The 144,179-nt window shown below is 43.3% G+C and overlaps 2 protein-coding genes and 1 pseudogene across 3 annotated transcripts; 1 reads left to right on the top strand and 2 right to left on the bottom strand.

Annotated features, from left to right (window-relative positions):
• Positions 1 to 5,696: 5,696 nt before the first annotated feature.
• Positions 5,697 to 7,461, bottom strand: LOC147904348 (delta(24)-sterol reductase pseudogene; annotated as a pseudogene).
• A 22,178-nt stretch (positions 7,462 to 29,639) lies between these two features.
• On the top strand, positions 29,640 to 102,037 carry LOC147904347 (rho GTPase-activating protein 7-like). 2 transcript variants are annotated; one of them, XM_087386066.1, is made up of 23 exons: positions 29,640 to 30,869; positions 31,434 to 31,470; positions 34,537 to 34,613; positions 36,591 to 36,661; positions 36,815 to 36,884; positions 37,103 to 37,247; positions 39,465 to 39,584; positions 39,949 to 40,026; positions 40,190 to 40,245; positions 40,353 to 40,422; positions 40,557 to 40,644; positions 40,770 to 41,013; positions 41,576 to 41,800; positions 42,149 to 42,478; positions 42,653 to 42,705; positions 56,400 to 56,460; positions 56,615 to 56,698; positions 62,937 to 63,050; positions 63,166 to 63,335; positions 87,107 to 87,176; positions 100,807 to 100,890; positions 100,995 to 101,267; positions 101,463 to 102,037. In XM_087386066.1, the coding sequence occupies exons 1-23, from the start codon at positions 30,816 to 30,818 to the stop codon at positions 101,634 to 101,636; spliced, it is 2,748 nt and encodes a 915-aa protein (XP_087242192.1). In that variant the 5' UTR covers positions 29,640 to 30,815; the 3' UTR covers positions 101,637 to 102,037. The 2 variants fall into 2 exon arrangements, 1 of the variants encoding a protein (XP_087242192.1); XR_015542236.1 differs by lacking the exon at positions 101,463 to 102,037 and having other exon boundaries at positions 63,161 to 63,335; positions 100,813 to 100,890; positions 100,995 to 101,029.
• Positions 102,038 to 122,914: 20,877 nt separating this feature from the next.
• Positions 122,915 to 141,947, bottom strand: NTMC2T4 (Calcium-dependent lipid-binding (CaLB domain) family protein). The gene is made up of 12 exons (XM_087386054.1): positions 141,727 to 141,947; positions 141,094 to 141,455; positions 140,887 to 140,988; positions 139,532 to 139,582; positions 139,222 to 139,339; positions 138,903 to 139,024; positions 132,843 to 132,941; positions 132,555 to 132,635; positions 132,146 to 132,231; positions 126,253 to 126,478; positions 123,872 to 124,036; positions 122,915 to 123,544 (listed from the first exon to the last, which is right to left on the bottom strand). Exons 2-12 carry the CDS (start codon positions 141,196 to 141,198, stop codon positions 123,230 to 123,232), a joined length of 1,470 nt encoding a protein of 489 aa, XP_087242180.1. The 5' UTR covers positions 141,199 to 141,455; positions 141,727 to 141,947; the 3' UTR covers positions 122,915 to 123,229.
• Between the last annotated feature and the right edge of the window lie 2,232 nt (positions 141,948 to 144,179).

The raw sequence follows: 144,179 nt of genomic DNA, 5'->3' as shown, positions 1-144,179 counted from the left end.
GCTCGTAACTACCACAAAGTGGAGATGTAACATCTACCATGAAGAGTACATAGGTTCAGGAACTCGTATGCACAAATATTTCTTAGGCGACCCTCAAAGACAAATTGGAAAGTGTAAGGGTCCGAGAGTGTAAGGGTGCAGTTGAATTTCCAACGGTTTGAATCATGAAAAATGCTTGCATTGGCAATTGCACACACCTCATCTCTTCTTGTCAGTAGGAGGGTAGCATCAACCATGTCCATCATGGGCTTCATGGCTTGCTTTCCCCTCATGCTTGGATCTTGAGATGCGTATGTAGCTTGCGTTGAACGTTGCGATGTGGATGCCATGGTGACTCATGAGTGAGGGAGCAAGAGAAGATCTAACAACCATATGAGATCGAGTGAGCGACTTGTTATTGAAATATTTAATTATAACATGCTTAGCCAACCATACCCTATAAGAATCTATCTAACTAACAGAATTAGGGATTGACCATGATCTATTAAATTGTACAAATAAAAATGGCAATCTCTGACAAATTGTCACATTTTAAAACCCACATTAACATTTTTCAAAGACATTAAACTTTGGCAATCATAGTGCTTTTATTCAACGTGTCTTCATTTCCTCAATGGGTCGCATTGCCACTTCCTCGTTTACATTGAAACTATGCAGTTTTGTTAAAATTGCTCCCATGGAAGGTCACTCCTTTGGATCAATATTGCAAAGCATGTTCCCATAATCAACCAACAGCTTGATTGCAATGTCACCCTTCACGGAGCTGTCACTAAAGGCGTCTACAACATCTATGAGAAAGTTGGCCATTTGCCAAAATAGCCATCCAACGGCAAAGCAATCTGACTCCTATGCCCATGCAATCTTTGAATTTTCTTGGGTAGTAGTACTGGCATATAATTCCAGTTTTAACCATGGAAATTCCCTAGGAGGAGTAAAAGCAGGGTCTTGTGGATATCAATTTTTGGTCCAGTGGAGGCTTCTTCCCTAATCAATAATCCCCACTCGCCGCGGACCAGCTTTGTGTCATGGGTAAGTTGTGTCAAAAATCGGTTCTGGTCACAACACAATTAGACTTCTGCCCAGTCGAATTGCACCATCACCTGTATAACCTTCAATCATTTGCTTAATTCTCCACTAACATTGCCACAGCATCCTTATGTATGAATAAAACCATTTTGATAGTCCTCCATGTTGACAAACAAGTAAGTCGGACTGCAGTTAGATTTGAGAAACTTGCCAGAACTGTATTACGTGCATCACCCCCAACTATAGTCTGATCTTCATCATTCTTGTATTTTCCACTTGACAAATACAAATCATTACTACCCCCATGCTTGTGTTTTCACATACTCTGGCTCCAACCACCTTCTACTCTGGTTGAGTCGAATCATCATCAAAATATGGTTTAAGCCTAAAACCATCGACTGGCTTAGAGAATGTATTACCATGCAAATCACTCACAAGAAATGTTCCCTAACTCAGCACTTCCACAATTCTATAAGGTCCATCATATCTCAATCTCAATTTTCCTAGATGAGGTCCAAGCTTGGAATTGCACATCAACACCAAATCACCTCTTTTGAACAATTTGAATTTTATATCATATTAATCCAAGCATGTCTTCTTCTCTGAATGATCTTAAAAATACCTGAATTGCTAATAAGATACTCATCCAACTTCAACAATTATTAAATTTTGAAATTTATAGATTCTTCAGGAGATAATTTATGTTCTACAGCAATTCTCAAGCTCCCCACAATAAACTCCATTGGGAAAACTACTTTTGTGCCATACACCAATCTAAAAGGAGTCATTCCTCTGGTTACCTTGAAAGCTATTCTAAAAGCCCACAGAACTGAATCTAACTTTTGATCCTAGTCCTTAGGATTATCCTCACTGTCCTTCCAAAAATCTTCATAATTATTGGAGCTTTCAACCTGTCCATTACCCTGTGGATAATATGCTATAGACTTCTTGTGCAAAGCTTTGCAATGACCTTATTGATAAAATGAGTACCCCTATAAGACAATATCTCAATTGGTATTCCAAACCTTGTCATGACATTATGATACAAGAAATTTGCAACACTTCTTCCCTTATTATCTTTCAAAGCCACTGCTTTAACCCTCTCAGTACAATTATCCAAGCCCCATTTTTGAAAATGTTCAAGTGGAAGAATAGGTTGATGAGGCATTCTCTGTTTTGGTGAAGGTTTTCTGTCTCTCTGACATGCTAAACACATGTTGATGGTGGGCATCTTTGAATACTGTCCACCACCACAGGCTTGCTTGCATGATCTTTCTGCCTGTGATCTCCTTTGAGAAATGTCATCTAGCATTTCCAACATGTGCCTCTGTGAACACTGCCTACTGCTCATGAATTGGCACACATCTTCTAATCACTTGATCAATGCCTCTCTGATAAAGTACACCAACAATAGCCAAATAAGGCTTACTATGTAGCACCATTTTCTTTTTCTGATCCCTTAACAAAGAATCAAGAATCAGTCCATCAATAAGGAAAAACAACATTCAATCATACCAATCTTTTGGATCATCCATTCAAATCACAAACAAGTCTGCATCTAGTAGTTGATCTAGCACTCTAATAGGATCTTCTCCCATGATAAGTCTACTCAAGTAATTAGCAATTGCATGTTGTCTTCCTAGTGTATGAATTATCTTATAATCAAATTCCTGCAACAACAACATCCACCTTGCAAGACTTCCAGTTGGTTGTGGTTTAGTTACCAAGTAAATTAAAGCATGGTGGTCAACACCATGCCTTGGCACCCTATGGGCCCAAGAGCCTTCTAATGTAAAGAGAGCGAGAGTGCTAAAAGGAAAAGGGTTGACTTTGGTCTTCATTGTTGTTTGCACAAGTTTGAATACAAGCTCTCTCTTCTCTTCCAACAGTGTTTTGGGTGTTCCCTTGGAGGCCACTTGAGTGACACATGCGAATGGCCCATGCCTTGCATTACTCTCACAAGAAGTAGCTTGGAGTGAAGGCTCCATCGGCATCTCTTCAACATCCCCACGACACATGAGTCACTGTCGAGACCACACATTTTTGGCACTGCTGCTAGGGAATGGAGGTATAATTTTGCATTGCACTAGTCTTCTTTTGTTATCTACCCATTGCACAAGGCTTCAAGCTTAACTTGGAGCTTTGTTAATGGAGTTGTAGGAGAACACTTTGGCTTTCTCCATGAGACTCATTTGGCGGTTGACGTTGGCCTACCCTAACTTCTCTATCCGCCATGGGCCCATGGTTGTTGTACATGTAAAAGAGAAAAACATCTCAATTATTAATATGTTTTCTGCAACTTAAGACAATGTCGTTAACATGTCATCGATAACAAATGTATGTTTGCCTCATGTTTGCTAGACCTCAGGAGAGAGCAACCATCCAATCGTCTTACCCCCTCTCGACATAAATGAATGGTTATAGACGTGGTAATCTGCCTGTAGAAATAGGTGTGGGATGGCAAGTTGCCTTTTCTCATGTCCCGCTCTTTCTCAAGTAAGCATCTATCTACACTATGATCATTCGCATCATCATCATGCTCTGTATGCGAATGTCGGTATTTCACACACTAGTGCGGTAGCCAGCAATATCTACATTTGCACTTATCAAAAAAATTTGTTTGAAACTAGAAAGTGAAGGATACTACCTAGGTTTGAAAATATCTAATGTAAGTTTAGACATACATTTCATACCTATATAATATCAACCAATTGTTATGAGATAAGATAGGACTTTCTTTGCAAATAAATATACAATGTATAATACCACTAATTTCCTCTTATAAGCAAACTTAGTCTGTAATGATCTCTAACGTATAATGTGCGGGCTGTTACAAGCTGGCAATTGTGAGCTACACAACTGGCTAGACTTTCAACAAGTTGTTATCAACTAGCAAATGCGAGCCACAACCGGTGAAAGCCAAGTATTTTCTTATTCCTAATAATTAGTACATATGAATTATAATATAACATTTTCCATGTGCGAGTAGTTATCGATCAGCATATGCGGATCACCCACTGGCACATGGTTCAAAGGTATTTTGTAACTATATGCAAGTAGTTACAAGTCGGCATAAGCGGACTCCCTACTGGCACATAGATACTTGCAATTATTGTCATATATTTTTTACTAGTTTTTTAAAATCTATCATGGTATTGCATTCCAAGAGGTGCTATCATGTAATATCATGAATGATGAACGAATAGAATGAAAAATGACAATCCTTAAGCATCAAAGTTAAAGGAATGCACCAAGAATGAAGAGGTAGCAGTACCACACCATCTCCAAGTCAACACAACACATTGTCAAGAATGAAGACCATGTACTACCACACCAACTCAAGGCAACACATCGTCCTCATATTCAAAACAAGAAATTAGAACTTGTCTCATTGATCGAGCGAACTTAAACATTCTACCGTGAAAGTTGGGCCATTTGTTGGGATGCACGAATTTGTTTCAAAATGGGATTCAAGAAGCTGCTAATCAATTAATTAAGTTTGTATATGAGTTTCCATTCAGGTTTTTTACAAAAATCAAGCTTCATAGGTCTTTCAAGTCTAAAGGTTAGAAGTGGAACTTGTATGGAACTCGTCAAATCCTCTTTATATTTTTAGAATGTCTCAATACAATCATCATTTAACTCTATATTTTTAATTTCTTTGTGTGAATTAGGTATAGGAGAGATTAAAAGGCGTCTCATGAGTCCAATGAATGGAAAGCTTCATATGACCTTGTCCTTCACTTAAGAACAGAGACCCTTGGTTACTAAATCACTATATTATGTCACTGCCTTCCTCCATAATCTGGGGTATGGGGGGACAAGATCCATAAAGAATATGCATTGACTTCCTGCAAAAAAGTTTAATATGCAAGGGAAATTGAAGATCTAAGGTCCCCCATCCTACACATCATAAGCTATAAAGGGGGGGGGGGTAGAACCCAAAAATATACTAAAATATGAAAACCTATTTCTTTTAAAATGATATAACTACGAGGTTAAGGGCCTAACAAGCCTAAATTTGTTTTAATACAACTTAGCTAGTCACTTTCACCCATGGTTAATGTGAACCTAGAACTAGGTATTACTAGAAATACCTTGATCACATATGTGATCTTGCCATTGAAGAAAAAAATGTGTTGGTTAACTTTTCCCACTTCTTTTTTAATTTCTCAAGCTATGATAGATCTTTTATATTCTATGTGAAATCTTCATGTTATCCTCAAATGACAAATTAAATCCATTGCCTTTATGTCTAACTTTTTAAAAGTAAAGATGCATTGGAACAAAAATTCTTGAGAATGCAATTTGCACAATTGCATGTGTATGTGTATTGTGACACCATATGTGATATAAATTCTTTCAAAATACCACCACCAGAGGATCACATGGATTACATACTACAAATACGTTACAGCATTGCATGTTCAACTGTTTACACCCACTGCATGTTCAACTTTTCCACACTATAATGGTAGTATTGCAAGGGTTCAGTGAAGTTCGCGAGGATTAAGCAAAGGTTTGATGTCTTCAACCATGAAAACGTAGCACTAAAAGGAGCTGTGACGAAAGAGACGCAAATGTGCAAGACAAAACAAAGCCAAATGAAAATTGGGAGACTTGCTAGTCCAAACCAACAATTTCTCTAAAAGCGAGATTCGGGCGTTATTTCATGGGAACACCGAGTCTGCATGAGCATCCTCACTAATCTTCTGCTCCTCCTCTCGCACTTCCTTCTCTCTCTTGGGTCCTTTCTTAGATTTATAGTAGACACTCATGAACATCCCCACAGCCTTGTACTTGTTGCAGCACCGGTTGTAGAGGCCCACATTGAACATGCGCCAGAAGTCTTTCTCGCTGAGCTCCGTTACAACATACAAGCCCTAGTAACCATGGTTTTCGATTAGCCATTTCGATTAGCCACTGCTCCACTCGGCAGCAAGCCTCAATTCCATCGAACTCCTCGTTGCAAAGGATCAGGTTGGGAGTATAATAGAGGCCAACATCGGTGTACATTTGGGCATCTGGGGTGTCCCCTCGCCTACGGTGTTTCTCGAAGCCAAGCTTCAAGTTGACCATGGTTTTGATTGGGCACAACCAGATGGGGTAGAGCTGCACTTTGATTAAACAATCAAACATCTATTCAAATCAATTTCTTACACAATTTGTAAACACTAACTAGAATCCACCCAATTCTACTAAATTGAAGACTTCAGTGACAAAACTCCAGGGCTTCCGGCACCTTGTAGAGAGGGACAAGCAAGTCTTGAATCACGTGCTTCTCATGGTAGTAGTTCCTAATGGCATCTCCTTGAGTGGCTTTGAGGAGGGAGATCTTGGGCGGCATATCCCACCCAAGCAGCAGTCGGGACCACAACTGATCTGCGCAGGGCAGGATGACCTTGCCCTCCCAGTAAAGGGAACGCGTGTGACGATGGTAATACGCCCTGGTGGGAATATATTCTACAAACCGGCCCCTCTTCAGCGCCGTCTGGGCGTGCTGGTAGAATCACGGCTTAAACCACCAGCCCTGCTCGTTGATTTCGTTGCCTTTCCTCTCGGCCTCTGCCTTGAAAGCGTAGTAGCCGGTCATGAACACAGCCTCCGACGGGCTATAGATCATGCCCTCCACGAACTCCGGCACTTTGTCGCTGGAGTCCTGGTTTCCATCAGGATCTGTGAAGGACTCGATGTAAGCCTGCCCAAGCTTAGCAAGGCTTCCCCGGACAGACACGTACGTGACTTTCATATACTCTTTGATGCGGATGAGCTTGATCTCGGCGGCGACCAGGGTGCCCTGTGACCAAGGGATTGCGTAGAACAGGTCCGAATACTCGTTGTCGGCAGTTGCTCTCACGAGCTTCCCGTCCGAGAGGACGATTTCGCAAGCGATCACAGTGTCGGCAAAGAGGCCGTAGATGTGGAAGCTGCCCTCAATGCCGTAACTGTTGAAGAGGCCGCCTACGGTGAGGTAGTCCAGCTCGGGCACCACAGCCACGGCCAAGTTCATGGGCACCGTCACCCGTGTCATCTCAGCCATGTTCACGAGAGGCTCCACACGCACCACCATACGCTCAGTGTCGATCTCCAGAATGTTGCGGAAGTCGGAGAGATCGACTCCGAAGTGACGAGCCCGCTTGTAATCGACGTTACGCATGCCCACCACTACGCGCGGCTTGCGAGCAGTGTAGACGAGGCCATCTTGCTGAGGGTCTCGCTCCTTGAGGCGCTTTATCACCTTCATCACGTTCTCATCATGCTCCTTCTGGCGCTGCTGGTAGGCCGACCGCCTTTCCTCCAGGTATGCGAGGAAGTTGATGGCGAACGAAATGGGGAGCACCACGAAAATCACCAGGATCCACCGGAACTTCACCAAGTAATCCACGAGCGTCTTTTCCGCTTGGGTCGAATGAGCGGCGGTTTAAGGTCCGACATGGTGCTGTTCATGTTACTTTATGTATTGGCGACGCCGTTGTAACGAAGAGAAGCCCTTTTTTAGTCCTTCGCTCAACTGTTGCGAAATAGCTAGAGATCGATTCGATATCAATGGCCCATACGGCTACATACTAGCTAGAGAGTGCTTGACATCACAACAAGGAGATAACAAGCTCCCATCAAACCTTTCATCACCTAATGAAGTGAACCCGCCTACCATCAATGCCTTTCATTGAGTAGCTCCTCGCCCCCCTTATGTCCTCAAAAGATTGACACTCTCCCGAGTATGACTCTTCACCTCCAGTCCTCCCTCGGGACTTTCCCAAGAAAGTTTTTAGCACCACTTAAAAATGTTAAAGTTTTTTTACTTTGGCTTGCAATCATGAAATTGAGATGCTATGGTTTTACCTTATGCAATGGTAATTTGTGCACTTGAGCACATTAAGATTGAACCCTTCCTCATCATGGCCTTTAAAAATAAATGGTTGACTTTCATTATGGGGAGCCAACTTCTATTGAGGGGAGGTTACCGATTACAAAAATTGGCTAACTATAGGATAGGTTATTCTTGCACAAATCTTCCGTAGGCAAGTTTTGTCCACATACCATTGATTGAACCCGCATCCCACAAGGCAGCACGATTGGACAACAAGTTCTCCATGATTCTAGACACCTGCCCTCATTAACACCTGCCCTCGGACAATTTTATGTCCTGTGAACTTAGCCACTTCCCGGAATTATTCAAAAGCATCGATAAGTTATTTTGGGTTTTTGATTATACACTACTACAAAACTAGGTAGACATGACAGCCTAAAAGTGCCATTCCTACATCATTAAATGGCACTTTCTTGCCACCAAGGATTTGCGGGGAATTAAAACGGGCAAATTAAAACGTTTTAAACATTTTTTGACCCCCCCAGGAGTATTTTAATCCGCCCCTGCCACGATTTTTAATCGAAATCGGCTACAACCTATTACTGCACAGTAAAACCACACTACCGTGCGATATCATTGCTATTATACCGCCGGTGTTAATGCATATCGCACAGGTATTGTATACAGTGCACGGTCCCAGACTATACTGCGCGAGGTTGTGGTATATACCATGCGGTAATAGAAACATAACACGTGGTGCATTTTCTTATATATGATGCGCCGACCTCATACTATTCACATTCCCGAGAATCTGGCTTTGTTGGAGTCTCAAAAAAAACAAAGAAGGACAAGGAAGAAAGGATTAAGAAAGCTTCCAAAATACTTTATGAGTTTTCATATCCTTTTAAAAAGTGTCCAATGTCAGTGGTGGGCTCGCTTAGGCTAGCTGATATCCCCCAACCTAAGTAGTATCCTTAACTTCGTAGTTTCAAACAAAAAAATTTGTTAAGTGCAAATGTAGATATTGCTGGCCACTGCACTAGTGTGTGTGAAATATCGACATTCACATACAGAGCATGATGATGCGAATGATCATAGTGCAAATAAATGCTTACTTGAGAAAGGGCGGGACATGGGAAAAGGCAACTTGCCATCCCATGCCTATTTCTACAGGCACAATACCATGTCTATAACCATCCATTTATGTCGAGAGGGGGCAAGATGATTGGATGGTTGCTCTCGCCTGAGGTCTAGCAAACTTACATTTGTTATCGATGACATGTTAGTGACATTGTCTTGAGTTGCAAAAAATATATTAATAATTGAGATGTTTTTTCTCTTTTACATGTACAGCAACCATGGTGAACAGAGAATTTACCTAGGGTTAGGCCAATGTCAACCGCCAAACCAATCTCAAGGAGAAGGCCAAAGTGTTTAAAAACTGCAAGATTTTGTTATAATGCTAGGGTGGCAACAGTGGAAGTGTAACTTTTGCAACCAAGTCTTTACAGGATTGGCCATGAGGATAAGAAAACATCTGATTGGCGATGAAAATTAATTGATAAGAATGTCTGATGGACTAAATGTCGAATCAGTTGTTGCTAGCATCCTGCAAAGAATTAGCAATGCCTCAAGTGAGAGTGCTCTCAACGAAAGTGGATTGGAAGAGGGAGAGAGAGAAACAGAGAGCCACACAAGTTTTTGGTGGGTGCAGAACACCCTATTCTTCTTTTTCATTCATTTATATATGTGTTTGAGTATTGTACATAACCGGGGTAAAGGCACAGTGACCTTTAACCCACACAACCTCCCAATTAAAGGACAATGTGCCTTTAAGGGAGAACAACTAGTGAGCATACTATCCTATGCCCATCAATACACGACAATACTCAAACCGCTTACTAGGTAGACTCTTCGTCAGCATATCTACAGGGTTATCATCTGTATAAACCTTGACAAGCTCTATGCGCTTGTCCTCAAGTACCTCCCTGATGAAATGGTACTTGACCTCAATGTGTTTGGTCTTTGCATGAAAGACCGGATTCCGTGCTAGCTGAATAGCACTCATGAAATCACTATGCAATGTCGGTACACCTGTATGAATCCCCAAATCTCTCACTAGCCGATCAAGTCATATAGCCTCCTTGCAACCCTTTGTGGCTGCAACATACTCAACCTCTATGGTAGACAAAGCAATGCACTTCTGTGCGTGAGACATCCACGACACTACACCACCTACAAAGGTAAACATATAACCAGGAGTGGATCTCCTACTATCTGGCATGCCCTGCATAGTCTGAATTTCTATACCCGCCTCTGTAGACAAAGAAACGCACTTCTATGCGTGAGACATCCATGACAATGCACCACTTGCAAAGGTGAACATATAACGAGAAGTGAGATCTCCTACTATCCACATGCCCTACATAGTCTGAAACTATGTACCCAAGTACATGCATGTCTCCTCTACCAAAGCAGATGCACATCTCCTTGGTACCCTTCATGTACCTCAAGATGCACTTAACTACCTCCCAATGCCTCTTTCCTAGATTAGCCATATACCGGCTAACAACTCCCACTGCAAATGCAATGTCTAGACTAGTAGCTATCATAGCATACATAAGACTCCCAACCGCTAATGCATAAGGAACCTTGGCCATCATGGCCCTCTCCTCATCTGATTTGGGACTATTTGTATGACTCGGTTTCACATATGGAGGCAATGTAGTACTTATCGCCTTCCCTCCCTCCATATTAAAACGCTGTAATACTTTTGTAACATACTCCTTCTGTGAAAGCCAAAGGAGTTTCCTACTCCGATCACGCGTGATGCGCATACCAAGAATATGACCTACAAGTCCCAAATCCTGTATAGCAACTTGGCCTTTAAAGCATCTAGCTCATAAGTATTCTTGCTAGCCAATAGCATATCATCCACATATAGTGCTAGGAGTATCAGGCTATTATCCTTAGCCCATTTAGTGTAGAGGCAATGATCAATTTCACTCCTTCTAAACCCTGGGACTGAATGAAAGCATCAAACTTCTGATACCATTCTCTAGGCACTTACTTAAGACCATAGAGACTATTCTTCACCTTGCAAACTAAATGCTCTTTGCCCTTTTCTTCAAAACCTTTTGGCTACACCATGTGAATTTCCTCATGCAGATCCCCATGCAAGAAAGCTGTCTTGACATCCGTCTACATAAGCTCCATAAAGTCCACACCCTTCTCTTGCTTGAACCCTTTAGCAACCAAACGAGCCTTGTACCCAGGCACATCATCAGACCCATTTACATGGCAATGCTTTCTTTCTATGTGGCAAAGAAACCAAGTCCCAAGTCTTATTCTTCATAAGTGAGCTCATCTCTGATTGCATAGCACACTCCCACTTGCATTGATCCTCGCGCATCATAGCCTCTTTGTAGCAAGAAGGCTCCCCGCAATCAGTAAGCATCACATAGTCTACCCCTGGAACAAACCTTTTAGGCGGTCTAGACACTCTAGATGATCTTCTCAAGGGCATTTCAGCTTGCTGTCCCACCTGCATATCAGCCACATTTGGCTCATCATTTCCACAAATAGATGATCCATCATTTAACCTTGATTGTATACCTATGGGAGTACTTTGTGGTACCATGTCTTGCACATTTGGTGCATGGACAGCTTGCTATCTATCAACATATGCATGTGGATTCACGTCTGGAAAGTGATTCTCCTCATTTACACATCCCTCATGGGTGCCTTATGCATCTTCTTCTCATTGAAGACTACATCATGGCTGTGTATGATCTTCTGTGCTTCTGGATCCCAGAGACGATAGCCCATCTCTCCACTTTCACCATAACCCAGAAAGATGCATTTCCTAGACTTAGGATCTAGGTTCTTTCGAAGCTCTTTTGGCACATGTGCATATGCCTCACACCCAAATATACGCAAATGAGAGTAAGAGGGCTTCTTGCCACTCCATGCCTCTTCAGGAATACCACCATCCAAACTCTTACTAGGTGATCTATTGATCACATGCACTGCAGTCTTCATTGCCTCAGCCCAAAAACCACGAGAAAGACTCACATTGGAAAGCATGCATTGAAACCTTTCTTGAATGGTACGGTTCATCTTTTTTGCAACTAGATTTTGCTCTGGAGTACAAGGGATGTGAGCTCCCTCTTAATCCCACGTGTATCACAGAAATGCTGAAAGTCATGAGAGAGATACTCTCCACCATTGTCACAGTTCGTAGGCATTTAAGAATTCTACCTGACTGATTCTCAACCAAGGCCAATCATTTCTGAAATACCTGGAACACATCACTCTTCTTAGCTATAGCATAAGCCCATACTTTCCTAGTTGCATCATCAATGAATGTCACATAGTATTTAGCCCCGCCTAGTGATCGTGTAGGCATGGGACCACATACGTCTGAATGCACCAAATTAAGCTTTTCAAACTCTTTCTTTCCCCTTCCTTTATGGGCTGATTTAGTCTGCTTCCCATAGAGACAGTGCTCACAAAATTCAAAATCAGAGAAACTCAAATGCAGTACATAACCCAAACAGCAAAAGAGTTTTATCCCATTTTGGCTCATATGGCCCAACTGGCAATGCCATAAAGAAGTGCTTGGCTACTCTGTTATTGCAACAACATGATCAAACACCCCTGATACATGTAAGGGATACAAAGTCCCACACTTGGCACCCCTAGCCAAAAGCATAGAGCCCTTCTAAATTTTCCAACTCCCAAAACCAAAGTTGGTCTGAAAACCAACATCATCTAGCTGACCCATTGAAATGAGACTCTTGGTCAGCTTAGACACATGTCTCACATTTTTCAAAATAAATGCAGAGCCATTTGCAACAGAAAACTTTATGTCAACTACTCCCACTATGTCACATGCATAGTTATTTCCAAGATGCACACAACCTGTCTTTCCACTGTCATAAGTGGAGAACCATTCCCTATGGGGAGTAACATGCAGTGAAGCACCAGAATCCAAAATCCAATCCTGGGAATATGCATCATCTAAAGTGGTTAGCAACTCTGCAGATAAACTAGACATGAAGAGAATGCCATTGTCACTATCATGTGTGACTGCATTGATCTCCTCGATCTTCACTTTTCCTTTGTCCTCCCTTGGACTCTCTTCCTTCTGATTTGCACCCCAATTTGCATTCTTTTTGTTATCCTTTTTCTGTCTTTTTAGCTCGTAGCAATCCTTTTGCATATGGCCCGTCTTGCCACAGTGGTAACACTCAATGTTTCGTGCCCTGAGGATTTGCTACAAGACTTCCCTCTTTGTTGGGACTTCCCCCTGAACTGTGATCTGCCCCTTTGCACATTTAAGGCTGCATACTTCTTGTTGCCGTCCATAGACTTTCGTCTAATTTCCTCAGCCAACAAGCTACCCACAACATCATCAAACTTCAGTACTCCACCAGGTGCAGAGTTACCGACAGCTGTACAGAAGGTATTCCATGAGGATGGCAATGAACATAAGAGAAATATTGCCTTAGTCTCCACATCAAAATTCATCTTTTGAGCCTGAAGCTGGCTGAAAATAATATTGAATTCATTCAAGTGAGAATCAATGGAGACCCTTTCCTTCATCTGCAGCTCAAACAACCTCTTTATGAGGTAAACTTTATTAGAGGCAGTTTCCTTCTCATAAGTGGCACAGTTTCTTCCACAAATCTTCCGTCGTCTGCTTATTTACTACTATGAAATAAACTGACTTTGCAAGATGAAGTCTAATAGTAGACTTTGCTAATGCATCCAACTCATTCCAATCATCCTCAGACATATTTGCAAGCTTAGCTTCAATACCTGCCAAGGGTTTAATCTGCTTCTTTTGAATAAGCACATCCCTTATATGTTCTTTCCACAAAGAAAAGTTTGTCCCATCAAATTTTTTTAATGCTGAAAAACTCCTTTTCAGACATGGAAGAGGATGCCATGGTGCAAATGAAGCAAAATCCCAAATGCTAGTGCCTGCAAAAGAGAAATCACACTAAATAATAGCTGCACCCAAATGTGTATGCCACAATAGAGTGAAATATCATCAAAACTCAAAGCTCAAAGCATCAAAAGATACACCTGACTCATGTGCATGTACTATGCATCCATATGAGCAAATCTGGCCCAAAAGAAAATGCCAACTACAATGGCAATCCAAAATGCCAATAAGTACAAAATGGCTCAAGCATAAACACTGTCCATGGACTTATGCATCAATAATATCTCATCCAAGATAGCATAACACTATCAATGCATCACCTGCAATGTGTCAAGCTAGCATCCATGTGCAAAGTGTCCATAAAAATAGCATCCCACAAGGCAATTTGGGCTTATTAGTGCATCCAATAAGGATCGCAATGCATCCAATGAGACTGCTCTCAATGGAAGCAAGAACAGAAGAGGAAGAGAGAGAAACAAAGAGCCACACAAGTTTTGGTGGGTGCAGAAAAACCCTAATCTTCTTTTTCATTCATTTGTATATGTGTTTGAGTATTGTACATAACCAGGGTAAAGGCATAGTGACCTTTAACTCCCACAACCTCCCACTTAAAGGACAATGTGCCTTTAAGGGAGAACAACTAGTGAGCATACTATCCAATGCCCATCAATACATGACAATACTCAAACCGCTGACTAGGTAGACTCTTCGTCAGCATATCTGCAGGGTTATCATCTGTATGAACCTTGACAAGCTCTATGCGCTTGTCCTCAAGTACCTCCCTGATGAAATGGTACCTGACCTCAATGTGTTTGGTCTTTGCATGAAAGACTGGATTCCAAGCTAGCTGAATAGCACTCATGGAATCACTATGCAATGTTGGTACACCTGTATGAATCCCCAAATCTCCCACTAGCCGATCAAGCCATATAGCCTCCTTGCAACCCTCTGTGGCTACAACATACTTAGCCTCTGTGGTAGACAAAGTAATGCACTTCTGTGCGCGAGACATCCACGACACTGCACCACCTGCAAAGGTGAACACATAACCAGAAGTGGATCTCCTACTATCCACATGCCCTACATAGTCTGAATCTGTGTACCCAAGTACACGCATGTCTCCCCTACCAAAGCAGATGCACATCTCCTTAGTACCCTTCATGTACCTCATGATGCACTTAACTGCCTCCCAATGCCTCTTTCTTGGATTAGCCATATACCGGCTAACAACTCCCACTGCAAATGCAATGTCTGGTCTAGTAGCTATCATAGCATACATAAGACTCCCAACCGCTGATGCATAAGGAACCTTGGCCATCATGGCCCTTTCCTCATCTGATTTGGGACTATCTGTATGACTCAGTTTCACATATGGAGGCAATGGAGTACTCACTGCCTTCCCCCCCTCCATATTGAAACGCTGCAATACTTTTGTAACATACTCTTTTTGTGAAAGCCAAAGGAGTTTCCTACTCCGATCATGCGTGATGTGCATACCAAGAATATGACCTGCAAGTCCCAAATCCTTCATATCAAAGGCCTCATGCAACTTGGCCTTTAATAGATCTAGCTCATAAGTATTCTTGCTGACCAATAGCATATCATCCACATATAGTGCCAAGATTATCAGGCTATTATCCTTAGCCCTTTTAGTGTAGAGGCAGTGATCAATTTCACTCCTTCTAAAACCCTGGGACCGAATGAAAGCATCAAACTTTTGATACCATTCTCTAGGCGCTTGCTTAAGACCATAGAGACTCTTCTTCAGCTTGCAAACTAAATTCTGTTTGCCCTTTTCTTCAAAGCCTTTCGGCTGCACCATGTAAATTTCCTCATGCAACTCCCCATGCAAGAAAGCTATCTTGACATCCATCTGCATAAGCTCCATATCCTCTAATGCCACTAGTCCAAGCATGCATCTAAGTGTGGTCATCTTCACAACCGGAGAGAATATCTCATCAAAGTCCACACCCTTCTCTTGCTTGAACCCTTTAGTGACCAAACAGGCCTTGTACCTAGGCACATCATCACCTGTGACCTTCATTTTGTAGACCCATTTACATGGCAATGCTTTCTTTTCATGTGGCAAAGAAACCAAGTCCCAAGTCTTATTTTTCATAAGTGAACTCATCTCTGATTGCATAGCATACTCCCACTTGCATTGATCCTCGTGCATCATAGCCTCTCTATAGCAAGAAGGCTCCCCGCAATCAGTAAGCATCACATAGTCTACCCCTGGAACAAACCTATCAGGTAGTCTAGACACTCTAGATGATCTTCTCAAGGGCAATTCAGCTTACTATCCCACCTGCATATCAGCCACATTTGGCTCATCATTTCCACCAATAGATGATCCATCATCTACCCCTGATTGTATACCTGTGGGAGTACTTGGTGGTACCATTTCTTGCACATTTGGTGCATGGACAGCTTGTTGTCTATCAACATATGCAGGTGGATTCACATCCTAGAAAGTGATTCTCCTCATTTCCACATCCCTCATGGGTGCCTTATGCATCTTCTTCTCATTGAAGACTACATCATGGCTATGTATGATCTTCTTTGCTTCTGGATCCCAGAGATGATAGCCCATCTCTCCACTTTCACCATAACCCAGAAAGATGCATTTCCTAGACTTAGGATCTAGCTTATTTCGAAGCTCTTTTGGCACATGTGCATATGCCTCACACCCAAATATATGCAAATGAGAGTAAGAGGGCTTCTTGCCACTCCATGCTTCTTCAGGAATACCACCATCCAAACTCTTACTAAGTGATCTATTGATCACATGGACTGCAGTCTTCATTGCCTCAGCCCAAAAACCACCAGAAAGCCTTGCATTGGAAAGCATGCATTGCAACCTTTCTTGAATGGTACGGTTCATCTTTTCTGCAACTGGATTTTGCTCTAGAGTATGAGGGGATGTGAGCTCCCTCTTAATCCCATGTGTATCATAGAAATGCTGAAAGTCATGAGAGAGATACTCTCTACCATTGTCAGTCCGTAGGCATTTAAGAATTCTACCTGACTGATTCTCAACCAAGGCCAATCATTTTTGAAATACCTGGAACACATCACTCTTCTTAGCTATAGCATAAGCCCATACTTTCCTAGTTGCATCATAAATGAATGTCACATAGTATTCAGCCCCGCCTAGTGATCGTGTAGGCATGGGACCACATACGTCTGAATGCACCAAATCAAGCTTTTCAAACTCTTTCTTTCCCCTTCCTTTATGGGCTGATTTAGTCTACTTCCCATAGAGACAGTGCTCACAAAATTCAAAATCAAAGAAACTCAAATGCGGTACAGAACCCAAACAGCATAAGAGTTTCATTCCATTCTGGCTCATGTGCCCCAACCTGCAATGCCACAAAGAAGTGCTTAGCTGCTCGGTTATTGCAACAACATGATCAAATACCCCTGATACATGTAAGGGATACAAAGTCCCACACTTGGCACCCCTGGTCAAAAGCATAGAGCCCTTTTGAATTTTCCAACTCTGAAAGCCAAAAAGTGGTGTGAACCTAAAGTTAGGCTTCCCACATTAGCAGGCGGTGTTGCAATGACAGGAATAGCAGTGGCTTGTGGTTGCGCTAGCTTTTTGTCCCGTGTCCTGGGTTTGTCAACAAAATCCACAGGCCTGTCCAACACAAACTTTGCATATAACATCTTTGCAAAGTAAAGTGGCATAGCCCCGCTATGGGTCTTGTTAGACTTGATCATGCAGTATATATCTAGTATGCATTATTCCTCATAGTGGGGTGGTGGTAATTTTTGATGGGCCACTGTCCATGTTTTGAATCGGTGCATTCCCATATCGCTGCAATGTCCTCGTTGGTCACCACTGTGTTGATGCGGTTCCATTTCCAACCGTTCGGATCATGAAATACACTTGCATTGGCAATTGCACATGCCTCATCTCTTCATGTCGGGAGGAGGGTAGCATCAGCCATGTCCATCATGTGCTTCATGGCTTGCTTTCCCCTCACGCTTGGATCTTGAGATGTGTATGTAGCTTGTGTTCCACGTTGTGATGCAGATGCCATGGTGACTCGTGAGGGAGGGAGCAAGAGGAGATCTAAGCACCATGTGAGATTGAGTGAGCGACTTGTTATTGAAACATTCAATTATAACATGCTTACGCCAACCATACCATATAAGAATTTATCTAGCCAATAGAATTAAGGATTGACCACAATTGATTAAATTGTACGAATAAAAATGTCAAACTCTGACAAATTGTCACATTTTTAAACCCACATAAACATTTTTTGAAGAAATTAAACTTTGGCAATCATAGTGCTTTTATTCAACATGTCTTCATTTCCTCAATAGGTTGCATTGCCAAATCCTTGTTTACATTGAAACTATTCAGTTTTGTTAAAATTGCTCCCATGGAAGGTCGCTCCTTTTGATCAATATTGCAAAGCGCGTTCCCACAATCAACCAAGAGCTTGATTGCAACGTTGCCCTTCACAGAAAAATCGCTGACAGAGTCTGCAGAATCTATGAGAAAGTTGGCAATTTGCCAAAATAGCCATCCAATGGCAAAGCAATCTGACTCCGATGCCCATGCGCCCTTTGAATTTGCTCAGGTAGTAGTACTGGCATATAATTCCAGTGCTAACCATGGAAATGCCCTAGGAGGAGCAAAAGCTGGGTCTTGTGGACATCTACTTTTGGTATAGTGGAGGCTTCTTCCCCAATCAATAATCCCCACTCGGACAGACTTGTCCCATCATCGTGAAGTCCAGCATGTAGTTGGTTGCTTGCAGATCAGTGTGCGCATATCTTTGTTCATGAACTATTTTCAAGCCACTGGCAATAGTAGCACAAATGGGCAATGCACGACAACAAAATAACCTTGCTCTTGCAACCTGGTGAGTGCATATTTCCAATCCAAAGTGAGGTTCTTCTCTAGGATGTGTGGTCTTAACCCATTGCACATATGTCCCACATCGGTGTGGGAGACACGTCGTGCACACTTCCACCATTAAAAAAGGGAGTGATGACCCATAACTCAGGTGTGTGAGTACCCCAATACTCGACAGACAACTCTATGGAAAATTGTCATCGCTAGGTCATTCTTTAGTGCCAGATGAGCATGGGCATCGTCTTTATTGCTCCTCTTGCCAGCATACCACTATGTTGGCCTAAGACCTGGGACACCCTGCACTTGTATCATGAATACCTTCCCTTCTCCTCCCTTGCCCACCGACTCGTGCACGATCAACACTTGTAATGGAAAGTGTACTATGTGGGAGCACATGTCGGCAAATGCAGTACAAAGTTCTATCTGTGCTCTCCCTTCAACTTGGCTTGGGTCAGCATTTGCTTCTGAACCACTAGCCATCGTAGTCATATGGACCAGTGCACTGGTTGTTGCCTTTTCGAGACGGACCCTTTCTCCTTCTGGTTTTTTCTAAATTTAGATATATGTGATGCCTTCCATTCAGTCATCCAGAGTGCAAGCTTCACCTCTCCATTGTTGAGCAAGGCTACATTGCTCACCTTCGCCGTTGTAGTTTGGACCTTTGTACTTGCAGCCCACAACCAATTCTGTTTACCAAGGAGACTAAGGATTTGTGGTTTCATTCAACCTTCCTTCCCTACGTACCATGCAAAGCCCATAATTTCACATGACTAGTGATAGCCATGTGATAGCCACCCAATATCCTTCTCAAATAGCCACAAGCCTTCAAGAACTAAAGAAAACAATTCTCAGAGGTCACCACGACCTTCGAAACACCTTAAATGTTGACTGTTGACAAACAAGAAGCTCAGCGGTAGAGCAATGAGCTGCTAATCTTGCCAACTGATTCACCAAAGCAAGTAACTAGAAACACAAATCGGTCAGCTTCCTGACCTCTCTCAAACCAAGATGGGTGACTCCCTCCACAACTGAAATGAGCACAAAGCTCATGAAATCTGTGATTAGCTGCCCTCTTCACCTTGAGACGAGCAAGAAGATGATCTGAACCAAGGCCGTCCACCCTCCTTATAGAGATCCAACCAATAGTTCCATTAACCCACGTCCTTCCTTTTCCATGCAAATCCTTGGGCATGGATTGGCTCCTTTTATCTCCACCATTGAGAGCCATCCCTTTAATTTCCTTTCCTTGTGGCCCACTCTTTCGATCTATGGTCGTGCAAAGCGCTCCTTACCTATAGTCTTTTAGGAAAGCACTAGTCCTTCTTCAGTGCCTTAGTGACCACTCCCTCCATCATCCATTCCATGTGCCAGTGCAAGATCTAAGGTCCACATCCAACTCCACGGGTCATCCAATCATCAACTTGGTCGCAAAGTTCTTGTCATCATTTCCTGCAATCAAGGACTCCATACAAGCACGTAGTTATTTCCTAAATATATGTTCAATACAAAGTATCATCTCAAAAAATAGAGGGGGCCAATGTCATGGTATTCTCTAGCTACTATCTTCTATCCTATCCCTGCTATCGACATGTGCGCCTATCAGTGCTATTGCCTCCTACACATGCGTGCTCTTATATATGATCTACATAGCATTCTTTATATGATACAAAAAGATACCAGTCGTACAAAAAGAGCCCATCACCGGCTTCGATCTTTACTATTATTATACACATCAGTCAAGGCGAGGAGAGTATGATCGATCGAAACGAATCATCTCTTGGCTGACTGAGACATAAACAAACATCTCTCCCTCTCTCTCTTTTACTGTCCCTCTCTCTATTTTCCTCTCTCCCTTTACTCTCCCTCTCTTTCTTCTCTCTCTTTTACTCTCCCTCCCTCTCTTTCCTGTCTCTCTCTCTCTCTTTCAATCCCTCTCTTTCCCTCTCTCAAACAGCCTAGGCACTCATAGTCAGCCAAGCGAGGTGAGTCCGATCGGCTGAGGTGGGTCATCACCTAGCCCGACTGATTGACTCTAAAAGCTCTAAGAGCTCACCAAAAGCTGAAGGTCGGGAGTTGTGGCAGGAAAGCGATACGTTTGTAGGGTAGTAGTGGCGGGGGTAAGGACCTTTTATAGATTTTGTCATAGGCACAGCCAGTACCCTTCTTGTACTGCACGGTATCTCAACATACAGTATTTCATATCCTTCCCAATCGGATGAGATCTAGGATGTCACACGTGCCGATTGGACATGTACGACACGGTACAAGAATGTTATCGGTGGTGCTTATCGATGCCCTAATAATTAATGCCGTTATAGACCACAGACCATGCGGGCCAACTAATACCGCTTGGTATGGCTAGACACCACGCGGTGTTTTTCGTAATGGTACCGTTGTGCAGTAAGAGTGTGTACCGCACAGTGGTCTTTCAATTGTCAACCGGTGTAAAGAACCGTATTTTTTGCATTTAGGGCATTAGGACGTGATCTTAAAAAGGCAAAAAATATCAAAGTGCAATGATTGTGATGATCTAAAGTGAGCACTTGAGAGTGCAACGTCTCCTAAACAAAGAGAATCATACAAACAAAAAGAATTTCATCATGGACTGGTTCGGCATTCTAGACTAAAATATGCATTTTGGAAGGAGCAAACTATTTCTCATCCAAATGAGTACATGTGCGTTATTGTAGATGGTATGGATCAGAACACAATAACATTACCTAGATTCGTAAATACTCCACCTAAGCTACAAGGAAATCACTTTTTGAAGACACATCTATGTGGAATGTTAGTGCATGGATTTAAGTGGTTGGAATATCATGAAACCATGTGGCTGGTTCAGCTCAAACACCAAAACCAAGCTGGCTTAGGCTTAATGTGATTGTCCTAAACCAGCTCGGTGGTTGGAACATCATGCAATCGTGATTGGGTCAGCTCAAACACCAGTTAAGTCTAGAGGAGGTAGGCACTGGCAATGAAATGATTTTTGTTGGTTTAGGATTAACTGTAACCCCCACAAAATATAACCTTTAGTATCTCAAGGACAAAAGAGCCTCACACGTACTGAGGATCGCCATTGGAAAAATATGGGTTTCATCCCATCAGCTGAGGATTGAGATAGGGAGAGAGCAGTGGATCTACATGCTATGCACACTAGGAGTGATTGAAACAGAGGAGCACTTTCTCTATGGCTGCCTAGCCTACTACGAGATCCAAGGGGTGATGCCACTATCTCTATCAGGATAGTGGGTTTGGCCTACTGTCACGATTGATCCACTTTCATGACCAAGTTTGCATTGGGCTCTATCTGCTTGAGATGCACCGGCATAGGGAGACCCTGCTACGAAAGATCAGGGAGTAGCAGGAGGTGACCAGGACACATGATACAGAGGCTGACCATACACAATGGCACAATGGGTGGCTTGTATCAAATTTTCCCTTTTGGTGTATTTCGCACTTGTCCCAAAGGCCCGCAAGGCCTCCCGAGGACTTTAATATATCTTTAAGGACGTTAATATATCTTTATTTATTTCTCTCTCTCTCTCTCTCTCTCTCTCTCTCTCTCTCTCTCCATCCGTCCCTCCCTCCCTCCCCTGCCCCTCCCTCTCTCTCTCTCTCTCTCTCTATTCTTTGGCTCCTCCCTCTCTCTCTCTCTCTCTGTTCTTTGGCTCCTACCTCCCTACCCCCTCCGCCATCTTTCTTTTCTCCCTACTCTTTTGCCCCTCATCTCTGTCCTTGTTGCCCCCACCTGCCTCGTTTTCCAAACCCCCTTGATTGCTCTTCCCCATATCCCTCCGCCCTTCTTGCCCCGACTATCCCTTGCTCTTGTCGCAACCCCACTGCTCCCCTCTCCCTCCCCGGCCCCCTTTCATATCCTTACTACCCCACAGCGTTCTTCCCTCTTCCAACCCCTCTTCAAGCTAAAGAAAACTACTACTACAACAAACAACCACATCCTAAGAAAGTCAAGATCAACGATGGACCAATTTGATTATAATAGCCAAGAGGATTCAATTTGGAAAGCCCACGGTGCAAATACTTCCAACTCAAAGCACCTGTTATCTTAGGACAAGTAATCGAATCGATTTGAAGAAGTTGTTACAAGAGCCAAAAGCATAGTCAAGTGTAGTCCAGGAGATCAATGTGTGCGTGTGGAGCAATGATAAAGTTTTGCTTATAATGCCTTCAGCTCGAGAGCATATTCGATACATCCAATAGGATTGGTGTAGCCAAAACACTCTTTATAAAATATCTAGATAGACTTGCAAAAGTGCTCCAGGGGAGAGAATCCTTACCCCATTTTTTGCTAAGACGAGAGGAAATCCCACGAGAGGAAATCCTTGCATGTTATGGCTAGTGAAGCAACAAAGTTTTTTGCCATAGTAACAAATGTAAAAGAGACCAAATCTCAGTACACCCAACTATGGGCCCTAGCCATATTGGCTAAATAGAAAATATAGGGCTAGTCACAACATAGAGCTAGAAAATATAGGGCTGGTCACAACATAGAGCTAGAATTTTTTGAAGGCATATTATGGAATTGTACTGTCCAAAATAAAACTTTGCCCCACAAGTTGGCAACAGAAAAGCATTCCCCATTCGTACCCTTTTCAAACCCCACTCTTCCAAAACCTTTGCCCATTTATAAACCCTACAACCTATCGCTAGAACCATTGGAATTATTATCTTTGGCCCTTTTGTAATCACACCTCTTGCATCTCCTTACTCGTACATACCTCACACTTACTCTAACCAACATACGACTTGGGACCCTATGCTAGAAGTCAACGTATCTGCTATCATAAGCTCACGTAACATCTATGGGTGATTAGAACCTTAGTATATATTGAAAAAAAACTAAGTGACAACAATGTTAAAAAGAAGCATGTGGAGTTGTTAATAAGCGTGAATTTATGTTGGGGAGTGGTGGGAGAGAAGAGATGCATCATGACAAGAGTTGAGAACACAAGAAGAATCAAAAAGCATGTTCTAATGATTGTGAGAGAGAAGCCTCTCATTTATATAGTGGGAGAGATGGTGTCCTAGATCATAGGCACCTCTCCTACATCAAAGGCAATCAACCCTACATCATGGGAACTTCCTAAATCATTGGCACCTCCTTAAGAGGGCACCTTCTACTGCATCATCACCTGTGTCATGGTCCTAGATAGTACTAAGTGTGTTTCACTACACACACACACACACAAACATGTGATTGCTACTACTAAATGCACACATACAGCTTAGAGCAAGCCCTTGATCACAAATATCTGAACACAACCCCCCCCTCAAGGGTTTGCCTCATGCTATGTCAAGGATACATCTAGTGACATAGTTTCACAAGCGATCTCATGGTGGTCAAAGATAAATCTATGGCTAGGATCTCATGCTAGCAAGGGTGCCCCAGGGTCAAGGTTTATAAGGGATAGATCCCCTGAAATGGTTATCTCCCTTGCATGTACAAGGATTAATCTTAGACCTTTGTGTGGACCTAGTTTCTCATGTCTGCAAGAGGTACAATGGAGGCAAACACATATCACATGGCCTACATCATATGGTGACCAAAGGTGATTTACAAAGGCTATAAGAACTAAAAACACATAACCATAACATTCTTTTTGGAGTACTACTCCAAGCTAAGATCCTCAAAATTGACTACACGGCCAAGTGATGACAAAAGTTCAAAGATGTTGGACTTTAGAAGGTCCAATCGTTATCTTCCTCTATCACAAAGTTTGTTTCTTCATTTGTTGATGGAGTTCTTTCTTCAACCATATTTGCCTTGAATTTCTTCTTTTCATTGTTCTTTGTGTAGTCTTTCATAGAGGTGAGTAAGAAGGAATAACCTCTAAAGGATGAATTTCTCAAGGGACCATAAATATCACCATGCACTATGAGCTTTCTTTGAGTATTTGAGACAGACTTGATTAAGAGTAGGTCGTACCACTTGAATCAAGGGTAGTATCTATACTCCTTACACGCAGTACTTCTTAAAACAAAAATCCCCTCAGATGATGACTATTTCTTTGCATACGTACACTTTGAAAATATACCAAACTGAAATATCAGTCAAGCATTCAACTTTCCAGAGAGTTATGGCTGAATGAAAATGATCAAACACAGTAAATACACTGAAAACTTTAAGTCAAAGCAAAAAGCCCCGAGTTTTAGTTGACTTGGCCAACCCTCAAAACCACAAAACTGTCAAAAATTGAATCCGACAACAACAAGCAGCAATTAGAGGCCAAAATTCACCCAAATGGAAACAACTTTGAGAAGGCTTTTGCAGCAAAATGGAAGCTCTATTACTAGAGAGGACCCCCTAGCAAGGAATTGTGCAATGCCAAGTCACGTCGTCGGCTCAAGCTGTTGCAAATTTGTTTGGTTTTTTCACATTTTTTTCTCACTCATTGGACCAAATGAGCTCAGATTTGGACTAGAGCTAGCTCATAGCATCACCAGTTGTCCCTGAGAGGAATTAGAGAAATTCAAAGCAGATTAAGAGAATTTGTAGTCGGCACATCGAGCAGTCTTCTTGGCGGTGCGACCAATAGAGGCAGAATTCTAGAAATCCCTCCTGTGAAGATGCGCGCCTCACTAAGGTGGAGGTTTCGCTAAGAGGGCTTAGGGAATGATGCTTCAGAGGCAGGGAATGAGCTTAAGCAAAAACCGGTAGAAGAGGTACAATGGAACAAGAAGGTGGAGGGTGAAGAGGAAGATGATAACGTGGCTCAAGGAGGCTCAAGGAGGAAAGTATGGCTCTGATACCACATGCTGGTGGGAGAGAAGAGATGCATCACGACAAGAGTTGAGAACACAAGAAAATTCCAAAAGTGTGTTCTAATGATTGTGAGAGAGAAGCCTCTCATTTATAGAGTGGGAGAGAGGGTGTCCTAGATCATAGGCACCTCTCCCACATCAAAGGCAATCCGCTCTACATCATACGGACTTCCTAAATCATTGGCACCTCCTTAAGAGGGCACCTTCTACTGCATCATCACCTATGTCATGGTCCTAGATAGTACTAAGTGTGCTTCACTACACACACACACACACTTAAAAACATGTGGCTGCTACTAGATGCACACGTGCACCTTAGAGCAAGCCCTTGATCACAAATATCCCAACAATTTATAGCTTGAAGATGATTAAGAATAAAGATGTAGGTGCTCATCTAGGTCAACTGCATTCCATCATGAAGTAGCTTGAAGGACTTAGTGAGAAAGTAGATGAAGATGAACTAAAAGCCATTCTACTTGCAAGTCTTTAGTATATATACATAGATATAGTCATAGTACTAAGGTATAGTTATGATTTGGAGTATTGTGAATTTTTTAATTCACTAATGGATGAAGATCATCACTCAACGATTGCTACAAATAGTTGAGATTCCAAACCAACCAAGCATTTTCTACAAGCAACACTCTAAAGTTAGCTAGAATTAAAGGGAAAAATCAACACTATTCTCCTATTTTGAAAGAGTAGGATAGAGAAGTGTTGGAAGAGAAGGTATATCAAAGACTTGAAGAGGGAAATGAGATAAGCATTGAGGCTCGAAGACATGAATTTGTGAATGGACTACTAGATGATGAAGATCATTTTCAACATTACATGCTCCTATTGCAAAAGAGTGGCGTAGAGAAGTTTGGAAGAAAAGGTATGGCTAAGAGTTGAAGAGGGGAAATGAGATCAACCCTAATGTTATGGGCAAGACATGCATGACAATTGAGCACTAGCAAGAGGCTATAGCACTTAGCAATCATTTGCTTTCAAGGATGAAGACAATCACTTTGTTTCTAAAAATAGTACTTAAATTCACCAGTTTGATGGTGGTGATAGTTTGTTAGGTTTTGAGTTTTAATCTTAGGCAATTCCTACTGATGGGAATGCTTTGTTTTAGATCACGTTGACAAAGGCAGGCCAAACATATTATAAAGCCCCTACTCATTTGGAGTGGGGAGTGGTTGTCCAAGTTGTATTGAGTTAAGTGAAATTGTCATAAGGGCTTGATGTACTTTAATGTGTCAAAACGACCATGCACGGTTGTGAGTTAATTGATGATGTAATATTGGGTGATTTAACCATGGAAAAATTAACCAAGTGGTTGATCTAATGCAAAAATTTCAAGAAGGGTGAGTCTATGTAAAGCAAGCCTATGAGCAAATAAAAACAATTTCCCTTTCTGCTGCTAGATGTTCATCTTAAACCCTTTCTAAGATCTTATGGGCTTCGACTCTCTTTTTCCTTTGTATTAGTTGCATGCTCCTTTCTCATATACTTGAGCCCTTTCTCTCATATGCTTGAGCCCTTTATCCTTCTTTCAGATTAGTTTGTCATATATTCTACAATCTACCTATAACCGAGATTGCTATTCTTTCAAACTAACAGATTAAGAGTTCTATAGGGGGGCACTAGAAATACTTACTTAGACCTAGATATTGAATGGTAATATGGAAAAGTGCATAAAAAATCTTGCTCTCTTCAATATTGCAAAACATGTGCCCTTACATGGCACAAAATGTACAACATTTGTATCTTAATTAAAAGAATCCACTTACTAGGAGGGGAAAATTCCAACTATAATTGTATATTTTGGGATATGCAAAATGGGAATATTGTTTTTATTTATGTTGGAGAATTAGCATGTGCATACACCCTTTTGGAAGGGATAACATGATTGACGTCCATCCACCTTGTTGGATAACACAATATATGACTGAGGGTTTGTTCCTATCGGTTACCCCATGAAAGGTGAGTACTTATTCTTTTAAGTTACCAAAAAGGTAACATGTTTTGCAGATTTGTTAAACTTTAGAAATTCAAGAGGGACTCTTCATAAACGATGAGGCCACAAATGGCTATGAAAGTGCAAGAAGCCTCTCTTTTTATTTTCATAGGATAATTTACTTTGCCATAGCTCCAAAAAGATGATGTCGATAGTTTCTTCAAGATTAGAACAACATGACTTGATATTTGAAAAGTTTTCAACTCTTCTTAAATCCTTGTCAGTGTAAAGTTTCTATGATAGAAATATCCTCACGCATCAAAGAAGAACACGGAGTGGGATCCCAAGCTCTATGGAGGAACCTTCTCTCTTATGAAGAAAGATATGGAAACATGAGAAAGGGTGTCTTCTGGTCATGATGAGCCCATTCATTGTGGAGTATAAGGGACTCATATGTTTCTCAATGAGGGGTAGGTGATTTAAGACCCTACCAAACCATGAATCTGCCCCCTCATTGCATCGCTCATCTATTATACAAATTCATCATGATGACTTGTAGAAACATATTATGGGTCATAATTAATGTCCTTTTTATCCACAGTTTTGTACATCTTCGCCATTGATCTCATTCTTATATTTGGCTCTCTCATGAATGCACACAGCCTCTCACACTCCTTGGTTTTAGTTTTTAGTTTTTCACATAGCCAATTCAAGATCTAACACTAACAGACACTATCTATATGGCAAATAGTAAGAAAAGATTTTGGTTGCTCTAATGAAAATGGGTTGGGATGTACTTTTGAAAGAGGTTGGCTTGCTCTAAAAGAAAATGCTTCTTTGTTTAGAAAGAAAGGACACAGTCATGTTTCATATGGTAGGTGAGCATCACCATTATGAAAGTTGGATAGGTTGTGTAAGTTTTGGCATATGGAACTAGCATACAAATTGTTTTTTTGCAACTTCAAGGGCACTAAGTCAATTTGCAACTATGTTAAACATTGATTACTATTATGCATAACCTGGATGTTTGCAATTGGAGCAAATGATCACTTTGGTGTCTGAGGAGAGTCCCATTCCAATTTGATAAATCCACAATGAGACCTCATAATATTAGCCAAGGCTTATTGAGGCCTTGGCAGGGTAGGTAGGGTACACAATGGGTTTTGGTTGTTGGGCATCCAACCTCGAAACCTAATGATTCCATAATGTTAAGGGATCCATGGATGATTGAGAGGGTCATGGCTCAACGGTGTGACTTTGGATTTAGAAATGTGATAGTTTGGCTAAGTGAGGAACGGCTTGGTCCCATGATGGAAGCTTGATTGGAATCACCATTGTAGCGATGCATTGTTTTTTCACTTGAATTTCTTGCAATTAAAAAAAAGAACTCAATCGCTAAGAGGATAATATTGTTCAACTTTTGATAGAATTGTGCATTGAATGTGGCAAACTCTTTTGGTTGGAATAGTATGTACAATTGTAGGTATCATATAGGTTGGCAATGGAAGTGATGTGCCAAATGTGATTGCACATCCATTGTGGTGTGCAGTCCTGCAAGAGTTGCAGTATGCAGCCCTGCAAGAGTCTGGCAAACCATGTGAGGCGTTTGGTTGTGCACAAGGGGCACTTGTGCACGAGCAATGCAGTGGGACGTGTAGGGGTGCCCCTGGGGTTGGGGCTGATGTGGGCAAGGTGGAAGGCCTAGACTCTGGAGCATTTATGTGGGTAAGGGACATGAGGGCAATAGATCTAAATTCTCGTGTTCTTGTAAAGGTCACAAAATTCCAAAAGTCTTCACGGGAAGGCAAAAAGGCTTTTGACCAAAAAGGCCCACGGAGAGGCTTGATAAACGAATAATAAAGGACTAAAATAGATAAATAGCAATAAAGGACTAAAATAGATAAATAGCAATAATAAAGGACTCAAGTGATGCGACAGGAAGTGGCCAGGGGCAAAAAGATAATAAAAGAAAAGGGCGGGGCGGGCGGGTGACGTGGAGGAGGGAGGGTGACGTGGAAGGAGGAGGGGGAAGGGAGGGTGACGTGGAGGGAGGGGGAGGGATGGTGACGAGGATGGGGAGGGGGACGTGGAGGGTGACGTGGAGGGGTCAGGGGTTGACAAAGGAGGGGGGGGGACAGGCTACAGGCTGTAGTAGGGGGGGGGGGGGCACGTTCGAGCGTAGGGGTGACTTAATTTAGGGGGCTGGGTGTAAAGACAATTCGTTATGAAAACCTTGCCATTGTTTTTTCTTCTTCTTTTTGAGTTGTACAGAAGAAAGGTTAGAAGCTCTGAAGCTTTTTGGCTATGGCGATTCTTGCATTTCCTCCCTCAGAGCCTCCGGCTATGGCTTCCTCTGCTCCTCCCCAATGATGAGCTCCACAATCAACAGCTTCATCATCACCAGCAGCAGCAATAGCAGCAGCAGACAGCAGCACCAAGTTCGCCTCCTCCCCTCCTGCCTTCAACATCGCTCTTCACGCTTTCCACCTTCGTCTATGGCGTCACTTCCACTTCCCGACATTTAGCTCAAGACAACAGCAGTAGCACCTTCGTCCTTGCCTGCATCCGCAGCTTAAAAGGTGAATTCCCCCCTGTCGCTTCCTTGCCCTCCCCTCCATCGCCAGCTCGCTCCCGCCTCTGCAGCTTCGTCGGCTTCATTATTTGCCTCCTCCTTTCTCCATCCTTGTCTGCCAAGCTTTCTCCATCACTAGTTGCCCAGTTTTCTTCCCACCCTCCCTTCTCTCTCTGCCCTTGCTTCAGCTTCCCTTTTCCGCATCCTGCAATTGCCAGTGTAATTACTTTCTGCTTCCCCACTGCTCTCATTGCTTTCTTCCTGTCTCCAACTTCTATTTTCCCCGATTCCACTCTCAGCTGCTCCGGAGCTCGCATCGTGCATGCTTGCCATTTTCTTGCTTGGGATCCTTACTTCATCACACTTTTCAACCTTACGAGACCAAGCGACAAGTCACGGTCCAACGTGCATTCATACCAATTCGAAACACTGCTCATTGCTGCTCTATGCAGCTCCTTTGAAATCGAGACTTTCTTCTTGGAACGCTGCTCTTCGATGCATGCAATGCCGACGATGCAGTAATCTGCTTCTCGGGTAAGAATGCTTGGCGACGAACCAGAAGGTGCGACTTGTAAATCAGCATTGAAGCCGTGCGTTTGTACGGTTCCAAAAGAAGAGGTTTCGCCTGACAGCGCCGTTTGCAGTTCTCTTTTTTTTGTGAAGATTTCAGCTTCACCAGTGCCGACAGGAAGCAGCCATACATGTCGCAAGCGAAAGGACGAGATAGATAGGGGCAACGATAGGCAGCGGATTCCAGGTCGGAGTACCGTGCGAAATTGTAGTGTAGGGAGAGCAATTATCTGGGAGAAAGGGGCTTTCGTAAGGCAATAGTACGAGAAGCCGAGCGAGATCATGTCAACTCCTCAAACTCCACACGAAAGTTCAAGAGGCCGAGGAAATAATCTGGTGAGTACTTTACATAATCTAATACGGAGAACAACTCTACGTTTGACTTGTGCTTCTGCCACGTCTGTTGTCGCTTTCTTGCATCCGTTGTCTTGCTAGATTTTCCTATTTGTACATTTGATGGAGCCAGAGACACCCGATATGTTTTGGCCGGCTATTCAGAAACATGAACCAACTGTTGCACTGAAAGTCAACAACGTTGCCCTTTGTTGTTTAACGTGTCTTGTCCTTCCTTTTTGGGAGTGGATGGAGCTCTACAGTGTCAAAACTTTGCAACGTTGACGTACCTAGCGATGCATCCAAGATTCTCAGGGCAGACTTCCCTCAGCCATCAAGACCAAGTAAAATTTATGGGGCAAACTGTTCGGAGAAGTTGGAAGACTCTTGCTAGATAGGCCTTATATGGACTTGCTCAGCAATGGATAAGGAAGTTAGGTTTACAAAAGACGTCCAGACGAATTGATGTTTACCCGTGTTCTGGCTTATACTGTGTAAAGACTGGAAATTGCAGGTGGTGTAAGAAATTTATCATTTTTTTGTGCTAAGTGAGATATCGTGCTGCAGGTCTTCAAGAGCGGGCCATTGTTTATCTCTTCAAAAGGTAAGTCTGGTGGATTTTGAAGCATTTTTGAAACTATTATCGAAGGAAGGTACTACTAGGGCTTTTTATATCCAACATTCTGTAACGAAGTTGTTTGTGATGTAACACGTTAAATTTACAAACGTGATTCTATGTTAGGAAAGATTTGGTCATTAAGTTGTATAATTTTTTTCCTTAAACAACTGGCCGTAAATGGCATCAGTGGAGCTGTAGGCAACAATTCAAACATCTACTGGGCAATCTCTCATACCATTGGCATACAGATGTGAGAGCAGAGAGTTGCTTGCTGTAGCCAACTCCCATGCAGGGGAAAAAGATGTTGAGATCACACGTCACATCAAACTAATGTAGATAAAAACACTTCAGATCTGGAAGATACAACACAGATGTACAACCAAATGAACACTTAAATTGAAGCAGGAATCCAACTAGAACTCATGCCAAAATCTGTATCAAGACCTACGGCCCAAGAGTGTGCCCTTGGAAGGACCAAAAACTGTCCGATTGACTGCTGGCAGAATGAACTGCATAACGCCCAGTGCGCCCCCCCCCCCCCCCCCCCCCCCCCCCAAAAAAAAAAAAGGGGGGGGGGGGGCCCTTTTATAGGGGCTGAAGTGCCCCAGGACTGGTTGACGTGGCCAGTCTGTAAATGCCACAGGCCAGGGCCAACTGACCCCAGGTCTGACCTGATCAGCCTGTCAGCCTGCCACGTGGCAGATCAACAGGCCCTGTCGACTCTGCTTGCTGACCAGTCTGAGCCTAAAAATGGTTTGCTGCTGCTTGTGCTGGTCTCTGTCCAGCCCTTTGGCCCCATATATGGGCTCATGGCTGGCCTGTTTCCGGCCCCACAGCCTGCCCTAAATGTGGGCTGACAGCCAGCCCTAATGCTGACAAGGGTGGCCCTGTGGCTGCCGTAAAAACAATACAAGAAGGATCTGAATATGCTGCCCACATGGCAGCCCTCATCCATTCCTAGTCATCCCAGCGTAAGCTGTATGTCATCCATCCCTGTGGCCTCATGTGGGAGCTCACAAGTAGGGAGGCGACCACTATATTCCAACAAGAGAATTGGACCTGTCGCCTTGCACGATTCTTGTGCAGTTGTGGTGTATATAGGCCTCAGTGACACGATTCTGTCAGAATGTGCCTTCCCCTGGCAGTCCAGGAATGGGATCACAGGTGGCCAGCAATTGTTAGAAATAATAGAGAGACTTGCTTACTGAGCCAACCTTTCACCTAATACGCAGCGGCAGATAAATGGATTGCCCAAAGATATCGCACAGTGCTACTGCTGATCAAATCACACTCCACAAAGCATGTTCACACAAATAATGAATGCCCAAAGAGCTGAATACAACTGTATGAAGGGGCTGAAACCCTCACTGCAAAACTGTCCTCGACTAGATACTGAGAGGAGGAGGTGAATCCTCACTAGAGATCCTTGTAGAGGCTGAGGCTACCCTGCTGGTCTGCTGCGGGGAGGTCTAGCCACTACTGGACGGAAGGCTGGAATGCCTGAGTGTGGGATCAGGAATAAGGGCCAAGGGGCTGCCTTTTATAGGCCCCCTTTGGCCCCAAATAGACCGACCAGCAGGGCCGAGTCCTGCTGCTGCACCGACTAGAGCTCTCCAAGTCCACCGACCACTGCCGGGTACCCGACCTGCTGACATGGCAGCCGACTTTTATTTTATTTTATTTTTTTCTCCTTTGTTTCTTGATTTCTTTGTTTATTTTTTCTTAGTCACCTTCTTCCTTTCTTCTTTATTTCTTGTTATCTTTCCCTTTTGTTTAATTAATGTATTTGAGTAAGCACTAGGATTGCCCAAGAGACTCCACGGGTCTTCAGAAACCCAATATGGCTACTAATACTTACTGATGATGACGACATAAGCATTGCTTTGCTTCCTGGGTATGTGTTCCTTTTGATTTTCATAAAATTTTTGTTAGCTCATTTTTCCTATTTTTCCTTTTTTACTTTTATTTTCATTGTATTTAGAATAACAAAATCTGAATTTGTATGATTGGATATATTCTGGTCTTACAAAGGTATATTTTTGTAAGTCCGACAAGACCTGATATGAGGTATCATGAACCTCTTCACTGAAAGTGCAATTTTGCAAAGATAAGGCCTGTGCATCTTGGGCTTCCCATCTTCTTTGATCTGGTCACTGGTGTCAGGTGAGCACGTGCTTGGCCACTTGGGGCTTGCTGTCCGCCACAGCCAGCACCTCGACCAGCTCTTTGTTGCAGAGGAGGAGCTACAAACATCATCACAAAATCCCAGAGTCCTTTTTAAACTAAAAGATTCTTAATCATAAAGCTCCGAAGAGAATAGTGCGTGCCATCTAACTTATTCTCTTGAGCAAGGACTCCAAACAGATCACCAAGATTTTGAGCCATCTTCGGCAAATGTACATAAATATGACATGAAAAAATTAAGTTGCTTTGAATTAAACTGCACCAACAAAAATTCGCTGCTCCACAAGCAATGCTTGGCTAAATAGGCATGTCATCTTTGGATGATCTTCCTCAGGTCTGTTTAGAAGTCCTGTGTCGCCACATGATAATGTCGACATGGGCAATCTGTGCAACCAGCAAGGCCAAAATGAAGAAGAGCTCTCAGGTCACTTGAGCTTTAGTCTTTTTTGTGCTTATCTTTAGCTTCTTTTCTGGTTATCTGGCAATCTGTACAGCCAGCAAGATAAAGTTGAAGAACAGCCCTTTGGTCAGGAGATGTAGTCTCTTTTGTGCTTGCATTAAGCTTTTCTCCAGAGAGTTGGCAGGTCATTCACAGCAGCTAGAGGCTATGGGGTTTGATGTACTTAGCTTGTTCTTTAGATTTATAACAGGGATTGGCTCTGGACAAAGTGGACAAGGTTTCCTGTTATGCAATCTAGGCATGGTTTGAAGATATGGGTAGGGATAATTATGACGAGGTTGATGATTTGAAACTTGGTGGTTGGACTTCAGGACAATTGGTCACCAGATTGGTTTTTCATTGTACAAATTAAACGTCTGATGCTGGCTGCATAACTAGGTCTGAACATTTATGCTACGATTTTGCAGGATTGGGGTGGAAATCATGGAAGCGGCGCTGGTTTATTTTAACTCGTACCTCCTTAGTCTTTTACAAAAGTGATCCGGTGAGACTTTGTATAAGTTATTCCAGTCAAAATTTTGTGAAGGAAATATATCCATTAGCCTTCTACTAATGCAATTCTGGGGGGCTGCATGAGAGGAGGGAGCAGGGAAAGGCTTATCATAGCCTTTTAGGCCATGGAGAAATAGCCTTGGGTGTTCTTAGGAAAGGTCTGCAATGTCACAGGTGCTTCTTTTCAGGGGAGGTGTAAAAAGGATTGGCAAGCATTAACTACTGAATCGGAGATAGCATAGGCTTCAATATCTGATCACATTTTTAACATGTTCTTGTTTAATCCCTATTCATACTCTAGAAACACAGTAGTGTGTCTGAAATGCCTTGAGGTTCCATGCTTTGTACGATCCATCTGCTTGAAACAAAACAATATGTACCAGAATCAGAGAGATGAAGGCATACAATCATGGATCCTTTGGGGTTAGGCAGACCAACCAACCATATGCCACAGTACCTTGGATCACACCCGAACTGAAGGCCCATACCACCAGGACACTGTTAGAAAGAAAAAAAGAAAGAAAGTTTATTAAAGTCTTCAGAAGACCGATGGGTCTATGAGACTGATCGAAAACTGATACAACAAGCAGAAAGGGTGGAACATGTACCAGACATCGCTTTGATACCATGTTTGAATACAGAATCTAGCTTTCTGACAGCCTCCTAGACTCAAGCAACCTTCAAGTTACCATGTACCAGATGTCACTAAGCATGAGTCAGACGTCACTTTGATGCCATGTACCAAACTTCATTTCAATACCATGTACCAGACGTCACTAAGCATGTACCAGATGTCACTTTGATACCATGTTGAATATAGGATCTAGCTTTCTGACAGCCTCCCAGACTCAAGCAACCGTCAAGTTGCCTCAAAGATGACGTGTGCCCAAGTATAACTCAAGGAAGACACTTAGATCTGAAGAAGTATACCCCGCAAATGGGACATCCAAATATCATATGAATATTGCACCAAAACGGCCGGCTTCTGTACAACAGAATGCATTTCTGAGTGCCAACACCCTACAGTTGCTGTGCTCTATGCACCTTAGAGGGCTGCTTATGCTGCTTCAAATCGCTACCTCTTCGTCTAGTCTGCTGTGTGCTCCACCGTGCACTCCTTGTGAGCTTCAGTGGCTTTCTGGTGACTGAGGGGAATGGGCTTAGTGCCCCTTTATATAGGTGGGGGACCTGTTCTGCCCCCCACCGAGAGATTTAGCCATTATGGGCCCAAACCTTGGCCCCACCAACTTCACCATGCCAACCTGGCCCAGCCCCATTCAGGGCTTGTATGTGCCACTAGGGTTGCCCATCGTCATGCGGACAGCCGAAATACCATATGAATATTGCACCAAAGTGGGCCAATCTCTACACAAAAGGGTGCACCGTCCTGAGTATGAGCACCTGCAGCAGTCGCTGCTCTCTATGCACCTCAGAGGGCTGTTTATGCTGCTCCAAATCTTCAGCCTCTTCCTCTGGTGCTCACCCATTCCTTTTCAATGTTACTATCATACTGTCGTATATGTTTTGGCATAGCGAGTAGCATTTTCAAGTGAATCCAATGGTTTAGAACTTCATTCCACAGTTGGTATGCCCAAAATAAACATTGGCACTGATGTCCCGATTTCACTGTTCCATATAATCCTCCAAATTCTAATTGTTGAACATAGACATCCAAAAAGGAGCTTATGGTAGTTCTCAAACCGATTTATTGACATGAAGGCTTCACGGAATAATTGCTTGGACTAGTTGATTTAGTGGGCTTAGGATTTAGATCATGACATCAAGTAAAAGGCTTATCCTTGCAAACTGTAGTGCTTGTATTATTTTGTTTTTGTGCTTCAAAGGAGCGTCTCTCTCCCTTTTTTTGGTGTGAGGAGAGTTTCCATGAAGATCAGTCATTTCCATTAAATAAATGTACCGAGAGCTTTTCCCATACATTGCTGATGTATGGTGTTTGATTCTTCTGCAGAATGTTCTCTCTCAGAAGGGCAACGAGCCCAATTTGACATTGGGTGGCATTGACTTGAATAGTTCAGGAAGGTAGATGAAAGCTGATGTTCATTTGCGTGCTCATTATTCATTATTTATTGTTTTGGTGGGAAAGGGCGCCGAAAAAATGGCCAATAGAGCTTGCTGTTCTAATGGCAATAAGTTAATGACTGTGTTTTCGTGGTGCTTTTGTGAGTCCTTCAGTGTGCTTGTGCGAGCAGACAAAAAGCTGCTTACAGTTCTTTTTCCTGATGGACGTGCCTTTGTGCTAAAGGTGACTACTTTTGCGGCCACGTGCTACAATTTTGCATGCTTATTGGATGCATTTTACATCTTAAGTTTCACATCTGCAGTGACTCACACTTGGGACAAATATCTCACTTAGATTGTTGCCTTACAGATCTATAGTGTTCTGGAATTGTCTGTTATTCACGTTCAATGATTGGTCATTGTATGTTTCTCATTTGTGAGTTCAAAGGTTTTTCCTTGCAGGCAGAGACAGCAGAAGATTTAGATGAATGGAAGATGGCACTTGAACGGGCTATTTCGGCAGCTCCAAGTGCTGCTTTGGTAATGGGGCATAGTGCGCTTTTTAAAAATGACTCCATAGATGCCGTTGATGGGCCACCTGACCTAGGTACTCATCATTGTTATATACTTTTCCCTGTGCATGTTGGACTCTGCAGTTTTTGACTTTACGTACACCAGGCGATTGGAAAGAAGGACAGATATATGAAGTGGTTGTGATAAAAGGGAAAACAGGATACATGATTTGAGTCCTTTTACCGTCTACCTTTGCAGTTGTTAAGGTTTTGCCACTTCTTCTAGGACAATTGTATGGCATTTCTAAATTCTGCGCTTTCTTCTGTATTTAAATCTCATTCAGGGTGTGAATGTTGGATAATGATACTAGATTTCAAAGCACATAAAGCAAGGAAAGTTTGTTATGTGGAGGCTGCAGTTCATAATCTTTCTGTAAGAAACCCAGTTAACATAATGAATGATTTGGCATAGTGCCCCTCTGTTGAGATGGGGTAAGGGGCACACTTGAATGGCTGAGTCTGCCCTTCACCTCCGGAGTGCCGACAGAAACTCAGTACGAAGACTTTGTATAAATGGATGCTCAAGTATGTGTGGGTGTGTGGATTTGTATGTGTGAGAGCATATTTTTATACTATGGTCTACACCCACTGTTGGGCGCTGATGACGTCAGTGGGGATGTCATAGTAGCTAGTCCCTGCTATGCATGATGGAGTTTATGGTTTTCAACCTTGTGAGTGACTCTCATGAGATTGAAACTGCACTATGTTGTGTTTTTAGAGGATGAGTTTGGGAATGTTCCTGGATTCATCTAGGTATAAGGGGCACACTTGAAAGCTATATGGCCTTTTCTTAATTTCCAAACCCCAATTTGTCCTTTTCTGTCTTTGTTTTGGTCTTGAATAAAGCTCTGTGTCCCTCTTCAACAATACATGTATGTGGAGGTTGCAGTTCATAATCTTTCTGTAAGAAACCCAGTTAACATATGAATGAATTGGCATAGTGAGATGGGGTAAGCGGCACACCTGACAGCTATATAGCCTTTTCTTCATTTCCAACTCCCAATTTGTCCTTTTCTGTCTTTGTTTTGTCTTGAATAAAGCTTTGTTTCCCTCTTCAGCAATACATGTATTTCACCATTATCTCCGATTGCTGGTCACAAGTATTCATATGCTGACAGAATCTCGAATGCTCTTCCATCATAAGAGATATCTATTTACTCTTTGGTTTGTTAAGGGATTTTCAATTATGTTTCCAGACACTGACGACATCTACTATGGAAGTGCTGATGAGCGCCAGTTGATATCAACAAAACTGTGGATGCGTAGTCATAAGAAAATTGCATATTTAAGAAGATTTATTACCCTTCTTTTTGTGAATGAGTTTAAGGAGCAGAGTTTTGAAGGGAAGTTTAAATGAAAATCCCTTTTGTTCTGGTTCATTGGGAAATGGAAGTAAATGAGAGGCAAGCTTTTTTATCATTCAGGTCACCCCTTATTCTTTATGAGGCAATCGTTTTTATCTTCTTTTCTTTTTTCCTTATCATAGGTAGTATGTGTACTACAAAAACGAATTTAGGCCTAAATGCTTCCCCATGAGTTGACATATTGTGTGCATGATTCTCTCAATCTCAACTGGTTACATGCCATTTAGTCTCAATGAGGTAATCGTAATTGTAGTCATGTAAACAGAATATAATTCCAAGTGACTAGAAAGCACCAATCACACGCAGCCATTCACCTGGGCTTGAGCCATCCTTACGTGTTGGCCTTTGTTAGTCAAGGCACCTGGCCTGTCTAATAGATATTGTAACTCCTATTATACAGGGAGGCTTTTCAAAAAGAAAGGCCAACCAATCAATATGAACTTTCAATTCAATGAGTTGTCAAAGCTCACAGAATCTGCACATGCACTGTTGTAGATGAACCTGTGAGACTAGGCATGTGATTCTGTGGCGTCAGTGAATAGAGTTGCCATATTTGTGCTCATTGCCTGCATACTATGTTACAACTCAAACAAGAACAGACTATGATCAATGAGGCGTGTTCCTTGAGTAGTATGTTCCGTCAGGTTCTTTTGGAGTATGGCAAGCATGTACGTGCTTACAAGGTCGTTGTATGGCTTGCAACTGTTTCTTTCTTTATTGATTGCTCACTTTGTGTTTATGAAAAAATGAAAACTTTCGTTTCCTTGAAAATATAACATATTTAGTTATGAACTCGTTAAAGTCTCCAATGATTGTGGATATATGATCTATTGATGAGGGCTATTATAATTCTGCTTAGGGATTGTATTCTATTTCCTCTTGGTGCAGGCCGAGGCAGAAAGCCTGTGAAGTCTCTGGTTGTCGGGAGACCTATTTTACTTGCTTTGGAGGACATTGATGGAAGTCCCTCTTTTTTGGAAAAAGCATTGCGTTTTATAGAGCAATACGGTGCGCTCTAAGAAATGTCTATTTATTATTTCAAGGAAAATTGAAACTTTATTAATTTTTAAGAAGCAGATTATTGTTCTTCCAAGGTCAAAACTAAGCAAGGGGTTTTCTTGAAAGAAGAAAAACTAAGAAAGGGGTCAAGGGTTAGTATTATGTTGCAATAAATGCATTTCGTGTAGCAGAGGGCAATTCTCCTGGTTTTCGCAGCTTGTGTGACAATAGGTGTTGCTCCTGGTTCTATTGCCATGCAGGCAGTTATCTGCATATGACTGAAAAGGAGCACCATTTCAACAAATGGCTTATAAGTTCAAAATTTGCCTTAAGACAATAAGTTTACTCTGTGATATTTCTTTTTTCACATTAGGAGTAAGCGTTGAGGGCATTCTGAGGCAGTCAGCAGATGTTGATGAGGTGGAGCGCCGAGTGCACGACTATGAACAAGGTGCGCATTATACTCTGCTTCGCAAGGTTTGACTTATTTTGTTTTTAAGCGTGGTAGGAGCTTGAAGTGGAACTGAGATTCTGTTGACATTTCAAAAGTTTGAATGTCTTTTGGTTCATTAAAGGATATCAAACAAGTTTGATGCTGACATCTTTATTCACAGGAAAGAATGAGTTTGGGCCTGACGAAGATGCACATGTTATAGGTGATTGTATAAAGGTAACAATTTATTTTACTTTTACACTTGTCTTTAGTATTTGTCCTCTAAAATTTGTTGGTACGTTTGTTGATGTTACAAAATTTCAATGGATTTCTGGTACCTGCAGCATGTGCTTAGAGAACTACCTTCATTACCTGTTCCCACTCCTTGCTGTACAGCTCTGATGGAAGCTCAGAGTAATCTCAGCTCCTGCCTTCTTATTCTTCTTGAAAATGCTCACAGCTGTAAAGACTTTTCATTGGTCTGCATTTGGTTTGTCTTCAGTACTATGTTGATCAGATGTTGTAATTTTGATTAAATATGTTAACAGGGCTTGAGATCCAAGAAGCGCAAACCACAGCTATGCGTATTGCTCTGGCAGAAACCTTTCCTGAACCAAATCGAAGGTTGCTACAAAGGTAGATTCCTCAGTCGCAGTGAAACTTTGTGTATGTGGTCTCTTTAAGAATGTGTAGCTTGTAGCAAGTTGATGAAGCTGTCCTGTAGCCATGATTTATATGCTGTCTTTTCTATTTGATTTCAGGGTGCTCAAAATGATGCGTGTTGTTGCTGCACACACTACTGAGAATCGTATGACAGCACCTGCTGTTGCAGCTTGCATGGCTCCTTTGCTCTTAAGACCACTTTTAGCAGGGGAGTGTGGTCTTGAGGACGATTCAGATATCAGTGGGGATAACTCTGCTCAGCTTCTTGCTGCTGCAGCTGCAGCAAATTGCGCCCAGGCTATTATCACAACCCTTTTGGAGGAGTACGATAGTATTTTTGAGGTAAAAGAAACTATATTGTGCTGAGAGAAATTTAAAAATGATAGCCTTTTAGGGTCCTCGGGAATTTTTGTTTGGCACAAAGACAGAATGAGCATTTGGTATTTGAATTCTACAAAGCATAGTTTGTACTATTTTGCGTATTATTGGTAAGGCGCTCACTCATACTTGCTAATAAAGGTATGACTAGAGGAGCCACAGTACCAACGGATACATGGAAGGAAAGGAAAGGTTCTAATGAAGGAGTTTTCTGAATGACATGTTCAGAATAGGACTTTTAAGTGATAGCTTCAGACACAGTGCAACAGATGTACATGATTGGCTATAAGAAAAACCTGAACGAGTTTTGTTCAACCTATGTATGAATTCTCTTGTTGTAGGGTGCCTAACATCCTAAACTTGTGTAGCCCTTTCCCAACATTTTGCAAATGATTAATCAGAATCTAGAATGGCTAATCGGAATAGCTTGGCCTGTAGTGAACTGTGAAATACACATCTTGTTGATCCATTTCATCAATTTTGTTTGAAACGTCATTATTCAACAAGCAAATTTTGTATTCTACAGGATAATGAAGCCCAAAACACTGTGCGCTCTCCTGACATGTATGCACAAGCAGCAGAGAGTGCTAGTGAGGCATCCTCAGATGGGGAAGTCTTGCAAGTGCGTGAGGAAGACTATAATGTGCAGAATGATCATGATGCTGAGCTACATGAAGACACTGAACGGATTCTGAGTGGAAGTTTGAGCGAGAGTAGTGGAAATGAGGGGAGTGATGTCTATGATTACAAGGTATGTTGTGGTTGACGAAATTATGCGAGTACTTGTCAGCGTGTGCTGTTAGTTCATTACATCCATTGCAAAAGATTGAATTGTGTGTTGTGGTTGAGTTCTTGGTGGTCGAGTGCCTAACAACTGGTTGTATTTGTGGCTTGGATCTGTCATGGGATAGAAGGTTTTGTCAAAAGGTGATTGTATACGAATTGTAAAAATGTCATACATATGATTTTATTTTTTTTTTTTGGGGGGGGGTTCACATAGAAGGCTTTGATGTTTAAGCTGTATGTCTTTTTCTTTGCAAAAAAGAAAAAAGCTGTATATTTTTTTAACCATTGCACTGATGGAATCAACCATTTGCAGGTATACGAGGATAGGGATTCTGATCTTGACTCTCCCAAAGCATCTAAAACTAGCCGAACTAACCGTGAACAGTTTACCAAAGTATGGTCCCGATCAGTAAACCTTGGAAACTTAAAGGCAAACCATGCTGGACATGGGGACAATGAAAACTTAAATGCAACTTCAATCGGGATTGGTAATTCCAATCGGGGAGACAAAAGGTTCTCACCTGTGGCAACTCCAAGAAGAGGTGTTTCAACCTCTGTCTCAGGCACAAGTTTAAGCAGAGGGGTGGTAAAAACTCCAAGCACTGCTTCCAGCAGCAAGCGGTCATCTATCTGGGGCCTCTCGGTAAGAATTTGGTTTGTTACGTTAGGTGCAATCTAATGAATTTGGCTGCAATATAATTTTTTTGCAGTCTTGTACGGTTCCACATCACAGCTGTAATGTTTTGAAAATCTTAACGGATTTTGGTGCTATGTTTGAGTCCCTGGCTGCCTTAAAACATTATCTTTGTTTTTGCAGACAGCTAAGAAGAGTTTCACCTTTGAGGCAACAGATTCTGCTGGAGAAGAAGAGTGAGTTTCTATAGCATTAAGTCTTATACAGATCCTAGCTGTACTTGACTGGAAAACCACAAGCACCTCTATGAGTATGCAGGAGATTTAAAATCTAACCAGAATGTTTTCTGATTTATTGAGTGCATGAAAGAGCCATGAACTTTTTTCTCTCTGAAAACCTGTTTCTTCCATCTTGGACCTTGATACCATACTTGAATTGAAATTTATTGAAACATTTCACAACTCTCTAGAAATAATTTTTGCATAGAGACAGCTAATGTACATGCATGCTTGTGCTTCAAGCAGCACAGTTCCTTGATTCTCTTTCCAGGATTTCTATTTTCTATCTCATGACGTCAATGCCTTTATTATAGTATTATCATATCAGCCAGATAGAAGCTCTTATTTGAGTTGTCTGATTTCTTGTTTCCAGTAATTTTCAGCAGAGACGTTTTAATGATTGCGAGTGAAGGAAAGCAAAGAAATACAACACGAGCAACTAGTTTGTACTCGTTCAGTATTGTCTCTTATGTCAAGGACTGGCCAAGATTGATGAACAACATCTTCAGGGAAATCAGGAAATGTGTTTCAAGTGTTGTCACCCCTCAGAGTCTACTCCTCGTGCCCTGCTTACTTCTGCATTGCAATCTAGTGTGAGGGTGAATCCCCAAGATGCAGGCAGCCTGTTTTCCGCCTTTGATTGCCGATCAACAGGTGGGCAGACTGTGCCCGTGTTCTACCTCCCTACGATGGAAGCCCCACCACGTTGGGTACCTGCTTGACTGGTGTGGCTAGTCCTGGAGAGAGGGCATCGTTGCTTCACCGCAATGATGCTGCTCACCTCCTCTGATATCCCGTGTGGTGCACACTCTGCCTGTAACTCTCTCATACAATGCCATGACTGCACATATAACATCATGTGCTATGCTTAAAGCTCAAAGTCGTGCAATAAGGCTAGCCCATGGTACTGAACCGAGGGCCATCCAAGAGTCCACTAAGCAGCAGTTTACTCTTCCTTCTGGTGTCGGGCTTCCTTTATCAGGGCTTTGAGGGTGAAAGACGTGGTCCAATGTGGATCAGTCTCGTCTAAAATCAGCTGGCACGGTCACTCACCATGCCTGAGCTCTTAGTGTGCTCACTGGTGAGTATCCCAAGTGCTGACTCATAAACCTTGGCCATCACATAAGCCATGATCATCCGGTAGTTAGTTGCATCCATAGGATCTCATGCCTTGTGAATGGGTATGATGGAGTTTCTAGTACATGAGATCATAAAATCTTTGCAAAGGGCCTCATTGAACATCTTGACTGGGATTGGAGCAAGTACTCCCCACTTACGGGCTAGGAGTTTTGCTTGGTGGCCCTCCTAGTCCGTGGCTTTGCCGTTTCATAGCTTTTTGATGGACTCTTTTAGATGGGCTGTGATGAAGAATGTGAAGTTGGGGCAAGGGATGTCTTCTAGGGGGGGGCACAAATTGGTCAGGAACATCATAGAGTGGTCCACATAAGCTTCCCGAAGACTAGGATCCTTGATAGGACATGATGATCTCCTTTCTAGGAGCTTCATCCAAAATCCTTTCGTGTTATTGCTATATTGGATATTTAAGAGCTCTTGTTCATGGCAAGCAAGAAATCGTTGCTTCTTAGGATGCACTAAACCTTTTCCAGACTGTTCTTGGTCAAGATGTCCTTGTTTAGTCTCAAAATGTCAATGTTGCCCAAGCATGTTGCACTTGTCGTGATACCAACTATTTTGAGGTTTGGAGACTTCAGGTCGCTTTCCTGTGTGCTTGATGGTGTAGGGAAAGGAGTGGTGTGCTGCAATGTGGAGGGAGTTATTGAAGTACATGCATCGTGTGATCTCGGACTAAAATTGAGCTCTCCCAGTGTAGATGGGAGTATAATGGCATTGTCCTCAAAATCTAAGATCTCTTCTTGCATGTCCCTGGTCTTGGCATTGAAGTCCCACATAAGTGGGACCTCACCCTGCTTCTTGTACGTCTAGATATCCTCAAACACTGCAGGGATGGTCAGATCTTTCCTCTCCTAGAGGCAGTCCTAGCATAGTCAGATGTGTGTGGGGGTGAATAGCATGCTGGAATGTGCACATTCATGGTCTGTGGTCTTTTGAGCTAGATCCACATGTATCAGGCATGGTCATCTGTACTTGTGACTGTGATAGGTGCCTGGAGGTGGCACAAAGGACCCACATACCCCTCCATCTGAATGGGTCTCTGGTCGGTATGTGGACTACCACATGTACCCATGTACTATGGGTCTCCTAGCCTGCACCTGCCTAGCGGGGCTGCTCTAGTCACAACAGCACATCACAAAGCAGCAAGGGGCGGCGCCCAGTACCAGCTCGCAGTGGCGGAAGCGTCAGCAGCAGCAGCCTGTCTCGAACCCAGGTCGCGTAGGAGGGGGCAGCCTTCTTTTAGCACATCATCAGCCTAAGAGAGGTACAAGAGCAACCTATCTTCAGCCCCCAGGCTGAGCTGAGGGGCTCAGTCTGGGGTGTTAGAGATAGCAAGAGGGCCCCCAGTTATTCACAGGCCATCATGGAGCCCCCAAAGGTGAAGACCTTTGTTTCAACCCCTATCAGTAAGCCCTCCTACTCTGACATGGCAGCAACACCCAGCCCATACACATTGCATTACAAGCGGAGGGTTAGCTCAGACCCACAGGAGTAGGTATATTTTCTACAGCAGGAAGTAAGGGAGCTTGGACTTATGGTTGCAGCTCTCGGGAAGAAAGTGAAGGAGATGGAGAACAATGGCAAACAAGACATCATACAGGAAGTGCTACAGATACACATGGAAGCAGCACCTGCACCACAGTTGGTAACCAAGGTCCATGACATGGTTACCAATGAGGTCAAATCGATCAAAGAGGAAATCTCAGCAACAATGGACAGCAAAATCAACAATAATTAAGTATATGGAGAGGTACAAGAACAAGAAAAAAGGGCCGTTAATGCTCGATGTCTACGCATTGGAGGATTACCTGAAGATTGGCATGAAGGGAGCCTGGCAGAAAAAATTGATAATATCATAGCAGCAACCCCTCAGATTGAGTGGGACTTAAATATAACCATTGTGGCTCCTATTGGGACACAAAGCTAAAGTGGTACTCAATGACAGGAAAGCAAGAATCAAGATTCTCATGCAAACAAATAAGTTGAGAGGCACCAAGGTATGGATATCAGAGGAGCTCACCCCAATTCAGCTCAAGATGAAGTCCATAGAATTAAACAAAGTGAAGGACACTCGCAAAGAAGGGAAATGGGCTGTCTACAGAGATGGAAAAACACTTATCAAAGATTTTAAATCCAAACCCAATGACTCTCAGTCTTAAACTGATGTAATACAGGCTGACTATCTCACCTAGTGTAATGTAGCTTATTTATAATAACTTTGAAGTGGTATATGCAGTCCAAAGAGACTCTCAGTCTATAATTGATGTTTGGCATTTACCCTTTTGATGTGTGTGCTTTGTTTCATAGTCCCGCGAGGGCTTCTGAAGACATTAATATATCTTTCTTTCTCTCTTTCTAGGCCTAGTGTTTTTCAACATATACAATAAGATTTTCTAGCTCTCTAGCTAAATGTTCCCCTAATGCTAACCCCGCTAACTTAGCAAAATTTTTTCCTTCATTATACTAAGGACCACATGGAGCTCTGGTAAGTTATAGCTGTGGGATGTGTGGAACCTTACCACAGCTGTAACTAAGAGAGAACTCACTCTCGTTGGTCTTTACATCGATGAGTTGGTCTCTTTCATGGACACACTAGGTGGTCAAGGATCGATCCGAGCATAGATTGTTATACCTATCTTGCTATATGTTGATGGTGTGGTCCTGATCTTAAGACACAGCACATGGATTTCAGATGCACTTGACAGCGTTGTAGGCCTTCTGTGAGTAGAGACATGAAGGTAAACTTGGGTAAAACCAAGGTTCTAATCTTTCACACTAATGAATCTCAGCTTCAACATGAGGGCTTCACAAATGTAGGGGAGCTGGTTGAAATATCATATGACTAGAGGGCATGCCTCATTATCTATATTGGAGAGACAATGTTTCTAGGCACATTTCCAGCATTGCACATGAGATCAATGCTTTTTTCTTTCGTAGTCCAATTAGCAGCCCTATATGCAAGTGCTTTCTGGGCAGTAGAACTCACAGAGACCCACAACAACATCAGAGCTGATGGTGAGTTTGGGAGGGTGAACAAATGGGAGAGGATTATCTGAGGCACTCTTGCTTTCCAAACAAGCCCACTTCATCCCTACCAAGACACGGTAATTGGCATCTCAGGTTGCCTGGTAGCTCATTGATCATGTGTTGAAAGCATCATGGGTTTCCTTAGGATATTGTCACTGATAGAGATGTGAACTTCATTGGTCATTTTTGGAGGGAGATGTTTGCAGTATTGGGCACCACACTGACTCCCAGTATGGCATTATTATCCTGAAATGGATGGTTGGTCTGAGAGTGTGAACTGCTGGCTACAGGATTGATTAAATGGGGAGTTGACCATGCACTTCAAAATCTATGATGTGTTTCTATTGAAACCACCTGTAGGTCAAAATGTGCAAGTCTTGTTGGAGCTGCCACTAATGGATGACGAGGGACACATCCTCTGCATCTTGGAGCAGATCTTTTGTATGGGACAAGGTCCTTTCTAACAAGGTCTACATAAAAGATCGCAATAAATGGAAGGGCCTACGCAAAGATGAGAAGTCACGGCCCACCTCTTGACAGATCCATCAGTATCGTTTTCTGCCTTAGATGCTCCTTATAAACAGCCACCACATGTAATTTTGAGGGCAAAACTCTTTGCGAAGGGGAGGCGGTGGCTGTAATGAAGGGAAAATTTATGCTAAGTTACTCTCCCTCCATTAATCCCCCTATTCTTTACACTGGAAATTGCATCAAGTCTATGCTAAGACTAGAAAATGTAATTTTATATCTCAAGGATATTGCGGGCAGGAATGGGATCAAAGTGGATTCCTCAAAGTTCAAATGCGTGACGAAATGGCCATAGCTGTGCAATCCCACTCAACTGAGAGGATTTTCGGGCCTTGCCTTGTTCTATAGACAATTCATATGCCATTTTGCAAAAGGGTGGCTCCTCTATATATCTCTTATAGATATAAACTTTCTTTGTGAAAAAAGAAGCACAGGTCAGCTTTGAAGATCTGAAATTCACCTCAATTATGTCCTAGTGCTAGTATGCTTATGTGCATCTAATAGATGTGCAAACTCATCAATAGACAATGATCCAGCTAGATATAGAGGCTACCAAAAGGATATATTTCCGTCCAAAACTATGGACACAATACACAGAGAGATAGATCCGAAGTCCCACCAAAGCGTGGTCCTTTGATCTTACCACCACGTACTTCTACTATCTGCCGGATATCTCTATAACTTGAGCCCACGTGCTCCACCTCGAGCGTGTGTAGACTTTCGGTCCATATCTCAGCTCCTTGCTGCCCTTGTAGACAGTCTAGGGTTCAGCCCTGTGTAGAGCTAAGTCTGCAGCATCTTTGCTCTTCCCTTGTCTCCTGGATGTAGGCCCAAGGAAGGGGCTCTGGCTGCTCCTCCTGCTCCCTTGTGTGCTGACTTGCTGGATACAAAACTGAGGCTCAATGGCCTCCCTTATATAGGGCCCAAGGCCCCTTGAAACAGCTGACTGGCAGCATCATTCTGGCCGACCAGTCTGCCACAAAACGCCCCCACCAGCCCTTTATCTTGGGCTGTGTGCCCTCTGCATTTAACTGGGGGCCCAGCCCCCTTGCTGTGTGTGCCAGCTCCCTCCACTCACCCCCATGTATGGGGCTGCGGGCTGGCCTATGTGGCCGACCAGCCTACCCACTGCAGCCCCTCCCTTCCCTGCAACACCTGGCCCCTTGTTTGTGCTGCTGCCAGGCCCTCCTGCAGGCCTTTGACCTGCGCATAGCCCTTCTCATCCCAGGCGCCTCTGGCTTGGGATTCTCTTCATACCTGCTTCTCCAGATCTTCCCTCTTGCAGGCCCGCTCCATCCCTTGGATGCCCCGCCATTTGCACTGTAGCTGGCGCCATCTGTTGCAGCCTTCATCACTTGTTGCTGCCCATGTGGCAGCCCCCTCTTTCTCTCTTCTTTGGGCATATCCTGCCCTACGTCTCCCTCCCCCACGCTCTCCTCATTTGGGGGCTTACATATGGGGAGGTGACCTTTCCAACAGTGAGAGAGATGCCACAGGGGCTGGAGAAGAGAAGAAATAAGCATGAGCTATTGTTGTGGCTGCCATGTTGTCATGTGCACAGATTGGTATCCGATGTGTACTGGGTACACAAGACTAGCTCAGGTAGCTTGGGGAGGCTTAGAGCTAGGCAGGCTTGATTCTCAGGTTGAGTGGCAAGGGTACGAACCAGTTAGAGGTCTTTGCTATTTTTGGTGCTTGGGGCCCGAGTCTATAAAAGGGGCCCAGAGGTTCAGTTCTCAGGAGCCTATGGGAGCAAGTTTCGTTCCCAGGTGCTAGGTCTGATCCTAGATTGAGTCGCGGACGCGCGCCTACATCATAGCGTAGCCCAAGGCCCAGCAGCAGATCCCAAGCTTCACAGCGCCACCTGGTGGTATGGGACACCAGGCTGGTTAGGATTTGGTTGCGAGTTCGCACTAGTAGCTCAGCTCGTGGCTCGGAGGGGACATCTCCTGATTCGGGATCACATCCCGTAGATGTCATGGTTGGGTGGAGAGCAGCCTGCTTCGTTTCCTCACGTTGTGTGTGTTCTTGTGTTTGCTTGCAGATTAGAGGTTTCAGGAGTGCTAGGACGTGTCAGTTGGTATCAGAGCCAACTCCTGAGATAGGAACTTCTGTTGCAAGAATTTTGGACGATTTTTTCTCCAGGTATGCCCTAATTTCGAAATTCGTGCTCAAACCCTGCAAGTGTTTGTTTGGTTCATCGGGTTTTGGGAAGTGGTTAAGACTTAGGGAAAGAAGGAAGGAGAGAGAGAGAGTGCAGGGTGATTTCGTTGCAAGAAGTGACAGGTAGAGAGAGAGGGAGAGAGGTGTAGTTAGGAGGAAGTAGTGAGGTCCAAGTAGAGGCGTCAGAAGGGAGTCAGGAGAGAGCGTAAAGTTGGGGCGAATCCAAGGGGATCCCGCATGTCAGCTGGCTGCTCAGGGGCTGTGATGGCAGGTAGAAGGGGAGTGTAGGAAGGTGCGCAACAGGATAGGGATAGATCGCAATTTGGGTCAGCTGCTTTTCGGGGGGGCCTGGGGGCTTAAAAAAAGTGCTACCCCTCCGTTTTTGGAGGGAGAGCTTTTGGAAAGGCAGGGCTTTACTAAAAGCCTGCTCTCCCGCTATAAGTTCGGCCAAATTGCCTTCTCCCATAGCCTGCAGATTGCGCAGAATTCCAGCCCCTCTACACCTTCACGCCCGGGAGCCAGAACATTGGTACGGCCTGCTACAGCACTTCGTACGGACAGCCAGGAGCGGAGTTCCAGGTTCCAGAATCTGAGCTGAATCGTCAGCTCAGCTCAGCCTGCTTACCTTCTTCATCGACCAGCTTTCCCTTCTTCCATTGCCGCCTCCTTGGCCAGCTTCCACTTCGTTTCTATCTTCTAGCTCCGAGGCCACCTGCTTGTTTCTCTTCTCTAGCCTATTTTCTTTTCAGATCAGATTTCAGTCATGGCTGATTCTGTAGATCCTGAGCTTGCGATGGGAGACCATGATATGAACTACCATGCGGAGGATGACCAAGGTCTCTATGATGATCTGATTACGAAAAAAGCCCTCAGTGAATTCACCACTGCTCTTGATGGAAAGTTTGAGCAGGTTCACACGAATCAAACGGGGTTGACACAACAACTCCAAGGGATTCAGACTACACTCACACTTTTGACTAGCACTGTTCAGGCGCTCACACATGTGGATGCCATGGCTTCAGTGTTAGGTCCGAACATCACTCCGGATCCTTTTCCTGGAGATCAGAAGTCTCGTACCAAGGAGGTTGTTGACACTTGGTTGCACAAGTGGCAAGTACACTTCCAATTTCACCCTTACCCAGATGACAAGAAAATACAGCTTGCAGCCGGGTTTATGTTAGGAAAGGCTTTACTGTGGTGGAAGGAACTCCAACCCAAGCCTGCAACATGGATAAAATTCGAAGGGGTCTTCAGGAAAGAGTTTCTGAAGAAGAAAGAAGATTACGATATCGTAGGCAAGCTCAAAGCCCTCGATATGTCCAAGCTGAATTTGACTTTTGAGGTTTATCTTCAAAGGTTTCGGGATTTGCAGACGAGAGCTACAAAGATGGATCCAGTGACCTTGTTAGGTTTCTTTGTGGATGGTTTGCCTGACTCCTACAAGTTACAGGTCAAGAACAACAAGTGTATCACATTGCAAGAGGCCATGAATTACGCGCGTATTTGTGATGATACCATGGCCAGTGCAAAGGGAACCACAGTTGCCGACACGGGTGGGAAGAACAAGCGGAAGTTCTTCCAGTCTACCATTGCTATCGGGGAGACGAAGTCTATAGACAATGCCTCCAAGAAACATTTGACTCAGGTGAAGAATGGTCTTGTCCGTTTCCTTCGTACCTTGAAGCTAAAGAAGGAAGGACGTTGCTTTTTTGCGAGGAGCGGGGCCACACTAAGAATGATTGTCCTAGAAGCAAGCGTCGGGACAGAAGCTTCAGGCGGGTCCGGGTACCAAAGCCAAGGGAGCTAATCAAGTTGCGATGATAGGTATTTCTGTAAATGTCATTACGTGCCCACTTTCTTGTAATTGCACTTTTAATACTTCGTTATTTGGTTCCCATGATCTTTTCCGAGTTTATGCAGAAGTTAGGGACCAAAGAGTTCACATTCTCTTTGACCCGGGCAGCTCTCACAACTTTGTTAATTACAAACTTGTGCAAAAGATGGGGCTGTCCACGATACCTAGCGATCACGCCTATGAGGTGCAGCTTCTAGCTGGGAAGCAGTTTTGGGATCGCAAGATTGAAGCCCTTTTGATTCGGATTCAAGAATACATAGCGGCTTTTATGTGCTATGTCATGCACTTGGAGCATGTGGACTTGTTAATCGGAAAAGAGTGGTTTAAAACCCACGATATTCGGATTGGATGGAAGGACCATACTCTTTCTTTTTTGGATAAGGACACCCAATTTTGTATTCAGTGTGATAATATTCCCTCTTCTCAGGGACCTATTGTATCTGCGATGCAGCTTCGGAATATATTAAACACTTCTCATTATGATGTCTATCAGTGTGTTTTGATTCCGCTTTCTTCATTTGTTGTCTCTGTTAATAACAAGAATGATCTAAGTGTGTTTGAACACTGTGAATTGAGAACGTTGTTAGATGATTTCATGGTTGTATTCCTTGCTCAACTGTCGGAAGGTTTACCTCCAGAACGGGCAGTAGATCATCGCATAGACTTAGTACCTGGGGCTCAACCTATCAGTGTTCCATCTTATAGGATGAGCCAGCTTGAGGAGGATGAGTTAGCTTCACAGCTACAGGATTATTTGAATATGGACTATATTCACCCAAGTAAATCACCTTGGGGAGCACCTGTCCTCTTAAGAAAGAAGAAAGGAACCTTCCAGCAAATGATGAACGATTTGTTGCGAGATTTTCTGGGCAAATTCATTGTAGTGTTCTTAGATGATATCTTGGTATATAGCCGAACGCTAGAGGATCACATCGGACACCTCCGGATTGTCTTAGTTATTCTAAGACAGCATAAGCTCTATGCCAAAATGAGTAAATGTGACTTCTTTATGAAGGAGATCATTTATTTAGGACACAAGATTTCTTCTGAAGGTATTAGCATTGATCTGGATCGTATCCTGAAGGTTTTAGAATGGCCTATCCCTCAGACAGTGAAACAACTTCGTTCTTTCCTAGGATTTACGGTATTTCTACGGAAGTCTGTGCGTGATTATTCACACATCACGGCACCCCTGACAAATATATTGAAAGGTTGTGGACGCAGGTCTACCCAGCCGATCTCTTGGAATGATGCATTGAACAAGGCTTTTGAAACCTTGAAGTTAAGTATCAAGGAAGCACCTGTTCTTGCATTACCCGATCCTACCCGGCCTTATGTTTTTAGAGGCCGATGCGAGTGATTTTGCGGTTGGGGCAGCTTTATTCCAAGAGGGCAGACCTATAGCTTTTGAGAGTAAGAAGCTAGACGACACCCAATATTATTGGCCCACACTAGAAAAAGAACTCTATGCAGTAGTGTATGGCCTGAAGGTTTGGAGACACTACTTGTATGGTTCAAAGTTTCTTGTATTGACCGATCATCAGTCAATCAAGTATGTGTATGATGGGTATGAATTGAGGGGACGGGAAGCTAGATGGACAAAATTAATGCAAGATTTTGATTTTGAAATACATTATTGCAAGGGTTCGTTGAATAGTGTGGGGGATGCCTTAAGTCGAGTCAAGTTTGTAAATGCTATGTCATTTACGGAAATATCCTCAGACCTATTTCAATCCTTGAGAGGGCTTTGCGCAACTGATCGTCATTTCAGTTTTTATTGGCAGAAAGTCCAGGATGGGAGCTCCATGGTTGACCAGGACTCAGGGATTGTGCCACCTACGTTACAGGTGGCGGGAGGTCAGTGGATGATTAGGAACGGCTTGCTGTTCCGAAATGGAAAGATTTGTGTGCCAGATGTTCTGGAACTTCGATCCAAGATTCTCTGGGAGTGTCATGATGCTCCTAGTGTTGGACATCCGGGTATACATCGGACTCTGTCTCTTGTGAAGCATAACTTTTATTGGCCTAAGATGTGTGCATTTATTGAAAACTATGTGGTAGGTTGCCGGGCTTGTCAGGTTACTAAGGCAGAACGCCTTAGAAGCGCGGGTTTATTACAGCCATTGCAAATTCCAGGTAATAAATAGGAAAGTATTTCCATGGATTTTATCACTGGTTTGCCTCGAATGCGCAAGGGTCATGACTCCATTTGGGTCATAGTTGACCGTCTGACAAAAATGGCTAGATTCTTATCTACTAGAACAACTATTTCGGTTGTTCAGCTGGCTCACGAGTTTGTGGACCACTTGTTTAAGCTGTATGGTTTGCCCTCTGACATAGTCAGTGACAGGGACTCAAAGTTTACAAGTAACTTTTGGACACTTGTTTTTGAGAAGTTAGAAACTACTCTAAGTATGAGTTGCTCAGATCATGCACAATCCGATGGCAGTACAGAGAAGGTCAACCAATTGGTTGAAGATATGCTTCGGGCATATGTTTCTAAGAGACAATCTTCATGGGAAGATTATCTACCTATGATAGGATTTGCTTATAACAGTGCAAAGCGTTCGAGTATTGGTTACAGTCCTTTTATGCTTGTGTACGGGTTTCAACCTAAGTCACCAGTTATGGTTGGGTTAAAAGGAATCCAAAATGATGCTGCAAAGACCTTCTTGCTAGACATGCAGGAAATGTTGGAGTTTGCCAAGGAGTCTATTAGAAGTGCCCAAGATCGAGACTTATTCTATGCTAATAGACATCGTTCACCTAGAGAGTTCTCTGAAGGAACGATGGTATATTTGCAAATTCCCAAGGAATCCAAGAGCCTAAGTACTGATTTGGTTCCGAAGTTATCCCCCAGATACTGTGGTCCGTTCAAGGTTATTAAAAGAATTGGACCAGTTGCACATCGACTAGAATTGCCTCCTGATGTTAAAGTACATCTAGTCTTTCATGTCAGTAGACTGAAAGAAGTATTGGGTGTGGATGATCGACTTGTTTCTCCTCAAGAAATAATAGAAGTTACAGATTTGACTTTTATTCCACTCGAACCCGAGTGTATTCTTGAATTTCGTGAAAGACAGATTCGTAATAGAACTATCATGGAATACAAGATCAAGTGGAAGGATCGTGTTGAGGAGGATGCAACATGGGAGACATTACAGAACCTCCAGAGGACATTCCTGGGTTTTTTAGCGAACTCAGGAGTGAGTTCTTAGAGGAGGGGAAGTATGTCATGTGCACGGATTGGTATCCGATGTGTACTGGGTACACACAAGACTAGCTCAGGTAGCCTGGGGAGGCTTAGAGCTAGGCAGGCTTGATTCTCGGGTTGAGTGGCAAGGGTACGAACTAGTTAGAGGTCTTTGCTATTTTTGGCGCTTGGGGCCCAAGTCTATAAAAGGGGCCCAGAGGTTCAGTTCTCAGGGAGCCGATGGGAGCAAGTTTCGTTCCTAGGTGCTAGGTCTGATCCTAGATTGAGTCGCGGACGCGCGCTTGCATCATAGCGTAGCCCAAGGCCCAGCAGCAGATCCCAGGCTTCACAGCGCCACTTGGTGGTATGGGACACCAGGCTGGTTAGGATCTGGTTGGGAGTTCGTGCCAGTAGCTCAGCTCGTGGCTCGGAGGGGACATCTCCTGATTCGGGATCACATCCCGTAGATGTCATGGTTGGGTGGAGAGCAGCCGCCTCAGTTTCCTCACGTTGTGTGTGTTCTTGTGTTGGCTTGCAGATCAGAGGTTTCAGGAGTGCTGGGATGTGTCACATGTGGGCAGCAAGATAGGCTGCCAGTGGGCCAGAGCTACGCAGGGCTGTTGCCAGGCCCATTGCCCAATATGGTGGCATAAAGGCCCACAAGTAGAGCTGCAATCTGCCCTGCTATGGGCCATAGATTGGCCCTGGAGTAGGTTGGCCAGCACACACTGGTTAGCAGCAGTCTGCAGAGGCACGTCGGGCCCAGTCGGGTTGGACAGCTACAGGTCGTCTGTGCAACAGGTTGGCAGGAACTGACAGGTCAGCTGGGTCTGTCAGGTTTGTCACAGACAGATTGGTCAGCCAGTCTGTCAGGGTTTCTGTGCCCTAAATAAGGTCCCCCATTGGGGGGTCGTGGTATTCTGCAGAGAGATTTCAGGAAGAAGAGCTGTAGAAGGACTCTTAGAGCAGCATATAGCCACACTGAAGTTCCTGAAGTGCATGCGGCTGACAAAGCATGGAGGAGAAAGACAGAGGTAAGAGGCAGCATACAGGAGTGCCAGGGGTCCACATTTAGGCCACATCCATGCTGCTAGATGGTGACACATTGAGCAATACATTTTGCATCAGGGTTTGACCATTTTGGAGCACTCTCTCCATCTATACTACATATGCATCCACGCTGCTAGATGGTGACACATTGAGCAATACATTTTGCATCAGGGTTTGACCATTTTGGAGCACTCTCTCTATCTATACTACATATGCATTCTCTAGTTTATATATGTTTTTCTGATACAATTGTGCACACATGGAGTGATTCTCTTTAAAGGCTGTGTGATCTTGGGCAAATCAGTCTCCACTGGGGTGGGGAGTTGACTGTGTGAAAGCATCTCTCTAATCTTTGACACAACTCCATTCTTGCCTTATGTCTTTTTCTTTCTCCTTTGTTCTTTGATCATATTATAAACAGATTTAATATATTCCAATCTTTCGAAGGTATATCTTGGAGTTCAAATGGAGTCTTTGCCTAAGTCTTATCGCTTCTTCAAAATGGGGTCGTGTGCATGCTATTCCGTTCACCATAGTATTTCTTTGCATCGAGTTTTAGACGGTCAAAGCATATAAAGTTGGAGCCATACACTTCAGTATATCATGACTGAACTATCAACTCCTTGAATGGATGCATGTAAGTTTTTTGAAGAAGTTTGTTGTTTGTTTAGAGGTGACCAAAATGTTAGTGAATAAATGCAGGCTTGCAATACAGAGGCTAGAAACCACACGGAATGACTTACGCAACAAGATTGCCAAAGAGGTTTGTAATGGTCATTTGTATTGCATAGTTAAGTTGACAACCTATCTTAATGGTGTAATGAGCACTTGGTCCAGATGTTTGCCAATGTTGCTTGCTGTTCCTTGGGTATGATATAATTCCATGTCTGCTAAAGGGTTTGCTGTTTGTGTCAAAGGCCAAAGGAAATGCCGCTTTACAACAAAGTTTGGAAAGAAGGAAACAAGCTCTACATGAACGTAGATTGGTTCTTGAACAAGATGTGAGGCTCTTTTCTATTTCTTTTGTCTTTTGAGCTTTTTTTTGGCCTTCATGTAATGGTACTTGATATTAAATGCATATGCATGTTTTGATGTATATATTTGCTTTGTTACTCAAAGAACTCAACCAGCATGCCGTTGATGGCCCATGTGACTTGATTCTTGTTTGGTTACGGTAACCACTTCCTTGATTTTGGCATAAGATCAGATAAGATGTAATCTTCCAACAGGCTACAAACTTGCATTACGGGGGAAATCCAACCAAGGAGTATCTTTCTTTTGAGTTTATCTCAATACCATTGCAAGTGGCTTGTCAAAGAAATTCTGAGAAAATCTAAGGATTGGTTAGGAAGTTCTGAGAGTGCATGTTTCTAGGGTCTAGGCCAATTGCTTTCTTGTACGTAGGCTGCTATGTAATTTGTGATGTGATCTCTATATGACCAAAGGAATCCTGGATATGGTTTGCCATGATGATACTTGCATGAACGAGGGGGAAGTGCCTACATTGGGATGTGGTGTTTGGACTAAAGGCCACATATAAGTTCTGTATTATGTCTCTTTTTCAGCTTTGGTAAATGTCCAATCTCCAATAGCCACCTTGTATAACAGAATTTTACTTATTGGCTTTGGCGAGACAAAACAAGAGGACCTGGGCAATGGAGGGAGCCTGTTCTAGCTCGGGTGCAATCCCTAAATACCTACACATGTATGCAGTTGGTATTGACACCTTCCCAATTGCTGAACCACTAGAGCAAGGGATGTTGAAATTCGATTGAATAGTGGCGACGTTGTCTTTTAGGATGTATCCTTGCATCAGCGAGAGGAAATGAGGTGCGCTTGCTACATTTGTGGCAACGATCTAAAGTGGTATTCCTTAAGATGCCTCTCCATCCCATTACTTATTCTCCATCTATGGACTACATCCAAGTATTGTTCTTCATTATAGAATTGTACTCAATCTGCATGTATTTGTGCCATTCTTTCTTTTGACAGCTTACTTTATTTAAAAAAACAGCTTACTTAAAAGGCTGAGGCTCCTGCCTGTCATCCTACATCTCTCCCACGGGCCACAAATGCTGCATTTGAGAAACTTGAATACGTCGCAATTAGCGCTTTCTGTAGTTCCTTTTGTGGTTGTTTGAGGGAGCTTTGTAATATCAGAATCGTTCATGAGATCAAAATACAATTTAGCAAGTTTCTTTTAAGGAGAAGGTTATTCTTACAGAAGGGCTAAGAGCGTCTCTCACCAAAGGAAGCTGCTGGATCTACTGGAGCTGAACTGGAAGCTGCTGCATCTGTTTGAGCTGCTATTGTGAGGGTGTGAAGCTGTGGATGAAGATGGACCTGCTGCTGATGCTGAGGCACCATCTGCGCTGCCATGAAGGCTGCTACTGGAGCTAAGTTCGGGTAAGCTGGAAGAACTGTTGCTACACCGGAAGATGGAAGAATGAGAGAGGACTTCTCTCCCAAAATTACGAAGAGTGAGAGGCTTCCAGCACGGCAAAGGATGGATAATAAGGGAGCAGCCTGGAAGATGGCCCAGCAGACAGCATAGGACGTGAGGAAGGAGAGGGGTCGCAAACAGGGGCTGGTTATCTTTTCCAAGAGGGGAAAACTGAGCGTAGAAGAGGTCGCCAAGGAGGGAGAAGGGGTGAACCGTGGATTAAGGTGGAGAGTGGGTAAAGGGATAGCAAGGGCTGGTGAAGGATGTGGGGAATGAGAGAGAGCTGCAGGAGGGGCTGGTTTTGGAGGAGCATGCAGGCAGGGAGTAGAAATGCGAACGAGGGGCTGATGAAGAGAGGTCCAATGTAGGACTTGTGTAGTGAGAGGACTGGAGGGTGACGTGGGTGGGCTGGACCACCAAATGGGCCCCCATGCTGATGAATGTGGACCAAGTGTCCTCCTTCCATGTTGTGCCTTCATAGCTCAAGAAAACCCTCATGTGTCCTTTAGTTGCATAGGGGAATTTAGTGCTTTCTATGGCCCATGGGCAATTCTAACTTGAATTTCAAAAGATTACCTTTTGCAAGTTCCTCCTTTTGACCCTCCTTTGAAATAAGCCATTCAACTCTTCAAGATCTTCAACACTTTGCCCTGGCCCCTTATAAGCCAAAATCCCCAAGTTCATTTCAGTACCCGTTTTTGCCGAAAACAGTAAGTCAAATATCGTTAATGCTTCATTCAAGCTAGAGAACCTCAATACCCTTCAAGCCTGGTCTTCTAGAGTCATAAAATCAACAAAATTGAGCATAAAAGTCACACGTGTGAATTTTTTAACGTACATTTAGATTTTGTCCAGATTGTACACGACGCATGTGTTTTTTTGGGGGGGGGGGATAAAAAGTTTTACGACTCCTTTTCCTATGCCATCAAGCACACAGGAAAGCTGCAAAATAGTTGGTATGATGACGAGTGTAAAGTGCTTAAGCATTGTTGGCACGCTGAGACCAACAAGGACACCTAGATTGGGAACATATTGGAAAAGAGGATCAACATTTAATATGTTGGAAGGGATGAAAGTTTCTTGCCTGCTATGAATGAATGCTTTTAAATATTCTGTATAGTAGTACCTCTAAAGAAAGCTCCTAGAAATGAGATCACCATTTCTTATCAAAAACCCTAATCCTTGGAAAGCTTAGCGGACATGCTATATGACACCCTAGACAACATCCCTCGCCCCACACTTTCACACTCCATACCATAGCTCATCTAAGAGGCCATCAAAAATCTATTAAAACTTCCTTTGAGGACACTACCGCCAATAATGACCTTTCTGGCTACATCGGTTACATGTTCGTGACGCCTTGAGTGCTTCCCGTTCCTTAGTTGTTAGCTGCTTCTGTCCTTTCTGCTCAGCTACTAAAGCCTCAGGCTGACTCTCATAGGTACGATCTACAAATATCTTCTCTTGGTCAAGCGCCATCGGGACCAATTCCTCCCAGGTCAACACATTCATCCTTCCACTTGTTGTCAAGGACGAATAGAAGGCACCATACTGAGAGGATAACTGGGACAATAGAGTTATGGCCATGTCCTGGGACGATATTTACTTCCTTGCCTGGAGGATCTCTTGCTGAAGTTCCAGTAACTTGTTGATGTGCTCCTGCATCGATGAAGACTTCTTGGGATCCAACAATCTCATCTGGACTTCTAGGGAAACCCTCTTCATGGGAGAGGTTCGACGCCAAGTGCTCCCAGATACTCCTTAGGCACTGTCATGTGCTTCACATGATTAATCATCTGAGGAGTACAGTTAAGGAAAATAAACGACCTTACCCTTGCATTGACACGGTCCTAGAGCTGAGGCAGGGTCTCGTCCTTCTACTCTAGGATGCCAAGGTTGGGCACAAGGGGATTAGGCCTAGCAATTCCCACCAAAATGAAGTCTACCAGATCATATGTTTGTAACACAAACTCCATCGTGACCCGCCAAGCTCTGTAATTGAGTCCATCCAATTGACGGTCGATCGGGAACATGGGCAAAACTGGAATTTTTGTCTTGTTCTCTACCATCTTGGACAAAGTCGCCATGTCAGAGTGAAGAGGGAATGAAATTGACAAGAGAGGGTGGATGGGATGGAAGGAGAGAAGAGGATGGATGGAAAGAAGAGGGGAAGGGGCTGGATATGGTGATGAAGAGGCTATCAGCCTACAAGACCCTCACACCTTGCTCTCCTGCCCTTCAGAAAACCTCCCTTCAAATCTGAAACACCCTTCAAAGTCTGTGTATCTTCCTTGACTCCCAGACATTCCACACCTCACACAATCGCCCTCATGAGCACCTTTGAACAACAGCCCTAAACCTCCTCTTTGTGTGCTGGCTCAACACTCCCTCAACACCTTGGGTCTCTAGCCAACCGTTGCTCTGATACCATGTGAGAAGTGCAGCGGAAATGGAGAGAGAGAGAGCGAGAGCCAACCTCACACACACGAAACAAAAAAGGAGAGAAAGAAAATAAAGAAAGAAAGAAAGTTTATTAAAGTCTTCGGAAGACCGATGGGTCTATGAGATAAATGAGAGAAACTGCAAGTGATCTCAGGAAAAACCCTCAAGGAATGATGGGGAGAACCTTTGCTATACAAGGGAGAACTGCTCCACAACTGAGATGCCAAAACACCAATGAGGGGGGGCCTATCTATAACCCCATCCCCTCCCTGGTTGGTCGGCAAGCTAGGGAGCCAACCAGCCTGCGTTGGGCCGACCCACCAGGCCACCTGGCCACCTGGCCTACCCCCCTACTGCACAAAATGGGCTGCTCCAAGCCCTATAAAGGTGGCGGTACCCTCTGCCCTTCAGCCCGACAGCTCCTGCTAGGGGGTCGACCCCCTCAGCCCTCTATAAGGGCTGGTACACAGCCCTAAGAGGGGCTGGTCCCCTGCCTTCAGGGCCAACTAGACTGCGCCTCCCCTCCTGCCCTATAAAGGGGGCCGTCCTGAGGCCCTATCATATGGGCTGCACACAGCCATACAAAGGGGCTGCTCCCCTGCCTGAAACAGGCCCACAGGGCTGGGGAAACACTGCATACCCTATTCTGTTCTCATGGGGGTGGGCACACCCACAACAAGGCCCTCTCTTTGTACTCTAACCTATCCTTTCTTTGGGTGGGCACACCCACAAGCAAGGCCCACACTCACTAAGGTGACATCAGGAGATGTTGACCTCCAACACCTTTGTGAGAGTATAGCCATGAATATTAACCTTGGGTGAAACCAGGGTTATGATCTCTAACACTAATGAAGCTCATAGGCTTTCACACTTGTAGGGGAACCGGTTGAGATAGATATATCATATGTATACTTGGGGTGCATTTTCGCAGGCCCCAAGTTCACCACGGTTGACTAGAGGGCATGCCTCACTGTCGAGATTGGAGAGCTAATGACACGTGAGATCACTCCTCTTTGACTCCTAGTCCAACTAGCAGCCCTATATGCAGGTTTGTTGCGCTAACACTTTGTTTTATAAAATTCCAGCCTGTTCCTTGATGCTTTTCAAGGAAGCGTATAGCTTTGGAGTTGATATGTGCAAAAAAGAGAGACATTTTGGATGAGTGGTTACTATTCTCATGCCCTTGGGGCCCTGCTAGTTCCTTAGCATAGTACTCAGCAAAGAGCCTTAGCGAGCCTGCTTCAGCCCACTGTGTCTTGTATGAGTTACCCTTGGTTTGTACTTTGTCTCATAGGCCCGCGAGGCCTTTCGAAGATGGTAATAGATTTCTCTCTCTCTCTCTCTCTCTCTCTCCCCCCCTTTTGCTACATCATAGTCTCAGTGATCTTTGTCCGTGTGCATGTGCATGTGTGTGCACACGGGCAGGTAGTTTCACAGGTTTTTCGCAACCTCGTAGACCACCGGGCTCCCGATCCCTTCGCCGAGGGTCATCACAGTGATGCCAGACCACAGCTTCCTTCTGCTTTGTAGGCTCAGACATTTATGTATTAGAGTTTCTATGATTATGTTGTATTTGTCTTAGGTGTTGATGCCCGCTTAGAGGTTCCACCATTCACATCATTGTATCTGGTTCTTTTCAGTCTCGTAGACCCTTCTCAGCAGTTGTAGTTGACTTTTTTTATTGATATGGATAGATTGATTGATATGGCCCACTCTGCAGTTGAGTTTTTTTCTATGATTATGATTTTGTTAGCATAGATTAGTACTCAGCAAGGGTCCTAGCGTACCCTTTGCTTCAGCCCACTGAGGCTTGTATGAGTTTGCTTTTCTGTGCACTTTGTCCCATAGGCCCGTGAGGCGTCCCTTGGACGTTAATCTCTCTCTCTCTCTCTCTCCCCCTAAAAATAAATAAATAAATAAATTATATATATATATATATATATATAAGTAAATAAATAAATAACTGTGTTTATCTATCTATCTATCTCCCTGTTCTTTGCTGCATTATAGTCAGAGTAAGCTTCGTGCTTTTGCATGTGTGTGCATAGGCAAGCATTTTTTTTTGGATGGGGGGTGTTTAGTGGTGGGAGTGTGCGCAGGTGGATGAGACTGAGAGTGGGTGGGTGTTTGATGGGTGTGAATGTGTGCATGTGTAGATGGGTACAGGTAGGGGTGGATTTGAGGGGGGGGGGGATTGCTTATGCTGCTTTGTATTCCTAGTACTCGGGGTGGGTGCATGTGCTGCTGCATATTTCTAAAACGTGGGAATGCTAATCACCTTTTCTACATTAAAGTTAGTGTTTCATAGGGTGGCTATAGCCTTAAGTGCTTATGAACTTTATTTGTATTGGAAGGTTTCAAGGTTGCAAGAACAGCTGCAAGCGGAGAGGGATCTTCGGGCGGCTTTGGAAAGTGGGCTAACCATGTCCGCATCTCAATTCTCCATGACACACAAGTTTGACTCAAAGGTCTGTTGGCAGTTATCGTTTAAAATGGGAAAGTTTCAAGTGAAACAAACCTAGGTTTTGAAATAGCTTTAAAGAGTTTGGTTAAAGCATTCCTACTCTTTTGTGATTAGATTAGACACGGGTTGATCTTGAGGCAATAGCAGCTGCAGAAGCAAATGTAGCCAGGCTGAAGCAAAGAATTGCCGAACTTCATGCTCAATTAAACCATCAACGTCAGCAACAGGGAGGCTCACTTTTGGACATAAATGAACGATACCAACGGGTTAAGGAGCTCCATACCCAACAGTGAGTCCTTTTACAGATCATAGAAATGTTTGTTTTTTATCACCATGAAATCTGTGCGCGCGCTCGCACCTGTCTGTTCGTCAGATAGATTACTCTGTTTACTTGTCTTCCAATGAAATCTTCTGATCTTGTAATTGCATTTCTTCTCTTTGGGGACTGCTCTTTGTAATATAAACATACATGGATTTCATAAAAAAAAGAAAAGTTGTGCGTCTGTACACACGCAAACATTCTAAAGAAAAAGCATGAAAATTACAAGTGTCCAAGTATGGAGTAATGGTGTACAGATACTCGGGCCATGTGCCTATGCTGTAGACAAAAGTGCAGTCAGATGTACAGTGGATCAGAGACCAATGGCCTTGGCTAGCCTGAACTCGGCAGGCTATTGTAGCTCTGGCAATTGATGTGTTTGTATTTCTGTCTAATGAGAGAGAGAGAGAGAGAGAGAGGGTTGGGGGTGGGGGGGAGGGAGGGATTGTATCAATGGCAGATCAAGAACATCAAGATCTGTAGGTTTATCTCTAACAAAGAGATGGAATTGACCCTTTGCCTTCATACAGTCTTCCCTTGATGACTAAGATTTCATCTTGAAGGTGTCTTTTCCCTTCTAAGCACATGGATGAGCTTCCTTCTTGCACTTATAATAGATGCACGCTTGCTTGCACACACATGTATTATGTATGTATAATGTATGTATGTATTTAGTATTTATGTGTGTATGCACAAGCATATTTTGAGAATCATGGGATCACAGAACAAACAAAAAATAAGCCTCACATTGCAGATGTGACGTGAAAACCCTAACAATACAAGCTAACTAAACTAGTGGTCATGCTGGCCTACAAGACTACTAGTAGAAGGACCCCTACAAGAGTAAATTTGTCATCTAATGTACTGCTGCAAATATTTGTCCTATAGCAACATACAGCAACCTATGCGAGTTGAGAAAGAAACAAAGACTTCCACTTCAGTACCCCCTCAAAATTGTCATTTTTTCTAATACTATCACCTCTCTTGGAGTTGTCAAACTTATATTTAGAAAGGTCTTTGTAGGAGCAAGTGGCAACGCACAGTGGAAAGATGTATACAACCTACAGATCCCTCAATGTGCGAAAATTCAGAAGATTCGTGCAGGCCTTGTAAAAATTCTCACGGCAATAAGTATTTTTCGAGACCCATTATACCTTACTCCCAAGTGGCTTGCAAGGTATATAGTGCTCTATCACGGTCTATACATCAGCACGACCTTGCCCTTCCTGCGAGCCACCCTTGACACCTACACCACCATGGGGTCGCATTGTCTTGATGAGAATGACGTTGATGACACTACTGATGCTATATGACTATGTACCTTTAGGACTTAGCACTCAACTTGGGTGATGATGCTTGCTTAGTAGCTCCACCCTTCTGCTTGTTTTTTGCAGGTTTTTATCAGTCCCATACAGCCATTGGTCTTTCATAGACTTTAATAAACTCTCTCTCTCTCTCTCTCTCTCTCTCTCTCTCTCTCTCTCTCTCTCTCTTCTTTCCCTGTAATTCAATTACCTATTTTCTCAAATGTACAGTTTAAAGCTAGAATATATGAATTCTAGACTTATTGAGTACCATAAGAGAAATCAGTATGATTGCATAATATATTAATTGACGATTGGCAAAAGAATATTTGTGACTCATAGTAATTCACGAAGAGTAGATACAATTTTTGTGAGAGATGTCTTAATATCTCCAGAATGGTCTCAATACAATCTTCAACAATGGGTTGCAAATGATATATTTCATTAGGTTGGAAGTGCTTCCTCCCCAATCAACCCTCCATACCACATGCACATGGACATACACTTCTCATCTCATAGCCACAAGGCTACTTCATGTGGCCTAGATGTCCTAGGCCTGATGTGGGCAAGGGTCTCCCAAACATTGTCCTATGAAAGGTTTGAGGGGTGTTGCGTATAGGGAGGATTGATATCATGTATTTCTTGGCATATAAACCTTCCTTGGAGTAAGGAAGGATAATTCTCTCTTAATCCACCCTAAACCTAATGTCCAATGTGCCATCCCCATCCTACCCACTAGAAATTGCGTGCAAGTCACTTGAGCTATCCCATTACCCTAGGTGAAAACATTAGTAAGATGCAAGATACAAAGTTGTGGCCAGCTCGTGATTAACTGCCAAAACTCTCCTTGAAAGAGCGAGTGTGACAAGCTCTAGTACAAAAGCTTATGGCACATGCTCTGTAGAAATGGAACCACCTATTGCTCATTAGATATGTCTCATTCCCCCTGTGCAAGCTCCTAGGATTCATTGAAAGCCAAGAGTCTGTCCCCATGTGTGTGCTCTGTGTATCAGTAAGGAAACATATTGACTTGCACTAGTTGATCTTGGCCAAAACTCAACAATACCAGAAGTAGCGTGATCCTCTCCAAGGATCCCTCCACAAAAGGGCTAGGTCGCCGCAAACTCTGAGCCTAAAAGCTCCTCCTCCTCCTCTTGCTGGATCTAGAATATCTGGATGATAAGCTCCCAATGAGCTCTCAAAGAGGTACCCTCCTGGCTTTAGCAGTCTATGTCCTCTGCAAGTGTTCTTGTCTCCATTGCAAAGGCTTCAACAAGTCCACCATTCCCACCTTCTAGCATCTTGCTTCTAGGCTTTGGAGAAATACTAAACACTTCCCCTTGTGCCTTCTAGGAATGCCTTCTAGGAAGGCATACACCTCCCACTCTCTGATTACATGCAAAACATAAAGACTAGAATATGGGGACAGCATGATATTAAGATTCAAATGAACAATCAATAATGCACGTACTAGAAAGTCCTCATGTTTGTCTGCTTGCTCCGAAAGCAAACCATGCACCTCATCGAGGCACACACATCTTCCTTGTGTAGTCTTGTAATGCCCCCTTCAGTACTACAGGTCCCATCTGACCCTGAATCCATAGGCCCTTTCAAGGAATCCTCCCTCATCAGCAATAGAGCCAACAGCTTGAAGAGTCCAAGCACTCATTGCTGTCCTTCACCTTCACAAAGGTTTTTGACTCCTCCAGACCAATACACAATGTCATACATCCTTATTGTAACACCTAGGTCTGCATATCTTACCTCATTAATACTTGGAAATGTCACCAAGAAAAGCTTTCCTCGACTACCACATTTACTGATTTTGACTCCTTTCATTCAGAATTGAACTCTTTCTTCTTCTTCTGATCCACCTTCTTTTTTATGCAATCCTTTGCGAAGTGCCCTCACAAACCTCAGTAGAAGCACCGCTTATGTTTTCATTTCTTCTTAGTCTCACCATCTGAAGTGTCCCCATCATCCTCAGATTTTTGTTGTTTGGATTGCCATTGTTAGGCTTGCCCTTTCCCTTGCCTTTACTCTTCTCTTGACGGTAAAGGCCTCATCCTTACTGAATCCACGTCTGTACTTCTTTTTTTGTAGAAGCAAAGGCCTAGTTCCTCGAAAGGAACCGGCATCGACCGCTACCATGCAATCATTGTAGTAACAAAGCTTTGTAGCTCTTGGGAAGCATGCCAAGCAATAGCCTAGCCATCTTAGCTTCATCTTCGTGTTGTCGTCGTGTACTGGATCTGAAACCGGCCTCTAATCACTCAGAGGGCAGTGGAACTAAACCTTTAATCACTTCAGCACTTATTTACAGCTCACAAAGCATATATCACAACCATTAACCATTGCATGATCACCATTTGGCATTTACCCATTTGTTCACAAACAAAACCACTGAAAAAGGAATGGAGGCTAGAATGCCCTTGCTCAACAGACATAGACAAGTGCACCCGATTGGCCCCAAACACCGTGGCGCCCCTTTCGGTATTTCTTTATATTTCACAGTGAAATGATTACAAGTTGCATCTGGGAGACCTTCCCTGCAACTGAGCACGCAGCCCCAATTCACTAAGCCTTCGCAAGGCTTTCAAGCATAGAACACCATCACATAAGTGCACTTAACCCATAGGCTCAACCCAAAGGCATTCTCTTTTCCGAGTGCAATTCCATTGGCTGTCCAGATGCAATCACACTGCACCCCAGCTGCACTCTCTTTGAGTGGTTTCCAGATGGCATTCACAAAGCTTTTCAAAGCTCCAAAATAAAATCAGCAAAGTACCCAACCAAAGAATGACTCATGTAGCTCTGCCTGGGCACCTGCGAGCCAAGAAAGAGGCGGCACACGAGGCCAACCAATAGCTTATGGCAAAAAGAAATTGCAGTAGCAAAATCACAACTCACCAAGCCCTGAAAAACTCGAACCAAGTCCTCAATCGCCAAGAGGACATAGTAGCCAATGCCCAATTGCATTCTCAGCCAAAGAGGAGTGCAAAGGCATGAAGAAAGAGCATTTACAAGAGCCGACCAGCAAGAATTCCACTGAAAAATGCGAAAAGAAGCACTTCTGTCGCGAAGAAGTGGGAGTTCTTGGGCTCAAAAGAAGCGTGCTTCAGAGAGGAATGCATTGAGAAGGTTTTGGAGAAGTTTCATCGCCGGAAAGTCCTCCAAAACTGAGAAAAACCAGTCAACCAGCGCGTCGGACCACTCGAAATTCAACAGAAAGCTGTAGCTTTGCAAGAGGAGAGGCCCAGGAGGCGGTAGAAGAAAAAAGGTCAAGAAAAAGCCACTTTTGCAAATTCGACCAGCAAAAGAAGTGCTCAGCTCTGCCCATTCTACCAAACGCACAGAGGGAAAAGCATATCACTACGAAGGGGAGGCAGAGGGGAAGCCATCGGGCCAAACGGAAGTCGAGGATTTCGGAGCAGCAAGGAGGTCAAGGTTCCATAGCAAGCACTGCCTTACAAAGGGCTCTCCAGGAGGATCAGTCGGAAGGCGTGATTGCGGGGCATGTTTACGAGGCCAAGTCAAGCTCTAGGGAAGCATGTAGGCCAAGTGTTTTTGAAGTGCCACCGAGGTAGGAGAACAGTGTTTTGTGGTATTCACAAGTCCACATCTAGTCAGCAATCTGCTGATAGAGGGTGGCACACTTAACAGATATTTTTGTATTGTGTCCACATTGGAGAGAAATATATATTGCTGGTTCTACAACTCTATTGTGCATTGTCCATTTACTTGCTACACATTCTATGCTAAGTACACGTTAAGGAAAGAAGTTTGAGATTGAAATACACCACTCTGTGATTCTTGGGCTCCATAACCTTAACTATGGGGTTGGTCTTCCTCTGTGCATACCCTTTGTTTGGTCCCCTAAGATGGTATCCAAGCCTTAACAGAAGTTCACAAGTGATTGGAGCTTGTGACTGCTCTAGCAGTTATAGTACCTATAGACCCTATAGAAGTGAAGTATTGGATGATGCGTGATGTGTGGGCCTTGGCCATATTATCGGCACCACTACGGATTCTGTGCTCCTGTTGGTGGACCCTACCCTTGCCATGTGGAACATATTGAAGAGTATGTATCCGCTGAATAACGATGCAAGAATTCTAGACCTCAAGACAGAGTCGTACAGCAAGGGCATGGATGAGGGGGATCCTGTCACGGGGGCGGGAAATTCTAATTACTTTAATGTACTACAAGACCGTGACAACTTTGGTTTTAAAAGTCCAAGCGTGGGCTTAATAATGTGTAATTAAATGCAGCATGGTGCCTAGCACATAAGCGTAATTAATCCCTAGGCCCAAAGGCATTCCAAGGAATTAAAAGAGTGGTTGTTGGGAAATGATGACGTGGCATTTTTAATGGGCCCCCTAGAGGGCCATGTACCTTCAATGGCCCCCCTAGAGTTCCAGGTGGCTCTAGTGCCTTCTACATGCTCCTTTGCCATTCCTGGACCTTCCTGGGCCTTCTAAACTTCACATGTGTGGTTTTCTCTCTCATCTTCTCCCTTTGTTGAGATTTTGGACTGGTTTTTCAGCTTCCTTCAGCTGAATTCCGTTTTTCTTCATAACTCCTCACCCGTTTGGATTCCTCGACTTCCGTTTGGCCCGATGGCTTTCCCTCTGCCTCCCCTTCGTAGTGATATGCTTTTCCCTCCGTGCGTTTGGTAGAACGGGCAGAGCTGAGCACTTCTTTTGCTGGTCGAATTTGCAAAAGTGGCTTTTTCTTGACCTTTTCTCTTCTACCGCCTCCTGGGCCTCTCCTCTTGCAAAGCTACAGCTTTCTGTTGAATTTCGAGTGGTCCGACGCGCTGGTTGACTGGTTTTTCTCAGTTTTGGAGGACTTTCCGGCGATGAAACTTCTCCAAAACCTTCTCAATGCATTCCTCTCTGAAGCACGCTTCTTTTGAGCCCAAGAACTCCCACTTCTTCGCGACAAAAGTGCTTCTTTTCGCATTTTTCAGTGGAATTCTTGCTGGTCGGCTCTTGTAAATGCTCTTTCTTCATGCCTTTGCACTCCTCTTTGGCTGAGAATGCAATTGGGCATTGGCTACTATGTCCTCTTGGCGATTGAGGACTTGGTTCGAGTTTTTCAGGGCTTGGTGAGTTGTGATTTTGCTACTGCAATTTCTTTTTGCCATAAGCTATTGGTTGGCCTCGTGTGCCGCCTCTTTCTGGGCTCGCAGGTGCCCAGGCAGAGCTACATGAGTCATTCTTTGGTTGGGTACTTTGCTGATTTTATTTTGGAGCTTTGAAAAGCTTTGTGAATGCCATCTGGAAACCACTCAAAGAGAGTGCAGCTGGGGTGCAGTGTGATTGCATCTGGACAGCCAATGGAATTGCACTCGGAAAAGAGAATGCCTTTGGGTTGAGCCTATGGGTTAAGTGCACTTATGTGATGGTGTTCTATGCTTGAAAGCCTTGCGAAGGCTTAGTGAATTGGGGCTGCGTGCTCAATTGCAGGGAAGGTCTCCCAGATGCAACTTGTAATCATTTCACTATGAAATATAAAGAAATACCGAAAGGGGCGCCACGGTGTTTGGGGCCAATCGGGTGCACTTGTCTATGTCTATTGAGCAGGGGCATTCTAGCCTCCATCCCTTTTTCAGTGGTTTTGTTTGTGAACAAATGGGTAAATGCCAAATGGTGATCATGCAATGGTTAATGGTTGTGATATATGCTTTGTGAGCAGTAAATAAGTGCTGAAGTGATTAAAGGTTTAGTTCCACTGCCCTCTGAGTGATTAGAGGCCGGTTTCATTGGTTCCATTGCCGGGATACCACACACTCTTTCTCAAGAGGTGGGCCTCGGTAGTTTGGTGGAAGGATATCTTTGCTGCGCTTTTTGACAGCTGAATATTACAACCATAAACATGGTGAGTACCCATGAGCAAGAGAGCTCCACAACTCCTCAAAGGAGAAGGCAGGAAAGCCTTAATAATCCAGCTAGTGTACAGCTGCAGGAAGCACAACAAATGCCTTTTGAGCAGGCCACACATGAAGCTACAACTGAGCTCAACGGTGATACTAGTTCTAGCAGTGAGTCAGATGATGCTACTATGTTGAATGCACAGCTTGCAAGTGCAGTGACTGCTTTGACTCAGCTGGCTCAAAATTTGGCTCAGATTGTGCAAACAAATGCCAAGAAGAAGAAGAAATCAAGAAATCACAATCACGGAAAGAGTGAGTACACACATGCATCAGCTTCTCATGGCGGACCGCACACTCATGCATCAGTTTCCCATGAGGGACAGCCATCAAAAATGACTCAGAAAGTGACTTCCAAGAGAGAGGAATCGCCCAAAAGAACTTGAGAAAGAGGTACAAAAAGTACATCCAGTGCAACAGTATGAGCAGCCAGCACAAGGCCTTGGTTTGGGTATTTCTACTCCTCAAAATAATAATGTGCAGTCCATAAATGTGGCTCAACCACCTCAGCCATATTTGAGGCAGCAACCTGAATATTTTGGTACAAATTCTATCTTTGATGCTATGTTGATTTCACCGCCAATTGGGCATAGAAAGCAAGCCATGTATGACAATGTGGGAATGCAGCCAGGCATGCAAGCCACAGCATATGCTCCCATGCCTAATGTTCAGCCAAGCATGGCTCTCCCTAGTGAAGGGAATGCTGCAAATATACAGCCATCTTTGGGACAGCCAATATCAAATGTATATAAAGAATTTAAGGATGGTGGTTCTCATGTCAAGTTTGATACATATAATGGAGTACAGGACAGGTACAAAGCCCTCACATTCCTTCAACAGTTTGATGCTGCATTTCTTGGGGGTTTGTTTACAGAAGCATCCAAGATGAGGAAGGTTGCCACATTTTTGAAAGGCAATGCACTTAAGTGGTACACCAACCTTATGCTTCATGGAGATGCACCTACTACTTGGCTGGAATTTAAGCAAGTGTTCTCTTCTACTTGGCTTACTCCAACTTTTGAAGTTGAAGTACTTTCACACTGGCATGACTTGTCATACAAACTTTGTAAGAATCTTGATGATTACACCCAGAGGTTTTGGGATGTTTTGCTGCCATTGAGCTCTTACAGGCATGTTTCTTTGAAAGAGCAAATAGAGAGGTACTGTTGTGGATTGCCTAGTGAGCTACGTGATTATTGCATCAAAACCAAGGTGGGTTCTATGACTCAATTAATTGAGAATGCAAGGACAGCATATGCATGGATGCAGGAGAAGAATTTGGGCTTTATGGACAGCAAGAAAGAAGACAACAGACGGGCTGCCAAACACCAGGATAAGGACATCAAATCTGAAAATAAAAATTATGGCAAACGACCGTTTCAAAAGGGAGGAAAAGCCCAATTCAAAGCTGGTCAAAGGCGTGGACAGCCTAATAAACAGCCCCGTACCAAGTTATCTGATGAAGAGAAAAAGTCACTCATGGAGCAAAACAAATGTTTTATATGCAAAGGAGAGGGACACCGCTCTTATGATTGCCCATTCAAGAAAAGAGACAGGTCAGATGATGATAAGAATGGTGATAAACAGGCTGATCGGAAGGGCAAAAAGCCTAAACCTTCTGCAGGACTTCTTCCAGATGTGATTGGGAGTTTGCCACATGCACATGATGAAGAGGAAATGAAAAAGACTGAGATGTGCAGAGCATGGGGAAAAATCAGAAATCAGAATTGTTTGTTTTTCTTTGATTCTGGGGCAAAGGCAAATTTCATAACTCCTGATATGGCAGGAAGGCTTGGCATCGAGCCTGAGGAAATGGGGCCATCCGGCATGTGTGATATGGCCAACCCTGAACTCAACACACCTGTCACTCCTATCATTGGCAAGTTGAGGATGCATATCCAGGGATATCAGGATGCAGAGGACTTCTACATTATGCCTTTGCCAGAGTGTGATGCTTTGCTTGGGATGCCTTGGATGTACAGGGTGGGGGCTGATGTGCAGATGAGAAACAAGAAGATTTATTTAACTCATAGAGGCAAAAATCATGTACTTGATGTAAAGTTGAAAGGGGAGTCCATCCCTATAGTTTCAGCTTCTTGTATTTCCAATGTAATAAAGCGTCATATTTCAGCGTACTTGATTTTTGTCAAAGAGGACAGCCAACCAGTTCAAGAAGGCTCTACTCTTTCTGCTTTAGATAGAGAAAGGGCTGCTTTTATTTCAGATTTTCAAGATTGTTTCTCAGATGCACTTCCTCAAGAATTACCTCCCAAGAGGCCCGAGGATCATCAAATTGATATAATTCCAGGAAGCTCACCGCCTAATATACCTCCCTATCGTGTCAGTAAGGCACAACAGGAAGAGATAATGTCACAAGTGAAGGAACTCTTGGAAAAGGAATTAATACAGCCAAGTAATTCTCCTTACTGTTCCCCTGTGTTGCTTGTGCAAAAGAAGGATGGCAGTTGGAGAATGTGTATTGATTATAGGGCTTTGAATAAAGTCACAATTAAGAACCGTTCTCCAATTCCACGCATTGATGATATATTGGATCGGTTGGAAGGTTCCTCAATGTTCAGTCGTATTGACCTTAAAAGTGGATACCATCAGATAAGGATACGGCCTGAAGATGTCTACAAGACTGCCTTCCGCACTTCATTTGGCTTATATGAGTTCCTTGTGATGCCTTTTGGTTTGACTAATGCACCTGCCACTTTCAATAGAATGATGGACAGAATTTTTAGAGCACACAGAAAGTTTGTGGGCACTTTCTTCGATGACATCATTGTGTTCTCTAAAAATGAGCAGGAGCACAGGAAACACCTCACTATTGTGTTTCAAGAGTTGAAAAGACACAAGCTATTAATAAACACCAAGAAAAGTGAGTTCTTTATGCATGAGATTCATTTTCTCGGTCATATAGTGTCAAAGGATGGAGTCAAGATGGATCCTGCAAAAGTTGAGGCCATAAGGAGTTGGCCAATTTTGAAAAATCTGCATGAAGTCAGAAGCTTTCTTGGGTTGTGTTCATACTATCGGAGGTTTATAAAGTACTTTGCAGAAATTGCTTCTCCCTTGCATGCTTTACAAAAGAAAGCTGTACCGTTTCGGTGGGGACCAAAGGAAAATGCAGCTTTTGAAGAGCTGAAGCAAAAATTGTGTTCTGAACCCGTTATTATCTTGCCAGATCTTGCAAAACCCTTCGCTGTAACTTGTGATGCATGTGGGAACAGCATAGGAGGCACTTTGATGCAGGATGGCAGAGTGGTTGCATATGAGAGTAGAGTTCTCAAAGATGCTGAATTGTACTTGCAGACATACGAGAAGGAAATGTTAGCAGTGATACATGCTTTGACCACATGGAAACATTACCTTCTTGGAGCTGATTTTTATGTGCAAACTGATCTCATCAGTCACTTAGATATTTTCTCACGCAGAGAAAATTATCTGAAAAGCACATGAGATGGGCTAACTTCCTCTCAATGTTTCATTTTCAAATTGTACATGTGCCGGGTAACAAAAATGTCGTGGCTGATGCACTTTCCAGGAAACCACAGCCTGAAGCAGTCTCCAAGAAACCCAGTGTTTCAGCAGTGAGCATTGCTTATAACAATGTGTTAGATGTGATGAAAGATCAGTATGTTAATGATGCTGATTTTTCAACTATTTATGAACAGCTTTCTGATGGTCAAAGGCATGATCACTATATGTTGAAAGAGGGTTTCATTTTGATGCATGGACGACTCTGTGTCACTGATCAAATGCGACAGAAAGTCATAATGGAAAGTCATGCTCCTCCATATGCAAGACATAGGGGAATTACAGCAACAATTACAGCAGTGGAGCAATACTTTTATTTGCCATCTTTGAGGAAAGATGTGGAAGAATATGTGAGAACATGCATGGTTTGTCAGAAAGTAAAGTTTGACAGGCAGAAGGCACCTGGGTTGTTACATCCTTTGCCAATTCCGGATAGACCATGGCAAAGCATAGCTATGGATTTTGTGTTTGATCTTCCACGTACTCCTACTGGACATGATGGATTGTGGACAATAATTTGCAGGTTTAGCAAACAAGCCCACTTTGTGCCAGTAAGAAAGAAAATTACAGCAGATCAAATGGCCAAATTGTTTTTGCAGCATGTCTTTAAGTATCATGGGATGCCTGAATCCATAATCAGTGATAGAGTTCCGAGGATGACCAGCCTCTTTTGGAGAGGACTGTTTGAAAATATGGGCACTACGCTGAATTTTTCGTCATCTTTTCACCCTCAGTCTGATGGACAATCTGAGCAGGAAAACTCTACCATCTTGGATATGTTTAAATGCTATGTCTCAGACCACAAAAGCAAATGGGAGCATTATTTGCCTTTGCTGGAATATGCTTACAATAATACGGTGCACACATCCACAGGTAAAGCACCTTTTGAAATAGTGGAAGGTGCCAGGAAGATACCTCCCATTTTGCATACAAAAGAGAAAATCTTCGAAGCTGATCGTTTTGTGGAAAGCCTTGAAGAGGCTTACAAGAAGATCAAATATGCCTTGCAAAGAAGTCAAGACAAGCAGAAAAGAGCAGCAGATAAGCACCGCAGGGAATTGGTATTCACAGAAGGTGATTGGGTTTTGCTGCGTTTTCAGAAGGCAAGGCTGAAAAATAAGAAAGGCAAGGAAAGGTTGTACACAAAGCTGAACATGCGTTACTATGGTCCTTTCCAGGTTTCTGAAAAGATAAACGAGGTAGCTTACAGGCTGAAGTTGCCTCCGCATTGGAAGATACATAATGCTTTTCATGTGAGTTTATTAAAGCAATATCATGGAGATATTCCCGAGGATGTACCTGATGAGGTGCAGCCTGAAGTGGAAGAACATGATGAACTTCTGGTCCCAGAGCAGATTCTGGCACACAGAGATAGAAAGCTCAAGGGTAAAGTTATCCGTCGCTACTTGGTAAAATTTCAAAATTACCCATCACTTGATGCGAAATGGATGGAGGAAGGTGAACTGGCAGATTCACCTGGGATATTGCAGCTTTACCTTGATGCTTTCCAATTAGAGCCGACTGCGGTCCGGGCTCCTACAGGTAGTTCAGCAGAGCGAGCGTCTGGAGCATTACCTAATGTTCGAGAGGGGGGTAGCACCTCCACTCCGTCAGTACAGACGGGCTCACTGTGATTTCATGAGGTCGCTTGATGACACCGTATGTCTCATCCGAGATACTGAGCTGACAGTATTTCTGCTGTGAGACTTCATGATATTGATGCATCTTGACTATTGATCGCCGAGGATCACATAGATTTTGAGCAGTATATATGGATGGAAGCATGCCTCTCCTAGCAATATTTTCACTGTCTCTGTATACTATAGCTGCGGCTTTCTTGTATACTCTTTTATGCTATATTTCATGCTCGCTCCTGTGTTTTGGGGCAGCAAACTGTGGTTTGCTGTTTCAAGAGAGGGGTATGTCACGGGGGCGTGAAATTCTAAGTACTTTAATGTACTACAAGACCGTGACAACTTTGGTTTTAAAAGTCCAAGCGTGGGCTTAATAATGTGTAATTAAACGCAGCATGGTGCCTAGCACATAAGCGTAATTAATCCCTAGGCCCAAAGGCATTCCAAGGAATTAAAAGAGTGGTTGTTGGGAAATGATGACGTGGCATTTTTAATGGGCCCCCTAGAGGGCCATGTACCTTCAGTGGCCCCCCTAGAGTTCCAGGTGGCTCTAGTGCCTTCTACATGCTCCTTTGCCATTCCTGGACCTTCCTGGGCCTTCTAAACTTCACATGTGTGGTTTTCTCTCTCATCTTCTCCCTTCATCCGTACAAAGGTGCCAGGATTCGGTACCGTTCCCATGACTGTTCCAGGCCCTAAACCTGTCCGAACTGTTGCTGAACCTCCAGTCTATGCCATCTGGCATCACGGCTGCTCTCGACAGGGTCCCAAGCTCTGTTGCTGCTCCGATTCTACACGAGACATCTCCTTGCAGCCAGGTACATCTCTTGGATGTGCTGCCCACGTGGCAGCCCATATGCTATCCATGTGGTGGCAGCCTTGCCTTCTTAGTTCAGTCTGCCACTATGGCCCCGCCCATGCACTCCTCATATGGGAGGTCACAGATGGGGAGGTGACGTTCCAACACAGAGGAGCAACAGCTCATAAGTTATCTTTGTGAATCCTGTGTTGGATTAGTAGAGGTCACGTCCCCATCTGTGAGCCCCCAAATGAGGAGTGCATCGGGGGGTGGACCATAGAGAAATATAAAGGCATTTGAGGCTGCCACATGGGCAGCAAACAGGCTGCCATGTGGGCAGCACAAAGAGAGGAGTCGTCCTGGAGGGCAGATCTGAGGCGGAAGTGCCACATGCCTGTCCACGAGTGGAGAGAGCCAGATTGCGCAGGGAATCCAGCAGCATTTGCAGGCAGAATGCCGGCAATGATGTCAGCAGGTGTACGGGCAGGTACAGCAGGCTGTATAGAGGGGTTTGATGGAGGTCCGGAGCTTTAGGAGACCTAAACAGGTGCGGAATATGCACAGCATGCAGGTGCACTGTTTGGGAGTCGGGACAGTCTTGGGGCAGATATGAGCCCCTATCATCAGCCTGGGCCAATGGCTGGATGCCATGTAACCAGACAGGCCAGCAAAGGGCCTCAAATTGAGGATCCTGCAGGTCGGATTTTGCAGATAAAGGGGCTGACCCCCAGTCCTGTGGTAGGGGAAATCCAGTCAGCCCATTTAGGGCTGACTGGTTGGTTGGTTTGGAGGGCTTGGAGCCCTATATAAGGGGCCATTTGGGGCCTCACTGGGCATCATCTGGAGCAGCCAACCACCAGTAGATAGGAGCGGCAGACCAGCCTCTTTTGGGCCTACATCCAGGAGGAGAAAAGAGTGTTGGAGGGCTGAATACTAAGCTTGAGAGGGCTGCCCAGCTGACTACCCAGGCAGTAAGGTGGAGAGATCACTGGATGAAGAGTCTACATAAGCTCAGGAAGGAGCACGCGGGACAGGGATCTAGAGGTGCCAAGGAGATAGTAGGAGAACTTTTGGCAAGATCAGAGCACCACAGTCTGGTGGGATTCTGCATCTCTCTTTTGTATTGTGTCCAGTTTTGGATGGAAATATACCTTTTGTGGATTCTATATCTCTCTTGTGATTCACAGTCTATTTACTAGCTTGCACACACTCATGATTGTGAAGTACACATAAGTAAAGAAGTATTTGATTCCATGGTTAAACATTTCGCATTCCTGGGGACCCTCTATTAGTCTTCCCTTGCGGGATACCTTGTGTCGGGTTCATCCTTCCTAACATCCTAGTGAGGGAGCTTTGTCTTTAGGTGCTCTTGGAGCTTTTGCGCCACTAAATATGCAGGTTGTCCATATAGCTGTGCATATTCCGCACCTCTCTTCCAGTGCAACAAACTCCTCCGTACAGCTTGTTGTACCTGCCCGTACACTTGCTGATGTCATCGACTGCTTTCTGTTGGGTGCAAGAAGCAATGGAATGGGAGTGGAGTGTGGGAAGAAAACAACAAGCTGGAGCAAAATGTAGTACTGCTCAAATGGATAAGAGGAAAATACAAAGGGTGGCCTATACGGCCCCCAAGTCAACCATATGGTTGACCAAAGAAGTCAACTCATAGAATTGACCTAACCTACAAGGCTCATACCAGTGCTAAGGGATAACAAACCCCCCTCCATGGTATGGCTGAAGTATCCTGGAAATATCTCAGAAATACATGGAAACTACATCATGGTGGCACATATTCGTCCCAGAGGGATATAACAACCTATGATATGTACAAAGTGATCCCTCACGTAATAAAAGGAGGCAAGTGTAAAGCATGTCGAAATGCCTCAAACTTGGGACGCGGTAAAGCTTTCGTGAAAAGATCTGCCAGGTTGTCCTCGGTGGGAACATAGGACAACTGGATGTCGCCACCAGATAGTCGCTCTCAAACATAGTGATAGTGGACTTCAATATGCTTTGTGCGCGCATGATATTGGGTTTCTAGCAACCACCAAAGCAATCTGGCTGTCAGAGTCGGGCTGAATGATATCAAGATCTACAAGTAACTTGCGAAACCAAACATACTCTACTGTAGCTGTGAAAGATGCTCTGTACTCAGCCTCACAACTGGATGTGGCAATTGTAGGCTGCTTCTTGCTGAACCAAGATATGCATGAAGCTCCAAGCATAAAACAGTTGCCACTGTGTGACCCTAGTGTCGTAACATCCTACCCAGTCGCTATCCGTGAATGCATGAAAAACAAGTGGGGCCTCTGAACCATAGCCTTCAAGTATCGAAAGACCCGCTTCACTGCTTGCCAATGCTGCGTAGTAGGCTTGTGCATGTACCTGCTGAACTGGGAAATGGCATACTGACGATTAGACTAGGTATGACAAAGGTATATGAGCCAACCAACAGCCTACTGATAAAGGGATGCATCACATGGCAGACTTCCATCCTCGGGAGGAGAAACGAAAGCTAGGCTCCAATGGAGTAGAAACTGGCTTGCAATCCTCGAATTGGAAGCGATCAAGGAGCTGACCAATATACTTGGACTGACTCATCATTATACCGCAAACTGTATGCCCAAATAATGGTGCAACCGGCCCATATTTGTCATAGAAAAAGATTACTGTAAATCAGCCTTGAAATCTGCAATTTGTTCCATATTTTGCCCAGTGATAAGCATGTCATCCACATATAAAATCAGAATTAAAAATTCTGATGCACTCTTTCGGACATAAAGAGTGGCCTCGGTTGGGCTATTTTGAAAGCCATGCGCTGTCAAAAATGCATGTATCTTCGCATACCATGCCCTGGGTGCTTGCTTCAAGCCATAGAGGGCTTTTTTGAGCCAGCAAACCATATTTTTAGAACCTAATTGCTCAAAACCAGGCGGCTGAGTGACATAGAGCTCTTCCTGAAGATCGCCATGAAGGAAGGCAGTCTTGATGTCCAATTGATGAACCTCCCAATGCCGATGAGATGCCATAGCAATAACACACCTGATAGTAATAATGCGTGAGGTGAGAAAAAAGGTCATATCCCTTTGCAACCAAGTGGGCCATCAGCTTTCCTTTTCACCTTATAGACCCACTTTGTGCCAATGGCATGCTTGCCTACTGGCAAGTAACACAACTCCCAAGTATTGTTGGCATGAATGGATTCAAGCTCAGCCTTCATGGCATCCATCCATTCCTTGCTGTCAGCACATGAGCATAGGTCAATGATTCGAAAACCCGCGTATGAGAAATTTCAGGTTTGCGACCATGCCATGCCTCATAAGGTGTGATAGTCTTCAATGCCTTTGTGGGTGTCCTATTGAGCACATAGTTGTAGCACATGACAGCATCCAACCAAAACTTATTTGGCTTAGACTTTCCTTTGAGCATGCGCCTGCCCATTTCCATCTCTAATCGATTTTTTCTCTCTGCCAGCCCGTTCTGTTGCGGAGTATAAGGCATTGTACATTGATGAATAATACCCTGAGCTGCCAAAAAATCAGAGAATTTCATGGGACATGTACTCTCCCCTCTTGTCAGTGCATAGAGTAAGGAGCTTGTTCCCTAATTCATTTTCAGCCATGGCAAGCCAATGTCTGAAGCATGGGAACACATCAGATTTGGCCTTCATGTCATATATCCAAGTAAATCTGGTGTAGTCATCCACAAAGGTAGAAAAATAAAGGTAGTCCCCAAGAGATGATGTTCGCATCGGCCCGCACACATCACTATGCACAAGGTGAAGCTTCCTGGATACACCAATTGTCCCATCCTTTGGAAATGAGAAACGGTGCATTTTGCCCAACAAGCATCCCTCACAAACATGTTTAACCGGTAGAGCAACCACCATGTTTTGTGAATGCATTTTAACCAAGCTTCTGTAGTTGAGGTGACCCAACCTCGTATGCCATAAGTGGGAATCTGAAATTACAGATTCAGCCACCAAATTTGCCTCTATAGCAGGTTGTTTGTCATAAACATCAAGATGATATAGCCCAGAATAAAGTGACCCAGTGAGTACTATGATGTCGTCGTACTGGTTGTCATTCACGGCACATCGATAACCATCAAAGAGCACTCGAAAGCCATTCAAGGATATGGTTGCAATGGAGATGAGGTTCTTTTTTATACCTGGGAGTATGCATCCATGCTGTCCCCCTCTTCCATTTTGACATTCTCCAATATGCTGTGTAAGAAAGCAACACGTGCGTCATTGCAAACTTGGTAAAGGTGAGCCAAGTGTCCCACGCAACCTTTGATGTTTTGCAAGACTTAATGTGAGGAATGATATGTCTCTTGTCTGAAAAAGCAATGATAGAATGTGCTTGGGCATCTCTACCATCTTATCTCGCCTATTCCGGTGTAGGTGTGGCTGGAGTAGTAGTAGATCGAGAGGTGGCAGTAGATCCAGAAGTGGCTGTAGCAGCTACACCAGGTGTAAGTAGTAGCAGAAGTGGATGCCACAGAGGAAGGTCAAAGATCCGATCTTGAGACAATACCCCAAAATTTTTTGGCAACCAGCAAATGTTTAACCATGTATGACCACATGGGATAATTGGGTCCATCAAGCTTGTCCTCAACTGAGAACATGCCCATCCAATCATTGCTTTGCATGGAAAAAATAAATCCCTGAAGGAAAAATGTGTGCTCGAGAGTAGGCTCAAGGCTTTCACTGCAAAATGAGCCGGCTGTCCGAAAATGACAGCAACTGTCAGGCAGTGACAAACCAAAAATTGACTTCTCAAACAATGAGCTAAATGCACATGCTGTCCCCAAAAATATGACCTGCAAAATATCTGTCTGTTCAAAGGACCCCCTGCCAAAGATAGCTGTCTTGCAAAAATATCAGCCCAATACAAGGGGCAAATGTTTGCAAATGTATCCAAAGGTCAATTGAGCTGCAAATGTCCTAGATGGAGGCTGCGTGCCTCAATCCTGACAAGACAACAAGCCCAAATCAAGGGGCTAATGCATAATATACCCAAATTGAGGTGAATAAAGCAAATGTCATTGCAATGGACGAAAAATCTGGCAAAAGCCCCAAAATCTGAGAGGGCAAATATGCCAAAAAGAGGGCATGCCGATTAGGAAAAGCCCCAAATTGTGCTGCAAGTTGCAAATGTGATTCAATGTGCTCCATTTCCAAGCCAATGTTAATGTTCCTGCATGTCAGTGTCTACCAAATGCCCAAAATTGGCTGTACCAAGCCAATGTCACTGCAAATTTTAACAAAATTGACAAAACCCCCAATTTCTAGAAGGGCAAGACTGTCAAATTTGGGGCAAATGACCAAAAGCCCTAAATTTTCCTGAAAGAAAGCAAATGTGAAAATAACCTGCAAATCTAAAAATATCCCGCAATCTGTCAGCAATAGATCCAAAATCCCTAGTGTCGGAGTGGAAATGAAGTCATAATAGGGCAAATACTACAAAAGCCCCAAAATGTGACCAAAAGGAGCAAATGTCACTGCAAAATCTGCAAATGTGACACAAAAGCCCCAATCTTTAGAGCAAAATCACCTCAATGTCACTGCAATGTGTGCAAACTGAGTCAAGAGAGAGAGAGAATCCCAACTGAATGGTCCTAGAGCAGGTTGGAGCACCTGGAGGAAGGAAAAGAGTCCAAATTTGAGCAAAAAACCTCCAAAAACTGTTCAAAAATGCTCGAAATCAACTTCTGACAAGTCGTACGGATTCCTGGCAGCATCGACGATGGTGCACTTGTCCGCATAGGTTCGTACGGCCGTACGGGCTAATTTTTCCCGAGCGGAATGGTGCGGGACAGGTTTGTATGCGGGCAGCTCAGAAATTTCAAAAAACGTTGAAATTGGACCTCAAAAAGTCAAAAAACAGTCGTTGGACTGTTTTTTGCTTAAAAAACAGATTTTTGGCGATGAAATGAGGCACCGGACTGAGCTGGAGCAAAATTGCAGGTAGGAGTAATGGGAGAGCACAAGGGAAGGCAGGTAGGAGCCAGAGAACCTGCTCTGATACCAATGTTGGGTGCAAGAAGCAATGGAACGGGAGTGGAATGCGGGAAGCAAACAACAAGCTGGAGCAAAACATAGTACTCAAATGGATAAGAGGAAAATACAAAGGGTGGCCTATATGGCCCCCAAGTCAACCATATGGTTGACTAGAGAAGTCAAGTCATAGAGTTGACCTAACCTACAAGGCTTGTACCTGGGCTGAGTGCTAACACTTTTTGATTGCAAACCCTGCTGGATTCCCTGCGCAATTTGTCCCTCTCCACCCATGGACAACCATGTGGCACTTTTGCCTCAAATCTGCCCTCAAGGAGGTGTCCTCTCTACCAGGTACTCCTCCCCTTGTGCTGCCGACATGGCAGCCTGTTTGCTGTCCATGTGGCAGCCCCAAACGCCTTTCTTTTCCCCTATGGTCCACCCCCCGATGCACTCCTCATTTGGGGGCTCGCAGATGGGGAAGTAAACTCTAGTAATCCAACACCCCCTCTCACTAGCACATCTTGGTCCAATGCTGTTCTACCGATGAAGAAGCTTCAGTAGCTTCCATGTAGCCCTTTGGATGATAACGGTGTCGATATCGCTTCTTGGATTTTCGTCTAGTGGCTCCTTCGCCACGTCCGATTCCCCGCATAAGCCCACCGGTCCATCCAATGTAGCACTTGATGGCACCACCACCTTCAGTCACGTACCTGCCTTCGAACTAGAGCACTCCAAGTACCAGTATCCTCTAAGAGTCCTCCTCGTGATGGGTGAATAGCATTAAGTCCTCCAGGCACCATGCTTTCAAGGTCTACTTGAACGCGTCCTTCGTCTGGTAAGGTCTGTTTCAACCCTTCCTTCGTCTGGTAAGGCTTGTTTCAACCCGTTCTCCGTCTGGTAAGGTCTACAACCAAATAGCATACTCTAGAAGTTATATCCCAACAATAAATCCAGATTACCTCACCGTAAGTCTCCATGTGTAGTTCTGTGCTAGCCCCCTTTAAGTCACAGCCTTTATTTGACTCTGAGTCCTCAGGTTCTGTCAAAGAATCCCCCTCTGTGTCAATAACACCAGCCAAGCACCCGTATGGCTCCAAGTACTCATCGTTGTCCATAACCTTCACAAATGTCTCCAACTCCTCTTCTGACCATCTCTCAATGTCGGACATCCTAACCATAATTTCGGGGTTTGCATATTTGAACTCAGCAACACCGAGAGATCCACTAAGAAAAGTACCTCTCTGACCACCACATTGGCACTTGACTCCTTTGACTCTGAGCTGGCACCCTTCTTCTTATGATCAGCCTTCTTCTTCTTGAAGTCCTTCACAAAATGCCATGGCTTATCACAAAAAGAATTTCTTGTCTTTCTTCCTCTTCTTGTTTTCTTCATCTAAAGTCGGCTCCTTCGTCAGATTTGTCCCTCTTGCCAAGCTTACCCTTACCTTGGCTTTGCTCCTATCTTGAGCTCGTCGAACATCACTGGCGCCGCCCTCTGCCCTACAATCATTGTAGTAACAAAACTACTATAGCTCTGAGGGAGCATTCCCAGCAATAGCCTTGCCATCTTGGCCAAGCTTGTCCTTTGACTAACTACTACTAGCCGATCCCGCAACACCTTCATCTTGGTAATGTGATCCTGTACTAAATCCCCTTCATCCATGCTCATGCCATACAGCTCCGTCTCAAGGTCCAAGATCCTTGTTTCATTGTTGAGCTCATACATGTCCCTTAATGTGCTCCATGCCTCGAAGGAATTGTTCGTCGTCTGTATGTGAGGTAGTACCGCATGTGCTATGGTGCCCGCTAACCTAGGGTCATGTCCCCCAATCATAGGACAAGTTAGACTTGGAATAGTTAGCATAGTCTTAGGGTTGAGACATTTAAGATATCCTATGCATATTAAGTGTGAGTCTTGGCTCATTTGGGGATTCTTGAGAGTGAGGCCTCTTGAGAATATCCAGCTAGGATATAGCCCATCCATACCTATGTCTCCCTAAAGGCATTTGTGCACAGACGGCGTAGTCTTATCCGGGAGTACTTGCGAGGACTTATTGTTGGGTGGACTTATGGTTGGGTGGTAATGCACTACCCCCACGAAATGTGTCCTATGTTTGTATTCTAACCCTTGATGGTCTTACGGTAGCTCAAGAACAGAGATTAGGGTAGTACAACCAGGTTTGCTGGGGCTATCTACGTGGGGTATTATAGATATGGTGGAGAGTACAGAGCTAGCAAGGTGAGGAATCCTAGCGCATCAAGTATTTGTTGGTTAGACATCATACAGGGTAGTAGTGTAGGCTTTTTAAAGACCAGGTCATGAATGGGACACGGCAATTTCTTTCCTAGAATTTAGTCCAAAATTCTTTGGAGTTGTTGCTTTATGGATGCTTAAGAAGTCTTGCCCGTGCCTTGCAAGGAATCATCGTTTTTAATATCGCATCAGCATTGGTACTCTTTTGCTATTTGTTTATCCGTTCATTGGCAAGATGCCCTTGTTTGGTCTTTGAGTGCCAATGTTGCCTCTAGCTTTTACACTTGTCACAGTACCAACCATCCTAAGGAACAAGTCCTTTGGGTGGCTATCAAAATCTTGATGTCTTAAAAAAGGTTAGATTGGTCTGTGAAAGTGTATTTACATAATAGGGTGGACTATCCAACTTTGCACAAATCACACAAATCCACACGAAGCCACTCAAAACCTGAACAAGGGACACAAAGATAGTCCACAAAAGCAACACAGGTGGGCTGACTGACAAGACCACAACTAGAGAGAATAAGGAAATACCCCAGGCAATGATAACCATCAACTATGTGCATTCCAATCATGTAACTAATACTGGGAGAGTATTACTGGCATGTTTGATCTAACTTGGACAGAAACCCACTTCTCTTGTAAACTTTGGGATAGAAATAGATTTCACAATTACTAAGTATCAGTAAGGAGTGCTTTGGGAAAACCAAAGCTATGATACTTGTGAGAGTTGAGAATACCTGCCTACAGAGTTCTTAGTGATTTAGGATGCTTCAATTATTTTGCACTTGATAGCAGGGAACTTAAAGAAAAACCACGTGAGTCAAGTTGAGGGGTGAAGGTCCCATCCGTTCGGCCTTTTGTATTAAGCAAAATACCACCTTACTCAAAGAGAGTACAAGGCTCAATGTAGAAGCAAACACCATGCAATGAAGCACTAGACACTAGCTCAACAAGGGCAAGGATGCACCATATTCACAAAAGATTGCTTCTTTATATGAGAACTCTATTTATACAGAAATAGTCCTTCAAACAATCAATAGCTCAAGAAGGCAGCTTGTAGAGGCTTAAGCTGGGAGAAGGAGTAGGCAAGCTCTTGAAAAGAGAGAGATGTCTAGGAGATCAACTCCAAAATCTGAGAGAAACCTTGCCTATAACCTGATGTAGAGGCTAGAACTCAAAACAACAGCGACTTCTGAATTCACCTTGAGAGAGTAGGTACAGGGCCTATTACAGAGCATCCATCTTTTGTGAGCTTCTTTCTATCAGATAAAGTGAAGAACGACCTGAAATTGAGGGTAGAGAAGTCGAAACCATTCACATCATACATTGATATAACATGCATGAAACTTGGATTATATATAGAGACCTAGCGACAGAGGGAATTGGGGTTCGCTAGACTCTCACTTCTCAGCCATGCTATAAAAGCGTGGTCGATATGTTCAAGCAGTTGTGCACAGTCAAGTAGTGCCTAATGGTGAATGACAACATTGAGAGAATTGCATACGGCATTAGCCTACAACCTCTTATGATTGTGTTGCTTGCCTGCTAAATCTTAGGTACTGCCTCACATAGTCAAAGCCATACTTACATTAAGGTGTGTTATCCCAACTTTTTAGTGACTCCTATGTTCATGCGCTGATATCTGCCCCGGTTACTGAGGATTAGACATGGAACCTAAGCTCAATTAATAAGGAGGCCACCTAACTTGAAGGAGCATTGCAATTGGACCATTGGTCTTGAGTTAACCCCAACTTCTCAATTGCACCTCTAGTTATAGTCTTGGAGAAGTCAGCATTCTTGACCAATACACAATGCATATATATCTAAAAGTAAGAAAAACGTAAACAATAATTAAGTACATGAAAAAGGGTACATGATTTTCTCTTGCTTTGGGGTGTTACATGTGTGCCGTTATGTATCCCCAAGTCTTCCTAGAGTAATCATCAATGAAGTATAGTTCTACCAAATGACTTAAGCAGGACATGAGTCTGTTTTACTTCATAATGGTTGCTTCTTTGGAATGAATTATGCATACTTATCTGCTGATTTTGAGAATCTATCAGTTTCCTTAGATCTGAGGACGAAGAACAAATGTGGTAAAATTCAATTGTCCTTATCTTTTACACCCAAAAGAAAAACACAATGTTTTCTTGGACTCAATGTTTGGAGATTATTGTATGTTCTTGCAAGTATAGATTTCTTGAAAAATAAATCAGTCGTCTAAGTAGTAGAGATTAAGGTGACATATTTTCCTGTGGTTTGTTTTACAGAAATGCTCTTCAACAAGAGCTTGACGTTACACTTGCTCTTTGCCACCATGAGAGCCATCAAAATAGTGAGGTGTATTTCTATCTCCTTTGTCTTAATATGTTGATTGCATGTGCATGTTTGGATGACTAAGCCTTGTAAAAAGTTTGGATTCCATACCTCAAACACTCTCTGTTGATTCAGAAAGAAAGAGGGAGAGCGCTTGCTGAATGTGTCTTGTGGATATTTGGATTGATAATTTGGCTGAGCATCACTTACACCCTCCAGCCTGCCAGTTTCCCAACCCCTCCCTGCATGGCTGCAAACTACGCATCATCCCCCCCCCCCTCTCTCCTCTCTCTCAAAAAAAAAACCGCAATTATGTCACAAAATTCTACCCCCCCTCTCCCCCCTCTCTCTCAAAAAAAACTGCAATTATGTCACAAAATTCTAATGCAGCCTCATGTAGGCCTATGGAATATAGTAGTTGTCTTGGCAAGCCTTCCAAGAAGCATAATAGCTGATATAGCTAGATGGGCTAAGAAGAGGACACTGGTAGAGGAATTGTGAGTGCACACAGAAGAGGAATTGTGACTGCACATAGAAGGCTTTCAGATCCCCTTTGTTGTGTGTGCTGATATATGGACGATATTTGTCCAAGGTTAGGTTGGCCTTCGCTTTCCAAGCTGCCTTATCTATGTTGTGTGCACCTTGCTGTCTAAATTATCCATTGTGATCTAATGCATTTAGTGTGCTATACAGGTAAAATCACCCAAGCTCCACTGAGGGTGCTTGCTTTGTTGAAATTTGTGTAGGCTTCCATGGGAAACTGTCAAGCCTCAATAGCTGGCCTCTTTTCAAATTACAAGGCAAGACAATCGATGCGAGCCACATGATTACACCTAGTTGAGGGAAATAACATCTTAGAAATTTCAATCCAAACCTATGAGCCAATGTGTTTGGATCGTCAACCATGGAACCCTAATAAAGAGAATGGAAGTTGAAGCGTAGAAATGAAAATGGTGAATCCCCAAAAATTGCAATAGTTAGAAGGACAAAATTATGTTGTTCTTAGACTTTTATGATGAGGATTGAGATATGAAACTGTAATTCAGGAAGGTTCAAAGGCTAATGTGCACGGGATCCCTCACATTCCTTAAAACTGTGAATACAATAGACATGTTACATACCGAACAAAAGCCCTATAAAGGATCTGTTCAGCTATGGAGTTAGAGGTATATAAATAAGTTTGAGAAGCATGTGGTCATCTTAATATGTGCATTTTGCACTCTCTTTAAAGTGATGCTAATATCAGTGTGCTTGTTTAAGGGCATGAAACACTATGTCATCTTGCTTCAACATGTATCCACTTACTTGGTACTATTTCTTTTTGTTTTTCAATAGTATGCTTATTAAGAAATGAAATGTTTTCCTACTATTCAGTTACAGACAATGGGGACTAGGTCTAGCATTTGAGGGTGGACCCCCTTGCTTGGGGTTATGGGCATTAGTGACCCACAAGAGTGATGGCCTCTCTTTGAGAGGGACATCTGGAAACCACACCCCACGTGAGTACCCAAACATGGGACCAATCAAATGCACAGATTGCATACCGACCTAGGAACCATTCAAGAGAATGTTCCGTGAGCTTTGGGTGTGGGCCTGGTAGCATGCCAAGAGTAATGGAGATACAAAATAAGACGACAAACAAATGAGCTCAGTATGGCTCAATTATGACGTTAGAGTACGTCAATAGATAGTCTAAGCTGTTAGGAACCCGTGGGTGTGATCAGAATTGAATTCTGACAACTTTGAAATTTTTAGGGTTTTTGGGAGTGACACGTGGCAGACTGCCACATGGAATCTGAGCTGGCAGGTCAGTCCACCTGTCCCACACATGTGGCAGCATGCATGGCAAGTGGCAGGGCATGCAGGCCAAGTGTTTGGCCCCAAATCTGGTAGATTTGGGGCAGGTTGTGGGCTGTCCTCTTTGGGACTGCAGCCCACCAAAAATCTGGGACAAGTGTCCACCTTCCACTCTAGGCCGGGGGGGGGGGGGCTGAGCCTATAAAAGAAGGCCTCTCCCCTTCATTCCTCACATGAAAAATTCGTCACTTTTCTTCTCCCTCCTTTTGGATGATGCAGCGGAACCTCTCCAGCTCCTTGGGTGCAACCAGCTTCTCCCCAGGCCATTCTCTCGCCTCAGCAGCACTTTCTCTCTCTACAACAGCACATTCTCTCTCTACAGTTCCAGCCCCTCCTCTCCAGAAATCTGCCCCCTCTCAGCTCTTCTGGAACAGCAGCAGCATACTCTTTCCTTCTCCTAGCCTGGAGCAGCCACAGCCCCTTTCTCTCTCCTGCTGCAGTCTTTCTCTCTCTACTGCAGAATTTCTCTCTCTACTGTTCCAGCCCATTTCCCTTGCAGAAATCTGCCTTTCTGTGCACCTCTGGAACAGCAGCAGCTCCTCTCTTACATCCCCTCGCTTGGGATCAGCATTGGCACTCTCTCTCTACAGCTATCACTCCATAAAAGCTTTCTCTCTCTAGCCTACAGGCTGTTTTTCTAAGCTGTTCTCATTCCAGCCCCATTTCCACACTCTCCTCACCCAAGGTAGCTTCAGAGGCATCAAGGACTTCATCTACAAAAGGGTCAAGTCACGAAGGGAGCCTGTATTGTCAAGTTTATCTCATTTACAGCACTATTTCATGTTGTTTCTACTATCTTTCTAGAAAGTAGTGCTTGTCTCTAATGTTGGATGTAAGTGGTGATTGTTGCAGGCTTCTTCCTTGTGGATTGGGCAAGCCAAGAGTTGAAACCTGAGCTTGGAGTCCTCCTTTTTGTTGTCTACCTTGTACATATGCTCTTGAGTCTTGTATCTAGGTCCTAGGTTTTCACTGAGTTCATCAGTTTGGAAGGTGCATTGCACCTTGGTCTTGTATCTCCATTTTCAAGAATAAAGTGAGCCTGGATAAGGGGGGGGGGGGCCGTCTTGGCCCCTCAATCATATTGCATTTTCCAATGATGTGACTTTGTGTTTAAGCTGTATAAGTCTTAATTCCAGCTTAATTGCAAACTCTTAAGTTCAAGTATATGTGTTTGGCAACTCGCAATCATCTCATTCAAACGCCTCTCCAAAATCCGTTGTCTGAATTGATAGAAAGCACCGAGTAGTTTACACACTAGCCGGCCATTGTAGTGAAGGGCTTTGTGCCCTATAAAAGGGGAGAAATGTGGGCCAGCTGGCCATTTTAGTGAAGCGTCTTGTGCCCTATAAAAGGCGGCTATTGGGGAGGTATTTGACATTAGCAAGCCAAAGCTTCCAATGTGCAGACCAACACATGGTCTGGAAAGGAATCGGGAATGCATAAGTGAACAGCAGGGCTTTTCCTTGAGCAGCTGCTAAAGCCTTCAAAGAGGCACGTAGCAGTAGGGAGAATCCCACGGCAGAGCGCATAGCATATGGAGCCCCGAGTGGTGCCATAACTGGCTAGCGTTTGCATCAGGTGTTGGTATAATTGAGGGCGGGTTTTGCACTTGATCTACATATCTACACATGGTGTTTTGGTTGTACTTTTGTATCTTCAGTTCTGTTTATGTTATTTATCTACTTTAAAGTGAGATAGGTATTTGGGCAACTTGTAGGTCAAAGGGTTCCATTTGATGCAAGGTCATTGTTCTAACTTGGTATTGGCTTTTTGAGCTAGAGATATATGTATTATGTTTGCCAACATAGTATCGGAGCCCTTGCTTGAGGAGAGGAGGTGACTTCAATTCTGTCAGGTGTGCTGTAATCAAGTAAAGCTTGCATTGAATTCGAGGTATTTTGGTTGAAGTTTATGTCAGGGAATTTACAAAGGAAACAATGGCATCTCGCATGTCTAGCCCTAACTTTGGTGAGAAGGGGATGCTGGATGGCAATAACTATCCTATTTGGAACTTGGAGTTTTGGAGACATAAGAGCTCTCTATGGGAGATGAGTGATGGTATTTAGATCAAGCCCTAGGATAAAAAAGATGCGTTGGGCAAGGTAGTTAGGGCTGCAGATCCCATGGATGTCAAAGATTGGTGTTCAAGGATGCTGAGGCACTGTTGGGATGGCTCCATTTTTTGTGCTTCCATGTGTTCAATCAGCGGAGACTGTTTGTGAGCTTGGATTCGTTCCATTGCATGGTACGGTTTGATGTGATGTACTTCAAGCTTCAGCTTCCTACACCCCCCTGCCCTCCCTCCCTAGTCTCTCTCCCACTCCTCTTCCTCTCGTATCTTCTTCTGCCTTCTCTAAATCTGCCCTTTTCCCTTTCCCATATTGGTATCAGAGATTCAAAGCAACATCTGCTCATCCAATCTCTTCTTGTTCCTGCATGCTCACTGATGAAGCTCGATCTCTTATCCGAAATACATTCAAGATGCATCATGACACAGTATCAAGAGGAGAAATGTTATTCCAAAAAGAAGTTAATGGTGCGTAATGTTATTGATCATTGAGTGGTCAAACCAATCAGATAATGCAATGGCAATTTGTAGACTGTCTAGGCAACACAGCAAGAACCAGAGAAACCACCAAATGGAAGGAGAGCTATGAACAGGAAACAACTGATTGAAGTAGGCGGAAGCTACATAATTGACCAGGCTGATAAAGGAATACATTGAAGAAGTCTCCAAACTTCAAAGAAACAATGTTGTGATCACAAAGGAGTGGATTGTGAAAGCTATGAATCCACCATAAGGTGAATGGAAGCTCCTTTGTTCGTCTTGGCAAGAGCTTCTTTCTTTTGTTGGTGGGAGTAGTGCCAGCATTTCCTATGCTAGTATGTGAACTGGAGCCACTGACGTGAAAAGGGGCTTACAATCTCTCCGTTGTTTTAACAGTGGCATGAGGCCATTTTGAGTCACATGCTTATCAACCATTGTGGATATCTAAGGGAACTTCTTTTTTTTTTTTGGGGGGGGGGGGGTTTTGTAGGATCGAAGAGAAGAGAGAGAGAGTGCAGGTAGCAAGAAGTCGTAGTTGAACAGCCGTCACGTCAAAGTCTTAGATAGATAAAAACATACAAGTACAAAGTACTTGTACCTAGACCTAGGACTAAGTGTCCTAGGTGTCACATAGAACTAAGTGTCCTATGTGGCCTAAAAGGCACTAACACTATAAGTGCCTACACTTATGCCTACAAGGCACATACCATGGCCTATAGGGCATCACTAGAACCACCAGAAGATGGCCTACAAACCCCCCTCCATGGGATGGGCTGAAGTACTCTGGAAACGTCTCAGAATACCTGGTAGTTTCTGGTCATGGTGGCACATGTTCATCCAAAAGGATATAGCCAGCTATGAATGTACAAGGAATGTCAGATCATGTAACAAAGGGAACCAAGTGTAAAGCCTGTCGGAAGACTCCGAACTTGGGACGAGGAAGTGCCTTTGTAAACATATCTGCGATTTTGTCCTCTGTGGGAAGATAGGACAACTCTATGTCTCCTGCTGACAACCGCTCCCGAACATAATGATAGTGAACTTCAATATGCTTGGTACGTGCATGAAACATTGGGTTACGCGCAATGGCCAAAGCACTCTGGCTGTCAGTGTAGACAATAGTGGAGAATGTCTGGCAAATACCAAGATTTGTAAGTAACTGTCGAAGCCAAACACACTCTACTGTAGCAGTGAAAGCTGCCCTGTACTCAGCCTCACAGCTAGACGTGGCAACTGTTGGTTGCTTCTTGCTGAGCCAAGAGATACATGAATTGCCAAGCAAAAAACAATTTCCAGTATGTGACACTCCGGTGTTGGAACATCCTGCCCTGTCACTATCCGTGTAAGCATGCATGGTAAGTGAACCCTGAAGAGGGCTAAATCCTGAGTGCCTCTGAGATATCTGAAGACTCTCTTCACTGCCTGCCAATGCTGTGAACTGGGCATGTGCATGAATCTGCTGAGCTGAGATACTGCATACTGCAAGTCAGGTCTGGTGTGACATAAATAAATAAGGCATCCAACAGCCTGCTCATAAAGAGTGGTATCACATGGTGGGCTCCCATCATGAGCTGAGAATTTGAAGCCAGGGTCCACTGGAGTAGAGATTGGCTTGCAATCCTCAAACTGAAAACGATCAAGGAGCTGTCCAATATACTTGGACTGAGACATCATGATACCCCCCTCAACATGAGCAAACTGAATGTCCAAATAATAATGGAGCCGTCCCATGTCTGACATGTCAAAAATCTGCTGCAAATCAGCCTTGAAAGCTGCAATTTGCTGAGTATCTGGGCCCGTTATGAGCATATCATCCACAAATAAAATCAGCACTAAAAAATCAGATCCACTCCCACGGACATAAAGAGTGGGTTTTGTGGGACTATTCTGAAAACCAAGGGATAGTAAGTGTGCATGAATTTTGGCATACCATGCCCTGGGTGCCTGCTTCAAACCATAAAGAGCTTTTCTAAGCCGGCATACCTTATTTTCAGAATTAACAACCTCAAAGCCAGGAGGTTGTGTGACATAGACTTCTTCCTGCAGATCCCCATGAAGAAAAGCGGTCTTGATGTCAAGTTGGTGCACTTGCCAATGATGATGGGCTGCAATGGCAATCACACATCGAATGGTAGTAATCCTGGATGTGGGAGCAAATGTCTCCTCAAAGTCAATGTCTTGTTGTTGGGCATACCCTTTTGCAACAAGACGGGCTTTGTATCGATCTATGCTGCCATCAGATTTCCTTTTTAATTTGTAGACCCACCGCGTTCCAATGGCATGCTTGCCAAGTGGGAGATCTACTAATTCCCATGTGTCATTTTTGGCAATAGATTGTAACTCAGCTTTCATTGCATCCATCCACTCTTTGCTGTCAAAAGCATCTCTATGGCACAAAGGCTCTTCATTGCAAGCTGTAGCAAGAAGTGCAAACTCAAGAAAGTGACCATGTTGTCTATTCCCTGATCTTGTCCGGGCAGCAAAAGGCTGATCTTATTTGCTGTCCCTCAATGTATCAAGAAGCCATCTGGGAACCTGCCTGTGCTGTCTATTGACAGCTCTTTCTTCAATGACTGCATCATGAGTAGTGGGATCATTTTGTGCCGGAAGAGAAACCTGCAAATCAGCATGAGGTTGTGGCTGATTATTGCTTAGTGGATGGCCTGCAAGAGGCTCATGTTGCTGGTCAAAATCCTCCTCTGATGATGGCAGAGGTAACCAAGATTCAAAGGCATCAAACATGTCAACATCTGGCTTTGCTTTGCAGTCCACAAGAGGAGAAGCTGAATGTTCAGGTTGATATAACCGATACCCTCTGCTCTCCTGGCTGTAACCAATAAATATGCATTTGATTGCCTTGTCATCAAGCTTATGTCTCAGCTGAGATGGTACATGAACATATGCAAGAGACCCAAAAACTCTCATGTGTGAAAGTGAAGGCTTCCTGCCTTTCCATGCTTCATAAGGTGTAATAGTCTTCAATGCCCGTGTAGGGGATCTATTCAGCACATAGTTGGCACACATTACTGCATCAAGCCAAAATTTATTGGGCAAAGACTTGGCCTTAAGCATGCATCTGACCATCTCCATTGTGGACCTGTTTTTCCTTTCAGAAACAGGATTCTGCTGAGGAGTGTAAGGAGTAGTGCATGAGTGAATAATGCCCCGTGAGGATAGAAATGCATCAAACTCCTTTGACATATACTCACCCCCCCTATCTGTGTTGAGGGTGACAAGCTTGTTTCCTGATTCATTCTAAACCATATTCAGCCATCTCTGAAAGCAAAAGAAAACTTCAGATTTGGCCTTTAAAGGATATACCCAGCAATACCTTGTGAAATCATCAATGAGAGTCATGAAATACTTGTATCCTCCAATGGCATTTGTCCTCATTGGGCCATAGACATCATTGTGTACTAGCTGCAATTTCCTTTGTGAGAGTTTTGGACAATTCTTTTGAAAAGGAAATCGATGCATCTTACCCAAAAGACAACCCTCACACACATGTTTGGAAACTGTGTGAGTCTAAGGTACATCATTTGCCATCTGCTGTGAATGTAGCTTTGCAAGAGCTCTATAATTGAGATGGCCCATTCTTTCATGCCAAAGATGAGTTTCAGCAAGTTGTGAATCTGAAATAGCCAATGCTTCAATAGAAAGTGCAGCTGGATGATGATCAAGGTGATAAAGCCCTTTTTGCAAAGTGCCAGTGAGAACTATGGCATTGTCATTACGAAGATCATATACTAGGCATCTATAGCCATCAAAAATTACTCTGAAACTTGAAGTAGCAATTGCTGAAATTGAAATCAAGTTGACTTCAATTCCAGGCACAAAAAGAACATTTGTCAGAGTGACAGGATGGCTGGAAATGGATGTGAGCTGCACATCTCCATTTCCTTTTACAGTATATGAAGCATTATTAGCACATGTAACAGTCCCCCCTCGAGGTGCTTCAGCTAGAGAATGAAACAACTCTATGCAAGATGTGATATGCGTGAGTCTAAGGTACATCATTTGCCATCTGCTGTGAATGTAGCTTTGCAAGAGCTCTATAATTGAGATGGCCCATTCTTTCATGCCAAAGATGAGTTTCAGCAAGTTGTGAATCTGAAATAGCCAATGCTTCAATAGAAAGTGCAGCTGGATGATGATCAAGGTGATAAAGCCCTTTTTGCAAAGTGCCAGTGAGAACTATGGCATTGTCATTATGAAGATCATATACTAGGCATCTGTAGCCATCAAAAATTACTCTGAAACCTGAAGTAGCAATTGCTGAAATTGAAATCAAGTTGACTTCAATTTCAGGCACAAAAAGAACATTTGTCAGAGTGACAGGATGGCTGGAAATGGATGTGAGCTGCACATCTCCATTTCCTTTTACAGTATATGAAGCATTATTAGCACATGTAACAGTCCCCCCTCGAGGTGCTTCAGCTAGAGAATGAAACAACTCTATGCAAGATGTGATATGCGTGGAAGCACCATTATCAAAGTACCAGGATTGAGCATCATTAGCAGTAAAGAGTGCATCAGCTTTGGATGGATCAAATGAGCAATGGACAGCCCATGCCCAATCATCCTGAAGAGCATGTGCATGTGAAGCATCTGTTGGCTCATGGGATTCAATAGCATGTGAGGCATTAACTGTCAATCCTGCTTTCTTTTTCTCTGAAGCAATGCGCTTCCTGCATTCTAAAATGTCATGTCCAGGCTTGCGACAATAGTTGCATCTTTTCTTCTTTGCCTTATCTGCTATATTTTTAGATGCATGGGAGGAATTGCAGCTGCTATGCGCAGATTTTGGCTTGCCCATAGGCTTGGAAGCCTTGCCTCTTCTTGTCTGCTGCAGTGAAGCAAATGCATGATCAGGAATAATGGCTTGTCTGTTAGCTCTACTTTGCTCTTCCTACAAAAGCAAAGTAACTAGCTGATTAAAAGAATAGTGGTCTGGATTACCCATGGCCACTAATCGAAGGGTTGTAGCAAACCCTTGATATGTATCTGGCAGTCCATTCAATGTGGTACTGACAAGCTGTGAATTTGGCACCACCTCATCAATGTTGGCAAGCTGTTCCATGAGGTCCTTAAACTTTGTCAAGTATGCATCCATCGACTCACCTTCATTCATATTGACTTCCTGTAATTGCCTTCTCAAATATGCAACACGAGCTTCATTGCGAATCTGATAGAGAGAAGCCAATTTATCCCAAGCATCCTTTGTTGTCGTGCAATACCGGATGTGTGGAATAATGATTCTCTTGCATGATAAAGCAATGCGTGAATGTGCATTTGCATCTCTTGCATCCCATCTTGACTGTTCTTGAGTTGGAAGAGCAGCAGCAGGAGTGCTAGAGGAAGAGGCATCAGGAGGAGTACCCCTTGCAGAAGGACCAGCAGTAGAGGCAACCACTGTAGCATTGGCTGGCCTCAGATCAGCCCCAGAAACAATATTCCACAAATGCTTTGCAACAAGAATATGTTTCATGAGATAAGACCACATCGGATAGTTGGTGCCATCCAACTTATCATCTTCACGAAGAACTCCAAATAAATCTTGATTGTTCCCAGCCATAGCAAATGTGATACCCTGAAAAAGACCTGAAAACCCAAAAGCCTCAAGGCTATCATTGCAAAAAGCTGGCTGTCCCAAAAATGACAGCAAATTTCAGACCCAAATCAAAGGGCAAATGCAGATCTGAACCAAATGTGACTGTGAAAGGCAATGTTCACTGCAAAAAACAGCAAATTTGGCAAAGGCCCCAAATTTATTGAGGGCAAATAGGCCAAAAAGAGGGCAAATGCAGAAAAGCCCCAAATTTTGCTGAGATTTTGCAAGTGTGACCCAATTTATTGCAATCTGACTCAATGTCCTGCAAAAGTGACTCAATGTTCTATAAGATGACTCAATGTCGTGCAAATGTGACTCAATGTACTGCAATCAAAAAGAAATTGCAGACAAAATCCCGAATCTCTCCTGAAGGTATTGAAAGCCCCAAATTTTGCCAAAGTCCTGCAAGAGACTTCACACGTGCAACACCTGTACGGCAGTCTCGAGAGAAGTACCAGCTGTACGGACATCTCAAGTATAGTGTACGGCTGTACGATCAGCTCAAGTACGGCTATACGGTGAGCTCAAGTATGCCTGTACGGCTGTACGGTTGTACGGCGTATGAGAATCTGAAGTGCTGTAGATGTATGGAGGCTCCCACGTGCAGGTACGGCGATGTACGTGTACGGCAATGCGGATGTACGGCGATGTACGTGTTTCGTACGGGGCTGTACGGCACAGGTACTGTATGTAGTACGGAACAGGTTAAGCTGGACACCTGGATCTACAGCACCAAAAAATGGCGACTAATAGACCTCGAAAAAACTGCAGCAGCTGAAGATGTGTCGACCAGCAGGGCAGCAGACTCCCAAAGAGCAATGGAGGACTCGGGGGCTGAGGAGAGCTAGAAGACAAGAGCAAAACCAGCTCTGATACCACTGTAGGATCGAAGAGAAGAGAGAGAGAGTGCAGGTAGCAAGAAGTCGTAGTAGAACATCCGTCACGTCAAAGTCTTAGATAGATAAAAACATACAAGTACAAAGTACTTGTACCTAGACCTAGGAGTAAGTGTCCTATGTGGCCTAAAAGGCACTAACACTATAAGTGCCTACACTTATGCCTACAAGGCATATACCATGGCCTATAGGGCATCACTAGAACCACCAGAAGATGGCCTACAGGGGGGGGTGGGGGTTGAGCAAGGAGGGTCAATCACCAACCCAGATACTAGTTGGTCTGGTCAGGAGCATATTAGTTGAAGCCTCCAATGTGCTGCCCCTCTCTTTGTTCGCAACAATCATTAGCCAGCTATTAATTTCCTTCTGCCATTCACTGGCAAGCAAGGGGAGTCGAAAAACAGCCTCATTCTTCCTTTGTCCACACCATTGGGTCTATCTACTATAGTATAGAGGGGGCCCAGAAGTCCATCCATCTATGATGCATCGTATAGCAGTTATTTGTATGCCACCACCTACATCAATGCTTATTCAAGGGCATAAACCAGCACATCAAGCAGTGTGCCTCAAGAGGGAAGGGCTACCTTACCTACCTTGGGTGATTTCAATTTGTAACTAAAATTTAGAATTAATGACTTGCCATGTCATGATGTGCCACATTCATAGTAGGCAAGGAGTTTCGGGGTTTTGGAAACGTTTCGAGGCAAACCCGAAACATTTGTAAAAACGTAAATGTATATTTTCCCCAAAAATATTTAAACATTTTAGATCATTACCACCAGAGTCTAATACTTGAAAAAAACTCATGAAACCCAGTGTACAGACATTTGATATGTCACTTAGAAGTTAGAACTTAAAATTGGATGCTTGTTCAACATATTACTAAGTACTAAATCAGAAAATTAACAACACCTCATTGTAGATTCAAGCATCAATGGTTATATGTCGAAATTGAAAAAGATACATGGAATCATGAATCATGATTTATGTCCATGCTGCATTTGGACGGGCTAAAGAAAATGTATGGGCTGAAGGTCGATTTCAGTATAAGGGCGGCAATTTGAGATGTATGGGTGGCAAAAATGCAACGCGACACCAGATTTTCCAAAATTGGGACAAATTGGGATTTTTTGAACATTGGGGGTTTTTTGGGGGTCCCAAAACGCGAGTTTCAGAACTGAATCGTTTCGTACGTTTCGGGTCTACTATGCTTCTGCCACAAGGTGACTGCTTCCCTTGAGGAAAGCAATTGTTGTCTTTATACAATTGAAAAGTAAACCTCAAACGGATTGAGCCAGACATAAGCGCTAATGGATCACTGTTTCTGTCATACCCTTTGAAAGTTGAGTTCCCTTAGAAACGAAGGTTTGGCTGGTTTCCCATCCCTGCTACTTTGGTCTGAACCTGCTCCCTTCCAGAGCACACACTCTCTCTCTTCTATGTCCGATGGAAACACAACAGCGGATTGTGTGCAAAAGCTGTGTTTGTGATTGAAGAGAATCATGGCATTCTTAACAAATATACAGAACTCTTACCTCTGTGCTTTTGGACTAATGACAGACATAAGCGCTAATGGAGCCAGACATAAACTGATTGAGCCAGACATAAGCGCTAATGGATCACTGTTGGAGTGACACGGTTCACACTTTGATAGCCATATGGGCTAGCATGCAGGGCCCTTCACGGGCAGCCTCTTCTACAAGTTTATGCACAAACCCAGTACATAGCATTGGCATTTGAAACTTCTGCCACTTGGTGGTCCCTCTTCGTTTCTTCTTGCAAATTGTTGGGTATCTATTCCTCTCATGTAGCAACTCAGTGACATCCCATCTGCTTGAAATTAAATTGTGCTCTAAGTGTGCCTCGCTCCAAACAAATGGCCCAGCATGAGAGCATTCATTAGATTACAAAAGTAGACATGGAGGTGTGCAAGGAAAAGGGAACTAGATTGAGATGGTGCAGCTGTGGCCCTGGAATGATGCATGAGGTATGGAGTAGGACTGAAGAGTTGCCTTCTTGCGAGAAAAGCAGGTCAATTTAATGGCTATTTGGGTCATGGTTCCAAATTACAGAGCTTAAGAATGAAGTATCTAGAGGGACCTTTTGGAAAGTTGGTAGCAGTTGCATATGGCAAGATGAACTCCAAGGGTGAAAACATTGTTTTTTTTAAAAAGACTTCTATCACTATGAAAGAAACTGCCAAGAGCAAAACACTCAAGGCACAGATACATCATACAGAGCATGAGAGAATAGTGGTGAAGTACCACTCAAAATATGTAAGCATATGCAAATCTTGACAGAAACAAGGATTGTAAATGCCACACCAGGCCAGTAAGAGGCTCGGAGAAGGGACTGCCTCTCCACTCTCTTAAGAAACAGGGTCCTTCTGGCTGATGCAGGTCTCGAAGTCCACTACGTACTAGACTAAATGTCCATCAAGGTGTGTACAATGTCTGTCTAGATGCTGGCCATGGTGCGAGCTGGGTGGACTTGGTTGCCATCTATAAACAGATGCTTTTGACAGTATGGCCATAGGAAAGCTCAATCTTGTAGTGTTAGGACTGTTTTAATGTGCTACAGGACTGATGATGAACACTGAATTGTATGCCTTGATTTTTTCAGACATCTACCATTTTTTTATAAATCTTGTATCCTAAGGTTCATAGTAGATGATGCTCACTGTGGACTTTTTGTTTGCAATTTAATACTTGATGTAATTTGCCTAATTTTCCTGCGGTGCAGCTACAGGGTCACAATGTGCATGATCATGCTTTGGCTCTGGAGCAGGTGGTGATACAACAACGCAATGCTCTAGCAGAAGCAAAGGTGGTTAATACAGCGTTTCCCAGTCTTTCGTTAGGTGGCAAGAATTCGCTTAGGGCAACCTCCATAATTGATATGCTAAGCGTTGAATCACAATCTGTCTGCAGGAGGTGCTGAAAGCTGAGAGAACAAGAGGTCTAAACTTGCGGAGGAACGCTATTCAACCAGACCTAACAGCTAGCAGTAATTGGAGAAATTTACAACCTCCGGCCGGGCCATCTGCTGGCGGGAAGCAGTTTGCATGGAGGCGCAGGTCTGAATCATCTAACAACACAGATTCTAGGCGATTAGAAGCAATGACCTCGTACACAAGCGATAGTACTTCGACAAGTGACACGGGGATCTACCACAATGGGAAGAGGAACCTTATGGATGTGGAGGTAATTACTGTATTGTTATACTGTCCCTAATGGAAAATGGTACCACTTGTACTTAGAATTGTTATCAGGACAGAGGAAACAGTTTTGTCTTAGGAATATACCCGGTTTGTCATCTAAATGTGATCATTTGTCTTAGAATTGTGTATCGAGATAGAGCAAGCGGGTTTGTTAAAATGGGATTTGGATATATGCTAGATGTCAAATGCGGCTGGAGCATATCAACGACAAGCAGCATCATCTGCTTTGGTTGAGTTGACAACAAGGCTTGACTTCTTCAAAGAAAGACAAGCACAATTGATGGAACAGCTTCACAATCTTGATTCAAGTTTCACTCCCACTATGGTCAATGGTCACGATCTGATGTATTAATCATCACCACCATGGACTCGTCCAGGATGACACCCTGCGGCATGATTCTATGCTGCTTTGGCTTTGTTATAATTTACCAGCCTGCAAATTTGTGCTTACCGTTTTGAATGTAGTCTGTACAACATATCTTCTGTTCGTCTCATGTGTTAAGCGTGGCATGTCCTTTTCTGGTTACTGTAAATATTAAAATTTACAGGTAGATCTACATTCTTTCTTGGTGGTTGGTATATTGAAAGCGGGCAAGGGCTCTGACCACTCATTGTCTCTCTTTATGCACAGACCAGTGTACATAGGAGAGGAAAAATAATGTTGTGACTTTACACAACAGTACCATCAGTTTACATTGTTTCCATTTAACAAAAGGTTTCATATATTGTAACGAGTGTAGCTTATGTACTGAAGGAGGTGTTCATTTTAAAAGAAAGGTTTAAATACATTACTTTAGTTTAGTCAACGGAGTTTCTCTTGATATCTTGTCAATGATTTCCAATGACGCAATTTGTTAAATTGTGTTTCTTCTAGGTCTATGAAGTCATGAAGGTACACGTTTTTCCTCTTGTAAATATCTCTTGCCAAGGTGGGGATGTGATTAACATTAACTAAATGTCAATTAGAAAACTGATTTTAGGTAACAGCATTATTTGAAAGTTGAGAACACTATGTGGCTGAGCTTGTGGTGCATGCATGAACACCTCCATGCATGGCTTTCCTTCAATGTTGGGCCATTTTAAAGCGAGCTTTGGGCAATGGTTTAGAGTTGAACAACTGATAAATGTACACAACGAGTTTACTTGGACATATTGGGCTTCTACAGTAGATTTAAGACGCATCAGTATTTATTTTGGTTCAAAAGAGCAAAGATCTTGTTAGTTCATGTATATTTTTAAACAATGCATGTTGTTTGTTAGGAATCTAGAATAGGGAATATTGGATTATATTTGCATCTTGCATACACCCTTGCATGCTTATACACATTCACACCTAACATGCACACACAACATTAAAAATACTCAGTAACTCTATAATGGCAATCTTGTTTATCCCACCTAGTATTTAAATAGAAACGAAATCATATATCATGTGCATAGTGCATGGAATAGCTTCAATATCTCCATTCAAGGTAGTAGAGAGGAAAGTGTGGAGTAGGATGTGTTGCATTCTCTTTCTATGACAACATGCAAGAAGAGTGGTAGGACTTTTCAAGCAAGCAATCCTGCCCCCTCTCCCTCGTGTAATGTCTCCTTTTGGTAGATTGTAAAGTTCATGATGCACTAATACGTGCTAATTTTACTCTCGAGAGTAAACATATTGATAAAGATCATGTGCAAGTTGTATGATGCACTGTCATCATGCAAATCATAATATGATCGTGATATAAACGTAACATACATTCATATAAATGATCACCTTTTCTTTCTATGCCCATGGAATGACGATGGTCGTGGGCTCACTTTCAAGAGCTCCAAAAGAAAGATCTCAATATCATATACAACTTCCCTAAGTAAAGCTTTCCCAAGGAAATGACTCAATAAGGATTTGTTTTTCGCCTTCAATCATTCAACGATACCTACGACTAATGATCACCTTTTTTCTCTATGCCCATGGAACGATGATGATCATGGGCTCACTTTCAAGAGCTCCAAAAGAAAGATCTCAATATCATATATAACTTTCCTAAGTACAGCTTCCCTAAGGAAATAACTCAGTAAGAGTGGTTTTTCTTTCGTCTTGAATCATTCAATGATACCTACGACTTGGTACTCGACCCTTCAATGTAGCAACCATCTTATTCTCCTGTTGCTCCAAGATCTCCTCGCCCACAGTCATCCAATTGTTCATAATCTCAACAACTAGATTGTCTTCGACCTTGACATTGTTCCCTTCCAATTCCAAGACTTGCACTTGTACCTTCGGCTCCAAAATCCCATGGTCATCATATTCGCACGTTTGAGGATATGCATGCCACACACTTTTGGAAGTACAGGACTTTTGGGAGCGGATAGATCATGGGCACCAAGAGAGAGGGATACCCTTCTTTCGTTTCACGGTTGGTAATGCCAGGAGATTTCAGCTGAGCAGTAGAGATTGGATTTCCTTCAGAGTCCCCATTGGGATAGCTTCTTCATCACCGCAGATTTACGTAGGAATTTCTAGAGGAGGCTCTGGAAATCCCTTAGCAATAGAAAGATCACTCTTTTCTTTTGGCTTTCTATTCATGGAGGAATTGCAGTGAACTTGTGGAAATCACGATTTGGGGCTGATCCCACTTGCCCTTGTCATTTTGCAGAGGAGTCACTGCAACATTGCCTCTGGGACTGCAATCAAGCGAGAATTGTTTGAAAAGGAGTTGCTTGGATACTCAGCGTTTTTCATACTTCCCCTTTCTTCATGACTTGGGGCTCGGTCGCATGGTTATCCCTTACTGGGCCCCAGGTGTTTTATAAAGGCGAGCCTTCTTCTTGGGCACTCTCGATCCGTCAACAAGAGATAGAGCCTTGCTCTCTCCAAGATGTACCACATACTCCTTTTAGAGCTTCACATGTTTCAGTGGACACCTCTTGGAAGATTTTGGCTAGCATTTCCTCTTTGCACATTTGGAGAGCCAGATGCACAAAGGCCTTGGATGACACCAAGATACACCATCATAGGTGTTCACTGTATTTCTTCGAGTTTGGAGGGGTTCTCCCTTTTTCTCGGAGGTTGCTACCGGATTGAGATGGCACTATCAGCCCCAATCCTTTCTTTTTGACTCTTGAGCTTTTCATGCATTGCATGGTGTATCCCGTATTCCCGTATGGAGCTTGCTCTAACGGTTTTCTTTAATACTTAATAGAAGTCTCTTTTTTGAAAAAAAAGTATAGGACTTATTTTACACGGATCACCTTACCGTAATTGGATCGAGAGAGAGAGAGAGAGAGAGAGAGAGAGAGAGAGAGAGAGGGAGGGGGGGGCGCAAATCCAACCTAAAAGCATGATGGATGGGAACAAATATCCAATATGAAAGATCGAGATCTAGAGCCACCTAGCTACATGTACTTTGTGGGAGATTGTTGAAGGATTGAAGAAGATGCCTATGGATAAGTTGATGAAGTAATCTAGATAAGATCTCAATAAGATCAGAGAGTGGGTGCTCAGAGGTGTTGGGCCTACTCAATTTGTGATAACTGACCTTCATCAGCTTACTAGTATCATGCTTCAAAGTATTTGCATTTGTTTGGGAACTTTCTTATGTATTATACTTGTTTTATAGATTTGTATCCATCTACTTATAAAGAGTGGGAGTCTGCAGCATGCATAACTGGGGTGTTGCATGTCCATGTTGAGATCTGGATTCTTCACTACGAAGGTCACACAACATTAGAATTGAAGGACGGGACCTTTTGTCACTTAATGTTCATAGTGCTGGATCAAGAATGTTGCTCTCTCTCGACATAATTGGATGGTTATAGACGTGGTAATTTGCGCATGGAAATAGGCGTGGGATGCTAAGTTGCATTTTCCCATGTTCTGCTCTCTCCAGAGTAAGCATTTCTCTGCACTATGATCATTTGTGACATCATGCTCTATGCATGGATGTCGGTATTTTACACACACTAGTGTAGTAGCTAGCAAAACTTACATCTATGTGACAATTCTCCCATGCACTATGATCATTTGTGACATCATGCTCTATGCATGGATGTCGGTATTTTACACACACTAGTGTAGTAGCTAGCAAAACTTACATCTATGTGACAGTTCTCCCATGCACAATGACTACTTTTCAACCATGCATCCCTCAAGCAGTAATGTGATGGAATTTTTCATCCACAAGATTGTCGATAATTTTTTTGCATTTTCTTTTGTACTTTTGGTGATACCTTGCCATTTGCAATATGGCACATATGGCCAAGTAAATTGTGACACTTGATGATGCCTTCAAACTCTTTCACAAACTCAATGGTGGTAATTTGCAATCAGGGCTGTAGTACCTGAATGGATAAGCTTACACTCCATACATACAAAGAATTATTGTTTTCATAAACAGACAGGCATAAGGATGAGTTACAATTGTTTTCCAAAAGGAGATGTGTGTGGAGGCTGTATACAAAGATTTCTCTTTTGCAATAATGACGCAATAATGAAACACCATCAACAATTGTATTTTTTGAAATTTTTGCCTATATGCCTTGTAAATGGTTCAAAGTCTTTGTAAAACCTTGCCACATACACAGATGCATGGCACCATGCACATGCACAAGGCTCGTACATGCGTGCATGCACATGCACATGCACATGCATACGCACATGCACGCACACACGCATACACACGTGCACACACACACACACACATGCACGCATGTGTGCATGCATGCATAGAAGCACATATGCACGTATGCATACTTGCACACATATACACACATACACTTCTAAGTATCACATGTGTAATGAGTATATGTTATATGTAACTTACAATGCTTATAAATTTAAAACTAGAATTATAAAGTAGTTATCCTTAGCATGCCTTAAAATCACTTCAATAACAATGGCATACTAGAGGTGCAATTATGTCTCTCTTAATCTTCCTCTTACGGGAAGGAGCAATCCTTCACCAACAATGTTCATTGCACTTTGGTGTTTATGTGCTTGATCTCCTTGGGTCCATGCTCCCTCAACACTATCGTGTGATAGCATGTTCTAACCTTGCAATCTCCCATTCTCCCTCCTCCTCCTCCTTCCACCTCCTCCTTCCTCCCTTGATTCTCCTTCTCAACCCTTTACCCCCTTGAAGTTGTGAAGGAGACAAGCTCTCCACTCCTCACCCTTGGACTCCTCCTAAACCCTCCAACCCTCTTTGAACTATGGAACTCCTAGTTAGCTCTCTCAACCTTACCCCCTTTTGAACCCTACAACCCCCCTTCTCAACCCTTGAACTCTTGTGGAGGTGAGATCTTCCATCCATTGTTGTGATCAAGGCCTCTTTCTCACCTAAGCGAGTACAAGAGCTACTTTCAAAAAAAATTTGGGTAGAAAATAAGTTTTGTATTCACAAAAGATTTATACATTGAAGTTCCTCATCTCATTACAACAGAAGACAAAAAGAAACAACCCATATCCTTGAGTTGAAACATTAGGAAACAGTTGAACAAGACCATATGTATGAAGCAGTAGGTACCCATGGTAGTCAGTATTTATTAGCACATTGAGTCGCCAAAAGGCAAGTAGAGTAGAGGGGAGCACATCTCGACATGGAGTCCCAGGTTGGGGAAGATCAATCAAATCAAACAAGTTCCTCTTTATTGGGGTAAATAGGAGAGTCTCTTTGCAGTTGAAATTCTTGGTGTGTTCATCCGCATCTTCTTGGAGATGAGAGAGGCCTCATGGTAATTGTGGATCTATTGGTCCAGCAACCGCTTTGCTTGCTAGCATGAAACCCATTTCTGTTAATTATCCTCTTACTTTTCAAAAATAGCAACATTTCTTTTAAACCAGCATGAGAACACTTCAATGGCACTGATTTCACTCCTTTGGAACTGGTAACCGTTGCTTAAGATCCAGATGGCCCACAAAGCTTGAGCCCTCAAGATTAGCTAGGTGGTTTGAGGAGTTTTGAGGGAGTCTCAAAGGAGGATTGCCTTCTAATTAATAGGTTCCCCAACCTTAGCTTCCAAACTTTCCTCGCTTCAGGGCAAGTGATGAAGTATTTCTTCAGGGCAAGAGATGGAGTATTTCTTCAGGATTAGCTAGGTGGTTTGAGGAGTTTTGAGGAGTCTCCAAGAGGGATTGCCTTCCAATTAATAGGTTCCCCAACCTTAGCTTCCAAACTTTCCTAGCTTTAGGGCAAGAGATGGAGTATTTCTTCTTTTTTGGAGGGGCATCTTTTACAAAATCTTGAACCTTTTCCTGTCCTCTCACTTCTATAATTGGTCTAGACTGCTTTATGAAAAATGAGCCACAACAATGTCCTTGTTCTGAATGAGTCGAAACCTGGATCATGAGCAGTATTTCCTCTTGTGTTTAGGGTTCTAGCTATGTCCTTAATCTTGAGCTTGTTTATGCCAGAGTTGATTCCATGTTTGAAGACATTTTCTAAAGAGGACACCAGCTTTTGTAAAATCCACGTCATTTAGAGGGTACTGCTTGAAAAACACAGAAACCCATATAGAGTCAATGCCATAAATGCCCTTTACCAAAAAAGACTGACTGACTCTTAATATGCTCAAAGGATTGCTAGAGAGACTTCTAGATCTGACTCCCCTTGGTCTGAGGTTCTGGGTTGCACAGGGCAGAAAGGGAAGGGTAATTTTTCCATTGTAGAGCTCTTAGTGGTCTGATGTACTTGGCATTTCTTAGGAGCAGTTTGGCCCAATTTGCTTCCAGGTGCAGAAAACTTTTAATCACCCAAGAGGAAGCTAGCTTGTAGGAATCCTGTTGGATATCTATGACTCCTAAGCCTCCATCCGCCTTGGGTCTAGTGCAATAAGACTGGTCTTAATGTTAGTCCCACCACAGAGGAAGTTTTTGCAAAGTCTGATGAATTTTTCAAGGCCGGTCTTAGTGGGGCACCAAAACGAAAGGTAGAAGATAGACATAGGGTAGAGACAATGGTTAAGGACAATCTTTCTACCTACCAAGTTAGCTTGAAAACCTTTCCACTTGTCAAGTTTGGACCTGAACCTGTTTAGAAACCACTCCCACCTATTTTTCATGGAGACTTCAAAGCCCATCAAAATGCCCAAATTTCTATGGGTTTTTTTTAACATCCTAGCTGTACTAGGATTGGTTGATCTTTATCCTTTAGAACTGCATAACCTATTTTGGAGTGATTTATTTTGGAGCCTGAGGCTGTGCAGAAAACATCAAGGCATTTGAGCGTTGTTGAGGCATCTTCAGGTGTATTTCTCAGTGTGAGGTTTGTATCATCCGCAAACTGTTGGGTTACAAGCTGCATACAGCTTAAGAGCTCAGTCCCTCTAATATTTCCTTCCTCTATCTGTTCTTGAAAGAGCGATCCAAGAGCATCAACTGCAATAGCATAGAGCAGACGGGCTATAGGGCATCCATGTCTAATGGATCTTCTTAGAGGGAAAGGTAAGGTCATCTCACCATTGACACACATTTTGACTGCGGCATTGGACAAGAGTAGCTTGATGTGTGAAATTAAGTGTTCTCCAAGGCCCTTCAAGGGATAGAATTAAAAAATCCCAGTTCAGTCTGTCATATGCCTTGTCAAAGTCTATTTTAAGAAAGCAAATGTTCTGATTCGTTCCACTGGCATGTTCACATCCTTCCCATAGGTTTATGATGGCTTCTAGCAAATGCCTCCCTTTAATGAAGCCTTTCTGTTTAGGTTGGATCCAGTTGTCCAGTTTTCCTTGGATCTTAAGAGCTAGGGCCTTTGCTAAAATCTTGTACCTTAAGCATTGTGAGGGGTCTCCAGTTTCTCAATTGAGATTTATCACCTTCCTTGGGGATAATTTTAATGATTCCTCCATTCAAATAGGCCTGGAGGGAGCCAGAGCAAGACTCGCATTCCAAACTTTGAGGAAACAAGGACCCACTATATCCTAGAAACATTTGTAAAACTCACATGTAAGCCCATCCTCCCTAGGTGTCTTTCCCTCAGTCATGGAAAAGGTTGCATCTTTTAGTTCTTGGAGAGATATGTCCTTGTCAATGTACACTCAACCCATATTGTGGTACTGTCACATTTCTTGCCCTGATGCACTGCCTTCTCACTTCTGTAGTGTTGTCAATGTCATTGTCTACTTTGCTAAGCATGTCCTGAAAAGTTTTCCTGTGTTGATGTGGTTACGAGGTCATTGCCTTTATTGAGAAGGGGAATTTCTTCCTCCTAAATAATAAGTTTGAAGTTTCTTTAGTCAGTTTGTCTATTTTCCTTGCCCACCAATCTCTGTTGTAGACCTTTGAATCATTTAACTTGATTTGATCTTATAGCCTTAGTTCTTTTCTCCTAGTAACCAGTTCTTCTTAGGCTCGAGGGTCTTGAGATCTAGCCTTCTTTTCTAAGTCCTCAATAGTATTTTTGATGATATCCATTCTTCTCGCACGTATGATTGCTAAGTGCCTTTTTAAGAATTTCTTGGGTGTTTTTGATGGCAGTCTTCCAAGCCTCTTCATCTGAAAAGTCGAAAGAAAAAGCATGCCCCCATACTTGTGTTAGCTCTTGTTGGATAGACTTGAGAGAAAAGAGTTTGGGGTCTGCCTTGAAACATGATCGGTTCTTTCTACCTTTGCCAAAGTCAAGGGTTGTTAATATAGGTTTGCGGTCCGAGAGAGCTAGTGTAGAGAAAGTTGTCTTGGAGAAGATTGTCTGTGAGAGCAGGCTCTGTGTGACATACACTCTATCGAGTCTTGCTTCTCTTCTAGCCTCCCCATTTTGGCAGTAACTCCAAGTGAAGACTCTTGGGATACCTGAGTCTAACAGTTGGAGATTTCCTTCAGTTCCTCCCAAGCTAGGAGCTCAGCCCCTCTCAGAGTGGACCCTTCATTAACTATTTGTCACTAGAAAGCTCAACCATATTGAATTTGCCTAGCAGTATATTGGTTGTCCCTAATGCATTTAGCTGCTCCCAAATGACTCTTCTTGACTGAGGACCTGTGGGGGCATATATTGAGGCTAGTGTAAATGAAATGTTTCTTATCTTGCAGGACAAGAAGATCCATCTACCATCTTGGTTAGTTTGAATGTATAGGATCCCTTCACTGAAATGTGAGAGTACTCCTATGGTTGTGCCACCTTTACCATTTTCATGTTTAGTACAAAACCAGACTCTTCTTTTGTCTACCTCTTTAAGTCTTTGCTCGAGTCTCATTAGTAACTTTAACTTCTTGAAGGGTGAGAAAAGTTGGGGAGATAGCATTTTTTCGAAGCCAAAAGGCAAGTTCCTATCCTCTCAAAGGATCAGTTAAGCCACAAACATGTAACAAAAGGTAGGAAATGGATTTACTTACCATTCTTGTTTTCCCCCTCTTTTGCCTTGGGGGTAGGGATCTTTGGGGGTGTATTCTGACTTTTCACTTGGAATATTCTTCTTTTATTCTAGATACTGGCTTGGGCTACACTTTTGCACGCACTCTTTGCAACTGTGGTAGTAGGCAGCTCTTCTTCTGAGTCCCTCGGCTCAGAGTCACTCATGTTTGTATCCTTTTGGTTACCTCATCCTCAAACTCTTGAGACCCCGGCCCAGCTTGATGTCTTCTTGTTGTATCATTCTTGTGATCAATTAACACGTCGAAGGCATTTTTGGTCTCAACTAGGTTAAGTGTGGGGTGGAATCTTGTTGGGGAGCCGTAGATTTGGTAGGTATGGTTGGACCCGCACTGGCGTGCTCTTTAATTCCTTTGAAAATCCACTTAGCTTTGGGATGAGCAGCGAAGTGGGGTCTATTTCCTTAGTGAGACTTGATTTTTATTTCTTGAGATGTTAGTTCTTCAGGAAGCAAGAATTTGGAAGGTTTTTATACACAAGGGTTGACCTTTGTAAATTCCTCCATTCCTGGTGACCATATCTTGGTCACTTGGAGGCCAAATTGGACCCTATCAAAGCCCACCTTTCACACTCTAAAAGAGCATGTTTACAAAAAAAAAACTACTATTTTTTGTCTAATGTTTGACATCATTTCAAAGGCCAATCGTCGCTCCATTTTGAGGCACACTTCAACAAAAAACTCATCATAACTTCAACAAAATGTGTAACCAAAATTGCTTACAATCTTCAACATGAATAGCCATTAAAAGGAAATAATTATAAAGAAATTTTGAAGACTATAGTGAAATTTTACATCCCACAATGGAACCCACTTGGGATCAACTTCGATCGGACTACCCCATTGACATGTATACCAACAATACAATGGATTAATTTAATTCGATACCACAAGAACTTGACATGCAACACGATCCACTTGCATACATGTGTATGTTCTCAAGTAGAGGTAATCTCGAAGAATACATTACTTTGTTTAAGAAAAAATAACCCAGAGGACAACGGCAAATACATTGACATGGAGTTGACATGTATACCAATAATACAATGGATCGATTGGATTCAATACCACAAGAACTCAACATGAAACATGATCCACTTGCACACATGCCTAGGCTCTCAGGCAAAGTTAATCTCAAATAATTTATTGCTTTGTTTAAGGAAAACTGGTTAGGAGGCACCTCAACATAGGAGAACGATTATTTAAACTTGTTCCCACAAGCTCTCATCAGAGAACTATATGATTAGTACCTCAAATTGAATGTGGAAACACAAAGCTCATGCGCATGCTACGACAATATTTTCTACTACAATTTGCACAGTCGGTGTTGAAAAACACTATCACTATGACATATTATTTCTACAAGTTGAAAAACAATATCACTGAGAGAAATTTGTCAATAATAGAGCACCAATTATTCAAAAGATTTCTAAAAGGATTGCATGAAGAAATTAAAGATCAATTGGATCACTATAATTGCAAAACTATAACAGAGGTATTGGATACCGCAATGATGATTGAATAGTCAATTGAAAAAGATCAACCAAGGATCAAATCAATAGTAGAAAGGCAAGGATCAATTGAAATTAAAGAGCAATTGGATCACTATAATTCCAAAACTATAATAGAGGTATTGGATGCCACAATATGATTGAAGAATCAATTGAAAAAGATTAGGCAAGGATCAAATCAATAGTAGAAAGGTAAGTTTCCCAATCGAGTAGTGAAACAAGTGAAGCTGCCTCTAAATTTTCTAATACACATAGGGCAAAGAATGTAGGATCATCAAACTCATTAGGTAGTAATGAGGGTAATCTCACAATGGTTTCACTAAGTGTGCACAATGGAAAGTCAACCAATTAACACAAAAAAAAAAGAAAAGAAAGGAGCGAAGAAAGGAAACGTGAATGTACAATCAACTGATGACACCAAACCAATCCTCACAAAAGTAGATTGTACAAAGGGGGGAAGAAATCCAAAACAAGGCACCAAAAGGTTGTAACACATATCTATCACATGGTACAAACGCCAATTGTGGCATTCAAGAATATCTCAATCACCAGGGCTCTTCAAGTGCAACACTTCTATAGGAAGAGGATGTACAAAGCATCCTTTGTGATAAGTTTCCAATAATGATGCCAAGAAGAATTGCATGTTGGCCATGCACCAAAGGATTCCCCAAAGATAACTACAAAGGTACAACAATGAATCCACTATCTTACCAAAACCCTCAAAGACAATTCTTGACACATTCATGAGAGGAGAACAAGAGGAAATAGGCCCACCATAAGGTCTGCAATAACTCAAGACTATTTTCCAAGAGCATGTTGCACAAATTACAATACTTGTTGGCAATAATAGCTAACACAGTTTAGGCAACAACTATAAGAAGAAGATCAAAAGAACAAACTTACTTCATGCCGCACAAAGCAAAACAATGAGATCCAAGACTTAAAAGAAGAGCTCACTCGGGTCAAACAAATGCTGGCAAGTAACACCGGCCCCTATTGAATATCTACACCAATTGTCAAAACTCAAAATGAGGAGTGAGCAACATCAAGATAACAAGAAGAATCTCACATCAAGATATGCTCCACAATAAATATTAAAGGTGAGTCCAAAGAAAATCACGTAGTCAAATGTCAACATGGGCCCATCAACGGGGAAGGAAAGGGGCACAACGATCATTCCACTCTATATAATTGGGTGCAATGGCAACAACTAAGGACAAAATTTCTGTAGATACAAAAGATAGATGTGTGCTACTTTGTACCGAATAAAAATCAACACTTGGATAAAAGATTAAGATGGGCATGGATCCCCAAAAGATACATTAAGAAACCGGAGAATCCCTTTGTTCCAACAAAACTTGCAACTATTGATAGACCATGCAATGAGCTACATGGACTTTAGGTACCTAAATGACAATGTGCAGAACCTGCAGAGAGTTACTCTATGTCCATAAAAACAAGGCACGCAAGAAGCATGAAGTCATACAATACAAATGTTCCTCAATAAAAAGAGCTCCATCCAACCCCGAGACAAAATGAACTATTTTCAACTCAACAGAATCAAACCCAAGGGATCCAAAGCTACATGCATCAACACAAAAAGAAAAATCAGCAGAGGCATGCATAATTAATGGATAGTACAGAATCCAATTATACATCATTCAAAATGATGGGGTTGCACTTTTGATAAATAAAAATCAACAAATGAACTCGAGTGTCAACTCCAGCTTGCCAATACTCCTATCAACTCAAGTATAAGACTAGGCAAGATTCAACAAGATCCGAAGACCAACAAGAAAGAAGTTTCTCTAGGAAACATGTTCCGAATGATGGTCTTTGTTGAGGATGGTGTAAATTGCACCATACCTCTACGGCATAGGGGAAACCCTAACCCTAAGGGGTTAATATGTATATCTTCATGTTCATGTTCAATATAAAACTTAGTGTATAGGTCTTCATGAGTGTCAAGCCCTCCTTGTGTGAGGCATCCTTCATTGAGAGAGTTTTCCATCGAGAGAGAGTCAAGCCCTTGCTTCATCGAGGCACAAGCTCTCCATGAGGCACCTTCATCATTTCCCTATCTCTCATCATAGTGCTCTTCTTCATCCCTGATTTGAGACAAAAAGCTTATTGTGAGTGTCGGAGCTCAAGTAATGTTGATATGAAATTATTGGTTTCTTTGAAAGATTTCATGAGTTTAGGGTGCAAAACTTTTGAAAGGTTTAGCTTTCCAGTTCTGTAAGCTTCATCTTAGTGAGGCTGTGAGGATTTTATTATATTGAGAGGTGTGAGGGAGAGTTCTTGTGGTCATAAGAGACCTACCTCTAAGGAGTTCTAGCCTATACCGAGCAAGCTGACAGCCAAGACTCCTTCTCCAGCTTGGCCAACTACCTACAGAAAAGCCTCCTCCAAGTGAGCGACATCAGCTCATCCTCAGCCTCTACAATGACTCCATAGCTGCTCAACGCTAAATAAAGCCTGCAACCTACAACTACACAGCTCCAAGAAGGATAGACACAGGCTACGATCCTTGTGTGGAATCTGCAGCAATTGCTATCGACCCACTCTGGCTTAGAAACTAACAACAGCAACCCGCGCCACTGTCTGCAATGCCTTCCACAACTTGGACTCCTAGCTCCACCTATGCTCTACGCCTCCTAGCTCCACCTACGCTCTGTGCCTCCAACGACGCCATAGAAGCACCGCATGCAAAAGCCCCATAGCGACCAAACTCCCTATACAACGACCTCCAACACCTCCCAAAAGTGGCCTGCGATGAGCAATAGCCCACTCTCAAACAAGCGACTAACTGCCTAGCACCTACGACCTCTATAAGCAGCAAAGGCACTAAGCATCGATCGAACGCTCAGCCTCTAGCTCCCCCTTCAACTGCGTCTACTTCTCCGCCACGAGCTCCTTCGCCTTCTCCAACGATCTCCAGCGATGCTCACCCATCCAACAAGCTCAACCCAATTGCAGACGACTCCTTCAACGTCAAGCGCCTCCTCAAAAGCTTTCGAGCAGCCACAACGCCCATGCACGGCTCCCACAAAATCAGTCAAACGATGCGCCAAAGCGTCTGCAATTGCTCAACTGCTCCATCGACGGCGAATTCTCTACAAGACCGCCACCTCCTTTGCTACGTCTCACCATCTCACCGTCTCCGCTGTCCCAGATCTCTGCAATGTTCTCCTTTGTAACACATGGCAAATAGGAGGTTAAGTCCAATTGACCTTGGGTTGAGTGGGTGGAAGTGTGTCCACATGGCAAATAACACCTTACCTAGGTTAAGTAATCTTGACTCTAGGTCTGCTTTCTAGATAGGACTGGTTAACTTGGTGGCACATGGCAGTGCCACATAGGCAGTTGGCATGTAGGACACCATAACATGTGTCAGCAACATGCCAACTCAACATGCCACATGGCATAGTGCCATCAAGGCACACAACCATGTCACACTGCCACATCACCATTCATCCACCATCATCATTTTTCCCTCTCTTGTGATCAAAATTTGGTTATCTTTCCGAGGGCCATATCTTTTGATCCAGAGGGAATTTCGCAACGCCTTAAAGCAAAAGTGATCACCAGATCATGCTCTACGCGTTGAGCACTTCAAATTTTCTATTTGACTTTTCCACAGGTCATAATCATTAAATCCTCATCATCAAAACCACCTCCTAATCCATTGCAGGGCACCCAGCACATAAAATGAATCTAGATAAAATTGATTTGTTGCATTTATCACTTCGACTTGTAGTCTAGCTATAAACTAGCACCACCATAGAGGATGTCCAACATAGACTAGCACCACCATAGAGGATGTCATAGACTAGCACCACCAAGCCAAGTAAGCCTACCACGTTACGCGATTAGTTCCCACTAACGTCAGTCCCATCAGATCTATCATCAGTGTACACATTCACATATCTGACACCAATTCAGTACCCTTGGCATTTGGCACTTTAGCACCTCAATGTAACACTTGGCAGAGTTATCCCTTCTCGGATTCAAGATTGTTGCACATTTGCACACACACATGCCACCCATGTAAATTCACATGTTGTTGACTCTTTTCTGGCATTGGTTCCTGCACACATACATCAGCCTTGTACAGCCTCTTGGCTACGCCCGACACTCAGTTGTCATCATCATTTCACTACAGGATTTGATCCTTGGCATCCACGCAGCTATTCCTCCACCACATGACTTGGTTTTGACCATCTAGCATAAGCTCCACGGTGGCAGCTCTCACACAGTGTTCTCATGGGTAGACACTCTCATCGGTACACAAGTAAGCCTCTTGCATAGAGCACCAGACCGCCCCCAACATGGAGTTATCCACATCACACAGTTGATGATACACCAGTCATGACTCCGGATGAGATCTGTGAGTTGAAAGAGAAACTTCTTCAACCATTCATTGCCATAGGGTATGTACTAGTTTATGACGATGACTCAAGCCTCATTGGTCTTGAGCGATTAGACACAGATGTTCCACATGTTAGCATGGATCATCCCATACTTTTGGTAAGCCCTCAACATGAGGCACACTTGACGGTAAGTTCAAGGCACCAGGCACATTCGGCTGTAAGCCCTCAGCATGAGGCACACTTGATGCTAAGCCCTTAGCTTGAGACATATTTGATGATAAGCCCTCAGCACGAGGCAATCCCATTTACATCAGTAGATTCTGCTGCTTATGATGCACAGCCGTCACATTCATGCATGGATCCGACTCCATTTACTTTCACACCAGATGATGTAGATACACAGTAGGAGTTTACCAATGACCATGTAGATTTTCAGCAGGTAATTCCTCTGTGCAAGGCACTCACATCTTCTACCGCATGTAGACATATATGCCAGAGTGCATTCAGCTCCTAAGTTGATACCATTCCCGCATCCATCACTGATGCTTTCACCTCTGACACAGAGCTCATCACATCCTTGGACACGACTTCCTTCAGTAGTACAAATCAGCAGATCAGTCTCAAGGACATTCCAGCATCAGCTCAGTTATGCCGCACTGCACCACCCTTGGATCAAGTTATCACCACCTCCGATCAGTAGATCATTCCTCAGCATGAGGATGTTTATGCATCAGTGTGGTCCTGCCCCAGTGCAGCGGACATCATCAAGTTCAGCCATAGCGCAACCTAGGGATCCCCCATTCAAGAGTGGGTATAAACATCCTGGGTCCAAAGCATGGATGAAAAACAACCTTTAAAAAAAAATCAGGCTCCGCATATAACAATCTCCCACTTGGAGAACTTGGAGACTGATCATAGTAACTCCATCATTACTACACTCACTGCAATTCTTTGGATCTAGCTCTCTCTCATATTGTTCCTCATTCTTGAAGACCAATTGAAATTGAGCAAGAGCTCAACTTCTCCCTAGTTAGCACCTTGGTCAACATGTCTGCAAGATTTTGGCGAGTGTATCTTTTCTAGCTTCAACTGTCCATCCTCCAAAATAGGATCAAATGAAATGATATCTAAGATGTATCTGTTTCGTTCTTGAATGGAAGGCTAAATTCTCCACAAGATAAATAGCACTCTGGCTATCACTATACAAGCTGCAATTTTTTTGCTTCTTCCCAAGTTCCTCCATAAACCTTTGCAAAATCAGTAGGACCCCATGCATTTGTATGCACAAGCTCTAACTTTTCTCTCTTCTTTTGTTTCCTACTCTCTTCTTTTGTTTCCTAACTCTGAGAAATATGACTCTCTTTTGCTTTCCTTAAACATAGTTCTCACAAAAATCCAAATCAACCTAGCAATAATTTTCTTCGATGAACAATCTGAATCCCCTTCTCACTCATGTGTCCAAGGCTATGATGCGACAAAGTTGTATCTACTCTTGTAGAAGCTAAAGCAACAAAGGAGTAAGAAATACATGTACATAAATACAACGTACCTACCTTGGCTCCTTTTGTGATTACCATTGATCCTTTAGTGACCTTCTACAAATATCCTACAAATGTGCTTGTGCAACCTTCATAATCCAATTGTCTTGCTGTGTCCTACTGAAATTAAGTTTCTTCTTATGCCTTAGCTTTGGATTCTCTACCTCTGACTATCATGTTACCTCTTAATGAGGCTGGTTTGTAAAGGTTCCACATGTAAAAATATTATGATGATAATATAATACAAATGATGTTTCTACTCAAAGACAAAAAGAAGAATGGGAAAGGAGGGCTGGAAAGAGTTTAAAAAAGGGGTTGTTGGGGGTCGGAGGGGGGGGGGGGGATTTATATAGCCTACAAGGACCCCAAAGGCCTTTACGTACTACTAAGGGGCAACATAAAGGATTCGGGGGAAAAAAAAGGCTAACGTGCACTGGAAGTTTGCAAGTTTGAAGAGGATGGATAAGTCCTCTGCAAGCCATCGGAGAAGTATGTAGGAGCAACAAAAAGGGCTTAAAAATCCCTCATAGAGGAGCATCGAGCCAAGATGGCCTAGGTAGTGCTGCACAAGCATAGCAAGACCCTAAGCCTATAGAGGAAGGGCAGGAAGACCATGAGAAAACCTCAAATGAGGAGTCCACAACCCAAGGAGTGGGCTGCTAGTAAACCCAAGGAGCAGGCTCCTAGTAGACCTACAACGAGATGACGGGGGGAAGAATAGAAGCAGAAGAGGAAATGGCCAGGAAGGAAGAGGGTGATGGAGGAAAGTTGGTATGAAGGGGAGACAAGGGCTAGCTTGGAGCAGGCAAAGCTAACGCGAGTAGAATTTGGATCGAGTTACCGCACAACAGAGGCTAATCCGATTCCTATTCTCCACCCTCTAGCTTGCCCTTGAGCTAAGTGACAGTTGACAGGGAATGTGTGCATGGCTTTTATGATGGTGCACATAAAGTAGCCACACATTGGTTGAGGTTGTAGTGGGTCATTCAATGACATCTTGATGCTACAAGAGCATACGTTTTTTTCTTGAGACACTCAAAGATGCTGTCACTTACTCTTGAGGCATGGCCCTAAGATCTAGACCGAAATGTAGGACATGAAAGATGGACGAGAGTGGTAGGATATGCATTTCCATTAGATAGGCCCTCACTTTTGAGGTTTATGATCAAGGACATCTCATTGGCAGATGAGCCATCTACACAGACCTTTGTTTGGAGATCTCAAGATATACACAACACCAACAAGCCTCTGATATTCCTTGGTCAATGCCACCATGATGGACTCTTTGCGAGACAAGATAGACTATATATTGGCAATTGGGACTTACATAGGGGACGTCAATAAGGACCTTGGTAGGCAAAATGATGCTACATCACTCCCCTATTGTCTTACACTGAAGCCGCCATGCCAATAGCTCCCTTAAAAGGGATTGCAGATTTTGGAGGTAGTATATTAAGAGTAGGTTCACATAGATCTACATTATCGAGGTGGCATCTCATATCATGGGTAGTACATGCCATTCACAGAGGAGCCATGCAATATTGCAACCTTAGGCATTGAGGCACAAGTAGGTCCTTCATGAGACACAATAGGCTCTTAGGCATGATTTGGCTCTATAGAGAGGGTTAGGAGGAATGATCAACCACCTCGCTAATTTGAATCAATGATCAACCATGCCTTACTAGTTTGGGTCAACGATCAACCTCCACTGTGGTTTAGAGATCTCACCTCAAAGCTCCGTTAAGCCCAAACTCAGCTAGGAATAGTCCCTTGTGACCTCTTTCAAGCCACCAAAGCACATATCAAAAACAATCCCTTACCCTTGTTTTATGGGCTATTTGTCAAGGCAAGCCTAAATCATAGAGATCACCTCCTTTGGGCATCAAACTCAAGCAACTTGTTAATGTATATGTGGACCACATCCTGTTGAGCCATTTACGAAACGGATCTCACACGAAGAGTTATTATTACTTGAAGATTTCAAGCTGCTTAAAATCCATCTATCGGTTCTCTTCACTAAAGCATAAGGGGCTCTAGCTCTATCTCAGTGCTTGCATGACCTTCAAAGAAACCCTACAAAATGGTTTGATGTGATTAATCACTGATTGGATGAACCAATACTCTCTCTACCTCAGTATGACCACGGCCATTCACCATTCAAGCTTTCGCTTGAGCAATCTTCCACTCAACGCCACACACATGCACTGAGACTCTCTCTCTCTCTCTCTCTCTCTCTCTTTCTCTCTCTCTCTCTCTCTCTCTCTCTCTCATGCTCGTGTAGCACCACAACACAACATAAGAGATAGCAAAGACTCTACATAGTGATTGCTACACAAAATCTACGGACGGTATTCAAAATTGCCAAGAATGGAAGAGGAAAAGCTTTCCCTTTATTTTGTACTCTCATAAGGATACTTAGGAATGAAGGTGAAGACCTTACCTTTGGAGATAACAGCCCACTAAGTCGACCTATTTTCTACTTTACAACTGGGGATGGCACATGTCCCAACCTCTTTATCGACGTTAGGAACTTTATTTATCTCTACTTTACGGCAACTCACCATGGCTTTTGTTTGAGAGCACATGCTCTTGCAACACAAAGGCAATATTTGCACCAAATCCTAAGGAACCACAGGCAAAGATGCAAACAAGTGTCAAACGAGGGCAACTCAACTGTCAAATTTTGACCATTTTTTACTATGAGCACGATTATGAGTATTTCTAGTAGCCACTAAACTAATGATGAGAAGGGCTTGTCTTAATAGAAAAAAAGTTGAGTTCACTATTTCTAGTTGTTGTTCCTTCATATGTACAAGGCCCAATCTCAATTCACAATTCTTGATACATTGCAACTTAATGCACATCGTTAAGATTGTAATGAATTTGTAATTGTTTATTGCACTTTTCTTTTGGTTGATTTCAATTTTTCTACATTTTTCACTTTTTCATTGACATCAATTTGTGACTTTTATCCAAGGGGGAAGCCCTAGTGGGCTAAACAAAATGGCCACTACCCTAAGTCTAGGTTGATGCTCCTAAAAGTGGGAATGTATTTGTGATCACAAGGCATAAACAAGATTTTCTGACCATTCCAAACTTTTTGAATTGCATTAGATCAAGGGCCTTTCTAGTAGTCACTAAACTGATGATGAGAAACAAGGGCTTCTCTTAGAAGATACAAAGTTGCATCCACTATGAAAGTCGCCAGCCCTGCTGAGATTAGGTATGTTCACAATTCTTGATTCATTGCAACTTCATAGACATCATTAAGATTGTAATGAATTTTTGGTTGTTTTTTGCACTTCCCTTTTGATTGGTCATTGTAGTTTTAGTTTTTCATTAAAATAGATTTGTGACTTTCATCCTAGTGGGCTGGTAGTTTGGGTTGATGCTCCCATTGTTATGTAATAATAAAGGCCATGCCAACATGATCTTCTAAAATGGGAAGTGTGAGCAAGATATTCCCCATGTATATACTATGAAAGGCCATTGCAACCTTTTTTAAGTGCAGGCAATCGAGGGCTTTCCAATTTCATTGAGCGGATCTGAGGGAGTCAACAGACATATCCACAAGGGTGAACATTCCTTCCAAGAACCCAACCCTGACCTAAACAATTTATCATCAATATGGCCCCCTATCACTTATAATCACATTCCCTTGATTATTCCCTCCATCGGATCGATGATGAGTTCATTGTCAATATAGCCCCCAAACATTCCCTACAAAAGAATCCATCCCATAATAAATCCACCCACTATCAATTTGTTCTATTGATCTTGTGCAATGCACCTTGCTAAGAATGTACAACTTCTATGATCACTATTCTTCCTGACGACCAGTTCATGATCCGTGTGCCATAATCATCAGACCTTATGCCTGAATATTCTCAAATAGCATGTGAACTATTCACGAAATTATAAAGACAGATAAAGACACACAAACACAAGCACTCTATTTGGACGCCACTGCAATTATTTGATCTGTGAATGAACGACAGCCACAAATCATTTTCTTGCAATGATACCTTTCAAAGCAGTCTAAATAGGACTTGCAACTCACAGATCACGAGACAGGACACGAGCCAAAGCATGCTACAAACAGTGTGAAAAATGCCTGCAGGCAATCCTACGCTTGCGATTCCTGTCATCTCTGAAAATTAGGGGAAAACCTCAGTGCTTTTATTAATATGCAAGCTTTCAAACCATGCATTTGTATTGCCTATCGATCATGCATTCAAAAGTGAACCCACATTCTAGGTGACCCTGCATAAGGGGATGGATGCCTGCCTCGCCTGGAGCAATTTGTACAGACCCTCGTGATTAGTCACCCAGATGGTAATGCTTCACCATGGCCATTTCGATTATGCATGGGCTCAGACATAGAACTCAAAGCTGCTCTAGACCCTTGAAGTGAGCAGGCCTGTCAACTACAATTGGTAGGCACAGAGGTACCATTATGACTGTCCATAAGAGGGCTTCATGAGATTCTGCATGACATCATGCTGCAATGCATTGAGATGCCATGCCATGAACCTCTAGAAAATGCTCACATATCACTCTGTTCTTGCTGAGTAAGACAGGAAAATAACAAAATCCTAACAAGGGTATCCATAACAGCATCCACCTCAACAAACTTTAAACCATACAGGTTCATCATTACAAGCACGATGTAAATCTATTATCTTGATGCATTGCTCACAACTGTATGCACAACCAAAAAAGGCACTCCTAGAAAGTCTATCACAACCATTGCAAATGCAGGATCGTATCCATTTCACTAAAATGAGAAGAACAGCGAACTCCCTCTTTATTTGTGATGGAAATAAATACTGGAGTAAATTCACAATATAGGCCAATCAAAGTCACTGAAGATTGAAGCATGTCAAATCTACACATGCTACCTGCACAAAACATATTACAGGAAAGTGGTGTCCTTTTCTCAGGACAAGCTCCGTAGTTACAGAGTTAGGAGGCTATCACAGCTCAATTTTACATAGTCCAAGAAGCAGTGACACAGAACCTCCATGTTACTTCCATTTAAAAGTGATTAGTCTAAAAGATACAACTGCAGCTGAGAATTCAATACCCAAAGAAGTGAATATTCACAGAAACATACCTCAACTATCCCTTCGGAAGGGAAAAGAATAATATATCGCTTCCGTTAAAGATATAGATAGGGTTTTACTTGGGTGTGCCTGGAACTCCATTCTCATGGGCGGGGCTTCTCGTCTTTTTTGATGCAAAAGAACCAGACATACCTTTAGTTACAAACTTCCCAGCTTTCCCAATGCCAGTCCCAACCATGCCAACTCCACTGCCAACCATACCAACCCCACCAACTACTAGCTTGCCTGCTCCCCCCATTGCTCCTCCAATGGCATCCATAGCTCCACCAATGATACCTGCTTCTGCAGCTTTCTTCTTGGCTTCCAAATAAGTCCTCTCTGCCTCCATGGCAGCAACTTGCTCCTCCTCTGTAAACACATGGTAACTGACCTGCAGATGGAAACGTGCTCTCATAAAGATAATCACCATAAAAATAAAGGGAACCCTTCGTATTTGAGTAAACTCTCTAGAGAAATATATGATACAAGTGAAAACAAACAGAATAGAAATGATCACCAAACCTACTTTGCAAAGGGAGAGCTGCTTTACTCTATTTACTTAAGGGAGAGAAACAAAGTCGGGAAGAGAGAAAGAGAGAGAGAGAGAGAGAGAGAGAGAGAGAGAGTCATGCAAGGCTTTGAAATGTTGCATCATGCCTTGTTAGAAAGTAAAGCCAACGTGCCAGAAACTACGGAATTGGAACACTTCGAAACTCACCACAATAGTTATTGAGCCACGATCCTTCTTGTCCTTCACATTGCTCATGTCCAGAGCTGGTACAAGATTAAGTGTGAGCTCAGACGTCTCCTCACATTTTAGCTTTGCCAGGGGATACAATGCAAGCCCAAGCAGCTTGTCTGTTCCAACATCCTCATCCATTACCTGATGCACCAATTCCAAGCAAGCCCATTATAGGTTACACTTTCTATTGCACAGAGATGAAAAATACCTACTTCGTTGATACAGTACTGTTCAAAAGTCTACAGGTGGGTGACCATGCCATCTTACAGTTTCAAATAACGAGTGGATGAGATCACACTTCAAAGGACCACAGGAGAAGCAGGGTAAGGCTGATTGGTTATATATCTAAAGCATCAAAAGAAATACTGGTAACATATGCAGGATTTAACTATCATGCACGGAAGAGAGGAACTCTCCTTACATAAGTTTTGTTATTGTAATGTGGAGAACGTGCCATCCAAAGGAGTGACAATAACCGCAGCTTGCCAAACAATAAAGCAAGTAAAAGCTCTGTGTTGAGCCCAAATTGCTTTATTCATTGGATACGTGCGATTATTCCATTTTCTCTTAAGATTAGACATCACCACAAGATATAACAAACTTATGCAGGATTTAACTATCATGCACGGAAGACAGGATCTCTCCTTACATAAGTTTTGTTATTGTAATGTGGAGAACGTGCCATCCAAAGGAGTGACAATAACCGCAGCTTGCCAAACAATAAAGCAAGTAAAAGCTCTGTGTTGAGCCCAAATTGCTTTATTCATTGGATACGTGCGATTTCCATTTTCTCTTAAGATTAGACATCACCACAAGATATAACAAACTTGACTTACAAGCAAAAAAGAAATGCACTTGAAGGGGTTCTACGGTGGGTATTGCCCGACACTGTTGGCCTATTTCATTATTCCAATCCCAAAAGAGAGGTTGGGTATATACAATGGCTAGGAAAGACTCAACATGGGTGAGTCAGGCCCAAAACTGAAAGAGCAAATACAAGACCTAATCTTGCACGACAGTAGACATGACTTAGGAAGACTTAAAACTTCAGCAGAGCAAGAAAGAAGCAGCCAAAGTTGTAGTACATCAACGGGTCTGTGATCTCCATAGGAAGGGCACCCAATAAGTAACTCAAATTGCAAAAGATCTCATATACAATTGTGGAAAATTCATAACTAGAATTAAGCTAAGGAAATATCTTCTATCCAAGAGATTATCTGATATGAAACAGGAATTTCAAGAACTAAGTGTTAACATTAAAGTTATTGAACCTCCTTTGTAAGGCAATCAAGGAAAGTGCTCGTGTATATAATTAAGAATGCACCGGAAAGAGAAGATATAGTAGATGACATTGACGAGGAATGAGTAGACAGGGCAAAGAAAGAAAAAGGAAAGGGAGAAGCTCAGAAATGTAGAGAAACCAATACAGACCCTCAAAAACCCCCCATGAAACAGCCCATATGAAGTCTACTCAGTTAGGAATAAAACTGAACTGAAAAGAGAGACTTTCATGCATCAAATGGAAGAAATATGCACACATTCATTTCAGCCTGCCAGAAAAAATGAAGAGTGCTTCTGTATTCAAATTACAATCCCGCCTCTTTTGAAGGATAACATGGATCTTAGTTGCAAAAGCCAAAATCAATTTTCTTCTCTCAAACCAAATCGACCTTTCATATCCCATTGTGCTGATTCACTCTAGTGCTGATTCCCCTCGTACATGACATATGCATATACAGATATAGATAGATAGATAGATAAACTCACTCTAGTGCTTCTACTTTTCTTGACATACTTGGATTTCTATAGCCCTTCCCCTAAAGGACAAACACCCATTAGGCATTTGTTAGAAGAGAGCTTGAGTTTAAAGGTTCCTATAACACCCAGTACAACCTTCCATCAAGATGACAAATACCAAGTGCATTCTAACCGTGATCTGCTCACATGGATGTTAGTTGCAAAAGCCAAAATCAATTTCCTTTTCTCAAAATAACTTGTACCAAATCAACCTTTCATGTCCCATTGGCTGATCCAAAGCATACAAGAATTTTACGAAGGGGATTGTGGCACCCATAGAGTCGTTCATTTCAAACATGACCAAATTGTCTAAACTAGGAAAAACCATATAAAACTTTAGCATTTATGACTATACAATCAAATGACGAAAAAACAGATCAAAACACACAAAAGATAAGAACAAGAACTATTACTTATTTAAATACTTTCAAGTTCTATGAGTTTAACAGAGAGAGAAAACACAAATGTTGCATGTGTGCATGTGTGTGGACGCTCGCGTGCGTGCGTGTGTGCAAAGAGAGAGGGAGAGAAAGAAAGAAAGAAAGAAAGAAGAGAACAACCATCAAGACAAGTGATTGGGTTTCTTGATCTTCCACGTCAAACTCAAATGTCTCATTCCAATCTGGATTCAAGTTGTTGTCGATTGTTTTGGTCTTAGACTTGAAAAGAACACGAACATATGCAATGACATATGGATCTGACTTGCCAATCCTCTCCATATTCTTCAATGATCTAGCCTTAACAACTGTTACATTCAACCTTCCATGAAGCTTTAGCTCCAGATCGCTATTCACAAGCAACAAACACATAGAAAGTTAAATTTAGAACCTAGTTCATTACTAAGAGAGAAGGAACATCAAAATTATACTGACCAACTTTAACTTCAAACATAAAGAAATTTTGAAAAATAAAGGTAAGAAACTAAACAATTAAAAAGCAAAAAGGGGGAGGGTTGTGGTTGAAAACATGAGAAGTATTCGAAATCACTTTTTTTTCTGGGTAGGTGGGGGGAGGGGGGTCGAGGGAGGGGGCTAGTGGGAGAAGGGAGTGCATGTACCATAGGCATCTATCAAAAACATGAAGGAAGGGATTTTGAAACAAGCAACCACCTTAGACATTCCCCTTTCTTGCATCATGACATCACTCATGTGCTAATCCTTATCACTATAGTCAATTTGAAAATAAAGTCTGTGAGAAGGAAACAGGATTATATCTTGACTAAAAACTTTCTTTATGACACAAAACAAATGCATGGAGCTTCCACTATAAAGTCTATGAGAAGGAAATAGGATTATATCTTGACTAAAACCTTTCTTTATGAAACAAAACAAATGCATAGAGCTTCCACTTTAGAGTGAGATCATGTGCAAATCCATCATCCAATCCTCCCACCAAAAAGCAAATGATTTGTATCCTTTTAAGGTAAATGGCTACCTAGCTTGCTTACAAGACGCAAGGATCAAAAATTGTCAGACAAACATGAATGCAACTACATTGTGGTAATGCCACCTGCCTACAAGCACTCCTAATGGTGTCTAGAAATTACATGAAAAACTCTAGTCAAGAGACTATTTAAATCGAACAAAGCTAAAGAAAAAAGTTTCCAAAGTTGCTTTTCAAATTTGGAAAACCTACTAAATTTTGACATTTTCCATTAATGCTCACATTGTCAAGGCAATCAAAAACCTTTTTACTAAATTTAGGCACAATTTTTAAATTTAGTGATGCCCGCTAGACCCAAATCTAAAAAAGGATCCAACGGAAGCACAAGTAAAGATATAAGGCAAGACTAGAGGTGTTCATATATATTTATATTTATACATACATACATGCATGCATGCATTTATTTATTTATTTATTTATTTATATGAGAGAGAGAGAGAGAGAGAGAGAGACATACATGCACGCAAGCAAGCAAGCCATAGTTATGCTGAAACGCATTTCAAGGGCTATTTTGCTCCAAAATGTTTCAGCAAACATGTTTCTGTACAAAAATGCTGTTTCTGTCCAGAAACGTTTCCCCCTTCAGGAACGGCACTGAAATGTTTCAGAAGGTGGCATGAAACATTTCATCCCTCCTGAAACAAGCCGTTTCACACTGGCCCTATTTCTTCACATCACGATTTGCCACCGCCTCATTTGTTTCGCCAATTTCAGCTCTTGGAGGACGTTGGCCCTCCTTGCACTTCGTCCACTCCTTCAACCTCCAATCCTTGCACTCCTTCAGCCTCCTTCCAGTTCTACAGCCCTCCTTCAGCCCATCCACTCCTACAGCCTCCTTTAGCCTCCACTCCTTGAATCTCTCCTCCAGCCCTCCTTCAAAACTTCAGCCTCCACTCCTTCAGTCCTCTCTTTCAGCCCCCTAGACGTTTCTGTTCCATTTTCATTTCCCCATTTTACCTTTTTATTGCCCCTAACTATGATGCACACACACAAACACATATGTATGTATGTAGCTTGTAATGAAGGGGAAAAAGGGCCAAGTTAGAGCCCCTTTAGGTGGAAAATGTGGAGGGACTATATAAGTCCCCATCCACCCCCTACTATGTACTTTTGATATGACATCTAATCCTATCTAAACTTCGACCTCCTTCCTGCTACCTGCTCCCTACTCTCTCTCTCTCTCACTCCTGCCCCTCCTCCCCCCCCCCCCCTTCTCTCTCTCTCTCTCTCTCTCTCTCTCTCTCTCTCTCTCTCTCTCTCTCCTGCCCCTCCTTTCCCCCCCCCCCCTCTCTCTCTCTCTCTCTCTCTCTCTCTCTCTCTCTCATCATGTTACAGATCATCATGTTCTCCAGATTGATCAGAGCGAAGCCCACGGTACCGCATTAGATTATGTTCGCAGAGTTCGGAGCTACACCCCTAGCGCTAGATGCAGCATTTCAGTCAGTTACATACTTGCATAGGATCAGGGCACTCGGAGACTCAGCAGCAGGCAGAGCACGATTACCGTGGCTAGCACTGACATCCTCGCAGATGTTAGCAGAGAGAGGTCATACTTTTTGTTGGTACCACACACTCTCCACATGGCTCACCTCGCTGGGCTTGGATATGGATAGGCTGCCACCATTTCGATACAGCATAGATGCCCCTCGCCTCCCTCTCACTCGACATGAGCTCAGCCAGGTTATCAGGGCAGATTTGTTGCAGCTACACACGTTTCGCACTTGGGTTCATCCTACGGAGCTTCCTACGAAGATGGCCACATATCGTGACCATTTTCTCAGGATTTCAGAGGATGGCTTCATCATATCCCCAAGATATATCGGCGTTCATATGTCGCACTCACTCAGGATTGCCTTGGGCCAGCTCAGGGTATCTTCCCACAGATTAGACGTTGAGGCCGGCAGGATGCGTCGTACAGCTACCGGACATAGACCCAGGCGAGAGACTAGGATATGCCCTTGTTGCACTATGGGGGAGGTGGAGACTGAGGAGCACTTTGTTTGCAGATGCCCTTTATATTATGAGATCCGTGGCAGATTTCACTGTTTATTTGGGCACGGATTTGGACCTCTCTCTCGGATTATGGAGTATGAGGATCAGTATTGCTTAGCGTTGTTCATCAGGGAGATCACCAGATACAGAGAGAGATTCCTCAGAGAGCACCGTCGCATCCCTGCCAGAGACCTGGTTATTCATGAGGAGCAGGACGAGGCGCAGGACCATGAGCACAGAGATAGCCCATCTTGCCAGAGAGCACCGATGGTTCCACCCCAAGGATGTACATATGACATGATCCGGCAGCACCGCAGGATGATCTTACACAGAGGCCGTACCCGTCGCTTTATTTCTAGACGACGGAGGATGATGGCAGATTTTCGGAGGAGATTGCTCCATGGAGACTTGGCACCGCCAGCAGCCCATTTGACTCTTCACACTCATGGCAGGAGGCATGGTCGATGGCCATGACTTCCATCATTTCTTTGGATCACAGACCCCTTAGGGAAGACGATGTTCCTCATATTTCATATTTTACATTTTGTATCTAGGCATTTTTGGTACTCTATTTCATTTCATTTTGTATCTAGGATTTTTGTAGCCATTTTTGGCATCTTAGCGGTATTACGATGAGGCCACCTAGTTGGCGCATCGTTGATGATGTATTTTCCTTTCGGATGATTTTGTGTCCCATAGGCCATGTATGGCCTTCCGTGGACCTTTAATAAAATTTCTTTCTTTCTTTCTTTCTCTCTCTCTCTCTTTCTTCTGCTCCTCTATCCCCTCTCTCCAAATCTGTCCCAATTAGTCCATCAGAGGGAGAGTTCGAGCCTCGGGAGGCCTATCGGATTGGGTTGAGAGCACGATCGGAGTGAAGCAAGGATGCCCCTTTCACCAACGCTCTTCGGGCTCTACATTGATGAAATCACATCCTTCATCAACCGCCTAGGAGGCGAGGGATCACTATTGGCTAATCTGATTACACAAATACTATTATATGCAAATGACATAGTCCTGATACCATCCTCACAGCAAAGGGTTGCAGAGACATCCGCAGACCCTACAGAGTGGAGGAGATTTGAACGGCTACAAGTGACTATGGGATCTAGGATGATCGTAGTAAGCCCTTAGTCCCTCATCGGATAGTCCAGGCAGACTTCACCACGACACCTCTCTAGGTTGAAGCCATTTTTCAAACAATGACATTCCACCACAGAGCTTGGGCCATATCCCATTGGAGACTACCAAGACTGGCACTAGAGTCATCTAGACAACTAGTACAGAGCGGGGTTGATACGGTATGGTATGCACGCATATCCACATGGTTTTTCAAGTCACAGTATTTAGATGAACCGTCTTCCCACCTTTCAGTACAGCATGGATGCACTGCCGGAGTCAATCCCACGTGATGAGATTAAGCGTATCCTATGGTTAGACCTCCTCTAGCTCTATGCATCTCGAACTCAAGAAGGGGGAGGGGGACCCAAGAGTTCCCCACCTAGATCAAGTTCTATCACGACCACTTGAGAGTATCGAAGGATGGACTTGTCATCAGACCCCAGTACCTCAAGGACAGAGGAGTCTCCACATGCTTTTAGGATTGCCATTGGACAGATGTGGGTCTCACCCCATCAGCTGAGGATTGAGACAGGGAGGGCTGCAAGAGCAACGGATTTGCAGATTATGCACGCTACACGAGGTCGAGACAGAGGAGCATTTTCTATGCATCTGCCCAGCTTTGGTCCGCTTTCACGTATGATCCACTTCATCTGCATTGGGCTCTATATGCTTGAGATGCGACGAGACAGAGAGATGATATAGCGACAGATCAGAGAGCAACAAGAGGCAACCACACCACAAGCCACCAAGGCAGACCGAGCACAGAGACTTGTCACAGATTACTATGCACTTGAGTCAGCTCCAAGACACAATGGGGTAGAGGAGGAGGAGCTAGCTGATATGAGGGCAGCATGGATCAGTAGAGAGAGGCGACTCAACGCTCTCACAACGACCACACTCAACACGGAGAGAGACCAAAGCACATACGATCGAGGTCCGACCTATCTCAGCCCTCCTCAAAAGGGACCGCTAGAGGCGAGGTGTCACTCTTGACATAGCCCACCGGATCCGCCCTTCGCTACAATGCAAGACAACTCAACAGACGCAGATCTTGGATATCCTTGCAGCTCACCGGAGAGCCACCATGGTGCTGGGGTTCGGTTTCGGAGCCTCAGCTCTCAATGTGTATTTGAGTTTTGAGTTTTGTTTGAGCTCTTGAGCTCCATAGTTTTAGCTTATCATAGTACTCAGCAAGGGCCCTAGCGCACCTTTGCTCAACCCTTCAAGGCTTGTATGAGCTTTTTTCGCTTGGTGTACTTAGTCCCATAGGCCCACGAGGCATCCCGAGGACGTTAATATATCTTTCTTTCTTTCTGTGTGTGCGTACGTGCGTGTGTGTGTGTGTGTGTGTATTTATATTTATATTGGTATACATATGTATTGCATGTGTGCGTGCCTACCTGCCTGCCTGTGTGCCTCCGTGCGCGCACGCGTGCGTGCGTGCGTGTGTGTGTGCAGGCGTGTGAATTTATGTATGTATCCAATCTTACAAACAACAAGGAGAGAAAATGAGGAAAGGGAAGAAGGAAGCTTGTACGAGACAATTAACAAAATCAAGATTACATGAAAGGGGGAAGAGAGAGCGAGAGAGAGAGAGAGAGAGAGAGAGAGAGAGAGAGAGAGAGAGAGAGGGGGGGGGGGGGGGGGGGAAGGGCGGGGGGGCCCGGAGTAGGGGTAAACTTTGTGACCAAAAGCAACACTTATATTCTAATCAGTGCTGCCGTTTGGATTTCGAAAGACTTCAAGCTCTCTTGAGTAGCACCCAAAAATTTAAGTACAGCCCAGAAAAGCTTAACCAAGTGTGCTTTTATTCCACAAAAGACGGCTAGACATCTATGTAGGCCAAGATCACAACTTCAGTAACCTTCGTAATCCAATATAAAAAACAATCAATACCTTAAATCTACAGGTGGTTGGGCGATTGGAACCACTATTCTATGTGGCCATTGCAAAGTGTCTGTCACTGCAGTTTCTACCAGGTCCTGCAGAATACAGTAATACAATAACAAATCATTAATAAGGAAAAAAGCCAGAAATCTTTATCCTTGCATCTGGCCACTCTGTTAGGGAACGGGAAGTTATATGAAAACAAGTCAACATGCAACTTAAATCATTACACCACCAACACAAGATCACGAAAAAACATAAGAAAGCTTAAACTGTTTCTGAGGAAGTTTTAAGAACCCAGAACAGAATGAACACAAAAAGCACGGAACCTTGTACCCTTCTCACAAGAATAAGGCTTCACCAGGCCCGAGAAAAGTATCAGTACACATTTCAGCCAAAGGTGTATATCCTTACTCACCTTGATTACATCTGCAATACCAGGAACACCAGAGAGGCTTCCACCAATAAGTTTCAATGTATATCTTATCTCTGGTTTAGGCTGAAATTAAAAGACGTACACTTGCATTAGTAGAACTTCTTTGGCAAAACATTAGGATCCAAACAATGAATTGGAGAAGAAGCTTATTGGAATTTCATTTGTGATCGCCAACAAACTAACATGATTGTGAAAACACATCAAAAGTTTACAGACCACAGGCCACAAAAAGTGATCATGCTGAAAACCTTGAAAGTTTAAAAAAGTTACCTGAGCCAACAGTGCCACGACTACACCTGAAATGCATGGTATATCCTCAGCAAGCTTGAATATAACCCGAACTGTGGCAAAAAATTTGAAGTTTTTAAGCTACAAACAACCCGAAAAACTTCCATCAGAATTATGTAGCCTTCCATTTCTAGCAACATAACTTACAGAAAAGTTTCAAAACCATTGCAACCATTTAATAAATCCATTTTCTTGAGATTCATCTACAAGTCAAGCATCATATTAACAAGATAAGAGTCAAGACAATGGAAGTATCAAAGAACAACCTAGTGCATTAATTCCTAGGGCCAAGGGCAAGGGGCAAGCGGGTTAGAGGGGGGTAAAAACCCATTTCGCTAAAAATAGATCCGAAAAGCAACTGGACCACAGAAGAACAGGGAGAGGCAAGTCACAGGCTGGGAGAGAGCTCCAGGGGTATTCTATCACATCACCTTGCTGATTTTCGACTACCAGGGCAGTGTGTGGGCTGTTGGTGGGCCGCCAGGGCTGCCAAAAGCTCAAAAACGAATTTCGTTTATGTGCCAAGACCCTCCAGATCAGTTCGTTTTTTTGCTCCATACCTGCTGTCCGCGCCTTCTAGAGCCCCGGGATTGATTCACACTTCTTCCAGGAGCCTTCCAAGCCAGACACGATCAGTTTCGCAACTTCTAACGGCTGTTTTGAGCTCCCAAGCAGGCCGATTTGCTTCCAAACTGGGCAAGGGCCTTTCGGGACTGCCAAACTTGCTGTTTAACAGTTTTGCTGCTTCCAGATCCTTCCTAGGGTCTTCCAGATCCTTCCTAGGGTCAGCGCACAGAGTTTTACAGAATTCGCACCTGTTCGGAGCTGTCCAGGGCCACCAAAGCAGGTCGAAATCCTGTTGCAGCTTTCTAGGGTGCCAGATTGCTACCAGATTCACCTCACCTTCTAGGATTGGGCTGCCAGGGGACAGGGGGGTGCCAGAAGGAAGTCGATTTGCTGCTTTCCACCTCTCCAGGGCTGTTGCTGATGATTTCACCTGCCAGGCTTGTGTTCTTGCTGGTTTCTGCCTAGCTGGTCTGGTTCAATAGGGTTTGGTTGAGCCAGAGGTTGCCGGATACTAGGTATTTTGGTGGGATGCCCTACTCTTGCCTGAGATTGCCCACAGGTTTTTGCCAAGATGGCCCTGAAGTTTGCATTGGGTTTTGATGCCTTTGGCAGCTTGAGTATTCAGTTGATTGATCTCTCGAGTGTTGTGCAAAGACAAGGCTTTGCTGTATTTTGATCTCACTGAATATAATTAAAAATACCGCAAGGGGCGCCAACAATCTTGGGGCCAATCTGGTGTCTGGTGCAGACCAGGGGCATTCTAGCTCTTGGATTGTGCGTTGGAAGTTTATTTGTTTGCGGTCTTGAATTTTCAAGTAGCTGTAATTGAGTGATTTCGGATTTACCACCCTTTAGAGAACCCGAAGGCTGGTGACACGTTTACACGCCCCATGCTACATCAATGGTTCTTTCTATCTATTCTCTCTCTAGTGTTAGAATAGAGAAAGCCTGTTCTAGCAAACTCGCACAGCAGAAGGATCTCTCGACTCTCTCCAATCCTACCTCAGATGGTGCAAAGGAAAACTGAAGATTGAGCCCACCGTAAACTGGAAAGTACAGCAGAGAATGAGCAAAAGTACTCACATATATCTTCCACAAGATGTGGGCAAACCTGCCGAAGAGAGGGCTGCAAACATCCAACAGGTGCTGGGCAATGTAGAGCTATGAATAGCTAGCTCAAACTGAGAAGAATTCAGCATGTACTACACTCCTCCAATGCCTTATGCTAAGGGCTTCAGTGGATAGTGCAGCAGGCCCCAAAGGGCTGTACTGCACTCCTGCATTGTTTTATGCTAAGGGCTTCAGTGGATAGTGCAGCAGGCCACAAAGGCCTGCTTATATAGGGGTGAATCATCCAAGTCTGTGGGCCAACAAATCTGGCCAAACCCAGAGTCCACAGCAGACTATTCTGGCCGACCACATACAATAATTGTCTATAACATACTGTTCTGGCCACATACAATATTTGTCCAAAGTGCCATTAACCTATATTTCACCGTATAGATCCTCATCGATGACGTGCAAAAAGGTCCCCCAGTCTGATTCCTCTGAAGGAAATCAATTTCTGAGTCCATGACTGCCATCAATGCATGCCCAGCTGCCTCCTCAAATGTGTGAGGCTCCGCACCATGTGATGCCAAAGCTTGTTAACAAACGAAGGTACTTATCGCTCAACCTCCGCCAAATAGTGCACAAGTTTAGAAACTCCCTTGTCACTCCTAAACCAAATGCACATACACACTGATCACACTACTCCGAGAATAGAGAAAATATACGAGAAGGATGCAGATGAGTATGGGTCCACAACCGTGGGAAACACAGCTCAGAGCAGCAAGCTTCCAGCTGAACTAACTCTCTGTCTCTCTCTCTCTCTCTCTCTCTCTCTCTCTCCTTGAGGGACATAACAAACTGGCTGATTTGCTGCATAAAGGGTCACCTTCAGCTTTAGGAACATTTGTGTATAAGCTCTTCAAGCATAGGAATCCACCTGAATCCTAGAAGGTGGTTTCTCTTTCCACCCTCCCATCTTCGGGAGGAGCTTTCATGTACTTGTGATATTGTATTGCTCAGGTCCCATAGGCCGGTTTTGGTCTTCAGAGGACGATAATATATTCTTTTTCTTCTTCTTCTCTCTCTCTCTCTCTCTCTCTCTCTCTCTCTCTCTCTCTCTCTTCCCCCCAATCTACTATGAGATCTGAGGGCGATATCACTGCCTCTTCCAGGAGGAGCATGGCTTTGGTCCACTTACACAGCTGATCCATTTTCATGATCAAGTTTGTGTTGGGATATCTGAATGAGATGCGACGACAGAGAGGTATACTGATGCGACAGACCAGCGAGCAGCAAGGATTGATGCCACAGGTCACCGAGATCAACAGAGCACAACCACTTGTTACAGATTTCTATGCATCTGAGTCAGCTACCGGTGAGGCTGAGGGCTTTTGAGTGGGAGGGGATGTCATGATATGTGATGTATTCCTTTCCTAACACCTTAGAATTATGGTTGGTTGGATGAATGGAAACTTGTGGAAGGGATGCCCTTTCGAGAGGACAATTCCCATGAGGCACAACCCTTCACAAGAGGCATACAATTATGAAGAGGACACTTCTATTTGTAACATTGTAATGTACCCTCTCATTAAGGGTCACAACCTTCACCTAGGGCACACCCCTACTCTGTTACATCCCCTTTGGAGCGCGCACATTTTCATGGCTCCACTCTCTATATCATATCATATAGTCTTCTTTCTACTGTCCTTGAGTGCCTTGCTCTCAGCGCCAAATGTACATTACTAGGATAACACTAGTAATAGCACAAAATTTGCTCCTGCCTGTAGGTGTAGGAAATGCCCCTCATCTTCTAGCTCCTATTTGATGACAACTTACGCTAGAAGGTGTCCAACACATTGTTGCATGGAAGACATGGAGAAATGAAAACTTTCGCGCACTACCCCACAGAATTTCCTAGTGGCCTCTCTAACCCCCTCACATCACCAGACAATGTGAACTGACACAACCGGGCTTGTGCCCACTTTAAGTTTTCTCAATTGCTATTTTAGTAAGGAAGGCTTTCTGAAGTTGAGGTACCATGTCGAAGGGCTTAAGTAGGCGAACATTTTATTCCAAAGGAGCATTGGAAGGCACAATTTCAAAATACTTTTTTTTTTAAATCAAAGATTGAGGGCCCAAATGCCTATGAAGCATTGAAGGAACCGTAAAAATATCCATCCCGCTCACCTATCATGAGGTGAACTAGAAACTAGACAGGATCTCCTACAGCGCCACACGTAGAGGACCTAGCTAGCACCCCATGAGCATACGGTTAAAGTCAGCTACTACAAAAATCAGCACCCTACCGATCTCGGATGACTGTTGTATCGATCCCCCAGCTATACCCTAATTCAATTTCCCACAAGGGCTTGGGGAGAACTAAAACAGAGTCCCACAAGGGCTTGGGGAGACCCTAAAACAAATTCCTACATTCACCAGCAAGTGCTTGGAGCCCTACCTCCACCTCACCTGCCCTCCTCTCCTATAAAAGAACCCCCTCTTCTTCGCCTCATTTCCTCAAGAAAATCTCACACTGAAGTTGCCTGCTCCTGACTGCAAGTCCCCACCTGCTCTCTCCCCCCCTAGGCCTCACAATCATGCCAACTACTTCCATCTCCTCCAGTGTGACCCCACCTGAAGAACAACCCTTCCAACGCTGCTGATTCCATGGAAAAATAGGCCCCCACAATCAGCCACCCACCAGCTGTTTTCGGTCCCTGCTTCACCTCTGTTCATCCAGTCGATGCGAGGCCCAATCTGCCCCATTGCTCAGTTCAGCCTGCATCAGCTATCTCCCTAAAAACAGTCACCAATTCGTGCATCCTCTTCGTCTTCTCATACACCCTTCAGCTGCTCCAAAGGTCACCATCAACTTCATTCCCTGCCTTTTTCATTCTCTAACGAACCCTGCACTAAGACAGACAGCAACAAACTTTCGAATCTGCAGCAATCTGGTGGTCCTGAGTCTGCAACGACCCTCTGTTAAACCAACAGCCTGTACGTCATGTGCAATTCCAGGTATTTTAGGCTGGAGGATGAGAAATCTGCTGGAGAGGGTTTCCTACAGGCATCTGCTGGAGAGGGTTTCCTACAGGCTGAGCTTGCAATAAGGGGCTGCCAATATGGTCTGCTGCTCTCGTGTTTACAGAAGCACTTATGGTGAATGACTACTCTGACCTGCTAGCTACTAAAGTGCTTCAGGGGTGCTGCAAGCTGCAGCAAGCAAGCTGCCCTCCAGACTAGATGAAAAACTGCTAATTGTACTGATAACTCAACTAATCTCTCTCCCCTAGGCCCTCAATGGGTAGATGATCGGTTAGACGCTGTTTTGATTGTCTCTACCTAGGCCCCTTCTTGGGTAAGGTTGACACTCTTCAATTTGCGAAAAGCGGAATAGGGCAAACAGTATTGCACCAGAATCTGCAACCAATAAGTAATTTGGTTATATCTCAAAGGGCGTGGCTCACCCATGTTGAGCTCGATCTTGTTACCGGTGCTCTCAATGTCCTGCATGTGACTTGGTCCCCACATGTTTGTGCTTTGCACAAAAGTGGATTGTGTTGCAATAACAAAACCCTTCTGGACATGGCCCCCACCTTGGTCCCTCAACTGGTGCCGGAACACAACATTATTTGTGAACCTAAATCTTTTATTGTGGATTTTTAGGAAAATTGATAACCATCATAATATTAGAACCTTTACACAACCCCAAGTGGCCAAAGTTGGGCCATCACAACTTTGCTCTCCTCATTTGGGGCTCACATGTGGGGCATTGACCCTTATCTTCTAACAGTGAGACAGCCCAACGCACACCGTAGAATCCACGTTCCAAAAATCCTACCAGAACTGGAGCAGATATTCCAGTTACTCCGCATACCCAATACAAGATGCCTCTAACCTACTTGGAGATGACACAGCTAGGTCCCGAGCACTCCAAAAAAGAGCCTCAATAACCATAGCAACAATGATGAGCGCAAGCACATATTTTGCTCTATCTGGGAGCAACATCAGCAAGGATGTCGCATCTAAGTGTCAAGGATGTCGTAGTGTCATGGATAGAGGTATCCCTTGATCTTATAGTCCTCCCACCTCGCTTCTTGCAGCAGTTCATGAGCTCTTATACACAAGCTGAGAAACATGGTAAGCATTGCACAGAGCCCTAGTCGAAAGCTGTGTTCTAAAACAATATAGACCTGTTGAGAAATGAGAGCCATCTACCAATTTTGTCAAACATATTAGTCTTTTGCAATAGAAACATCTAATCTGGACAAATTTTGCATTTTGATAAGGAAAAGTAAAGAAACACAAAACCCACAACCAAAAATGGCAATCTAATTTTCACCCATTCAAACAATAAACTTTCAGCCTTGGCTTTTTCTTTTTATCACATAGACAGTAACTCAATCAAAGCATCGAAATAATTACCTGAATAGGCAGCTTGGCACCAACAGGAGTTTGGACTGAGAGAATGATGCTTGGATCACCCCCCCATTTGAAATCCAGATCCATTGTAAGCTGACCTTTCTGCAGCGTTTGAATTCTGATACCTGAAATACAATTAAGAACATGGAATCCACCTTTGAACATAATATTCTGCTTTGACTGGTACACATGTCGAAACATTCCAGCCTCTGAAGCAAAATGCTTTTCCAAAGTGTTAAAATGGACGACGATCAAAAGCCTTAGGTTCTACATGGATGGAACTGAAACACCAGAAAGAGAACAGAGAAGCAGTCATGTAAACCTTCAATCTGAGGAGCCACATTTCCCAGGAAAAGTTTGGCAAACTTCATTTTGAATCCAGGTGGGCAGTAAGTTGCTAACATAGGTTCAACAATGGTTTGAATTTGCTGTGATGCTGCCTGCAAAATACGAATTAAAAATTTTCTCATGTAAAACAGACATGTCAATACATTAAAAAAATTTCTCATACAAAACAGACATGTCAATACATTGAAAATGTCCAACATGGAAACTGGAACAATTTCTCACGAGTTCACAAGCAAAAAATGAACATAACAACACAGATGGAAAAGAAAAACACCATAGCTTACCAGGGCAACAGATGGCCATATTTTCTCCAGCTGCTTATTAAGCCACTTCACCTGTGATAAGAATAAAGAACTGCATTAGGCATTTAATTAGTGTCTTTTTTGTATTTACTGTTTGAAGCAGAAAGAAGGATTAGTTGGTATAACTTTAAGATCAGGATACCTTTGTAACACTAGACCATATCCAATCGTACAAATTCATATTTTTGATGTTCTAAAGTCCCAAATTCTACAAAGGAAATAAAAGAGAAAATGAAAGAGAAGAAAAATGAGGTCACAAAAAAATTTTGAAAAATAAAAGGCACACATACTTAGCAAGCCTACTAGAAAATTGTAACGACGAAATGTGAAACGTGAGAAGCATAAATCCTGCAATAGCTCCAAGATATTCCTTCACTGTGGGCAGCAAAATGACATGTGCAGGGAGGGAGGAGGACAATCAATGCTTCCATCATGACAAAGAAGACACAAGCACAAGACAGTGTAGGTTATCTTCACCAATGGGGTACATGCATCATGTGGAGAAATGGGTGCATTTGTCAATCCTGGTTGTTAGGAAAAAGGAAGCATTTTCTGATCCCACATTAGAGGTTTCTTCATGATTATGGAAGGCTGCATCTTTCTCCTGTCTCCTTATTGCATAGTCCAAGATGAGACTCAGCTTGGCTGCCCTGCTGTCATTATCTTGCACACTAGTAGTACTTCTCCAGAGAGTATGAAATAGGGGCAAGGGCTGTAGAGTTGAAGAGCTGGTATACATAGGAAGGCTGTAGACTTGAAGTGCTGGTTTACAGTGTAAGCTAAGAGAAGTTGGAGTAGCAGGAAGCCGTAGTGCAGGCAGTCACGGAGGATGAGTCTGAACTGCTGCGACAGATCTGCAACAATTCATGATAGGACAGAGGGCACAATGGAATACACCTGGTGATCTGCTAAACTCCAAAATTCTTGCAAACAATATAAGCGAAACGCTCAACAGGCAACGCTCCCTGCAACTCTGGGAACCCAGCCACTCCGTGTTGCAATGCCTTCTCCATTTGAGCCAAAGGTATTGCAGAGAGACCATTATTTCCATGCATATAACAAGTGTGGACATTGTATACTATACAGAAAACACGCTCAAAAATGTGGTGAATGCAAAGCAGGAGCCAGAAAAAGTAAGATACCCAATCTAGTCCATTGCACGGGACGCAAGTTACCAGAGACTTTCTAAAACGTTTCTCAATATTTTAAAAAGTTCTCAAGGTATTATCCATTTTCACGCCCCTCACAACATATATCCTATCTGAGCCTTCCACTTTACTGATCAGCTATCCACCTGGGTAAAAAGCGGGTCCGTAGTAGTTAAAAACATCGCATACCCGCTCGAATGTAGGAAATGATAACCACGACGGATAATTGTGGTTGCAAAGCCTCTTCACGTCGTCTTGATTCATTTGGCCGAACAGTGATAAACCGGCTGCCTGCCCAAAACAAATAGGAGCGCAGGCAAACAACTGACGTTAAGCGCACGTTGCATCGCAAACAATACTACACGCATACAGATAGCAAAAGTAAAGATGCGGAACCTTAAATATCCGTTGTTTGCTTCTCGTTGCCATCATAAACTTTAGGCCTGCCACTAGAGCAACACCCAGCAAGAACCCGACGGAAAGGCCAAAAAAAAGTCCCATCTCTGTCTAGAAGACTGCTCGTCCAAGAACAAGGTTGAACTTGCTGATTTTAGATGAATTCTAAGCCGACAGGTCCTTCAACTGGCGGAATCGCTTTTGTTTCTCCCGCTCACAAAAATCTTCCCAGCCATTTGTGTGGAGTCCTCGATCTAGCTTCAGAACGTGTTGCTTTGTACGTGAATATGCCAAAAAAAAAGGCGCCAATCCGTTGCTCCAACTTAAATGTAATCGATAAGATATTTCACGTTCCAACAAACCTGTGCCTCAGCACAACAGGTACAGAATGTGCCTCAGCACAACAGGTACAGAATGCACAATAAGAAAAGGAGTAGCAGCCAATCGAAATCTCAAAAACTACATTCTTCTCAACACCAATTGCGCAAGAGACTGAGCTTGCAGATGCAGGAGGGGGCGAGGCGTTGAGCTAGATGGCGCGAGTGGATGCAAAATGCATAAAAAGCGAATTCGAAGCTGCGAGCTGTAGACGATGCGGGCATAACGAATTTGGGGAGTGAGAAGAAGGAGTACCGGCAAGGAGGAAACGGCCGAGGGAAGGGGGCAATGATGGAGGGAGGGGGAGGTAGGGAGGGGGTCAAATCAGGGAGACAGGGGAGGACCCGTGAAAGGGAGAGGTAGGGTTTCCGCCACAGCCAGAAAGCATAGATAGGCAGAAACAACTACGAAGAAGAAGAAGAAGAAGAAGAAGCAGCTCGGAGTGCGCGAGGACAACAAAACAGCACACACACTACGTGTTGGCCTCCCTCCCCCCTTTGACCCACATGTGCCCAATTGCCTAAATTTGAACCCCCCATTTCCTTCTCTTTGGACAAGACAACTTTCCAAATTTTTCATACATCGTCGGTATATCTCATTTTGAATTCCACGCATCCTCACATCCTCTCTCTCTCTCTCTCTCACACACACACACACTACATAGCAAGTTTTTAAGTAGATGTAAAAGACAGTATTAGTTAATGGTGGTCACCATTCCCATAGACCTTGAAGGGTCTCTCATGGACTTTAATACAATCATATCAATCATCTCTCTCTCTCTCTCTCTTTTATCAAACACCTAGTTGTGTGCCCCTGGAATCTTCAAAATCTTGGAAGGCATAGTGTACCCAAATGTGAGCTAGAGTGTGAAGTATATAGTGTTTTGTAAATGAGAGAATACGTGTTTTTGAGCAATATAGAGAGTTTGAGTGTTTTTTCAGTTCACTCAATTGCCTTCATGTTAACTTGTGAGTGTTGTTGAATGAGAAATATAGTGAAGAAACTTCGTTTCAGCCTCAAAACATTTAATTGTGGTTTTCGATGCTTCTGCATCCACCTGTGAGCTACTTAGCACTAATTCTGGAGAGTGGACAAAGTTGGTGGATCCAAATAGATTTTTGCATAAGGAACACTGATGATCGGCATATGGAGGAAAAGAGCATGTTCAATGAATATATCTCACTTTTCAACCTTAGTTCAATTTTTGTCATCACATCCAAAACAAAGACTAAATCAATTTGTCCATTCAAGCCAAATTTTATCTAAAGGCTCTTAATATCAACAAATTAGTCCATGCATATAACTAAAGCTAAGGAGCCTTTATTTTTTCAGTTGAGAAATTCAATTGATTTCTTAAGTGAAAAGGTGGAGTACCCTGATTAGGCTAAGGTCAAAGAGATAGCTTCTAAGTTTCAAGGAGAGAGGGGCTTGAAGTGAAAAGGTCCATTAGGGTCTTAGCACAAGGCTACATGAAGATATTGTATAACACTTAGAGTATAAGGGCTATACCCTCTTTTCATAAGTAGAGGGACATACTCATTACTCCCCAGGCCGTCCCCTCCTACCTCTTTTTCAGGGGAACCTATTTGGAAGGATTCAAAACACTTTATTTTTTCAAGCATGTGGGGTAAGAGAAGTTTTTGGCCTTCACATCAAATCAAATGTGGACTTTGGATAAGTGGTTGATTTGACCACACTCTCAGCACTAGGGTGTCTTTGGCATCAACATAGGTGACTAAGATTGAAATCTACCAGGATGGACATGGATTGAAATCTATTAGGATGGACATGGGTGACTGATTTCCGAGAGAGAGAGAGAGAGAGAGAGAGAGAGGCAAGGGATCTAATTCGTACTTTTTACTATGCTGAGATTCTATACCTAAGTAGATCCGTACTATTTATTTATAGTACATCTTATTAAATTCCATTTGTCAACTGACACTTATCCCAACAATATAATCGTAGAAGAGATATAGATTGCCACACAGCTTCCAAGATGATGCTCAACATGCATATGCCAAAGGTAATGCCAAGTGTCGATCATTTTGCATGTAGTTATTGGTGGGCAGATCGTTCGTGTGCATAAATTTTACTCTAACATAGCTTGTGTGGAGAAGATTGTCACATAGCTCGTGTGGTGAAGTTTGTATACTCAAAGATTGCCACAATGCAGAGGCAGCTACTTATTGGACGAAACAAATAGCTAGTCGGTTGGCATGCATGACTAATGTGGGAACATCTACCTATTTGGCATGCAAGAACTTGGTATGCATGGCATAGAATATATCTTGCTTGATAAGTATATAACAAACATATAACTTATGCATTCTTTCATCACTATGTAGATTTTGACAATTTAGGAGTTTTTGCACTACTTTTATTCACGACAATTGTAGCCAAGTGAGAGTCTACTTAACGCGAAATGAAAAAAAGAAACCCCAAAAGAACACAACTTTCCCCTCCTCTCTGGCTTTGCCCAATGCTAGTTAATAGATCTACAAACATCCAAACATGCCCAAAACGCACTCTCAATGCCCTCACAATCATGCTCCCTAAACTTTTTATTGTTGTGCAATGAGCCTTTATAATCATTCACTAATCATTACAAGTTATTGAAATTCGTAGCATTCTTGATTCACATTTTCAATAAATTCATAAGTCATGTAACTTTCTTCGTATTTTAAGATTCATGAGACATGTATCTTAAT

This window comes from Dipteris shenzhenensis, chromosome 2, assembly GCF_047967505.1.
Source record: "Dipteris shenzhenensis isolate YYH24624 ecotype China chromosome 2, Dip_SZ_1.0, whole genome shotgun sequence".
Lineage (NCBI taxonomy): Eukaryota > Viridiplantae > Streptophyta > Polypodiopsida > Gleicheniales > Dipteridaceae > Dipteris > Dipteris shenzhenensis.
This window is presented reverse-complemented; position numbering and strand designations above follow the sequence as displayed.

Coding starts and splice junctions, on each gene's coding strand:
- NTMC2T4 (XM_087386054.1), bottom strand. CDS start 141,198: ATGGGACTTTTTTTTGGCCTTTCCGTCGGGTTCTTGCTGGGTGTTGCT. Junction 139,025..139,221: donor TGTGGCTCCTCAGATTGAAG/GTTTACATGACT, acceptor ATTGTATTTCAG/GTATCAGAATTCAAACGCTG. Junction 132,636..132,842: donor TCGTGGCACTGTTGGCTCAG/GTAACTTTTTTA, acceptor TTTTAATTTCAG/CCTAAACCAGAGATAAGATA.
- LOC147904347 (XM_087386066.1), top strand. CDS start 30,816: ATGTCAACTCCTCAAACTCCACACGAAAGTTCAAGAGGCCGAGGAAAT. Junction 37,248..39,464: donor TGATGGGCCACCTGACCTAG/GTACTCATCATT, acceptor CTCTTGGTGCAG/GCCGAGGCAGAAAGCCTGTG. Junction 42,706..56,399: donor GATTCTGCTGGAGAAGAAGA/GTGAGTTTCTAT, acceptor GAATAAATGCAG/GCTTGCAATACAGAGGCTAG.